This window comes from Odontesthes bonariensis, chromosome 16, assembly GCF_027942865.1.
Source record: "Odontesthes bonariensis isolate fOdoBon6 chromosome 16, fOdoBon6.hap1, whole genome shotgun sequence".
In the NCBI taxonomy this organism is placed as follows: domain Eukaryota; kingdom Metazoa; phylum Chordata; class Actinopteri; order Atheriniformes; family Atherinopsidae; genus Odontesthes; species Odontesthes bonariensis.
In genome coordinates, this window is record NC_134521.1 from 6121789 (window position 1) to 6241902 (window position 120114).

The window sequence follows — 120114 nt, forward strand, 5'->3', positions numbered from 1 at the left end:
GAAAAAAATAAGTGTAACGGAAGCAACACAGTAACACCATAGGATGATTATTAGCCTGTTTTTGTGAGGGGTTTGATGGGAGAAATACTAAAAACAAAGCTCACATTCAAGCTTACAGTAGATCCAAGTAAACATCTTATCTCAAGTTGCCAGTTTTGTTAAATGTGTCTTAAGTAAGAGTCTTTTTTTTTTTTGTGAATTATGCACGACGGTGATTAATTTCCTTTGTATTTACAATAAAAAGTGCTCCTTTTGTTTAGCTTTTGATTAAAAACAGCAATAGCACAAAACAAACAGCAACAAAAGGTGTTGTAGAATACCCACAGTATAACTGTAGTTTGCACCAGTATTGTTTTTGTAAGAATAATTCGATTTGGGGCAAAATACATTTTATTGGCAATGCAAAAAGTTTTTTTTAAACATCCAAACACAAAACAAATTGTGCAGCTAAAACTCTGCAGGTTTGTACAGTGTAGTATGCAGAATTTTCAGCGTATAATTTTTAAGTGCCTTAACATAGAAGTAATGCAAAAGTCAGGACTGGTAAGATTACATTTTTTTTTTGTGACTGAATCGGCGGGATTGAGTTCCCATTTGCAACCATGTATTTGTATTCAGACTAGTCTGATGCAACCCTGCCTCTGAATATATTAACAGCCCCTGTCTAGAAACTACAACCTGAATGAATTCCATCTGAAATGCCCCTGCACTGCACCCAAAACCGTAGAACTTACCTAGCCTGATTGCTGCCTCCTCCTTTTTAAACTTTGGCTGCCCTTATATGTGCCTGCAGAACCTACTGGGATAAACGAAATAAAAATATCATAAATCAAAACAATAAACCCAGTTGTTTCCACAGGGCTGTGCTCTGCACGAGCCCATGCATGCATGGCTCCATGTTATTCCACTTCAGCACCCTCCCAGGGAGTGCTGACATGCGCATGCGCGGCAAAAGCGCGCTACCGCAGACAGGGGGCGTCAACATGGCGCTGTCTCCTCCACGACCGCCGCACTGACTGCAACCTGCCAATGAGAGGGGGAGACAGACAGAGCAGAGAAAGAGAGACAGGAACGTAAGCTACCATCCTGTCAAGCCTCCATCCTTTTTCTCCCCCCCAGCCCTATGAATCCCCACACATTTTCAGGCGGATAGGGTGAATTCAGAGGATTTTAAAAACACCGTTTTCCCCTTGTTTCTTCCTTTTTTTTTTTTTTGTCTCTTGTGGATGGTTTTTGAGCAGACGTCCGGGCTCGTAAAGCAGGTGTGAGAGACAGCGGCGACCGCTCCTCTCCTCCCTGTTTCCGAGGGGGAAATGTCGAGCGAGAAGCCGGTTTCAGCACCGCCGGGCTCAGCTTCTTCGCTCACGGACACAGACCGAGACTCTCATCCTCCGCCGGGCTCCTCCACGCAGCAGCCGCCGCAGCAGCAGCAGCAGCAGGTCGCCGCGGGCGCTGGCTCCGGCTCCGCGGGGGAAAGGATGGTGTCTGCAGCCGGCTCTATGGTTCTCCCGGCCGGGGTGATCAACCCCGCTGTTCCCATCAGGAATATCCAGATGAAATTTGCAGTGTTGGTGGGCCTGATCCAGGTCGGGGAGGTTAGCAACAGGGACATAGTGGAGACGGTGCTGAACCTGGTAAGTGGTACACTGTTGGAAAACACAGAAAGGAAGCCGTAGAAAACAGCAGAATCGTTGCGCCCTAACCCGCTATGTTTTATTTACGATGTCTCTCTCCCCCGGTTGTGTGGCTTTTCAGGGGATGATGTCATTTGTTTGGTGTTTTTTTAATTTTTTTTTTTTAAAGAAAGTATTTTTGCTGATTTAAAAAAAAGGAACCGTACACGAGGCGGTGTTCAGTCTACGTGAACAAATGATGCACTATTATTATTGTAAAGCCTGGAGGAGGCTGAGTGAAGCATGTGACCCCACCAAGGCTTTGAGGGTAGTCTGATCACCGGCCATTGTTGACTAAATGACCCGTTTGCTGCAGGGTAACAACAAGGAAAGGAGGCATTTCCAGTCAGGCTGCAGTGGACAGTGGGAAGGGTATGCAGTCTATTCTCTTGACCCCGATATGTACCCTGAAGTGATGCAGGAGCCGACAAAATGCTTACAACGTTGCGCACTAAACCATGACCCGCACGGGAATTATTCGCCTTCCTAAAGTGCGAAACCATGCAGATATATGCTTGTCTCTCATCTCTCAAACAAACTGTTCCAACGCGCACAAAGGCCGATTAGCATTATGCTATCGTTGTATGTATCGGTGTGCATGTGTGCGTGTGTGTGTGTGTATGAGAATGGCTCAAAATTATGCACAGGCCTATTGTTGAAGGCAGGGCCCTGCATCCTGTGCGCAGAGGAGTGATGTATAGGTAGCTTTGAAGCTGTTAGTGGTTGATATTACTGTGCCTCACACAGCTATTATTTATGGAGCAGATACAGGCTGCCACCCCCCCTTTTTCATTTTGTACCCTTCCATCAGAGGATGCGTAATCGATCCTGGGCCTACCCAACACAAACACACCAGAGGATTTAATCCAGCTGGGGCTACTGACATGACTGGCGTGTACTGTTACGAAACAGATGGGTGAAATGTACAACAGACGTTGGTCCCGAAGACTAATGCTTTAGGAGGAAATAGGACCTGTGTGTAGGCTGTTTTTCCTCCTCCATGCATGCAGGAGGTGGCGCGTACTGCATGATAGCCCCTGTTTGCCAAGGGAAGGAGGGCTCTGATCAGTATTGATTTTCTTTTTAGGAAGGAGTAGAATGATACAGGCATATCTTTTTTCATTTATTTTTTATTTTGGGTGCAGTGTTTTCTGGAAGCTGACTGTTTCAGGGCTCCATGTAGCCAGTGGCCTAGTTACTCACAGGTGGCTTGGAGCAAGACAGCCTACAGTAAAGCTGAACCATACTTTCTCTCAGTCGGACCGATGAGCCAGCCTGATTCAGGTTGCCTCTCATCTCCCAATCGATTATAGGTACTGCTCAGAGGAGCAGGGTAGCCTTGCTGGCTCACCCCAATCTTGTCTCCTGCTCTTAGAGCCAGATAGGACGCAGAGGCTGATAACCACCCATTGTGCTCCACAGCCTCCCCCTTCACTCTGGAGGGCCTGAGAGGAGTGATGCTGCATGCATAGACTTGCTTGGCAGGGCAGCGCCATGCATTTAAAAGCAGGTGGAGAGGGTGGGGGAGGAGAAGAGCGAGTGGAGGAGGAGGAGGTGGTAGGATGCTGCAGTGGCTATGTGTTCAGAAATCACCAGCTGATGCAGCGGAAGAAGAGAGGACTCTGGATTGGTCCACATCTGATAAGGGGAAGCTCATCAAAGCATTAGACTGAAATACACTCTTCAGTGTTTAAGGACCTGCTTTTAGGCCAATGTTTAATTGTGAATGTTGCTCTGATGCAATAAGGCACAAAGGCCGGACACCCTGACAAATTAAAGCAGTATGTGTTGGTCATACAAAGCTTTACAGGCTAAATCCTTAACTGAACAATCAGTTCTGGTTTCAAGCCTGCCAATAGCTAAGCCTGTTAGGGAATTCTGTTGCTCAACTCCTTAATTAAAAGAGTTGAGACAAAGAGGTGTGGAGGCAGGAAACCTCAGTGGTCATGCTGCTGGTACAATGAGTCCACTGTGCCCCAAAAGCTGATCCATTATTCCAGCCAGTGTGGAAGACCACAGCAGCTACGTTCTCTGTCCACCGTGGCCGTATTGATCAGTTCCCTCTGCGGCTTGTGTGAGCAGATGGCTTGTCGGCTGCATCAGATATATATCTGAAGAGGGCGCATATTGTTTGTTCTAAGCGGCACAATGCTTGCCTTTGGTAAGCGAAGAACCATCGAAGAAATGGGAGGAAACGAGAGAGAGATGCAATGATAACAAACTATGGACATAATCCTGCATTGCGGCCTTGTTTTTGTTATTGAAATAATAGCATTGTCAAAGAGAAATAGTCCAGCCTCATATGTTCTAAGCCGTGCACTCATAGATGTATTTCTGTACGTTGTGTTTGTGGGGTGATGGCTTTGAGGTGCTCAGCTGTTATCATCCACAAGGCATCACAGTTGTCAAGGCAACACTGTTCTTTGGCTGCCATCATCAAGACACTGGACCACCTGGTGTTGCTTTCCACTTCCGGACTCCTGACACAGAACTCAGTGGATGCACTACTCTCTGTTACGTTCTTTTTTTTTTTCTAATACCTGTCTGCTTTTTATTATTTGTTAATAATTTCATGGCTTGAGGAACTAGTGGACATCAGGCACCAACAATGAGCTAAACAACATTAAAAGAGTGAAGAAGAGCACCAGTAAAGCCTTCTTGTTTTGTAAAGATTCGAAGCGATCAAGTTTGTATTGCGTATAAACGGGTGACGACTACATTTAGGGTTCATCTTCTAATTTCCCTAAGGAGTTCTGTAGAACTGATATCTGGTGACTTTGAAGGCCATAGAATGCAATTAACATAATTTTGACTCTTCAGCGATCCCTACATGGAAGCATCTGCAATGGCTGTGATTGTCTCTGTTTTAAAAAAATGTTTTCATGTAATTTGCCACCTGGCTGCCCGCGTACGTATACATCATTCTGGGAAATGTAGATTTCGCAGAGCAGTGAATCCTTTCCCGAGAATTCAGACAGAGGGGTCATGAGATGATTAATAGGTCAGGTGGGTGCGTATGGTAGCGCAACTGGTTGAGTGGGCGCCCTGTGTACAGAGTGCTAATGTCCCCACTGCAGCAGGCCCAGGCTCAAGTCTTGACATGTGGCACTGTACTCCATGTTTACCCAGTCTCTGCCCACTTTTCTCTCTACTTTCCAGTAAAAACTACCAGAGCCAAAAAATATCTTAAATATAGTTCAGGTGGGCAGAAATCAATATATATATATTTCTTTTCCCTGAGCAGATATGATGTATTTTCACATTTTTAGGCCTCATGTAGAACATCTTCCTGTTGTTGACCTGGATAGATTGAACTGGTAATGCTTCAATTTGTGGTCACAGGATGAAAAAGGTTCAACACAACTCTTACAGATCACACTGTACAGGACCAGATACTTTACGGTGTCGTGATGAACAAATCTCCTGTTTTTGTTTTCACCCTTTCAGTGGGCATTTCTTTCTTTGAGCGGATAATGGTCAGTCTCTTCTGCTCGCAGGCTTTTTATCATTCGGTGTGTTGTGACGTCGCTGAATGTCGGGAGGAAGCTCGGTGAGCCGCAGTGTTTGTTTACAAAAGGCTTGATGTGTGATTTATCCTTCTGAAGCATACTGTCGCATCTGTTCTTTATTTGTAGACTTGAGACGTGCTTTTCAGATGCATCTACAGTGCTGTCAGTCCCACTGCCTCAGTACAGCACCAGGCGGCTTATTTATAGGCACCATTATCAAGTAGTATTCTTTTTTCTTTTTCTTCGTGTTTGTCTGGCATAGAAACTGACTGGTGAGTCACTCTTTTGGCCTTCATGTCTGTCCTTAGCGTTTCATTCTCTGATTCACCATCGTCTTTGGTCAGATGCAATATCGTCTGGTAGTGTCAATCCCCACCTGAGCCTCCTCAGCAGGCCCACTGGGTCTCTGTTAGCAAACGTCTCATTATCCTTGTCCAAACGCTCCACCATCACCAAGGTCACAAGTCCACAGCCAAGAAGAGTCGGAGTCAGCGCAACGCAATGAATTTGACGCACACAGCCTTAGAAAACACACGTATACCCGCTGAGACGTGCACGTCGACATTGAAACCTGCCAGCTAATTTGCTTGTTCTTTTTCATGTAGTATCAAGTGCCAAAAAATAGCAAAGCAAGAAGAAGGAAAGTGAAGGGAAGTAAAAACAAGGTTGTTTGTCCTGTGTGCCACTCATTCTGTCATGCTGATTTATACCACAGGTTTTATTTTTTTTAAGGAGCTTATCAACCATTTTTTTTTAAAACATATGATGTGGAAGCCACCTCAGGGTGGACAAAAGAAAAAAAGCTGGTTTAATTAAACTCCTTCTGAGTTTGCCCTGTGGCTGCAGACCCGGGCTAAGGGCTAACTATCCCCTGCAGCATTTATAATCTCCTTGCATGTTTGTACAGGGGAAAAACAATGCGTCATTGCGTGCTCACGCATTCAAGCAGATGAGCGTCCTGCTAATACATTTAACTGGTCGACTGAATAATGTCTTGTGTGTGTGGGTCGAATGGGATGTTTGCATAAACACAACAAACATACTTTTGAAATGAATTTTAGTTCGTACGCAGTATTAAGTATTTAGGTCACAAATAGTGTACAAATAAAGGTTATAAAACACCAGCTCATTAGGCTACAAGAGGAAACCTGTCTGGAGTTTCAACAAAGAAATGTCTCTGAAAGAGGACGCCCCTTTTGGTTTGTCTGTTCCGAGTTTTGTGCAGTCTTTTGCAAAAAAAATAAAAAATGATACCGAGGGGCTATTTTGGGGAAAGATTAGCTGCTGTAAAGCTGCAGAGCAGCTTAGTCAGTTTGCGCCTGGGGTCCACAGCCAGTGAGCAACATCAGCCAACGGTGGAACAGTGCTGGTCCTCACCCAAGGGACAAAAGGAAATGTTTTGCATGGGATGACCTGCCACTTTAACTGCAGGAGCGCATACACACACTCTGCGTTTGTTTGTTCCTTTTCTCTCTCCCCCTCTCTCTCTCTCTCTCTCTCTCTCTCTCTCTCTGTCTCTCACACACACACACACACACACACACACACACACACGCACACACACACACACACACACACACACGCATCTAAGAAGAAATGGAGGACAGAGGGTGTGGCTTCTACTTCAAGGTCATGAATGACTTTGCTATTGGTCCCACAGCTGGGCTGTCCTGAGCCCCTGCGTGAGCCAGAGAGAAGACGGAGGAGAGGATGGAGGAAAATGATTTTATGACGGATGCTCATTTTAACTGTTCAGGCAGGGATACGGGGAGAAGGAAGGGAAACAAAAGGAAGAGAAATCGTGAGCAGGGTTTAGGGAGAATATTGAAAAGTCTGACACAGGTCCAGCTTTAGGATGTTCTGTGGGGGTCTGATGAGCTCCAGCCCTCCTGTGGAGCCTCATCACTCGTCAGGTATCACTGCTCACCCCTCTCCTCTGCAGTGAAAGCAGCAGTCCAACGGGGGACTTTTGCACAGTTTTAATAACAGAAATGTCAAGTTGCCCGTTAAACTACAAGCCTCGTCTCTCCCAAATCCTCTTGATAAAAAGTATTTATTTCATTGTGATCTGCTCTGGGAGCAGGTGAGTCTGTTGAAGTTGGGTTGCTGATTGCTGCTGGTTTTATTGTAATTTGGGTTTCAGTTTTTTTTTTAGCTGAATTATAACCTGATCTGTGGTAATCTCTGATTTAAAAGTGTGTGTCAGAAGCATCCAGGCTAAACCGTTCACCTCTCTGTGTGCTAAAGAGCCTCGATTCTGCTTCGCTCCTGTAAATTCCTCCTCATCCTTCCTGCGCTGCCATTCCCAGATGGTGGGATTTTTCCAAGGATAAGCCATGTGAGAGGGCACCTTCTGGGAGTGGGAAAAGAATGTAGAAAAACGGGTCCCATCCTTGCTTAAGGACAACTTTTGGTGCTTCTCTCCGGTCCTTATCCCATCAAAGCATGTCCGTCCCCCTAACCCGTCGGTGTAATCTTGTCCCTCGCTCCCTGACTCTGACGCAGGTTGAAGCGGCTGGTGGATGATCCCTATTGTTAGGAGGTAATGGAGCTTTTTTGCAGCACCTTCCATCTCCGGCTCCTTTTCTCCATGTACTCCCTCCTCCGTGCTTTGAGAGAGTCTGGAGGGTGACTATGTTGTGAAGCATATGAGTGCTGTTACCTCTTACCTTTCTCAAGAAAGGCTGTTGTGAGTGTGAATGTAGAGCTGAAGTCAAGGGCGGTGGAAGATGACATAATGATTGCAGGCTTAGAATTGTGGAACTGACTAGCACCATCACTGGGGCTAAAATGGCTTTCTACAGTTTTTAGTATTCATATAGGGATATTCCTTTGTTGTAGCCTCATTGAAACACACTGAATATTGTAACAATTCCTTTGGCTTTGATGCAAGAAATTGCCATCAGAAATCCATTATATATAAATTGCACTGAGTAGATGGCATGAATTAAACATGAATTCCATGAGGAAAGCATGTCACCAACCACTGACCTGTAAATTTAATCACTGTTGAACCAAACATTCACATTCACTGTTTGCTATTTGCTTTCAGGCTTCCATTACCAATCTTAATTATTTATTTGAGTGAATTTGCAGTGCTTATTCAACTGAAGTCACATTTCTATAAAGAAATGCCTGGATATTTAGATATGAAATGGTTGGATTAGATTCAGTTAGCAGGTCTTCTGGTGGCGAGCACTGATCAGAACGTCTACAAATAGAGTGATTTATAATGTAAAAGGTGACTAAAGAGTTGTGAGTCGTGCTGCATTTGAGTCATTAAAGACTACAATCTGCATTTTTAACTCCACTGCTATAGAATTAATTTATTTTATATGGTTCCCTCAGGGTTTTTTGCGTTGAAAATGATTGAGCGTACCTTCTTAGAATGTGCTTTGAAATAGAAACCTAAAAGTTCTAATATTAATTTACTGCAAACAAATGTGTAAAGATGAAATAAAATTCAAATGTCCAATAGTGCACACTCAAGAGTATTAATATGGGTGTAATACACCATCATTATTGTTTCCAGATTAATTCTGAACTTCCACGGATACTTACTAACGCTATGAGAAGTGTGTGTTTGTAATTGCTTTATCTTTTGACTTAATGCTCCTTTCTGCTTCGTGCTAGTGTGTCTGTCTCTTTTGTTTGTTTTTTTTCCTTTTTCTGAAATGTTTGCATTGTCTGTGTGATTGTTGCGTGATGGGAGGGGTCGGGGCTGTTATGGAATCTTCCCGCACAGCATTTGGATCTAAACCTCTGCTGAGACACTGATGTCGCTTTGTATGCATCTGTGCGTGTGTGTGTGTGTGTGTGTGCATTTGTTTCTGTCTGGCGCTCCTACCGTGCAGTAATCTCCAGATTCGAACAAGCTGCTTTGTTTGAATTACCTGGTATTTGTGTGCTGGCGTGTTTGCGCCCCCATCCCCCCAACATCCCAGCTTGTTGATAAATGGGTGTTCCTACAAACCCATGCTTTACTGTCCTACACCTTCATCGGTACTTTTTCTCTGGCAAGGCACTTACACTCGTATACACAAACACAAAACACACACACACACACACTGCTCTCGTCCTTCTTGTAGCCCACATCATTGCCTGGCAGGGGTGATTTTATATTCATGCTGGCCTACTTCGCCTCTCTCCCTTGGTTCTACACACACACACACACACACACACACACACACACACACACACATACACACACACACACACACACACACACACACATACACACACACACACACATCTGCTTTACTGGAATTATAACTGACTGTGTAGCTATTCATCATGCTGCATACTGCAGTGGCCGAAGGTTGATTATAGCCAACTTTCTAGTGTGTGTGTTTGTATGTGTGTAACTTCGGTATTCTACATTACACATCTAGCATTAGCCCGCTTTGCTCATACATCCCCTGCAGCCTGAAAAACAGTGTCAGTAGTTGTAACAAGTCATTTAACACCACATTAGGCTGGTTAGTACATCCACTCTCTGTATCGAACAGCAACATTTTCTACTTCTTTCTTTCTTCCATCTGTGCACAGACTGAACAATAAATCAGGACTGCATGTTCCTCCCATTAAATATACTTTAACTAGTGATCGCAGATGAGAGCTACGATCCCCAATGGATTTGTTTTAATGAATGCTCTTCAGTAATGGCAGAGAGCTTTAGAGGAAGGGGAGGGTTAAATAGTTTCTTGTTTATTTATCTGTCTTTTAGCTCTCACAGGTTTTTCTGAAACGGCACTGCTTGTTATTTAAAAATCTCGGGGCTAGTTGACACAGCATGTGAAGCTGCCTGGGTAGCACAGCAACACTGTTTTTTATCACACGCAGCGCGGTTGGGGCGGTGAGTTGTACAGTAGTTCATATCAGCGAGGGAAATAAGAATGGTATTGCTATCTACTGCGACAATACCGTTCTGTGTGAACGCCTGATGTTAGTCACTGGCGTCAACAACCAAGATGAAAATAATTTGTACCAATGTCTAATGCCATCACAGATCTCACATAGTGTGCTGTACAGTTTAGTTTCTTTCTCAATATAAAATCTTGTGTTGTTTTACATCCAGTAACCATCCGCATGTCTTTACCACTGTTCAGACTTTGCTTTGTTAGATAAAGCAAACGATGTCAAGGCTAGAAAAACCAGCAAATCCTGGGTTAGCATGCTGAAGATATTAAGCCGTGTGAAGCACTGAGTCCACCTGTAAAAAAAAAAGAAAAAGGTTGGTCTGTAAAGATATCTAAACCAAAATTCCAAAAAGCTTAACCATAAGAGGTGAGACTGCCTATAAAATGATCCACGAGACATAGTAAAGTTCTAATTAGGGGGTTAAAAAAAGGTTAATTCAATTGATCCTAAAAGAGGGGCTTCATTGTGGGATTCATCTCAATGTTCTTGATTTTTCATTCTAAATGATGAATGTCAAATGTGCGTTCAGGTGTTAGCAGAACACGTAACCATGTATGTGTGCTATGCTAGCAAATGGTTCCCATAGGCTGCCATTCTGAGAAATTGTATGGGAACCGTGATATAATGCTTTATATACCCAATAAATGTTAAGATAGTTTGTGAGAAATTAACCTGCTGGTCATTCGAGGACAAGATGATGGAAATACCAGCTTGCAACCTTGAAGGAAGAACGCTCATCTGGCTGATATTGAATAGTAATGTAGGCAGTTACAGAAACAGCAGGCCTATGTCCTGACTTGTATAAGTGATTGTAAGTGAAGTGGCCCTCACAATCACTTACAATCACTTCATGAATAATGGATAGTTGTGATACATTTTCTGCTACAAGCAGCCATCTTGTAAATTCCTCTGGGTGCTAATTTCAGGTGAAGAAACTCATTCCTTTGAGCGGTAACTGTATATTTGATGGTCACCAGAACATGAAAACTGCGTGAAAGATCTTGCCGGTCTTGTCGGATAGAAAAAAATTTGACAGTTTCTCCCAAAAAATATGATTTGAAAAGCTTGCGTGCAACATGCGACATTTCACAACAACACCATTCATTTTGGTGTGAGCCATTGTTTCCAGTTGATCCTTATCTTTCTCGTGCATCCACTTGATGTCTGTGTTCTCCTTTTCCGTGCTTATTTGTAATGCTCACAGCGTTCAAATCTGTCTGTAACAACGTGTCAGCGGAACAAAAGGATTAGCCACATTGCTTTTTCCCCCCTATCAGCAGACAGGTAGCCTTCGTGAAGGAGGTGTGGGACCTGTCATAAAACCGGTCTTTGACATTATGGAATTCTCCTGTAATTTTTGTTCATGATTACTTAACAGCCACATCTCTCCCTTTAAACACTTCTCCGAGAGGCAAAATGGAGATTAATATCCTGTCGGACGTTGCCATGGAATAGCTTTGCCCTTCCTGAAGGCTCTTTTACTCTTTAAAAAGCTGAGTAACTGGTAGTGGGGGTGACCCGCCCACCCCTTTTGGGTCCATTCAGTCTCACTACAGGTGATATAAATGAGTCATTGTTTCTAAAACTTCAGACAAAATGTTGTATTGTTTGGCCTTAGGGGATGGATTTGCACAGGAATTTTTACCTCCAAAGTTAATATATATGATTGATGAACTGCGGATGTGTTTATGTCTCACTCATCTGCCTTCTGCACCCCCAGAGGTGTTACTGTTCCTGACGTTATTTTAGGCTAAATCTTTCACCCTCTTACAGCCATACGAGTTTGTTTTCTTTTCCAAGTGTCTGGCATTCCCAGGGAGGAGAGTGTGAGCTCTTAAGGCAGTAAGTGCACGCTGGCAATGCGCAGTGATATTTGAGAATGGATTTCTTGTTGATATGACCTTTTGATATGAAATTGTTTTTTTTGTGAGGGAGTTTGGCATTTGACATCATCATCAGGGGGCCAGAATTTTTCTTTTAGAAACTATATGAAGCCACTGTCGCAGTTTGGAAATGAAATTTATTTCAGTGCAGTTAGACTGAAACTGGTAGATAAACGCATCTGTGTCAAAGCTTTTAACTTTAAAGACTTTATTAGCGTCACTCTGTAAAAAAAAATATTTAACAGCAATTAATAAGCTAGATTTGAGTCTTTTGTTTACCTTTTGCTTTGTAGATATTACAGATTTGAATGATTTAAACATCATCCTCATTATTCATAGTATCAATTTCAGCACTTTAAACTTTAAAGTCAATCCAAAGACTCACTCGTGTCCATTCGTCATCCATTAGTATCCACAAAAATTTCCTCCAGGATGATGGTACTGTTCTTTCATCAAAGCGGGAGCTATGACAAATAATCATTTATTGAATATTCTCGAGGCATCCAAATAAGACTAACTCAACTGTAAAGTACGACAAACCGATTATGAGAATTATAGGAGTTGTGTAAAAATGATTTAAAATATGGAGAAGACTGGAATCTGAGTTGATCACCTCAGGGCAAACTTTGAATGCTTCCTCGTTGGGTTTTTATTGACATTGATGCAAGCTTTCTGACGGCTGCTTTGTTGTTACTGCTGTGTCTGCTGCACCTCAAACAACATGAGCCTCGAACGGCACGTCTCCACCACTCCTCAGTGTGAACCAGGCAGAAAGACGCTGACCAGCCTCTAACACAAAAACACATTTCCAGACGAGCAGCCGAAGCTGTCGCTGATTCTTTTAAAAAAAAAAAAAAAATAACATTTGAAAAGTTGAATTTGCCTTTGACATTGGGAGTTTGAGCATGTATGCTCATAATTACACTGTGCGGTTGTCTAACCTGACTTTCTCTCTGTGTGTGGTCTTCTTTGCACAGTAAGACCAAGCCCGTCATGCTCTGCTAACCTTTTCAACCCTTTTTCTGCGTGTGTGTCATTCCCGGCCATGTCTCATGATGGTGGATTACTGAGACTCATTGGAGCTGCTTGCTGCCTCTTATCCTCCGTCGACCGTTTCTCAATGGAACAGTACTCTCCATTGTTTCAGCGGATGGCGAGCAAGCACGCTAGCGTGCGTGCGGTAGCACTGACACAGCATGCGTGCACTCACCTAAATGCTGCAGCGCATACACTCAACCAAGCCAGACAAACAGATTAGCGGTTCTGCATTGCCACCAGCTTGGCCTGAGTCAGATCTGTGGGACTTATCTGGTGACCTTTGAACTTAGTCAGTTAGCGCACACCTCCCTCCTCACACAAACACACACAGACACACACACTCACATGTGTTCAAGGAAAAAGGAGCGGCCATTCAGAAATGAAGAAAGACAAAAACCTATAAACCCACAGCTTCAGTGAGTACTGTCTCTGAAAGGCATGAAGTGAAAGATGAAACATTATTTTCAACATTTTTAGCAATATCAAGGGAGCAACATGCTAATGTTTGTGCACGTCAGCAGCTTTGAGTTCTCATCATTTTCACCAAGGATTCAAATCTTGTTTAGCTTGTAAGGCCTGCTGATGTGGTCTGCTGATGCAAATTTCATAGCTTTATAAATACCGCCACCTCTCAAACCTTCTCCCAGCAATCAGCAGCCATTGGATTGCAGCCAAAATGAAAATTGAAATAATTGATACACACAAAGTTGAAGAAGGTGTTTACAGGTGGCCGTTCCCTCCCATTTGAAATATGATTAAGAAACAACAGTTGACGTGAATGATGTTACTGAAGTTGTGGTCTGGAAGACTTAGAATATATTCAGAGAGAAACGGATTGCCAGAAACGCAAACAGAAGAGAGACCCTTATACTGTGGCGTCGTGGGGTCTTAGTGTGTATGCTGCACCTGCACAAATACAGTATGACCCTAATAGAGGAGACATCCGAAGAAAACCTTTCCTGCATCCTCGCCACAAAATTCAGCAGCAGAAGTTGGCAAATTAACACCTAAACAGGCCGAATGCAGTTAATTGAATCAGATTGTTTTGGCTGAACTAAGCAAAGGTACATTTTTTTTTTTTTTGGGTGGGGGGGGGGGGCATTTCTTGGAAAAAAACACCTTCCATCCAGTCTCACCAAAAATCTAATACTGCTTTTTTCTTGTCACGCGTGGCAGCTGTCGACATCAGAATGCAAATGTAGCTGTTCGACAGTTTTTAGCCTTTATTGTAAACTGTCCATGTATTGGTTGTGCTGCACATCTCCAAAGAACGCAATCATGCTTTGGGTCACGGTCGCATTGGAACATTTTACTGGTAAAGGGAATGAATAGATTCAAACAACAGCAAATTGTGGAAGCCAACATCAAATTGGCTTTTTATTGAAAAGTTAGCCTTGCTCAGAACATTAGGAATATATGTCATCTTTAACTCTATGCCTTTTGGAATTGGCAGTTTTGGCTGAATTGCTCAAGCTTTTAAGAAGCTTTTAATATCCTAAAACTTGTTGCTTTGTTATATCCCTCTGCAGCAAGGCACATGAACAATATGGAGTTCAGGTTGAGTAATTTGGAACTGTCAGTTATGCAGTTATACAGTTAACCAGAAGACCCTGACTGTGTTCACCTCCTCTAAGTTCCTTTGAGATGAACACACATGAGCCACATCAGAGGGCAGGGAAAGATGGCCTTGTTAAAGAACGCACTACAAGCCTAAAGTACGTCCTCCCACAGCTCGTGTGACATAACGCACAATGATTTTTGACATTTCCTGTCCTGAGGACCAACTTAAAAAAAGAGTATGATTCAAATACTTCTGACCTTTGGCAATATCTCCTCTTTACAAGCGGAAGAAGTAAAACATCTGAAAAGCTGTATTTCAGGAGACTGAACCCATCGAGGTCTTAATCTGCACCGGTTTTGTTTGGGAAACGCAGCACTGGTCGTCCTGTGGGACTCGGCTGTAGCACCTTGTCTGCACTTTCATCATGTAAGATGCTGCGTTTCGTTCTGACAGCGTCGTCAAGATTCCGTTTCGAATCTGGCATTTCTTTGTGGGGCCGGAGATGAAGATTTCAAGAAGAAAATCTTTTGTTGAAATATCCCGAGCTGCATCCAGGAATGAGAACCACAGAAGCGCCTAAAAACACCACTTTAACCGCCTCTAACATTTCACCATTCTTTTCATGCTGCCTTTTCCCTCTCTGTGTCAGCCTGAATGTCTCATTTGTTTCACACTGTCCCTCTAAGGGTGAGCTCTCAATCACAACCTTCCCCTTGATGCTACTTTTCCGACTTCCTCTCGGCTTTCCTCTTTGTTCTTTCTTCTTCACTCGGATTCTCATCACTTCAGATGTTTTCTCTCTCTCTCTCACCCTTCTCTTCTCAAGACCTTTTTTTCTTCTTTCCCCCTGGTGAGAGAAAGTCCTTTTTTAATGATAACTCTCGCTCTCAACACATAAATCATGCTGGTTTCTGTTCTGGTAAGGCCCAGGCATTTCCCCAATGGACAGTAGGTGTTCACTGTTTCAAACGCTGTGGTTGCTTGTACATTTCCTATAAATCTAGTGGGTTGAGCCTATGAAGAAGATACCCAGGTGTTCAGTATTCTTTGCACTGTGCTTTCCAGAAAATGTTATGAAAATTGCCAAAAGGTATTTCTTTATGAATTTTTTCGACTTTCCTTATGTTGTATTATTAGTTATTGTGGCTATAACTGTAAGTGCTAACTGAATTTGAGAATATCAGTCTTTTTTTTATTATCCTGCTTATGCCCTGCTTTTGTCAAGGACCCATCGAACATGAGCTGAAAGTGGATGAACTAAACAAGATAAACTGAACCGGCAGCTGCCTGGCATTTGCTGAATGCTCAAAGATGTATATTATTCATGGAAATATTCATGAAAATGTCCACAGTGTCAGTTTTAAATGCATGCTTGCTGTCACAAAATGCGTATAATCTATTTTATGCAGTGAATATACTGTGCATAAAGTTTGAATTGAAATAACTATCCCCATTTATCCATGGCTAAGAAATGTACTAAGAGGCACACATCCACAATACTGCTGAAATCTAATCAGTTGTCCGTTGGCTCACTGTTTGATCTCTGCATCTTTTAGCATTTTTAACATAACTAAACAAAAGACAAACGGTAAAACCACCTAAAAGTTGGAGGTGAAAATTGTAACCTTTCAATGCCAAACTTTTAACTGCACTACCTTCTGTGAAATGAAATGTTTCAGATTCACTAGAATACATACGGGATCTAGTTTGGTGACTGCGGAAGCTTTGTGATCCGGCAAACAACACTTCGAGTATCACATGATGTTCTGCGAGACAAAAAGACCAAAATGTTTTTTTGTTTGTGACCCAATAGCATGTGACGGGGCTTATTGCTAGATCCGTTACTAAGCCTCTTTGGCCAATCAGGTGGCAGACATTTTAAACTGCAGTTGGATGAAGTCAGCTTTGTGATCACTTGGCTGCAGTTCTCAATCCCTGCAGTGTGTATGTGCGTGCATGCATGTGTTTTGACCTGTTTTTGTTTTTTTTTACTGAGAACATCAGCCATGCTGCTACATCTGCAAACAACAGAGATTTAACTTATCTGAATTTAATGTTAGTCATATTCTGAAGTCTTTTGGTCCTGGAAAGTGTTGCTGGTATCAATGTAGGAATTAGACTCAGCTTCAGCTTAAAGGAGAGGTGCAGCCCCAGTGAAAGGTTTCCTGTGTAGCTTCTCTCCATCCATGTGTCAGCAGAGAGACAAGGAGCTGTCCGTTGTGCTGAAATGACTCCCTTATATGTTGGTTTTCTCTATTTATTTGCCATTTCTCTATACTTTCGGCACCGTTACAGTTACAGCGAATTTCTTTTCTGCTCTGGTCATAATGTCTGACCTCACTTCCGTGCCATCACCCATTCTCCTCTTCATCTGTTTTGCTTTGTTGGTCTTTTTTTAAACCTCCTTTAAAACACCAATAAACAACTTCTGAAAAATGAGATTTTCCTAAAAGTTTTTCATTCGCTGATGATGTGACACCTCATTATTATTGTTTTATTTTGAGAAAATTCTCCTTTTTTTTCCTCTATATTTTTACTCAGGCTGTCATTCATGAGGCTTTCTGCTGCTGCTGCTACATGTACGAATGCGCTAGTGACTGAATGAGACTGTATGTGTGAATGACTAAGGCCCACAAGACTTTTTGCAATGAATTGTTTAAAAGCCTTTTGCCCATTGAATGCAGAGCATGTTTGAGTTCTAGCCGACTTTGTTAAGTGTGTGAATGTGTGGCATACAGAGCCATAGTTAATTTGATTTCCCATTTTGGACAGCTCATGTTCAGGGTGGTGAAAATAGTCTGGGTGTTTTGTGATAAGATAGGAGATTAGTTTATTGTTGTTATTATTTAGTGTAAAATATGGTCATCAAGCAATCGGGATGCAGTGTCTAACCCTTACCAGCAGAGGACTCGTTCGCTACACTGTGTGTTCAGGGACAAAGGGAAGTCTCGCGGGAATACGTTCCGCGAACGAGAACACACCTGTGAATGTGAAAGAAGCTGTGTGTGGCGAACGGGAATAAATAAGTTTACCTACTTTTGCTCTTTGCAGGTAAGAAGGGAGGGTTAGAAGGGTGTAATTGATGTGTGAATATGTTATGTGGTATTTTATAATCCCGGTTCGACTTAATGTGATTTTGTTTATAAACGTTACTTGTTCAGCGAACGTAATGTACTGAGGATGGCTGGCCAGTGGTTAGTGTTGGTTGCCTAGCAACCTCGAGCGCCCGTTAAGCTGGAGAATAGTAGTTGATCTGCGCTGCTCATGTGTAGTTTATGATTTAAGAAATAAATAACTTAAAATAGATATATAATTAAAGGTAGGGTAGGAGATCCTGGATTTTGAGTCCAGCGAAGCTGCATTTTGAAAATACACCGGTAAAAAGTCCTAACCCTTTTCTTCACTTTTCCCCCTGAAGGCACGCCTCTAAAGTATATGAACGCGCACGAGCACGAAGGTGCACGAGCGCTGTTCTGACAGCACGCATCGATCGTTGCCGTATTTAGTATTTAGTGTATGCTAACTATACGTTTAATAATGCTAGGTGCTAGCCAAGCTGGCTCTAGTTTAGCTTCCTGCCTAGCTTCTGGACGTGTAATTCGTTCACGGAGCAGGGTACGCGCACAGGGGGGGAGCAGATTGTAGTTTGATAGACGGCATCAGAATCCAATCATCGTTAACGGTCCGTTCACAATGATTGGATACTGTTTTTCCTAGATTGTACGTTCTAGAGGCCACTAAAACTTTTCATATTTGTGTCAAAACTTTTAATTAATTGGTTGCAATGGGGGTGTGAAGAGTATTTCAAGCAATATGTAAAAAAATGTTCCAGAAAAAGATCCCCTACCCCGCCTTTAATTTGGTTAATATGACAATAGCCGCTTTCGGACAGACCGTTCTAAGAAAGTAGTTATCAGAACTACCCTCCTCGAATTTCGTTCTGATAACTATCCTTCCCCAGCGGAACTGTTTCAGTCTGCATTCGCACATGAGTCGGGACCTGATAGGGACTGATGCGCCGCGCGCAGCCGTCTGCTTCAGTGACGTGTTAGCCGTTAGCCGTTTAGCGCTACATTCAAACACAAAACAAAACGGCAAAAGTAAGGAGAGTAGAAAAAACACCACCAAGAAGCTAATATGGAGAGTGGGGAGGCCACTGTGTTTATTGTCTGCATGATGGTGATATTAATCATGGACAATCACATCAGGCGTCTAATATCAGGCTGGAAAAGCTCACAGAGAGAGTCAGGAGATACTTTTTCATTTCATGAAGGAAGAAAGGAGAGCAGAGCGCTGCAGACAAATGAGACTAGTGTAAGTTTAACTTATTAAACACCCGCCGGTTGTGTCAGTGTATGAGTAAACATGGGGCGTAGCTACCGACCACCACACACCTCCGTCAGATCGTTCTATAGAACCATGAAAAGACCCGACCTCGGAGAAGGAGCTAAATAGTTATAGGAACTGAGGGAGAAAGCCCCGAGTTCCTGTATGTCCAAACACGGGAGAAAACGGCCCCGCGGATTAAAAGGTTATTAGAACTGCCAAAGGTTCCTACAGTCCGAAAGCGGCTAATGTTTATGTGGTACTTTATAATCCCAGTTGGACTTTGTGATTTTGGTTATGAACGTTACTTGTTCAGCGAACGTAACGTATTGAGAATGGCTAGCCAGTGGTTAGTGTTGGTTGCCTAGCAACCTCGAGCGCCCGTTAAGCTGGAGAGGAATAGAAGTTGATCTTAAAAGCTCGCGCTGCTCATGTTTAGTTCATGGTTTAAGAAATAGATACATGATTAATTTGGTTAATATGACAATGTTTGGGAGACGTGATTGACTGACTGTGTATTTCAGAAATAAGTTGATATTGAATGTACTTGATGAAACTGGTTTTTGAATAGTGATGTAAAATACATAATTATTTGTTTGGATGTTGGTGCTGATGTTATTAGAGAACGAGAACACACCTGTGAATGTGAAAGAAGCTGTGTGTGGCGAACGGGAATAAATAAGTTTACCTACTTTTGCTCTTTGCAGAACAAAAATCATTACAACAAATTAAATGTGTAGTGGAGGCAGTCTTCACTCTGCACCACGCTACAAATGTCGTTGTGTGCTTTTATGTTTTATGCTTGCCCTTGACAACATTTGCGTCCAATGTTGGGGGTAGGAAAAGGTCCTCTGCTGTGAATTGGAGACTTTATAGGGAGAAAAAGCATCAGATCTGAAATCATATCTTCTCTTAGCCGTTTTTGGAGTTTTTTTTGCCACCAAGCTCTCTCTTTCTGGTTTCTGAAAGTGTTTACAGAAACTGACAAGCTAATTTATGGGAATGCTCAATAGCTTCTTTTTTTCCTTTGATGTATCTACAGATGCACATTAATGCTTATTTTTATGGAAAATATGCTCAGGGTACAGCTCCTGGCGTTGAGAAAACAAAAATGTTGGTGTTTGAATTAGATGAAATTGTAGAGCGTACACTTATTTGCCAGATTTGAAGTAGCAGTTGCTTGATTGGAATTTGTCACCTTTTCTTCGCAGTGCCCTTGACAGGATCACACCAACGGATTGAAAAAAGCCTTCTTTGCCCATGGGCCATAATATTTATGCATAGATGACATTTCCAATATGCTAAATTAAGCCCTGAATTTGTACAAGGACTTAAACACTGTTTATCCAGCATGCCATGACTCTTGCTTATGGTATTAGTTCATGTAAAACACAATTATTAGTAGTTTGATTTGGAATATGATTACTTATAGTCATTTTCAAACGTATTTGCCTGCAAAGTCACATGATAGGTAACACTCATTGTGGAAAACCAGATGTTTCAAACCAACTTCAAAGAGTGAATGTTCTAAATCAAACCTTTGGTTTGGCTTATTTTTCCCTGTATCAGAGAAAGTATTGCACTGAGCTGCTGCATGTGGCTTATGCATGAGCCTGTAATGAACAGAAATCTGCACTTTCCTGATGGAAAAATTTATTCCGTTTGTAAGATAAAAACAATGTTCCTGCTGTGCGGCTTTTTATGGTTTCTGTTGGCAGTTTGAACCTCTCTCTGGGTGTTTTTTGTCTTCTGGCGGAGGCCTAAAAAAGTCTAGTGCACCCACCAGTGTTGTGTTGGTGGAAGATGAAAGGTGGTGCTGTATAGGCCCATTAGTCTCACTCTGTCGCAGAGCAGCTGGATGAAGATCTGTCAGTTTCTCGTGATCCATGATATTTTTTTCTTTGCTGACAGTTAAAAGACATTGTAGTTACGTTTTAAACTTGAGGATTTTGGTCTCTGGTAATGTGGCTAAAGGTTTGTGCTTTTGGAACAGAAACGCGATCTTGGTGACAGTTCTCTCCACAGATTTAAATGAACCCGTGTGATCACATGTTTTGTCGTGTTGATTCTCCGCTGCTTTTTATACTCCTTTGAGGATTCTGCTTTGCTTGCTGCTTTCTCTTTATCAACCATGCTGTGTTTTGCTCACAAAAGAAAGAAATAAGCTTCAGGGTGGGCAGTTCATCCAGTGAATATTGTCCTAATTGTGTCATAAACCGAATTCACTTTTGATTAGTTCACGTGGAGTAGGAGCGTTGGAAAAAAAGCTACCATAAGCTAGCTTTCGCGTACTAGTTTGCGGCCTTAGCATGCTAATGACTAGCACAGGCAGTAGCTAATGCAGTGGGGTTGCTAAATAGTCACATGAGCGCCACCTGTCACCTTTTCATTTTCCAGTGCTGACTTATTAATTACCTGCGCCAACTTATCATTGACCAGATTGGTTGTTTTGATGCTGTCGCTGTGTCATACGTCCATAGAGGAACAAGCCAATTTGTTGAATGCCTTTGAAAGTGATAGAATGTTCCAGATTTTATTGCTATATACAGTGTAAAAAACTCTTGAGTTACTGCAATCTGAAATGAAGTGGTGGCTATCTGCTTCTGTCCTGTACAACACAGGCAGAGCAGTCATGGCAGATTTCCTGCAAACACTTTGTTTGTTGTCACGTTTTGTCAGTTCTATTCACTTCCATCTCTCTGAGGAGGCTTAACTGCCTCATGGGACCTTTATCATCATTGTTCGGAAGTGTATTTTATGGACTCGAGACACGAGACCGTGTCATATATTGTTACTGATGTTACTCTAAATGGCTACCTCGGTCACAAAGTGGCCTGCCTGGTTTGTGCTGGACAAACTACCCTTATATCTATCCCCATCTGTCCCCCCTCATCCATGTGTGGATTTATGTGTTTATTGCTGTAACTGTGTTTCTCTGCGTCCTTCTATAAACAGCTCTGCTGTGATTCTGCAGCATACTTCACTTTTCTCTCTTCATCTCCCTCTTAACTCTAAAGTAAAAACGACACACTCCATACATAGCCGCTCTGAGATAATTCCATACACACTGATAATATTTATTTTGCTGACTGTGTGGATGTGTTGTTGTTGCTCTGAATTTCATGAGTGGGGGCTGTGTCTCGTCTCTGCCATCTGTGCAGACAATGCTGCAAAGGCCCATGGGAAATGCAGTCCGGTGGGCTCGACCCCTCTCGCCCCTGTGTCTGGAGGATGCAATCAGTCAATATGTCATTGTTGATTTCAATCAGAGGGATGGACAGAGGCACACTCACTGCCCTTTTTCAAGTCGAGCCCCCATCCCTAACTTTTTCTTTCTACTGCTCTTTTTCTATCATGCTAACATTTGCTGACATCTTCCAAAGTTAGAAACCAATGTTCTCAACTAATCGTGGTTGCCTATTATCAATCTATCTGATGATTACTTTAAGCACTATTAGTTGCCTTTCTTAGTTTATAAAATGTAAAAAAAAAACAAAAAAAAAGGATATTCAATGTTCAAGGCTACGTGTTTGGGCTCATAGCCACCAAACAAAGAAAGGAAAAAGGCTCGCTTTTGAGAAAGCTAAGTCTCTGAAGGTGACATTTTCGTATTGCTTGTTTCCACCCTCTTTAGTTGTCCAGAACATTGCTATAGCCACCATAAGTTAAAGGACAACTGCATGTAGCTTTAACTCACAGTTATTGTTGCTTAATTATCAACAAAACTGTCATCAATTAATCGGCTGTTTTGCTTCTATGGCAATTCTCACAACACAACAGGCTTTTATTTCATTTTCTTTCAGTCAATATTTACCCTTATTCTAAAGCCAGTGGGTTCGTGTATACAGTATTTTTGTGTAAAGCTTTTGAAAAAAACAAGATTATAGTTCACCCTTTGATTATGAATCTGAGCTGGTGATAACATGAACTGCTGCTCTTATCAATGCAGTTTACCAAAAATGAGGTCATGCAGAAAGCAGAATGTGGATTATTGAGCGTTTAGTGGCCAGTTTAGCTCCAGCATAATCCATATCTTTGCAGAGATTTGCTATGGTCATCAGCTGTGCACTAAACCCTCCACTGCACATTGTAAAGCTGCAGGCAATAAAATTGCTCTGCCGTCCTGATAAGAAAAGCACAAGAGCATTCATCCTCACTTTATTTTTCACTCAATCTTCCCTGTTCAATCTCACAAATACACCGTTTTTCATCTGTTTTGTGTTTAGTGCTGCTTTCTCATGCCCCTCTGCGGTCCACACTGTCCATTCTCTTGTTTGCTTTTTCTCTCTTTCATCTCCCACTCTTTTGCCCTTTTTTTTTTCCCCCTTCACTCTCCTTCAATTTTGCTCTCCTGTGCTCTGATGAGCGCTCTTGGTGAAGCGTTAAGTGTATAATCTGTGATCTCATGTCTAGATGGGCCTCTCGTCTCCCCTCACTCCGCACACAAAGGGGCTGAATGGCTGCGACTCACTCAGGGGACACAAATGAGTAATGAGCCACACGCACTCACACGCGCACACGCCGAACAAACACGTAGACGCGGCCGCACCTCTCCAGCGCTCTCCCAGGGGCTTTGAAGTTGCATATTGATGATGCCAGTTCTAAAAGCTCAATTGAACGTGCAGAAACAGAGGAGGCGGCTATTGACCATCCACTCACCTCTCTGACCTGTCATCTCTGATGGCCGTAACGAGCAACAGGTGCCTCCTTTGACAGGGTTGGCCTTGATATAGTCATCCAATGTTAAACACTCGGTCAAAGTAATCATCAGCTTAATCGCTTGTTTGATGTGTCATCAGAGCACTTCATAATGGGCGGCGGTGGGTCTGACGGTTTTTGTTTTTAATTTCATAATTACTATTGTGAATAATGTATCAGCCCTCTGGAAACATATGAAATCAGCTAAAGGATCTCAATTAGAAAAAGCTATGTAAACAAGGAAGAGAATAACATCGAACCCAAAAGAGAAATAAAAGGGGAAAAGACTTTAAGATGTGGTAAATATCGTCAGGCAGATCCAGGTCAAGACATTTTGACATATCATTTGAAGAAAACCACAAATGATGACCGACTTCCAATGTCGAAGTGAAAATATATTATGCTTTCTTTGGATCTTTTTTTGTGTGCATATAAAAGGTCTGCAAACTCCACCACCAAGGAAGTTATTTTCTGCCACACATGACTGTCATTACATTCATAGAAACATTACATTTATTGTTCAAATTGTTGTGTTAGCTTGACTAAAAACAAACTAATACACCAAGAGAATGCGGTTGAGTTGAATTACTCCCACGTGTAAACAGTCAGTTGGACTCCAGCTGGCCCAGCAGATGCTCCGCAGATCCTTCTAACATCATGGAGAAGTAATTTGTTAAAAAAATAAATACATACAAACGCATACAACAATTGCTAAATGTAGTCCCATTCACCACTCTGTATGGATCCAGTTCAGGACTGTTTCAGACAGAAGGTGACGAGAGATTCTTTAAAGTAGAATATAAAAAGATTTCCCCTTTAACAGGTGAAATATGTCCACTTATTGTTATGAATGCGCACGATATTGGCTCTTTACTTGGTTTACTCGGATACCTAAATGGAACAAAGACATAGCTAATCTAGTAATAACAGCTGTTATTTGCCTCATGGTAAATCTAAGGACAGTTATGGAGCTGAATCAGACAACATTTTATGTTTTAGTCCTTGATTGTCTCATATAGCTCAGGACTCTCACATTGAATTGCACAAAGCACGACATGATAATGAATAAAAATCATCTGAAACTTTTTGAGTTTAGTGTCGAGTTTATGCTGCTTGATGCATGAAGGTTGTTGATTGAGTTTGTGTACTTTACTTTGCTTTTTTTTTCTTTATGTAGAAAGCTTTTGAAAGTAGCATTCAGTGTAGGGGTTGGAGAGGCTTGAAATGGCTTCATTTTATTCATGTCTCCCTATGAGCAATGACAGCCACCCAGATTGACATTAAAAGGGACCCAGGCCATCATTCATTTTAGTTTTTTACGCTGTTACTCGTGCAGCTGGGACTTGTCTTTGCTTCAAAGGGCCAGTTGCCCTTGGAGAAAAACCCAGGCCTGTTTTAGAGCCGTATAGCTGCTGAACGAGGCTCAGATGGACTGAGGGGAGTGTTTGTTTTACCAGCCTTTCATGAGAGCTAAATTTTGGCTGGTAGAGCCTGCTCATCTAAGCTCTTTGTGGTGTGAAGACGGTCCTGGCACTCACCTCCAACCCCCCTCACACAGTCAGATGGATGCCAACCTTAGTGCCAGCACCCTTCAGGGTCTGAATGAGCAGCGATGTAAAGCTGGTAAGGACAGAATTAGAAACCGGGAATAAGGTAGCACATTTCTAAGTATAAATCACAGTCATGAAGTGAAAAAAGTGAGACTGTGGCAGATCGACCTCTCTCAAGCTCAGGAATACTCGACAATATGAAGAGATTAGTCATCAGTGATTAGCCCAGTGGCAGATATTCTCATATTGTCGACAGCCACTGAATGTGTTTCAAGGTTAAATACAATATATGCAAACCTCTGAATTGCATAGTAGGCATAAAACATGCTAACTCATCTTCATATGCACCAGCTCACAACTCTAGTTTACCTGTCAGATGTTCTAAGAACCCCCTGGAATGTCAATCGTGGGAAATAGGTTGTTACTCCCTTAGCAAGTGGTTGACAACAGCCTGTTTGACTCAGCAGCTGGTTTCCTTGCTTGTGGTTTGTGTGTGTGTGTGTGTGTGTGTGCGTGTGAATGGAACATAGAGGCATAAGTGGTACGCTTTGGGAGCAATCATTGTCATAATGCTGCCAAAACAAACGTCTTCAACCGGTTGCCAAGAAAACAGTGAGGTCAGTGCCTCAGAGGAAAGAAGGGGTTAGCTCTGCCAGGCCCCTTTATCCGGAGGCATGTAGCTTAATGCACGTGCCCGTATACGTTTGTGTCCTTTCACCAAAAAGGGTAGGTGTCAAGAGAGTAAAGGCATCTTGTTCGTGCCCGCTGATGTGAAAACTTGAACATATGTGAGAGTTTTCCCGTGATGGGTCTGAGCTGACATTTTGCAGAGTGGGGTGAAAAGAGAGATTGAAGGTTACGGGTGTTTATGCACAAGAATCATGTTCCCTCGTAAAACTAATTAGTAGTCTTTTGTTGCTGTGCATGATGGCGATGGTGCTTGAGTGCATTCAAGTGTGCTTAGGGTCTCTGTGATCAGCCTTATTGCTATTTATACATCAGTTTAGCAGCCCATTTACGGAAAAAAAAAGAGGCTCAAACATCTATCACTTTTATTGTAGCCAACAGAAATGGAGTACATATATTTGATGTGAATATTTTCACATTGAAAAATGTGGTCTTCTTCACCGATCCCTCTCTCTCTCTTCCTTTTTGTCTGTTGTTTGAAGTTGCTCTTGGCAGTGTCACCCAGGTTTTATATCGCCTTTCCAAGCGTGCCTTTTGCTGGGGCAGAGATAATAATTAAAGAGGCCCCTCCTTCTTTTCCCTTCCACTATGCTTTTGGCTGTCACGCTGTTTGGCTGTATTGTTGAGACTCATTTTGTTGCAGTCGTTTGCATCACCCCTCTCATCTTGCTGTAATATTCCGAATGGGAAGAGTAAGTGGAGAGAGATTACGCTTGTGCTGTACATGTGTAGGTTTGCCCCAGGGATGTGTGCATATCTGTGTTCGAGTTGCTTCGTACCTGCGAGCGAGTTTCTACAAAAGATATCAGCGCCGTTTCCCTTGTATATTGAGAATCTTCAGATAGAAGTGTTGTGATGAAGTGTAGATGTGGCAGGACGCAGTGGTCCCCAGTGAGCTCTGTAATTGGGAACCTCGGAGGAGTTGGGGAAAATACAATGCGGGGTGAATTAAATTCTTTCTCCTTATTATTCCGTACCTCATTCTCTGTAATCTGTGCTAATGCATTCACAAAGTGCCGTGGATCAATTCACTTCGCTGACAGAAGGAAAGGAGAGACACAAGGACAGAATGAAAGAGAAAAAGGAAGCCGTTGGTCTAATTGAAAAGAAAGGGATGGGAGGCAGGTAGACAACCAAGGAGAGCCCGAGGTCTAAAAACTGATCAATGAAGGTCATGTTCTTGAAACACAAGGAGAGTAAACATGACTTGACAAGGCTAACCACTGATGTTGAAGATCTCACGGTGCTTGAGACCTCGAACCTTCAATAGGGCAACATGTTATGAAGGTTTGCTAATATTTGTCTTTTTGGCAATGTTACATAATGCAGTAAGATTTTTTTTTTATTTCTAAGTAAGAAGGTATACGGGTGCCATGTTCCAATGTCCTTTGATTTTTATTTGATTTCTTTCTGGCCTGAAAAACCTATTAGTAGAGTGATTTCTGATTGCTCAGATTAAAAAAACAAAACAAAACTGATTATATTCCATACGAACTTAGTCCAAAATGCTTGATTTATTATTTTTAATAAAAGGCACGAAAACCCATGCTTTAGTAGATTGTAAGAACCCAATTTGCAGCACACACACCTGTGTTTTCACAATCTCAAATCCACTTAAAAATGACGCAACCTTCCCGCTGATATCCCTTCATGTAATGCCAGCATACACAAGGGTCCAGTCAGGAATAGCCTGATAAAGAAGAGAACATTTTTTGGCAGGTGAGATGACAGCAAAGTTAGAGGAGATTGGACCGAGGCTTTGCTTTTTATTCTGGGAGCTAAAAAGGGGGTTGACAATCAAAGAAAAACACGCAGCTTGGGAGTATGTGGCTGCTGCAGTGAGTAGGGTGTGCTCAAAAGAGCTGTGGCCCATATCAGAAAGCATTGGTCTGACCTTAGTCTAAGAGAGGAAAGGAGAAAAAACACAATAGCCATACACAACAGTTTAACTCTGGCACTCAGAGGGGTTCCTCACACCTTTAGTAACTGTTCAGAGCCATGGACAGTTCCCCACTGATAAAGGTTTTTTTTATTTTAAAGGTTTGTCAGAATTTCGATTTAAATTATCATTACGTGAATAAAAAAGATAAAAATGAAAAAAATCTGTTAAAATAATCTCTTCAGTGATATCACAGATTTATAATTTTTTCATTTAGAAGTTGTTAACCCTTTACTCTTTACCGGCTGGTTTGTCCATTCTTATTATTCTTTTTTTTCTGACTACAGTTACAGTCGTTATAAAATTGATCTTACAAGGTTCTCCTAATCTATTTCATGTTGCTGTTCCATCTGATTTAATAACCTCAATGGGGCTCTTTTAGCTTGCTGGTTACCGTGGTTACCGTTTCCTGGACAGTGTAGTAAGCTACGGACGAACTGTGTGGGTATGCTAAGGTGCTTGTGCGGCGCATGAGTGAATGTGAATGCCCAGTCATACGAAAGCTGTACTTTCACGAGTAATTATGGTGCTTTAGCCATTAAGAGACGGAACATTTGCACTCGATTTGAAAAGTGTGGTATCATCTGACTAATGCCATCTGAGAGGACTGAGATGTGTATTAATCACTGCATGTGTGAATCCGAATGTGCTTGCCTGCTGTTGTGTGTGTGTGTGTGTGTGTGTGTGTGTGTGTGTGTGTGTGTGTGTGAGGAAGCAGAGGGGGCCATTTTTACGCTGGCTGCATGTCGAGAGCAATGGTGGTTCACAGAGGAGAGTGCTGGTGTCCTCATATTAGAGGAGAAAGGAGGAGGTGGTGTGTTTGTGTGTCCAGATGAAGGACGTTTGTTTGTTGCAGTGTGCCCCCCCCCTCCCCCCGGCAAAAGAAATGGTTTCCTAACCGCAATCAGCATCCATCAGAAGCCAGGCTTACCTCTCCTGATGACAAACGTTTAAATGCTGCACTAAAAGCTTCACTCTTTTTGTTCTCTCTTTCCACCTTCTCCGTTCCCCTCCCTCCCCCTCTTTACGTCCACTGTCTCCCTTCCTTAACTTTGCTTTTGTCCTCTTCTTTCTACCTCTCCATCACCCTCCCCCCAGCTGGTGGGCGGCGAGTTTGACCTGGAGATGAACTTCATCATCCAGGAGGCGGAGAGCATCGGCTGCATGGTGGAGCTGCTGTCCCACTGTGAGGTGACGTGCCAGGCTGAGATCTGGAGCATGTTTACCGCCATACTGCGCAAGAGCGTGCGCAACCTGCAAACCAGCACCGAGGTCGGCCTCATCCAGCAGGTGCTGCTCAAAATGAGCACTGTGGACGACATGATTGCAGGTGAGCTGGTCCGCTCCGCTTTCTTTTGAGCATGTGGTGGAATATGTGGGAGCTCATAATGAGCATTGACAGGAAAAAGAAATTCATGTGTAATATTCTTTCATCAGTATACAGCATATTGGGTTAAGGATTACAGGCAATTAATTATTTTCAAATGAAAATGTAATTTTAGTGCTTTTAAGCCATGTTGAGTCACTTTTAAATGCCAGAGCACTAATTAGTTGCTCATTCTAATTAGATTAGATTACTGTGACTAAAAACTCCTAACTACCTACATTACCAAGTGACCTGCAGAGATATGTAGATGGTGTACTTCTGTCTTACTAGATATGAACATGCCTTTGCAATTCCTTGCACATTTTGGTGACAATGTCACAGTACATTTACTTTGAAAATGCTGACTCTACCTCATTAAATTGCCTATTTTATGGTATATAATCTGACACTGGAGGAAACAGACAGGAATGACAGATGCAGTTATTCCATCACAGCACTTTGTGAATGAATATTTTTCCAAATAAACAGTTAAAGGCCTACAGAAAGGTGATTTTTTTTTTTGCACAAAACTGAAATGGCAGATCGATTCCTTATATACCATGGAATTGTTTTATGATTTTAAAATAATTTTAGGTCCCTGGATAGTCCTGATTAGACCCAATAAACTATCACCACTTTTGATTCGAATTTTGGCAAACCGACGACAGGTGCGTGACGTCACGAGTGCAATAAACAATAAACATGTCTGATACCAGTAGTTCCAGTAGCGAAGCCAGCAGTTTGCCAGACCTGGACAGCTTCTTCACGGCAAATTTCGATGTGTGCCGCAGGACGTCGCTTGGAAATATAAAACGTTGGGTTCAGTGCAGTTTTTATTGCAAGTAGATGTACGAAGTGCGTGTGTTGCCCTCAGCAGCTCACACCACCGGGGACAGAGGAAGCAGAGAGACCCGCGGTCGGACAGGAATTCACCTGGCAGAGAGTGTGGAAATCAGCCGGCAGAGCGATCATGTCCACGTCGGGGCTCTTGATTATCGCTCTGCCGGCTGATTTCAGGGCAACCATCCCGCGGTGTGTCCGCTCTCCGCCAGGTGGATTCCCCCTGAGTGTCCGCACCGCAGGGAGCTGAACACGGCGGGATGGCTCCGGCTGATTTCACCAGAGAGGAGGCAGGCGGACAGGGAGGCACAGACACAGGACCGCGGGTCTCTCTGCTTCCTCTGTCCCCGCAACATTTGAAACTTTTCAGGTGAGAAAGTAGTCGTTTAGATCCCCAACGTGTTGAAAACCTGACAAAATACCGGCTGTTTACCATTTTGTTCCGACGAATTCGGCGCTGCTAAAGCTAGCCGCATTGAGCAACGCACTTCCGGTTATTTTGACAAAATAAAATACCCGTTGCTTTTTATCATAGGGAAAACAGGAAGTGAACCTACCCTCGTTGTAGCTAGCTTGAAACTGCCGTTTTGACAGGAAATGACGGTATGCCGGGTTGCCGCCGTCCTGCAGCGCTTCTGTCTTCTGACAAAGTCGCTAAATTGGCAACACAAAAGGAAAAACCATTGCACTTGTGACGTCGCACGGAAGCCCCGCCCCCAGTCTGCAACTCCAGGAAGGTTTCCTAGCGGCAAATTCAAAATTGCAAATTTCATGCGTTTATGAAATGTTTTGGTGTAGAGTCCAATGATCATTATTGTTCTTCTGTGTATGTATTATCATTGTGTATTGGGTGTAGTGTCAGCTTTCTGTAGGCCTTTAAATAAGCTGTACAGGGGGGCTCACTGCATTATGGCTAACATGCTGAAGAGATTAGAAAGAAATGTGACTCCACAGTTGATGTCAGCAGCATCTCCAGCTTTAGATAACCAGCAACAGGCTTATCATTTTTCCCTTCTCGTGGCAGCTTTAGCCAGGATGAAAGGAAGCTTCCGTTTTGAGGCCTGTGGCATCGTCGTTGTTTGTGAAGCTGCTCTGAGCTTGCAGCCGCTTCGGTACATTTGAAGTAAAGTTCTTCACTGTTGACACACACACACTCATCACCATGGCTCAATTTGCATTCGAAGTTGTGTTTTTGTTCTTTTCATTTTCAAATTTCTAGTACGATTACATCCACAAAGTAAACATCGTCCTCTCTGACATCTTATTAGCCTAATAAGAACATGTGCCGTGTTCCAGTATGACTAGCGATTTATAACTTGAATTACAAAATTAGTTACTGGTTAAAACAAAAAAGTTGGATCATTATTAACTATTAAGGAGTCATTAATATAGTAACCATGTAAAAGGATGAAACAATATATTCTTATATATACTATATATATATATATATAAACTTGATCTACAGTGCACGCAGAAAGATGATAGACCCTCTTAAACTTACCTCATTTTGTTACGTTTCAGACAATCTTTGGAATTAATTAAATTAATTTGTCCTCTACACACAGCGTTTTTGTAAATCTGTTGAAAATAAATCAATTAAATATCCCATTTACACGCAGACCGTCCATTACATCTGTCAGCGAAGGTGCTTTCTGCAACTTGAAAGCACACGATGAGCGTTCATCTTTCTAAAACCCAAACAATATGAACCACCATTTTTCCCAACTGGCCTTGCAGCTGAACTGAGTGATCAGGGATGAAAGGCCTTTGACGTGTGTGAGTGAGTGTTCAAAAACATCCCTAAGAACCTCCATTGCAGCAAAAGTGGACAAATTACCCTACTGTGTTTCTCACTTTGTGTACAGGGCTTTATTGCAGAACAGCACCTACACAGTCATCTCTTTGCATGTTCATATTGACCCTGACTTTCCTTTATTGATGCCTCAGCATGCATACCCCCACTCCCACCCCACTCGTCCTCTTTGTCCTACCTATCACCAGAGGATATTGTGTTTTATATCTTCTTTGACTTATTACTGCTCTCAGCAGCAGAGTATATGTTGCTTTAATCAATTTAATGCCACCTCCTTTGAACCATGATTCCGACTCTTTCCTAAAACTATTTAAAATGACCTACATGGATTGATCGCACTAAAAACAGAGCTTGGAGGTTTTGAATCTGGGACATTGTGTGTGGCATTTTTTTCTTCTCATTCCAAGCGCCTCGGTGAGCGAGCACTCTCCTTTTATTCCCAGTCGCTTGGTTCTGGTTAATGAAATATTGTGGGGAGAGTCTATTCATATTTAGCTGGCGTAATGGGAAAGAAGAGCCTCTCTAAGCAGATTGCCTCACTCTGAGAGGGCTGTGCTGCACCTCTACACTCATCTGTTATAAGTCAATGGAGCAGGGAGGATGTCAAAATTTGCCGCATAGTGGTACTGATAAGCTTAGTTATTTAGATGGTATGAAATTGATTAAATCTTTGGTTTTGTAAATTCATGGTGTAAATGTAATGGTCAATATGATGCTAGGGCCAATGAGCAGCTTCTAAAGCTGTGTATACAACTAATGATCACTGGACTGGCCTAACAGGGTCTTTTTTGGTTTATATTTCTGTTTTGGCCCAAGGTCCAAGTCAACAGATTATAGAACAGAATTAGGTTTACTATGTCCTCCTGATTCCACTCTTTAAAAAAAAGTCCTGGATATAATTGGGTAATATGATAATGAGTCCAGCACCACCTCAGTATGTTTTAATCCTTGTCCGTCTCTTTTAAATGGGATTTTATGAATACAGTGTATAATTATTAATTGTCATTTATTTATTTTTCACTTGTCAAAAGGCCTCGAATACCAAGTATGTTGCACATAGCTAATTAACTCATTTGCACTTGTTTTGCCACAATAACAACCTTTGTTGTATTAAGTCACGCTGAGCACCTTCGGCTCGGCTCGAGATCCAACGTGTGTTTTGTTTACCACGGAGGAGCTTTGAGTGTGAGCGCCGTTGAAAGTTGACTGCACTGAATGATAAATTGCCCAACACTCACAGTCTACTAGCTGTCTCTGTCTTATGACCTCATCATGTTTTATCAGAGAAATGTCACGACAGTCCCTTCCAAACGCTGACTCACAAAGACGCTCGTGAGACTGTGCACGTTTGCCGCCGCCGTCTTACACTCCCTTTCTGCTCGTGTGTGTTTTCTCAGACCTCTTGGTGGACATGCTGGGAGTCATGGCCAGTTACAGCATCACAGTCAAAGAGCTGAAGCTGCTCTTCAGTATGCTGCGGGGAGACAATGGCATCTGGGTAAGTTAGTGGTGATTTAAAAAGACCCTCTGACGTAAGGAATGATAGTTTCAGATGTTTGTACGTGGGTAGTGTTATCAGAAAAGGTATATTTTTGTTTGAAATACACATCTACTGCACTCTGTCCACTAACTGGTGTTTTTCAAGAGCTTGATTGCAAACATTGAACCGCCCATATTTTACATATTTACAGTTCTTGAATTTATTGTGGTGGGAAAAGAAGTGGCTGCCCTTCCAGGGGCCTCACTCTTCGACAATTCATACAATTTCACAATGACCTTGATAAGTGAAGGAAGAAAGCTGCATTGCAAATAACACATTTCAAGAAGTTCACGAGTGTTGTTTTCTGTAAGAGAGAATAAGAGTCTGGGTTGTGCACCTTTGTCTTGCATTGATGACATGTTTTTATATGTCATCAATGAATGGTGAAGGAAGAAAGTCACAAATAAGGAATACATTTGTGACCATTCATTGAAAAATAACCTAATCTGCCCTTCGATAGAACTGTAGAAGACGCTTCAGTTGAATCCCCACTGTCGGCTCAGGTGGCAGCAGACTAACACATAATCAGAAAATCCCCAGATTATTGTGGACTGTTTGACAGCAGCTGGTATTCATGAGCAACTTTTTGGATTTTCTCCATAAGACACAGACATGTGATACTGTTAAAACTTTGTCTGCAAGGATTATTTTGTCATTTTACAACTCAATTCCATTAAGGCGAGGATAGTGCGCAAAATGTAAATGAAAACAAATGCGATGATGAAAAAATTATAGTCCATTCACAATATAACACGTAACTACATAAAATGTTGAAAGTGGGACTCTAGCTGCTCAACAGTACTGGGTCTTCTTCATCATATTTTGAATTTCATGATGCACCACATTTTGTTTCAGTTTGTTAAAGGTCTGGATTACAGGCAGGCCAGTCCAGCACCCGGTCTTTTCTACTACAAAGTAATGCTGCTGTAATAGATGCACTGTTTAGCACTGTCTTACTGAAATATATAGGGCCTTCACTGAAAATGATGTATTATGTGTGGGAGCCTTGGTTGCTGTGAAACATTCATATACCTTTCAGCACATGATGCTTTTCCACATGCGCTAGTTGCTAGTTTTATAGGCACCAATGCACCCCCATACCTGGAAAGATGCAGGCTTTTTAACTGAAAGCTGCCCGGTCCCTCGGCTCTTTAGTCTGGCGGATGCAGAATCCATGATTTTCTCCAAAAAGATTTTCAAATTTGAACGGATGTGGCCACAGAACAATTTTCCACTTTACCTCAGTCCATTTCGATGAAAGTTTTTGTGGATGGCATGACAAACTGGGTTCATATTCAGTGATTTCCAGAAGTGTTCCTGAGCCGGTGCAGTGATTTCCGTGACCGAATCACATCCGTTTTAAATACAGTTCCGGCCGAGAGCGCAAAGATCATGGACAATAAATACTGGCTTTCGGATGTGTCCTTGCGAACAGATTCTGATAAACTTTTGATGATATATTCTACTGTCGATGATGGAATATCCAATCTCTTTGCAGTTTCTATAGTGGGGCACATAATTCTTAAATTATTCCACAATTTGTAGACTTCCCAGAGGCTCGGCCTCTCTTGGTGCTCTTTTTATACCCAGCCATGTTACTGACTGTTTGCCAGTTAAACTAATGGGTTGCATCATGGTCCTCAAGCTGTTTCTTTTGAGTACCACTTATTTTTTCAACATTTGCTGCTCTGTCCTGACACTTTGGAGACGTGTTGCTGCCATCAAATTTAAGATGTGCTAATGCGTGCCATGAAATAGTAAAATGTCTCACTTTCAGCATTTAATGTGAACAGAATATTTTTATGAGATTTTCAAGTCGTTGCATTTTGTTTCTTAATGAAACTGGTTTGTAAAATGACAAAATAATCATTGTAGAAGTGTTTTTGTGTATTTTAATCAGGAGCTTAAGGTTTTAACAGCATAATATGTCTGTGTGTTACAGAGAAATATAGTTACTCATGAATACCAGCTCCTGGCAAAATATTGTAAAATGGTTTTATTACTAAATGTTCTGGGTTTTTTTTTCCCGCCCTTTCTAAAAAGCTATTATCGTACAATTAACTGTTGTGGAAGCTTAATGTATTGAATATGAAATTAATCATACTGCATTTGTTTGCGGTGTCATTTGTTTAAATGCCACTTAATGGGGGTGATTGTGCTAATAGACTAGATTAACATGGGATGTGTGTGTATTTTTGTGGATTGATTTCTGCGTTTGATATGAAGACGAGGGCAATTTGTGTTTTTTTTTTCTCTTTTGATTTACTTTATCAACGCAACAAATGACTAATTGTGTTCCTGCAGTAAGGGCAGCAGTCTCTATATATGCAACCACCATTTTCAGGGTTCTAGCTAGGATAAAATTATAGCGTAGTGGTGTAGGTGAGGGAGCGAAGCGACCAAGCCCGGGGGGGGGGGGGGGGTGACCCCCCCTTCCGCGATGCCGAGATTTTGGAAATTTAAGGTGAAAATTTGCCATTCTAGGGGTATCCAAAGGGAGAAATTGTACTTTAAAAACAATAAAGTCTTAATGGGAGATGTTCCCATCTTTGCTTTTGGCAGTGTGTTACCTTCATAACGGACCTTGTCAGAAGACATTACATTACACTTAGCTGACGCTTTTTATCCAAAGCGACTTACAGCTATTTAGATACAGGGTATTGGTTACAGCCCCTGGAGCAATGTGGGGTTAGGTGCCTTGCTCAAGGGCACTTCAGCCATGGATAGAGGTGTAGGGAGAGGTAATGGCGGGATTGACATTAAAACTTAGACATAACCAGGAATAGAGATTAAAATTTTTTTTTATTAAAGTAACACACTTTTCAGTTATCCTGATGACAGACAAACAAACAGACAGACAGACAAACCAACGTAACCAAAAACATAACCTCCTTGACAGAGGTAAAAACGCACACTCTTTACTTCAGCTGCTGCGAGCCGCTGAGCGCCTACTGTTTCGTCTGCAGTTGCACTAACTACTGCGCAACCTTTCTTGGCTGTCATCGTCAAAAACAGTAGGGTAAAGCTTAGGTATGACAACAAGTAGGACAGAGAAAGAGACAGAGCATTTGTGGTTGCTTTATTCCACCATCTTTCGTGGAGAGGACTGTTTTTTGTTCTTTTCTCGAGTGCCAAGTCAACTGCACGTTCAGCTTAAATGATAACCTGATCAGCTCATCACATATTGTATGTAAGAAGCTTTGAAAAAGTTTTTGCTTACTTCAAATAGGGACGGGTTAAAATAGGCTACAGCTATTCTAACATGATTTCTGCCGAATCCCGTTACGTGTGCGCTTCTGCGTGTGTGGGTAACCATGGCTACGGAGCACTCTTACCAGAGATTCTAGGAGCCGCGGAAGCGGAGTGCCTCTGCCTGGAGCTACAGTTTCGTCTTCGGTTGTACTGACAGGCAGCGCAACCTTTCTTGGCTGCCATCGCGAAAAAATGTGTCAAGTTTGTCAGAAAGGTGAAAATGGCATTGATCTGGCGTTATTGTACAAATAAATACAGACAAAATTATGGCGTAGCGGGCTGCGACGCAAGTTTGCGCTAGCTAGAACCCTGATTCCTAACCACAGAGCAGCTCGACTGAACTGAATACTTAGCTCGAGGGCTCTCGTTTTTTCTTCACTACCACATTTCCTCATCTTAAACTCTGCCATACGAACCTGTGTTATCCTGGACTGCTATTAGGCATTTTATTTGGTTATGCGGGCTTGATATGCTTTGCTTATAAGTACAAAATAGTTGATCAGGCTTTGTCCCTCAATGAAACAAATATGAAACTCTTTTGCATCTGATTAAGTCAGGCTTTCCAACTAAACATGCGTACACTATTTATTGCATAATTTTTAGCTTTAATTATCCAGTGAAACTGATCTCCACAGTTGTTTACTTTCAGAGCAGTCCCAGTACCTGTTAATGAGATTATTTCTGAACTGAGAGTTAGGAGTGATAAGTGCATGCTCAGCTTTGCTACTGTTGTTCTAATCTTAACTACTCCCCGTAGAACCTTACTGATTACCTCATCTTGCACTCACTTGCTGCATTTTCTAGGAAATTACATATTCCAAGACACCACTAGGAATTCCTACAAAATTACTTTTTTTTTCGTTTTTCATTGGCCAAATCTTGGTTTATAAGTGAAATACAGTAGATGAAAAATCATATAAACACTTTTAAACATCCTGTTTAACCTCATGTCGACTTCTCCTTTAATGTCCTTAGCCACTGTAGGGTTATTGAGGTGTACAGAATGTGTGATGGCTTGGTTTTCACTAACTAATGCTCCTGTCCCACCTCGTCAATATCTCCTCTACTCAGGCTCCAGCACAACCTCCATCAACAACCTCTGGTCCCTGATCAGTGGTCCATACCTTCAGTCATCTCTCTTTACGCCTTCTATCCAATAACTATCAGCAACCCATCCACCTTGCCCCTATTTCCCTGTTCATTCCAATTCCTCCTCCCCCAGCAGCCCTCTCTAGAGACAGATCGATTAAGGGTCGCCATGGTATTGAAAGGGTTGTTGTCGGGGGAAGGTAGAGGTGATTGAAGACTTATTGATCGATTGTGGTGGAGATGTGATGTCACACCATTTTTTTTTCCTTTATCAGAGGCTCTCCAGTCTGCCTCAGATAGGCGGCATCTGTCACATAGTAACGACAGTTGCTCTCTCCTGTCCTGTCCTCTTCCAGCCAAGACATGCCATCAAGCTCTTGTCTGTGTTGAACCAGATGCCTCAGAGACATGGTCCTGATACCTTCTTCAACTTCCCAGGACGCAGTGCTGCGGTGAGACTGACGACTTAAAACACACACATACACTCATCTACAGCACCTACATTGTAAAGAAATTATACAAATATATTCTTTGTGCGCCCAAATTGCTTTAGAGACTTTCATGCGATCCATCTTTACAGTCAGTCAGCAGCACATATTTATGAGCACTGTACACCACCAGCATGAGAAGTCATATGATGAACATGAAATAACGGCTACCAGTTCAATGTTTTTCACCTTTGCAAGAGTTGCTCTGATGTGCGTATCCTCTCCCAGGCTATAGCATTGCCACCAATTGCGAAATGGCCGTATCAGAATGGATTCACTATCAACACTTGGTTCAGACAGGATCCACTCAACAACATCAATGTGGATAAAGACAAACCATACCTCTATTGGTAAGTATTTCACCATTCATCTCTACATTAACAGGAAATAAAACAAAACCCTTTGTACTGATACACTGGACTGAAAAAACGTGTTTCTTTTCCCTGTTTTGCTAAACTTCTAACATCAACACGTTTGCATTGGGCAGTGACGGAGGAGTTTATTGAAGAATGGGATTCAAAAATGGTTTACATCAGGTTTTTGGGTCAGTCCATGATAAAACAAAAGGGGTTTCTTGGAAGGCTCCAAATGTTCTGGTTAAAAAAAAAAAAAAAAATATGACTGTAGAAAATCCTGAAATTTCAGCATCTCTACTGACAACAGCCTTGAAGTGTCTTTTCAAGTTTTTTTTATAAACTTGCCTGTTATATTGCTGTTGATACGACTAAAAAAAATTCTCACAATTCTCACAGCTGAATAAATTAATAAAGCAAGCTCACGCATCTTTCTACTGTATGCCAATATGTGTTGTGAATATCACAAGACTTTGTCTTTTTTAATCCTGGGAGTGATAATGTATTCATTTAGATTTATACTATTTAGTCAAATATGCATCCTGGCCACAGATGTCGAGCAGAAGATCTATTTTACTAGTTTTCAGTCATTTCTTCCTGAATATGAAATGCAGTATCACTTTTGCTCAAGTTTTTTCTTCCTTTTTGGCTGAAGCCCTTCAGATAATGAAATCTTAACTCATCAGACCGAAGGACATGAACACTAAGTAAACAGATAAGTGAATTCGAAGAAAACTTTGAATGTCAATACGCTTCATTGTGAGTGTACAGTTAGATGAATGCCTCAGATGAATGCGGTGGAACTCTGTACCTCGCTGGACTCACTGTCAGTGTTGTAAGTGCAGGCCGTTAGCCAGCGTGAAGCTTCATTAGCTTTGACCTTTTGTTTAATTGAACTCCTTTACCTCACTGCTCGGCCTCTTCTCTCCACCTCTTCACTCCTTGATGTTAACTAGCAGCATCCTCCCTGCACCTCCCCCCCTAACTGAGTCAAAGACTCATTACTGACAGGAAGATTCAATGAGCTCGTCTCATGCAGGAAGGATAACATGGAAGTGAATATGCTTGAGATACCATCGGAGAGATGAGCTGTAATCACATAAAGTGTTAGGATGTAATCCTGTTTCCTTAGTAACCGTTTGTCAGGTTGTCATGGTAAGTAAGGTGCAAGAAAGGGAGGGCACCCTCGTCTTTTTTTGGTCCAGGTCTTATCATCCTCCCCCAGATGCAGCTACTACTCAAGTTGCATGTCTAATACTGGCCTCCACAGCTGTATGAAGGCCCTGATAACACACTTTAATGCCCTCCTAATGTGTAGCAGGGATTCACTTGAGAGGGATTTATATCTGCTCTCTGGCTCTGCTGTGTGCGTGATCCTTCTGGACCTTTTTTTAGAAGTGAAATGCGTCTTAGCTGTGAGACTGTGTGTTTTACGTGGATGCTACGAGTGTGGGAAGAGAAACATTGTGGGCGAAAAATGGAGGGAAGGGGATTAATAGTGTTTCTCACAAACCTGTGATGTGGGACCCCTGGTGATGCTGCAAAGAAAGCACTTTGAAATTCAGCTTTTTGTGACTGGCACTTGCTTTGATAATGTGATATGCGGATGGGTGTGAAAGGTGCCCTGCTTGTTTATTGGTAGACAGGATTGAAATTGGTGCAATTTTTTCTGTAAAACGGGCCTATTTTCTTTTTCTATGACACTAAAATTGAAAAAATAAGAAATGTTTGACATGTTATTCAGAAAATGAAACGTTTCACCATTCATTGACCTCGATTTGTTTTCATTTCTTACTTTTTCTGAATTTCTTTGCAGTTTTCGAACCAGTAAAGGAATTGGTTACTCTGCTCACTTCGTGGGAAACTGTCTTATCGTGACATCATTGAAGTCGAAAGGAAAAGGCTTTCAGCACTGTGTGAAATATGATTTCCAACCTCGCAAAGTAAGAAAACGCACGCTGTTTGGAAGTCCTTGGACCACTTGTTAGATGAGACGGCATCAGTAGCTGCTGCTCTCCTCTATCTTTCTCTGCACTCACTAGGAATGTTGATGAGTCTAGATAAGGTCTGTCAATTAAGGCCGGCGCACTGCCTCTCTACCGCACTGTCAGCATTTTGCTGCTGTCCTGCACACAAACTTGCACGCACGCACACTCTTCCATGCATGCACCTGTAAACAAACACATATTCGCTTGATGAGATGGCCCTCCACAGTATTTGCTGACCCAGTAGAATCCTTGTAGTGCTTAACAAAGTCCCCAGTGGTTCCATTTGATCAATTTACAAGTCACCGTGTCTCACAGCATTTGGTCTGCAGTGTTCATGGGTTAAAATGTGTGTTCATGTGTGTGTGAAGGAAAGAATGCTTACATGTACATATGCTGTTGCCAACTCCCCTTCAACATATAAGCCGGCAGGTCTTTGGGTTGTATTCCTCCCTCTGAAAGCTTACTCCTCATTTTAGTCTTTTCCTCTGGAGGAGTGAATGAGTCCAGCATGTTGCGATAGTCTGTGTTAGGCAAAATTCTTATTGAGAGCTTCAATATGAGAAGGTCAGAAAGAAGATTCTCAGTATTGTTAAGGACGAATATCAACTGCACAGTACAAATTTAACTGAAGCAAACTTGCAGTCATGACTAAAATATCTTAAACGAATCACTACACAGCAGGATGCTGGTGCCAGTAATCTCTAATATTTTCTGGTTATTGAGAACGACCACACTGGTGTAAACAACATAGTTTCCTTACCACCGACTTCAGCAGGTTAGCTTTTATTGTATTTGTAGTTATGATGCGAACAGCAAAGCCGCTGCTCAAAGTAACACTATATTATTAACAAGATCAGACGAGGTGAGAAAAACCTTTGAGACAATGTTCAAACCTAGTGTGATTTAAAAACACAATAATAAGGCAAAAGAAAATGCAGAGCTGTCTCTAACCAAACAGAAAACTCAACATATGGTTAAAGACAGTGTTGAGGAGTTACAAAAAGAGCCCAAAGGGTGGAAAGTAATTTTTTTGTATTTATATTTTGGTTCATTGTTTCATTTGACTTTTTTATTTTCTTTTTCTTTCTATCATCCCATCTCTGAGCAATATTTTTGTATTTTTCAGTGGTACATGATCAGCATCGTCCACATCTACAACCGCTGGAGAAACTCCGAGATCCGTTGCTACGTCAACGGCCAACTGGTCTCCTATGGTGATATGGCCTGGCATGTCAACACCAATGATGTAAGGACACCAATGCTGTCATGATTATAAGTGTAGAGCTCATTGTACAACTACCTGTTGTTGTTGCTCCTCACCAAGTTTGTTTCATGGTGGCGAAAGAAACATTTTCGATGAATCGGCTTTAACTTTTTAAATAAGGGCCACTGTGGCGCTCTCAGAAATCCAGTATTGGACTGCCTTCATTTCACACCGCCCTCCTGTTGGGATCTTGGCAAACATTTGAGGTTTGCCCTTCTGCATCATCAGCTGGCTATGGTAGAGTTGCCCTTGGGCCCCTTGCCAGCAGAACTCAGCCCAACTCAAACTTCCAACTTTTCCATTTACCAGGGGAAAGGTAGCTTGACCTCTCGGTGGCAGCGCAACCTTTGTTACAGTTCCTTTCCAGTTGGCTTTAGACTTTACTGCATTTACTAAGGGCTGGAGTTGTTCTCTGTAAGAAATGTCTCAGCCCTTGAGGTCAAAGTGAGGTCAATTTGAGCAACTCATCAGGAGAACGGGCTTCAAAATGCCTTGATGCTATCTCAGTTTGTTTTGTCTCGAAGACAGAAGATAAAATGCACGTCATCCTACTGAAAGAGCACAGGAGGACAGATCTCATTGTGATAAAGGGCATGAATGGGATGTGGCTAATGAAAGGCGAGTGGACAAAAAAAATGTAAGATGGCAAAGTTGGAACAGATGATTTGGAACAGAAGGAAAAAATAGTCTATTTTTCTTTAGTTTTTTTCTTTTTGCCATCCAGAAAAGCTACTGGGGATGCATTTCAATGTAAAAATCAACTAAATCTTTTTTCTTAAAGGGGTTCATGTGTCTTAATCTACTGTAAAAAAAAAAATTAAAAAAAATAATAATAATAATAATAATAATAATAAAAGAATCTGAATGGTAGTTAACTTGTACTTTTGTTTTTCTTTTCCAGAGCTATGACAAGTGTTTTCTGGGTTCATCAGAAACTGCAGATGCCAACAGGGTGTTTTGTGGTCAGCTGGGAGCCATTTATGTTTTCAGCGAAGCTCTAAACCCGGCTCAGATCTTTGCCATTCATCAGCTTGGCCCAGGATACAAGGTAAGAGGACATGACTCACTGTGACCTATTCGCAGTATGCTTCATTAGGCGTCAGTGCTGTGCACTTTTTGGCGGATGTCACTGGAATATTGTCCTTTCCTGCTTACACTGTCAATTAGTGGTGGCGATCAGTCATTATTGCTCTCAAATGCTAAAATCACCTGAAGAGTGATACCAGGCTGGGAGCCTAACAAGTTTGTGTTGAGATATATAATGCATACAGTGTTTCCTCTTGTTATGGTGCACTAATTCTGGGGTTCAACAAACATAAATGCTTGTTGCATGAACCACTCAAGTGATTCCTCAAATCCTTTATTGCTGTGTCTTTTATTTTGTAATGTGTAGCGACGGCAGTGGCAGGTTTTTTTTTCATATAGAAGCCAGCAACAGTTAACTGAATGTGCTTTAGATTAGCAGATTGAATATGGAAATATAGGCATGAACAGTTAGACATCATACAGTTCTGTATCAGTACACTCACACTATAAAGTATCTACAATTATATTTTCATACTCCATGTGAGCCCAACTAGACACTTTTTTACAGCAATTTATTACTTTCTGTCAAGTTTATTTACACTTTAGGCAGTATGAAACGTAATTTGATAACTTTGAGCTTTTTTAAACACGTCATATAATGTCAACTGTCATCATTTATTCATTACGTTTAAAGTGTTTCAACAACTTAGCCATAGTTAGCTTTCAATTTAGCTATTACAACTGTTTATCCACGGTTTGATGACTATTTAAGTGTTTTACCGTCTATTTTTAGCGATTTCAACTCGTCACAATTTGCTATTTTAAGAATTTACCCAAAATGATTAGCTGATTAGGCAAGGCAAGGCATCTTTATTTATATAGCGCCTTTCATACCACAGGCAACTCAATGTGCTTTACATAAAGACGAGGCATTTAAAAGAACAGCATAAAGCAGCAATTTAAAGAGAAAAATAATAGAATAAAAATGAAAAACACTGTTAAAAGCAATCAAAGAAGAGGGGAAAAAGAAAGATATAAACTCAACCATAAGCACACCGAAAGAGAAATGTTTTTAACCTGGATTTAAAAGTGCTTACAGTTGGGGCTGATGTCTGTTCTGCTGGTAGTTTGTAGATTAGAATGCTAAAAAATGGTACAGTGCTTGGTACAAACTCGAAGGAATATACATGAGCAGATTTAGCATTAGACCCTAAGTTAAAACAGGGTTTAGCATTAATTTGGTAACTTAAAGTATTCATGTGGGATTTCACAGTATGATGAGCCTTGAGAGCTTCAGAATGCACCGTCTCTGCCTCTTGGCCTGGGTTTCAGTGAAAGATGAGAAGCCGGAACACCTTGCCAGCTGTCTCTTTGGCAGACTTGCACGCCTCAAGCCACTTATAGCTTGTTTATAAAGGTGTCCAAAGCTGTCAAGATTTCAGCACCATGAGACTGCCGGAGCATGAGGCAGCTGATGCGAAACCAGCTGCTGGCATTGCAGCTACGTATCCCGAATAAGAAATTTCCTTTAATCATGAGACTTAGCAAGATGAACCAAATGGAGAGAGATATAGATGACGTGATCATGACTGAAAAAGAGAGTTTAGGCTTGTGCTTTGTCTCATATCGGAGCACTAAATCGTATATGGAAGTTTCAGCCCTTTCCCTTTTTGTACTCATCTGTTTTCTCATATATCATATCACAGGCGGTCACTTATAGACTGGAGTTCTCAATATGTTCCTTCTGATAATCACATGTTTGGCATTTGCTGTTTCGCTGCCGTGAATTCTGATTTCTCACTCTGTCACAGCCCACAGTTTCCCGAGGCTGATCAGAAAGATGATTGCTTCTCTGCATGGAGCAGAATGGGCTTCTCAGATGCCCAGAAGAGACCATTAAATGGCTCAGTTGTTTCAAAGCCGCCGGCCTCAGTGTTGGTGCTGTAATGATAAGTGCGTGGGTTTTTCAGCTGGCTCAAGGAGGATGGGACTCAGTTTGTGTCCCTGCTTCTTGTCTTAATGGGAATGTAGGTCAGTTCTTGTTGTCATGGCTTCACGCAGATGATGATGTGCATATATGACAGGGTGCTCCTTGGGTACCGCCTATGCTGAGTTAGGGAGAGCTTTATTCGCGTGTGTGTGCGTGTAGCTGTTCGTGGTGTCTTGGTCTCAGCTGCTGTTAGTGTTACCACTCAATAATGAGCAGCAGACAGACACTCTGCTTGCTCTGCTGAACAAGCCTTCAGCACAGTGAGGAGGCTCATGGACTTCACGTCTGAGGCAACTTATGATGGCCGACACAGTGTGTGTACTGAATATCTGTGTGTGCAGTTTAGCGCCTCCACGCTCCACTAATGACAGGAGAAAATAAAACATAACAACTTGTTTTTCTGTGTGGGCTAAGGTTGAAGGAAAGCTCTGGTGGTCTTTTATCTTTCTGTGCGTGTGTGTTAGTTCTGTATGTGTGTTATAAATGCGTTGCTGGGTGCTCACTTCATCAGGGGTCCAGATGTCCTTATTGCAAAGGACTGCCAACAGTCTGGCCACAACATAATAATAAACAATGCGAGTCTATCTGGGCACCTGAATTGTATTTGTCACGTATACATGCTTCTTGTGTGTATTCCTCAGTTTTTATTATAGTCATAATGAAAATCCATTTGTTTACTGAATTTTGATGTTAGACTTTAACAGTGTTAAATCACATCACAGGGCTTAGAACCACATGACACCATGCTGAACATCTCGAAAAGCTGGGATCTAGGCATTTTTTTCAAAGTGTCATTTCGCCCCGAGCTCTGAGCTTAACTCAAACCAACTCTATATATCTGAAAAAATGCTAAGAAGTGGACAAGCAGTGAGGCAGGAGCTTCTAAGTGCAGCTCGAGAATGGCAAGACAGAATATTAAGGTACCTACTATAGAGTTCTCTTTTGAGTGAGAGGACTTTCTCCTCCACAGTCTCTCGAAGCAGACATAAGCGGGGAAAGTGAGGCGAGCTCTTCAAATTAGAGGGTGTTAACTTTCGTTCTCGTGTGCAGCTTCTGACGGATAGAACTGCTTTGACCAGGCTAGTTTAGCAAAGTTTGGATGCTTTCAAGCACTTATTGGTCTTTATTCAGCAAATGGTGTGAGGATGCAGGAGGAAATAGACTGAGCTGAATGGACTGTGTGCGTGTGCGTGTCGTTATCACTGCAGGCCAATGTCATATGGGCTGCTGTCAAATGTGAGATGATGCTTTCTTTCTTTCTGTGTGTGTGTGTGTGTGAGTTAACAGCACGTGTTTTTAATCTCAGCTGTGTAAAACTTAACATGTGTAAAAATGAACACTTGAAAGACTCTGTGCACTCTTTCAGTACTTTAAAGGCTCAGCAAAGTTCCTTTACGCTTTCACCTACCCGCTTCTTTTGTTAAGCAGGGCAACATTAATACGAGCTCATTATTGCACAGTAAATGAGCTTACCCTGCAAAAAAAAAGAAAAGAAAAATACATTTTGATAAGTGTATTCATTTTACATTCAGGCTATTCAGTGTTTAGAGGGCCTGCTCACCTTCAAAACGAACCAAAGAGCTTTTTTTTTTTGTATTTGGGACTGAGCATCCCTTCACATAGCTACAGCTTTGTTAGTCATTTTTAATGGATGAGCTTTTTAACACCCAGTTATCAGGCCTTACAATTCGCCGAAGTAATATGTTCTGAAGTCAGTAAATATGAACATAGGCGTGTTGTAATTACAATTAATATCTCCAATGAATATGGTTTTGCTGTGAAGAAGGTGTGCGTAGGTGTGTGAATGGAAAACTACTGAAGCAGTCTGAAGATTACCAGCCTCTATCGGTCCCTCTATATATTCGTAAATGAAAGTTAGCTTTCCATGTTTCTGATATTTGGAAGGATGTTTGGAAGACAGCTGAAAAACTTTAAATTTGTATGTGGCACTTTAATGGAGTTAAGGATGTTGCATTTTGTGCTGCTTGGTGAAAACCGCTCAAGGCACATGTCTTGCGTTAGAACTCAGATGAAAGGCTTAAAACGAGACGGGACTGCAGGTCTGTGAGCGGCCTTGGGCTTTCCTGTGCAGTCAGGCTGAGCAAGGCACCTGGGGACTCAGCTGCTGGAAGGGGAAAGCAGCCCCCGCCTGAAGCTGCTGCAGTGCTAAGGCTGGAACAGCAACCTGCGAGCCTTTCATCTGTGGGGCTTCATATGTGCAGCAGCACCGGCACTGCTGCAGGATGCATGAACCTGGAGACCTGTGCAGACAGATATAGACATAAATGCACTACCAAGTACTACCTATAATTCCAACAATTTAGGCACACACTAAGGAAAATTATCTATGTTTGGCTTTTTCTTTTTTTTTATAAGATTGCATAAAATCTGACACGCCTTCCTATACTTTGCACATGCGCCGTAAATAATGTTTATGGTTGAGCCTGCCAGGAAGGATAAGATGAACATGGTGTAATATACAGCTATTGAATAACACAAATGTGTTCATCTTTTGTGTGTTTTTGGTTGAAACACCACAATGAGATAAATGTGGATCTCTGAGTGCTTCTCTCCCACACATCAGCTCCCCCTCTCTGTCTCTTATTCTGGGCTAATTGAATTAGTGCCTCGGTTAGCACTGTGTTCATTAGGCTAATGCCGTGTTGTTTACACATGGGTCATGCTGCAATTAAACAGCCTCCATTTTGGGGTGTTGAACTTGTGCACTCAGACACACTCACAGTTCTCTCTGGACAACCTATTTGTTTCTCATTCCAAGTTTTGCGTCACCCCAACCCTTGACTTCTTCTTCCTCGTCTCACTGCTTTCTCGCTACAGAGCACTTTCAAGTTCAAGTCAGAGAGCGACATCCACCTGGCGGAGCACCACAAGCAGGTGTTGTACGATGGCAAGCTGGCCAGCTCCATCTCCTTTACCTACAACGCCAAGGCGACGGATGCCCAGCTCTGCCTGGAGTCGTCACCCAGGGAAAACGCCTCCATCTTTGTCCACTCACCACACGCCCTTATGCTACAGGTCAGTTCGCCTGTATTCTTCTGAGTAAGACCTTCAGGACCTCCAAATCATCTCCCACATCTCCATATTTGTTCAGCAATGCAGGAAAGCATGTCGGTTCGGTTTCACTCTCAGGCTACTTCTCACTCACATCCACCTCAAGTGCGTTTTTGATGAATCTGTTTCATTTTCTGTGCTTGGAGTACTCTACTATTTTAATTGTTGCTGTTAGTTTAACCAATTGTACTTCATTTGAAGCTTTAGAGCCTGATGTTGTGAATTGTGTTTGTTTTATGTTGAAAGATGTTATGTGAATGCATCCAAATTCAAGCATAAAAGAAAATGTAATTAAGAATCACAAAGACATCAATTTAGTCATGTTGTGGTTTGGTAATTTAGTTAAGAAAGGATATGCGATGAGTTGACCTGGCACACAAAGGTAAACGGTTGTCATTTGCAGCCCAGATTTCTCTCTCAGAGATTTCTTTGTAACAGTGTGTTGTTTCTTTTATATGCATTAAACATTTTAAAATCTGGTGCAAAACTCTGCAAGATACCTGATAGTAGAATCAGCAGAATCATTCCAAGCCAGTCGTCTTAATTATTTTGTCTTGAAAAAGAAGTCATAGGAAAGCTTTTGTCAAGTTAAAGAAATCTTACTAAATCCGAAAGATCTACTCTGACATCTTCTTTTAGTTTGACATCATTTAATGTTTGGTCCTATGAGGTAAATTCAATCGTTTTAGAGATTCTTGTTTTTACTCGCCAATCACTGGATTGGGAGATTTTTTCACTGGACAGCCGTTGAACCCAAAGGACTAAAGGAATACCAGGAACACTTTTCTATGCAGTGCAGTCCAGCACACCCCCACCACTCAAAATAACCTAAGTAATAAAGCAGAATGTCAACAATAACTGAGAGCGTGGCAGCTTCATAGAAGTAGAATTCATGGCAGAGGTGGTTGTGGGATTAATACAACACCGTTGTGAAAGAGAAGGTATCACACAGAGATAGAAAACCTTGAAGTGAACATAGTAGTGACGTCCACCTGAAAAGGAAACCAAATAAAGTAAGATGAATTATAGTCAGTGAAAAGTAAGAAAATATAGCAAATTATAAAGTTTTAAAAAGTCAATCATATTCTCTCACCCTTTTGTGGTTCAGTCGTGTATATAACACACACATATATATATATATGCATCATTGGCCAAGCTTAAAAAACACAACAGTATGCAGAGCAGAGCGTTAGGATCTTTTGGATTTTGCAAAATTCAGTAAAATTAGCAGAAAATTTCAAATTTATTGAATAAAAAGAAAAAGAAAACGGGACATGAGCTGGGTCATTGTGGAATGAGAAAGTATGTATATCATTTAGAAAGCAGGGCTCAGTTTCAGTTAACGTTCAGGTTCCAACTACACACTTTGAAGCCAAACTAACTTTCAACATTTCTATATTTGAGATCAAGCAGATGGCCTAAGTTTTAAGTTTGTAGGTAAAAGTTACTGGTTTTTATCAGAAGTGTGTGACGAGTGCGCGCAGAAAAATGCTCTTGGTCGTCACTAACAGATCTTTAATAACCCACAGGATGTGAAGGCCATTGTAACCCACTCCATCCACAGCGCCATCCACTCTATAGGAGGCATCCAGGTCCTGTTCCCACTCTTTGCTCAGCTGGACTACAAACAGCTCAATGACAGCAGTGTGGACACCACAGTCTGGTGAGTAGCCTGTGGAAAAAGATAAAGAAAAAAATCTATCTGCATGAAAAGCGGCGGCATAGACAACACAAGCCATTGCGTGTGGAGGAAAATGGGCTGAGACGACAGCAAAAAGGAGCTCTGTTCTGCGGCTGATGCCAGAATGGGACCAGATTAAATCAGAATAAACAAAAAGAAGGGGAAAAGAGGAGGTGATGAGTAACATTACAGAAAGATGTATTTGTAAGTCTGTAAGAAGTTTTATTCATCTCAAAGAGTAAGCTTCGACAATTATGCTGGGAGCTAAAAAATAATGGCTTAATAATGGATAGAAATCAGGGGATGAAGTGTCAAAGGACAAAGAGAAACGTTGTTTTCTCTGGAGTCACAAGTGATTTTTACAAAGGATGCATGTGTCCTCCGGCTCCCAGATCGTCCTGATAGCAATCCATCACACGAGGCTTAATGCAGTAACATATCAGGCAGCATCTCCACATCATCTTAGCTGCTGTTGGATCATTTATTAAATATCGTCAGGACGATAACAATAAGAAATGAGACAATCCAGCCGCTTATTAAAAATAAATGCTGGTGAATGTGAATATGGGTGGAAAGAGCTGGGAAGGAAACATGGCGCAAGTTTCCTCGCCCCCTTTGCTAACACACGGCAAAAGAAAATGCACACGGTTCCTGTTGTGATTTCGGTATTTCAGTGAAACGTATGTGTACAATGTGTTTGCTGCAGTGCTACTCTGCTGGCGTTCCTGATGGAGCTGCTGAAAAGCTCAGTGGCCATGCAGGAGCAAATGCTGGGAGGGAAGGGATTTCTGGTCATTGGATATCTACTTGAGAAGGTCAGTACAAAAGCCTCCAACGTGAGGAGTTTGTGTTCCGAGTTGTATTTGTTTGTTGTTGGATAGATAAAGGGAGCAGCCTTGGTTTTTACCATGACCTCCTCCAATGTTTTTCAAAAGGCTTTTAAGCATCAGATTTTATAGCACCTGTTCAACTTGATATCTTCCCAATCCTGGCCATCACGGTGTGCCGTGGTAAAAATAAAGTCCTACTCATCCGGTGGTTATTCTAAAACTAATGCGATGGAAAAAATGAGTGTGTTGTCATTTGTGGTCTCGTTAAATTGAAATCCATTATTCTAACATGTAGACTTATTAATTTGTCCATTCCATTTATACCGTGGAAAGCGGGTTGTATAACAGAAACATCCAATAGAGTGCAACACCCCTGACTACATCCTTCATCCTATCATAATTTAACAATAAACACAAAATCCAAATGCGAATAAAAGTGGGAGTTATTGAAGGTCTTTTTTCTTTCTTTTGCAAGTTTGACCTTGTTGTATTTTTGAATGTTCCAATTGAGTTTTCAACAAAAACACACAATTTAACTTTTGTCTCATCTGCTACGGGAAGTAAGAAAAACAATAATTGCATTGTTGCGATTAAAAGCATAATTGAATGTTCAGGATTACAACGAGCCTAATCTCTTTGAACAGATATCTGCATGAGTATTGAGAATCTTCTGGCGAAGGACAAACTTTGTAGTAACTGCTTGTTGCCTGAATGTTTTTGACCAATCACATTTGAGCAGGTTACACGCTGGTAAACAGTTGCATAAAGAACAAAAGATAAGGAGGACATTTGACAAGATTTTTAAATATGATAAATGATTATGACTTTTTTTTTAAAGAAATGTATAAATTAAGATTATATGTGCACCGAAACAGTGACCAGCAAATGGAACAGGAGCTCTTTCCTGTGGAAGATCGCTTTTCTTTTTGATTTGCATCAATCTTAGTCTTAGTTTTACCTCTTATCTTATTTTCGATGTTCTTTGTTCAGTCATCACGGGTCCACATCACCAGGGCAGTACTTGAACAGTTCCTGTCCTTTGCCAAATATCTGGATGGTTTACCTCATGGAGCGCCACTCCTCAAACAGCTCTGTGACCACGTCCTTTTCAACGCTGCCATCTGGATACACACCCCTGCCAAGGTCTGTTTATTTCTGTATATCTCTTGCAAATGTATGCATCTGTGTGTGTTTTTTTTCAGTAATCCTGATCCAAAAAGGAGAAAATTATGGTCTGAATCTCTTAACTAAAGAAAAGGAAAGTATAATTTTTTTTATTCTGGCTTCCATCAAGTTTTAAATGAATGAATGCATGAAAACAGATGACCTAAACAAAGAGGAAGGACATCTCAGCAGCTTTCATCCATTCCAATAATATAGTAAATGAGTTTAAAGGACTTAAAGCGAGGAGCTGGCACATCGCGCTGGAAAAGGACAGAGCATGTCCGAGGGAAACAAAGACAAAAAGTGACATTTGAAAAGACCCCAGGACAAGAGAGAAATGTGCAGCTCCTGTTTTCCTTCCCACTCTGAGCTAGATGTGAGTGATCCTGGCATTCCCGCAGGGCCCATCAGCTCTTGCCTCTATGATTCCAAAAACTTCTTGACTTCCCGTCATCCTCTCTCTGACCCCAAGAAATGATCCTGGGGACAGCAGTGGTGCCCTTCATGGCATCAGGGGTAAAAACCAAAGAGACGCTAGCAAGCCGTTGATGTTGCTGAGGAGATGGAGTGTGGTAAAGCGGAATCCAGCACCCCGTTTTTTTACAATGATTCTCGTTTTCACCACAAACTCCTTTTTAAAAAAAATTTCATCTTGAATTGATTACCGGTGCAGAAATGCACAGATTCAATACCAGAAGTCACTCTTTCCTGTAATCTTACCTCTGGAGCATTCAGTCTCCCACTGAGCTTTATTATTTTTCTACTTCTCAGAATAACCTTGGTAATATTAAGATCTTACTGAAACGCATCACAAATCCCATGTGAACTGTATCTCTCATAATGTCTTACCTGCTTGCTCTGTAAATGGTCTGTTTTCTCTGCCAAGCACTTCTGGTGAACAGTCTTTTCAGAGAGCGAAATGTTTTCCACCAGCCGCTGTTGTGGCAGTGCAGCCAAACTGCTCCGCAGTGATTAAGGATGTGAGACTTTTGTTCTTCTGGGCAAAATCACACCAGATAAACAGCTCAATGTGTAAGTTGTAATGTAATGAAGGCCTTTCAAGTCGACTGGGTGCGATCTGCAGTCTAGATGAGCTGTGATGTGATATGCTCAGGCCGTGGCCCTGTGCTAATTTCATCCGCTTAAAGAGAGCTACCTCGTTAAGGCTGCTCCTTAGCATGGTGGTCACTGTAATGAGCTCAGAGATTTGTGAGCTGGCTCGATTTAATGTCCATACGACAATGGGGATTGGCTGCGAGAGGAATATGAAGAGGGGGGGAAAAAAGGGGATTGTAACTAGCTCCTCAGATGAGGTTTAATGTTTTCCAGCACAGAAACATAAAAATAACACAAAGACAAAAAAAACAAAAAAACATTTAGTTTCCTCTCACTCCTGTGTGGCTGTCTAGTTAGACCTGCTTTTGTTTGGGCACCATAAACACACACAAACAAACAAGGGACATTTGTCCATCTACTTGAGAATTGATGTGTTAATGTAATCTATACCAACTGTATAAATGATTGTGTGTGCATCCAGGTTCAGCTATCCCTCTACACCTACCTGTCATCGGAGTTCATAGGCACCGCCACCATCTACACCACCATTCGCCGTGTCGGCACCGTCCTGCAGCTGATGCACACTCTGAAGTACTACTACTGGGCCATAAACCCTTTGGAGTGCAGCGGAATTAACCCCAAAGGTCTTGGTATGTTCACACTTAGGCATCGTTTGCACATACAGTATAAAGATATGCTATTTATAAGAAGAAAAGAAAAGGAGGTAGCATCGAAAGTCCTTTTACGGTACTGTTCTTGATGAACTCAACTAGTTAATCAGAGACAGATGCTCAGAATTCTATTACAATCTGAACACTAAGTGTCAACGTTACACACTTGTTAAAGATTGCTGTTAGAACAGTCTGTCTCCTGTCCTGCGAAGGTGTTGTGTCAGCAAACGAGTACATTTTACACTTGTTATAAAAGTGTAGGTAAATTTTAAATTTAGCCAGCGTGGAAGTGTCAGAGCTGTCTTCTCTCCTCAAAATGGCTGATGACACTCAAACTAAAGTCGAACCTAAGGACGGCCTTTCTAGGGTTGAATAAATCTTGAAACTTGAAATAACCAACCTCTGTTTTTTGTGTGTAAGAATAATCAAAAAGTCTCTTTGATTGCTTTAAATTGCTTAAATTTGGAGAGCAACGTAATGCCAGGTGAAAAGGTCTAAAAGGTTCCTTCAGACTGCTTGTTGCCTGTGTTTCCAATGCGATCCTAATAGCGGCTGTCTTTCCATCTTCCGTCGGTGGCAATAATGCAGAGTACTATATATCACGTGACATGAGATTTAGACAGCACCCCGTAATAGTAAACATTGGAAGAAGCTGTTAATTGGGGTCATGAGTCGGGAGAAAAGACAAGCACTGGTATCCAAGTAGATTCAAAATGTATTAAACAATAAGATAAAATGCTTTGAGTACTCTGTCTATCAGTAATTCAGTCCTGAGACCCCACCCCCAAAGTGCCTCCTCTGTGATAAGGGGCTTTTTGTGGGGGTAAATTTATATCTCTGAAAGGTAATTTTTGGCCCTGGTTCCTGTTGTGGGAACTGATGTGAAACTGATTTATGTTGCCAGCGCATTATTAATACAAGAGCACACGTGCATTTAGGGTAAGTGTCTTTCCTCTTAACAGAAACTGTCCGCATGCTTATGGGAATGGCAGACAGCCCCCATGTGGCAAATGATTCAGTGTGTCTGAGAGTGAGCAAGACCTTTCCAGAAGCAGACAGTGCATAAATCTTGTTTACATGGAAACCAGAAGTTCAGTCTCCTCAAAAGACGAGCGGTCTTCCCGTGAAGCCTCCTGTAAAGAATCTTTTTTTTTTATCTTTTGAATTGTAGATGCATCCTTTTCATGTGTCCTGTGAGAACAGTGTTTGTTGATATTTCTTGAGAAAATGCAGCTGTAAAATGTCACATTCCAAACGACACAGTTTCAAATCAGTTTTTCAATTTCCACCGCCTCTGGACATGTTAGCAGAGACAACGTTAACACAGCTTCTGCAACCACATACTGGAGCACCAGAAGGTCAGAACACGCTCTCACTTTAATCAACGTCTTCTTTTGCCCTGGACCCTCCGCTGACTTATGAGTATGCATCCTGTGTCGCCATGGCAACAAACGAATTTGATGGGCAGATCCGAGGGAGCGTTTCGGAATTTCCAATCAAGTGGCTGTCTGGCTTCTTTCTGCTTGGCGATATTGCCGTTTGACTGCTGGGATTCAGCCCCATAAAGAAGCGCCGATAACAGCACAGTAGCAATTAGCCTCAGACACAAACTGACTGCCATTCAAAGCTAAAAGTCACTAGCTGTTGTTTGACAGTACACCATGGGTGCACTTGACAGCACTGTACGAGTGTGATATGCACTAATTTACATAGTAATGGGGAGATGTTTTGATCATACCATGGGCTTTGTGGATTAAAAATGTATTCATCTGTGTGTCAGTCAGAGGGAATGAGGTCGAATCCATGTTGTATGTTACATTTCTTGTATTAGTGGGTTTTTAGCCTGCACTGGCTTTGCGTCTAGTTAGAAATACATTTTTCATTTTTAAAAATAATTCAGTTTTGGTGTTAAATAAAAATTGCTCTCAGAACAACAAAAAGGAGCGCACTGTAGCCAATTAAACTTAGCTGCACTTGTATTGCTTTTGAGGTCTGTGGCTGTAGTTATTATTAATTAGAAATGGAAGATAAATTCCTTCTATTTAGTGAAAAAGAATGGAGCCAAAACCCATAAATAATGGCATCAGTTTGGACTCATGTAAATAGCTGTTTTCTCTACTCATTGTTTGCATAAAATTCTAATCCGTTAAACTAAGATTGTGTTTTGTTAGAATTTATTTAGATATTAGATATCGATGAATGAGGTGGAATTAAAGAAACTCATCATGTTTTTATGTGCCGTTAGTAGCTGCAAGGGGCGCCACACCAGAACAAGCTCACAAGACACATTCTCATGCTTCCAAAAAATGTGGCATTACAGAATGCCACAATGTAAATTGAAGAGTTGGATGTTGGTATGTTTTTCTGAAAAGTTAAGAGAGTGGGCATGTTTACCACTGTGTTGCATCATCTTTAAACAGGAGGCCCAGATAAAGCAGCAACATAGCTGGACCGTGGTTTTAATGTTTTTAAATGATCCTGGTAGAGTTTTGACTTCCATAAGTGCGATCCGTGATGAAATGCATTTACTGTGCAATAGTTTGTATATATTTACTGAGCCCATTCAGTATTGGCTTTCAACTTTAAGATTTCTACAGAATCTTTAAGATTAAGATTAAGATTACTTTTATTATCACACGAATGTTAAGATTTCTACAGAACCTTTCATCACTCTATGTACCATAGGTGATGAAATCTTGGTGAATTATTTGGCCAATTCTGTCACAAAGCGTAGAAATCTTCTCTTATCTTTACTTTTGAGAGACTCGGCCAGTCTAGGATGTTCGATCAATTCCGCATCTTATTAGTTGTGGTCTGTTCCACCCGATATATTTTCCCCTCTTTTTCTTTTTTTTTTTAGCATTGCACTCATTTTTTAGCCTTTTGCTGTCCCTTTTGAATTTTCTTTGAAAATATGTCGCTGCCGTCAAATAGAAATGAGCATACATAACTATATATATATCCCTGATATGTCCCTGATATTAACTTTTACCATTGGATGTCTTATATTTGTACCATATTTAATCCAAAAAATATGGTCTAATGATTTGCAAATCAGTATTTTAACACATTTTAAACGCCTTCCCTCCTTTTCCCATATTGGAGTGGATTCGTTCATTCCCACACACACTGTCACACATTGTGAACATGAACAAAAGAAAAGCACCTCTTTGACTCCTTTGCGGTGTCGTTATCTGGCAGACAAAGAAAAAAAAATCTCATTTGATGTCACACTTACTTGAGAAAAGTGTCAAACTCAGATTAAGGGTATAAGTGGAAGAAAATTAATTTCAAAGAGAAAAAAGACGGTGATTAAGCCTGCTCCTGAGAACCCTCTGTGAAAAAAAGACCCTAAGCAAGAAGGACACACTCACGTTCACCTGGTGCATCCATGCACTCAAGTGATGCAGAGCTGGTGCGTAAACCACAAGTGATAGTCACTGTCACCATTCCAGCAACATGTAGCCGCCTGACAGATGAGGATGATGGATCGCAGTGGACTGCCACCGTGTCATGTTTTTTGCTTTGTGAAGAGCAGGTGAATAAACTAAAACACATACACACTCATATGATTCAAGGCCAGCAGACCATGACAAAGAAATGCAGAGAGAAGCTTCACCTCTTTTCTTTTTTCTTCTTTCACTCGCTCAGTCTTTTATGTGTCTCTCAGCCTACTTCCGCTGGCTTGGCAGCAGTTGGGGAGTTATCAGCTCAAATGTTCTCGGTGCGTCTTATATCCAGCATACAGTAACAGTAACGCTCTTCGTGATTGCTTTTCTTTCCACTCGTGGCATGCGCGAAAATAAGAACGACCCCAAACATCGTGAGACTGTTGAGACAAATGTACACAAAGCCGGAGCGCTTAATAAACTGAACAGGCCTCGGCTGAGACTGATGAGTTTGTGAGCTTTATATAAGTGCATGTGTTGATGTGTATAAATCATCTGCTGAGAAAAAATGGAGAATGAGTGTGAACGTGGGGAGGAGAAAGCCTGCTTAATCTGACGGGGGGTCATTAAAGGAGAGAAATACTTGAAAGAATGGGTCTTATATAATTATTGCTTTCATCTGGATCAATGCATCTTTTACACTGTGTAATACCACATTCCATTAGCGAGTTGTTTGGCAGCAGTTTTGAGCCGATTCATAAGAGCCACTTGCTTCATGTCTATCTGACGTACAAATGAATCAAGTTTAAAATTTATATAAATGTTATAGTTGTCGAAACAAACGTTGTGAATTCGTGTGGCTCTTTGTGGCACATATCTGAAGGCAATTCTGGTCCGTGACAGTTGAATGAATGAGTCACGGCTAAAATGGAGCTGAACGCTCGAAGAAAAACACGGCGACCACTTTCAGATGTATGAAATTGCTCGTGGTGCGTGTCAGATGCTTTTGTGGTTTTATCCTGATTGTTCATCGTCGCAGGCCACACAAGAGCAAGCTGCAGATTCGGCTGCCAGAGCTTTAAAACCAGATCCAGTGGATTACAGGGGGCTGTTTGGTTTGGATCATTCGGACCATCAATCACATTTTTGCAAATGACTACATCTCTGCTGTAATAAGTTAGATTAGTACGAGCATAAAATATCCAGACTGCCAAATTGCCACTAGAGTTAATGACAGTGATTTACAGTTCACAGTTGTAATGCACAGTGAGTGTATGTGTGCGTGTCTGTGTCAACATGTTTTTCCCTGCTCTCCAGGAAGCCTAATAAAACTGAATATCAGTAAACAGTAGGGCTCTCTCAGGCTGAGCTGCAGACATATTTAGCTGATCATTATCAAGCATGAGAAATGGGAAATAACCATTTTTCTTTGTTTTTTTTGTCTTTTCTTAGAAGGACCACGGCCATCCCAGAAGGAGATCATCTCGCTCAGAGCCTTCATGCTTCTTTTCCTCAAACAACTCATACTGAAGGTAGAGTGAGAGTGAAACTGATTGTCTTTGTCGTGTAGTTTTAAGCTGCGGGAAATCACTTTACTTCTTTCATGTTCTCTGTTGTTCCTCCTCCTCCCGGGCAGTGCAGGCTTAATCTGCAATATGGGGAAAAATAACGTTAAAGATCAGCCGCCTGAATGAAGCGCTGCAGCGTTTGTGTTTTTTCGTGCACTTGTATCGATTCGCTCCTGTGACTGCAGCGAGTCATTTTAGGTTAATAAGAAGCATAAACAGACGATCATGAACGCTCTGGTAAACCCTGGTCTGTTTTTTTCCAGGATCGGGGCGTGAAGGAGGACGAGCTGCAGAGCATCCTCAACTACCTGTTGACCATGCATGAGGTAAATGCTAACTTTTGTGTTAACATAGCGTCTGAGAGGGAGACGGTGGGAGCGGTCGAGTGGAGCTGGTGGCAAAATGTGCATAATAATTTGTGGGCTGGAGTTATGGTCCACTTAGACGAGTGAGAGTGTGAGTCAGCTTCAGTGCTGTGACAGCATGAAAAATGGTGCAACAATGGACCGAACAGAATGTACTCCTCTGTAACAATTATATCTATTCTTGCTCTGAAATACCACCTGCTCCTCCACAATCCCCCCTCCGTGTCCACCCCTGCTTCTCTCTCTTTGTCTTCGTAGCCCTCTATTCTTCTGTCCTCTCAGGCTTGTTTCCTCCTCCTCCTCATCCGCCACCTCACCTGTTCAACTTTGCTTTCTTGTCATTGTAGGATGAGAATATCCATGATGTGCTCCAGCTGTTGGTGGCTCTCATGTCTGAACACCCGGCATCCATGATCCCTGCTTTTGACCAGAGAAATGGCATAAGGTGAATGCTTCCCACGCCTGCACTACATGCTCTCATAAAAAATATCAGTTGCAACGCCAAATCCTGCTGAGATGAAAACAACAGTTCACATTATTTATTATCCTTTTCTTTCGGCTTAATTATGTTCATTTCCAGACTTTTTCCTGTCAGTTTATGTGTATTTCTTGTGGCACATGATAACTGCTACACACGTAAAAGAACAAACAGACTTCAAAACACAGTTTAACAGTTTAACATTCAAAATTACAAAAAAATGATTTCGGAACTTTTAGAGTGTCTTTGTGAATTCGCTATTTCCTTGTTCTTGATGTGCTTTAGAGATTCGAAGTAGCATGAAAAATTTACCAAATTCATTAAGATTTTAAAGCCATGGAGTAAGTATTTTAGACTCATTGATGTAGATTTTACACACACGGTGTTATTCTTTGGTATTGTTGTACAAAGTATAATACTTGGCCTTTGTCCCATTTTTCTATAGTCAGTCTGGTCATTTTCTTCCACAGTGGTTTTATGCAGCCGGAACATTCACGCTTTACTATGCCTGAACAGGTTGAATTTCAGCACAAATGTGTAGAGTCTGATTTCTCAGAATCAAACCAACTGTGCTGGCAATTCTCTCAGTGCTTATCTACACTTGGATGTCTTTTTGGTTGCCACAGTAACGCTTCTGTTGCCAGAGAGCTGCTTGCGAAATGTTTTGTGTTCTACCTTTTTTTTTTTCTCTTGGAAGAAAATGCCTCAATCAGCAAACGTGTTGATAACTTTAACTTTAAGAACACTGACCTCAAGCCATGTTCTTTTTTATTTTTTACTTTTACTTGTAGTCCACATCTAAGGTTTTATGTGTGTTTGACATGCTACAGGGTGATCTGCAAGCTCCTGGCCTCTAAGAGCGAGAGTATCCGGGTTCAGGCCCTCAAAGTTCTGGGCTACTTCCTTAAGCACCTTGGTCACAAGTAAGTACCCGTCTTTGTTTTCATTCTTTTTGATTTCCTCCGGTTGTCCCTCTATTCGAGAAATGTTGAATCTCTGAAATGACAGTGCACTTAACATTTTCCAAGGACAGGAAATCTATTTTTCTGTCATATCAAAGCAAAGGTATTGCATCAGTGTAGGGGAGGCTTTGAGGATTCGGAGAGTGAGTAAAACTTCGCTGTGGCCCTCAGAAGAACTGTTTTCTTTGTGTGTGTGAAGGCAATATTCTCATCATTATGTCTAGGCGGAATAATCATTGTGACAGTGTGCACTAGCAGGGAGGTGGAACTTCGATTAGCAGGATTGAATGCTGGGGGATTTATTCATCCCGTGTGACATGCACACCTCTCTCTCCACAGCATGAGAGCAGGCGCCCATGCTGCACCTGAACACTGCATCATCAATCTCCCACCTACTTCATTTAAAGTTTACAGGAGATTTTAGTCAGATTGTACATCTCTATAAAGATCATTTCAATGTTACATCAAACATGTTTTGAATGCTTTCATCAGTTTTACTGTTTTTTTAACCTTTATTTTGTATAACCTTCATATAACCAGAAAAATAGGACCCTTCAGATTCAAAATCTATTCCGCCAGAGTGTTCTGACCTAGATGGGCGGGAGCTCAGTTAGCAATTGTTCCACAGTATTACACATGCAGTGTTACCAAAAGTGGTAAACACAAACAAAGTGGTGGTTCAAAGTTTGTAAACCCTTTAGAATTTTCTGCGCAAATATTACCTTTCCACACATGTCCTAAACTCGGGCTGCAAAATTCCGGTAATTTTTTTAGTGATGGAAACCTTCCATTGGAACTCACGGGAATTTATGGGAATTAACGAGAATAAATTGGAAATTTTCTACATTGAAGGTTGGGAACTTGAATATACTTGGTAATGATATTTTGTAGCATAAACTTGGCTAAAACAACCAGATTTGATGCTAATACAGTTCCTATGCTATCACTATCACTACAGTATCTATGCTATTCCTCAACCGCAGGCACACACTACTTACTGCAGGACTGTTGAGGCCACACCACATACATGCATTGTGCATTCGTCCATCACATGGACAGGTGACTTTTAGAATTCTGAACTTCTAAAGCTCTTTGAGCCCACAGCACAGACAGACTATTGAAGCCACACGTTTGAGCCCAAAGGCTTCATAAAGTCAAGTAAATTTTGATGAGGTAGATGTATTTGATCGACGTTGTTGAAGTTTAACTAGGATCTGGTTAATCCAACTCAGGGTTGCGGGGGGGAAGCCTATCCTAGCTGTCGTTGGGTGAAAGGCAGGGCACACCCTGGACAGGTCGCCAGTTAACTGGCAAACCAGAAAAGCTAAATGTAAGATAGCTAGCACCATTGCAGGCTCTTATCGAGCTGGCTACCTTAAATGTGATGCTGTTTCTGCTGCATCTTGCTCGATGGTTTTCTGTGACCATGCAAAAATACATAGAACATCAGTTGTAAAATATTTTTGATATCTTTCCATTTTTTTCAGCTAACGTCTATATCTCTCTGTGCATTGTATTGCATTAGTGCTATTTATTGTTTTTGTCATCCTATTTAACAGGAAAATGTCAAGTACACCATCTGATGTGTGGAGGAATATTTTCTAAATTCAAAAGTTCCAATGGAAACTTTCTGGAAATTTACCAGAAATTTAACAGGAATGTCCCCTAGTCCTATAAGTAGATAAGGAAAATTCAGTGAAACAAATTAGATAAAAGGATCTAACTTGGCCACTTATATATTGGGGTAAATTATCCAACATTATTCATCTGTAAATAGCAAAGGTGCCTGAAGTGTAGGTTTATCAGATGATTTAAAGGTGAAATTAGAGGCAAATGTTTTCAATGGCTTGGTATTCCCTCTCGAATCCTGTCTTGTAAGCCACAAGGTGTGTGGGGGTGTAGATCTGTGCAGAGATGCAGCTCTGCTTATATTTGCCTTGTGTTTTCTTTCCAGTGTGTTCAGGACATTTTGGGCTGCAACCTATAGGCAGAAGTTGTTTAGCTGTCATCCAACGACAATGTTGGAGGTGTGCCACATTCGTGCTCTATTGGCAGTGTGGCCGTAAGAAATAAAATCCATCAATGCGTCGCCTTCCCATGGGATTGTTTGGAGGTCTGGATGTAAATGATGGGATTGTCGTGAAACTACCGTATATTTAAATTACATTTACTCTGATTTATTGCTGTGATTGAGTGCAGCCTGTTTGTCACTTGCTTGAACAGCGTTGTTGTTACTCTGCAGTACAGGGGAGGATGTTCCAAGCTAGAAATACCTGGTTTGCAAACGGTAAGCGCTGACTATGCATTTAAAGTACAGGGATTCATTAGTCTGATTCTCACAACTGGTTTGTGGAATTGTATTATTTCACAAACAAAGAACCCCAGAAGAAAGAGAGAATGGCATTTAAATCAAAATCAAATCAAATTTATTCGTTTAGCACATTTCATGTACAAACAGTTCAAAGTGCTTTACATAAAATAAAAGCATTGCAGCAGGGAGTGCAAGAAGCATTAAAAATACATAAAATAATATAAAGAGAAACAAATAAAATCATTTAAATGAATTTAAAATCAGGCAACAGTCTAGATAAGTTAAAAGATATTTCATGGATAGACACATGAGAAAAGAAATGTTTTTAACCTGGATTTAAAAATGTCCACATTTGGTGAAAGTTTAATCTCCACTGGCAGTTTGTTCCACTTGTTTGCAGCATAACAGCTAAATGCTGCTTCTCCATGTTTAGTCTGGACTCTGGACTGGACCAGCTGACCTGAGTCCTTGGATTTAGGTTGAACGTTTACAACAACTTAGCCACTGCTATCCAAAAGGAGCATTGCTGTCATCTTGCAGTGAAAAAATGTGTTTGTTGAAAGAAGAACACAACATTCTGCCATAAGAACTTGATTTCATGTTTCATGTCAAAGAGAGTGAGAGCCAGTTTCTCTTCTTACTTTCCTGGAAAATCTACAAACGCACAAACATTCCTTTAATCAACTGAACTGTGTATTTCTATGGAGAAACTGTGGTTGGATTTGCTGCGACTGCCTGTCACTTTTCTCTTCACTGTCCGCAGAGTAGTTTACCTAATTCTGAATGTATGTTTGGGTAACGTTAAGCTCTGTGCAGAAGTAGAGTCAGAACATCACCTGTGAGTAAAATGCAACATTCAATGCAAAATTCACTTGAAAAAACTGTAATTCCTGACGACATGGCTTTGCATCTTATATCGGTGTGAGATTTATGTTTCTGGTGTAAACAAAATGTCCACATACAGCTGAGTTAAGAATCGAATCACTTTCTGTTTTCTCTGAAAATCATACTCTCATATTTCTAGTCTGTAGTCTAGCACTGTTGGGGCATTTTCTTGTCATTTGGTGGCTTCAAGCCCAAAACGTATAAGTCTGTTGGCTTAAAGATACATTTTCCTATGTTCTGATGTTGCCTGTATAGTCAAATTTGAAGGCGCTGCAGCGGTTTAAAAAACGAAAAGAAAAAAAAAACATACATTTTCAGTTTGTCCCACTGTTGAATTTAATTTACATTTCATTGGACGTTTTTTGTATTCAATAAATCCAATTAGTCCAATGTTTGTCTTGAGAAAAGTCACAACAATCATCATGCAAACAAGCCAGTCATTTGGGCATTGGAACAGCATGTCTAATTAGTTAGTTTGTGCTTTGCAGAAATCACATCAATAAAGATACTTTGGTTGTCAACCCTGATTTCTGAGGGTTGCCTATAAAAAGTCTCTTAGAAGCGCAATGTTTCCCCAACGGCAAGTTTAATATTAAAAGCCAGTAACTGCCAGCCTTATGAACGTTGCCTTACAGCTTCCTGCACTGCAGTCATATTGTTAATGCCTCTTGTTCATTTCTCTTGTTGCTTATTTGCTTTCTTCCCATCATAACTGACAAGGCCAAATGGTGTCACCTGCCAATATCAGCCTGTCACCCAGTCAGTGACAATCAATGTCCTTTTCAAATGTCATAAAGCTATTATTAACATGCAAGTGTGCCTTTGTCCCCCTGCAGGAGGAAGGTTGAGATCATGCACACACACAGTCTGTTCACACTGCTGGGAGAAAGGCTGATGATGCACACCAACACCGTTTCCATCACCACCTACAACACTTTGTATGAGGTTGGTGATTGCTGGGCAGCAGCAGCTCATTCACACATTGCATTTCTATGCCAGTTTACATAAGGTAGTTTGTTCTGAGCTGTAGGAATTCAGCTGATTGCTGTGGTGGTTAAACAGAGAGCGTTAATCGTCTGTCTGTACAGATTCTGACGGAGCAGGTCTGCACTCAGGTGGTTCACAAACCCCACCCTGAGCCTGACTCTACAGTCAAGATCCAGAATCCCAGTAAGTACGAAAACACTGCTTTCATCTCTCTATCTATGCGTGCTCTTTGGTATGCAAATGATGCCGTGTTATTTTAATTCAAACAAGCCACAAAGCCTGAATTGAAAGCAGACACTGCTGCCATCCAGCACTTATCGATCAGCCTCGCTCTTCTCTCGTCACTCGCATTTTACTCTCATCCCAAATTCTTTTCAAATTTTTGCCCCTTCTTTTCTCCTCTCTTCTCTCGTTGCGATCTTCTGTCCCTCTTTTCTCATGCCACCCAGTGATTCTTAAGGTGGTTGCTACGCTGCTGAAGAACTCCACCCCCAGTGCCGAGCTGATGGAAGTCAGGAGACTCTTTCTCTCCGACATGATAAAACTCTTCAGTAACAGTCGCGAAAACCGACGGTAGACGCACAAACATGTCTTCACTTGTTATTCAGCCACGTGCCATTTGCTTCTTGAATTGATCATTATTTTAGTGACATGAAGCTCAAGCTGCATCTAAACTCACATAAACTGTTTGTGTTTCTGCACCAGCTGCTTGCTACAGTGCTCTGTGTGGCAGGACTGGATGTTTTCCCTCGGATACATCAACCCCAAGAACCCGGATGAGCAGAAAATAACTGAGATGGTGTACAACATTTTCAGGATCCTGCTCTACCATGCCATCAAATACGAGTGGGGAGGGTGGAGGGTCTGGGTTGATACCTTATCCATCGCACACTCCAAGGTGAGGGCGCACATTTAGGTCTTAATTATGTGAAGAAATAGCCCTTCGTGATCTATTTCGCATTCATAGAGTTACCTTTTTTGTTTGTTATTTTGGCAAGATGTGCACATATTGATCATGACAATGATTTCGGGTGTTGAGACTGAACAAAAATGAACAAAAACATTGATTTTTTTTAAACTACTGGTTGTTGGTTGGAATTCATGGTCTGAAGTTTTAATTCACCAATTTTCTCTTTGCAGTATGAAAGTAGGGAAATATTATGGATGACAGTCTAATAGCCCTGGGAGGCTTGTGTCCTAGTTTTATCCATCCAGTTTGAAGAATGATAATCTGTGAGACCCCCCTAGGACTACCTGGTGGTTATAGATGTGGAGGGAAACTATCGTCTCACACGACACATGTTCTGATCACATGACCTGTTCTATCCCTCCGTCTGTCACAGGTGACCTATGAAGCCCATAAGGAGTACTTGGCTAAGATGTATGAAGAGTACCAGCGCCAGGAGGAGGAAAACATGAAGAAGGGGAAGAAAGGCTCTGTGTCCACAATATCCGGCCTCTCAGCTACTCCGGCCCCTGTCGTCAATGGCAACCTGGAAATCGATGACAACTCCCAAACTCAGACACCTGAGAGTGAGGCTGAGTACAGCGAAGGGGCCGGGAGAGACTCGCGCAACCTCCTCGCAGACGGTGCCGTGAAGCGACCGAACGGAGAAGCCCTGACACCTGGGGAGCAGAACGCTGCTCCGGGGGTGAGGGTGGAGGTCCATGACCTTTTGGTGGACATTAAAGCGGAGAAGGTGGAGGCCACAGAAGTGAAGTTGGATGATCTGGACCTGTCTCCAGAAGGCCTTAGTGGCGGTGGAGGTGGAGGTGGCGGGGGTGGGGTAGGGATGGAAAATGGACCTCTGGTAGAGGTGGATTCTCTCCTTGACAGTGCTTATTGCTCGGTGGTTCAGAACCTAAATGGGAATTTGGCACCGAAAGAGGACACACCGGGCTCAGGGGTTGGTATAGGAACAAGCCTGGGACTTTCGGGTGTCAGTCTGGAGGATGATGGGAACATGGGTCCACTCATCACATTAGCTGATGAAAAAGACAGTGTTCCAAGCAACAATGGATTTCTTTTCAGCAAGGTATGATGGTGTCATTCTTGTCGTAGTGTTATTCAGATCAAGTCTGTGGAGCCGCATCCTCTCCTGCTGACCTAGAATAGGACTTCACCCATCTGCTGTTTTCTCTGCTAATATTTATCCTCTTGTAGTTTCTTTACTTTCCCAGGTGGAGAAAAAGGTTTTACCAGCATACTTTTCCTAAAGTCCGTTTTTTTGTTGCCTCATGCATCTTCCTCAGGTTGATGAGAAGTTGCTTCCAGCTCTGGCAGCCACAGACCCCCTTGTGCTGCCGAGTCCAGACCAGCCCACTCCATCAGGCGCAGTCCCAGCTCATTCCACCACCAGCGCCAGTGATGACCTCAGCCTGCTGGCCCACATGACCAGCTGTGGCTCTGATTTAACACAGACTCAGAGCCACACTTCCGGTGAACTTCCAGAGGATGGACCCTTCAAGATCCAGAGCCCTCTTGCTGACATCAGCTCTATTGCTGAAGCTGAGAGTCAGACACAAATTCAAGGAGCCCCTCGACCAGATTTTCCAGAGGGCGAGGGTACATCTGGGGCAGAAGGAGAGTCTGCGGGACTTAAGACTGGGGGAGATACAGCCAGCACCACCTCTGACACAGAACGGTCAGATGATGGCAAAGACAAGGACACAAAGAAGATCCAAACTACAGAAACTACTCAGGTGTGTTTTTAATTATTGTCAATGATGGAGAAAGTGAGTTGCAAAATCACTCTAAATGCACTTGTGGCTGTGTGTGGGCGGTAGATCAAATTCATGGATGAATTGAAATGAGGGGTTTTCTCTTTAACTCTCTTTAATTTCTCTTTAACTTTCACACACCAGCCCTCTCCCTGGGGTTCTGTCGGTCAGTGAATGCCTTCTCTCCTGCGTTTTCTTCCCACAGAGACACAACGTGGCAGAAATCAGAAAAACGTTCTCACTAAGGCTAAAATCCAGGATCTCCTACCCTACCTTTAAGTAGAACACTGACAGCTTCAGATTTCACAACCAGGAGTACAAATAGAATGATACGTTTGAACATAGTAGGAAAAAAAGGGAAAAATCAATTTTTTTTGATAACATTCAATCTGTTAATTGATTATTCGGTTAAACTTCTGTTTTTAAACTTTTATCCTCGTGGAGGCGCCTTTTTAAAGTTTTGAACAGAGTTTGAATGCGCCCTGTGTCACTGTCAAAGATCTGTACATTCTTTTGTGGTATATCTTTTCAAAATGGGGTATTTAGGTTCTTGGAAATTGTGACGATGTTATTGAAACATTGTTCAAAAAGCACATTTTCTGTTAACAGTGGCAGGCTTTGGCATTTTCTTTCTCTCTAAACAAGCATATATTCTATTTTTATTGTTAGAATAAAAGCAAAACTTGTCCTGAATCATTCTTTTGTCATTTGCAGTTTGGTACTTGATGAAAGAAGCAAAATAAACTGATTAAAATCCAAAATTGAATTTGGTGGGGGAAACCCACTGCCACATGGTCACATGGTTTCAGCCATAAAGGGGCGCAGAACTAACCTTTCCCAATAGAAGTTAATGCAAAGTGTTTTTTCCTTTTTATTTTATTCATCAACTGAAAGTAAAATTGAATTTTATGAATGACCAGTTGACCACATGAGCAGATTTATATCAGAGCAATAAGACATGTGGGGAAGACCCTCTGCAGGCTGACCGAATGGTTGTCCCCACCTCTGCAGGCCCTACACGGTCGCACTGCAGCACAGCTGGAGCGGGACCTGCGTGTCGATCTGGGTTTCAGGGGTATGCCCATGACGGAAGAGCAGCGGCGCCAGTTCAGCCCCGGCCCGCGCACAACTATGTTCCGCATCCCAGAATTCAAGTGGTCTCCAATGCACCAGAGGCTGCTCACTGACCTGCTGTTCGCCCTGGAGACAGACGTGCACGTGTGGAGAAGGTGAGTTGGGCTGTTTGCATCTCTTTGTAAAGGTCTGCTGCTTTTATCTGAAATTGGACGAGTTGAATCACCCTGCCAACTCTGATTTCTTTTATTTTAGCCACTCCACCAAGTCGGTGATGGATTTTGTGAACAGCAATGAGAACATCATCTTCGTCCACAACACCATCCACCTCATTTCTCAGATGGTGGACAACATCATCATTGCCTGCGGGGGCATACTGCCTCTCCTGTCGGCTGCCACCTCCCCTTCTGTAAGTGGCTCCGCTCTTCCCCTCTGTGGTAGGAAAGAGAACTGCAGCTCTTTTTTTTGTGCCTGCTGACGTAAAAGAACCTGCTAGACCTGATTCCCCTCATCCACAGAGCTGTGTTTAACTTGCATAATTGACTAGATTAAGTCATTCTTTGTGTCTGATAGCGGCTGTTAACATGGTGTCGTGTCAGGTTTAAAATAACTTCAGAAGTTTCAATGTTGTGTTTGCAAAAAAAAGCTCTGTTTCATTTGTCAGTAATTAGAAAGATTTGTGAACAAATTAAACTTTTAAAAACATCTGATTTCCTCTCATCAGTAACTCCATATATTCAACTATCAATCTAACACTATATTTTAACCTTTATTTAAGCTTTATTCTAACCTTTTCAATTAACTCTGTTTAATTTGATGGTTTGACTAACTCTTTATTTTAACCACCTACACATTGTAACCTTTCCTTTCCTCTCTGTGTTACATGTATTTTGTATTTTTCTTGTCTTTCTTTGTCTCTGTTTTTGTCTGTTTTGCATGTGCAGAGTTCTAAGAGTAGTGCCAACACTGTAAGTTGTGTTTTTTCTCCCTCTCTTTCACTTTGACTAATATTTCATTTTGATTTCTATTACATTGTGACTAACACTAACCCTTACCTGTCTGACGTTCATAGTTTTTTAATTTGTTGTGCTTCTCTGCTGCTGATCAAATCTCCACCTTATACTGTTTCTATCTGTCGTGAGAATGCCTTGTTCTCGCTACCTCAAAGTATTCTAACACTGTTAGAATATCATATGGAAAAGGGCAATAGAATGGCCCTGAAATGTTGAGAAGTGGCTCGATAATAAATGCAAAGAGCTATGAGGGGATTTTTTTTATTTTGATAATGGATCCAGTGTATTTTATGAGAGAAAGAGCATGAGAGTTTTCCTAAATTCCTCTGGGGTTGCATCTGCTAAGAATGTCCCATTTGTATCAACACTAAAGAAGGCAGGAGGAGCCGGACCCCAGAGGGGTTCAAAGGGAGAGGAGGTGACCCCTGTTCCTGGGGGAGGAGGCGCAGGGGGAGAGGTGCGTACAGAGCCTGAGACTCTCATCATCACCAGAAGAGCTAAGAGCACCAAAGCCCTTCTGTCCTCACCCTGTGTGTCTGTTACTCCCCAGCTGTCTGTGCTCACTTGCTCTGATGAGCCTTCAGATGCTTGCACTTTGTTGGCTCTCCACAGCCCTGCACATCCTGCTTACTGAAGCAGTGACACAGCAAACCACGCGCTTGGTTTAAACCCCTGTTATGCTGCCTTTAGATTTATTTTTAATGCAGACTTGTGTGTGACTTTCATATTTTAAAGGGACTTGGTTTAAAGTGTCATCTAATAAAGTACAGTCAAAACAACCTGTCTTGACACCACTTCTGCCAATAGGCCACACTGTTATTGTCACAATCCCACTGTCACCATTGCCTGTGTGTCATCAGGCTGCTCTTCCTGTGTGTTATGTAGAGCACCCCATGTTGCCAGATTTCATCAGTTATTCATAAGTTGGTGACTTATCCAGCATGATACTGGAGGTTTTTTTTTTTTTTTTTTTTTTTAAATCTCTCTGATTGTTGGTGAAAATGCCATAACTGTTGTGGTCATGTGAGGCCCAAGCTGTGTACATTTTCTTCAGGGTAATAATCTAAAAAAAACAAGCACAAAAAGAGCCTCCATTTAACTGCATTTAGATGCTCGTGTTTCACAGAATAACTGTCAAGCGTGCACGTATCTTCTTTTTTTTTCTCCCCGAACCAGACTGAGTTGGAGAACATCGAGGCAACACAAGGGATGTCTTCTGAGACGGCGGTCACTTTCCTGTCTCGTCTCATGGCCATGGTGGACGTGCTGGTGTTTGCCAGCTCCCTGAACTTCAGTGAGATTGAAGCAGAGAAGAACATGTCATCAGGAGGGCTGATGAGGCAGTGCCTCCGCCTCGGTGTGTGCTTGTTTGTCTATCTATTCAGTGTTAACTGCAACTCAAACAACTTGCTCTTGCATTAGACTCACAGCTTCGTGGCTTTGTTGAGAAAGCCTACAACTGCTGCTGTTATCAGAGGTGACAAATCTGTTGATTAATCTTTCAGCGGTTTAGTCTTGAAGGAACGCATTATGCTCTTTCTGTTTACCCAGATGACAGGTTTAAATTGCTTTGTCTGACATTGCAATATATATATATATATATATATATATATATATATGTTCAGTTCAAAAAGATTTTACTGTGCATTTATTATTTAATCTTACCTGCTGGAAAATGTTGAATTATAGCATCTTTGCTAGATAAAGTTAAAGATGTGAAATAATGCGTTTCTCAATTTGTTTGTGACTGACCGAGAAATAACCCTGAAAAAAAATCTTTAAAAAAGGGAAAAACAAATTGATTCAAAGCTATTTTTGAACTCTCTCAACTGAAATGTTGAGTGTGATGGAAATTCTTGCGAATTAGCTGGAAGCGGTGCGATGACATTGACTCGCACAGAAAAAAATAAAAATAAAAAATTTGACCTGAAATGCTTTTTGAAAATAGAAGTGCGAACCGGAAAACAAGTTCATTTCAAAAATAGTACAAGCAGCAGTATCTGTCCTCAGCTCCTACCATTTCTCTCTCGCAGCACGCGAGCAGCGACTCTTTGTCTCTCTGTGGCGCCGGTTCTATGCAGACAAGTATTCATTGTTACATTCAAGTGACCTGTTTGAAACACTCTTCTGTTTTGGCATCTAGCGCAAGGCATTGATGAGGTCAGAGTCGATCCCTGATTACACATTTGACCTACAGTACGACCCATTATCCAGCACAGAGAAAGTCTTTCCAACTGTCATTCTTGTCTCTTGTGTCATATGATCCCTGAGTCTGACTGTTAAACTTCATCATGATATTGTGTGCACCTACTGTGCTTGTACTAGTCAGGGGTGTTAAAAGATCCAGAGGCAGAGCAACACCCTCTCCAGATTGACAATCTATAACGTTTTATGCAGTACTTTGCAAACAATGATTCTTTAGCCATTTGACATAAAATGGTTGCATTTTGAAAGTCAGCTGTTTAGGTAATGCTTCTCAAAGATGCTGGATACGTGGAGGCCTCAGGCTGTCAAATATACAATTGAGTTGTTTTTATAATAGCTTGTATTTTAGGGGGTTTTCCACTGTTTTCTGATGAAAGAGCAAGTCATCAGTGACATAACATTGCGCTTCAGGACATTGTCATCACCTTTTTTTCACAGTTTTCTCTTGTTGCTGTGTTACAGTTGGAGGATGCAACGTCCTTGGTCATTGCCTTCTCTTGTCATTTTAAAGTCCTTACTAATAGGCTTACTAATCGGTATATCCAGGCCGTTTCTTGTAAAAACTGCAGTAATGGAGGCTTCCCTCCCTTTATGCCAAAGTCCGCTCTGCTCCGGTTGGTCAGCCCCTGTTGGCTGATCAGATCCCACCCACTGTTCCACATTTGCTCTGCTAAAATTTCAAATTTAAAAACCACCCAGAAACCACAGCATCAGACAGAAAGTTAAAATATGCCCCTGTGCTAAGGATGCCATGCTGGATGAAGACCACTTCCACAATATATTTTCTTTTGTTGTGACACATAGAGCTATTTTGAGAACAGGCAGTGCAAGAAACATCATATGAAAACTCTTGAATATCAAAATATACTGTTTGTCAGCAAGAATACTTGTTGACAGACAGTCACACAAATGGCTCTGATCGCATACCTCCACCTCACCTCTAGTGTTGGCTGATGGATTAACCGTCAAACTGAGCCGCATGTAAATCACTGATGAAAATATCAATCACTTCTGTTGTGGTTGTAGCCATCATATGATACTTACATTGTTTCCTCTCTGCGTAAATCAGTGTGCTGTGTGGCAGTTAGGAACTGCCTGGAGTGCAGACAGAGACAGAGAGATCGGAGCTGCAAGTCCTCGTTAACCAGCAGCAAGTCGCAGGACAGCCTCCACAGTGCCTCCACTGCCAGCAAGGTACCAGACGCACACACAATGAAATACACGACGTCCTGCAACACTTACAGCCAGACACAGAAACAGACAAATGTGTGACACCTCGCTATTAATGTTTTATACTCTATTCTTAGCAGGATCCAGACAGACTTCTGCAGGATGTAGACATCAATCGTCTTCGAGCTGTGGTTTTCAGAGACGTGGTAAGGATGTGTGTTTGTGTATTTTTAGCCTATAAAACATTTGTTGGGTTATGAATACAGTACTAGAAAATGTCAAGAGTGTTTGTTGACTGAAGGTTCTTTGCGCTTGTGTTGTTTTTGCTGTAGGATGACAGTAAGCAGGCTCAGTTTCTGGCGCTGGCGGTCGTTTACTTTATCTCGGTTCTCATGGTGTCCAAGTACCGAGACATTTTGGAACCCCAGCGGGAGATTGGCAGGTCCACCAGCCTATCGGGAAGAAGCATCCGCCAAGAGATAAACTCCCCAACCAGTACAGGTGGTTCTCGTTTTTTTCATTTTGCTGCAACATCGTGTTGGACTGCTCAGCAATGACTCATCATTGTGAGGTTGGCGGGAACACAGACTCCAGGCACAGTAGAATACATTTATCAAGAATATGACATTATTAGAAGGGAGAGGGGAGGAAGTATGAGCAGCATTACACCAGCAAGGAGAAATGGCAAGAAAAAATCAATCTTGGAAAAATACCTTGGAGAATTTGTGGTCACAGAGATTGTTTTTGTGCAACTCTACAACCATTTACATCTTAAGGGAGATTGAATCCTTTATTCGTGTGTCCTTGACCTAGAACACCCATCCAGCGCCTTCTCAGATCGTGACAAACAGACCCCCACCCCAGTGGATGACTCTCCACGGGCTGGCCTCCCCCACACAGACTCGGGCATCGGAGAAGAGGGCCACGTGGCTGGATCCCTGAATGGCTCGGAGATGGGTCTGGGGCTTGGCTTAGGCCTGGTGGGGAGAGAGACGGACAGAGACAGAGACAGAGACATGGGAGGCGTAGGAGGAGGTACAGATCTGTTGTGCAGTCTGTCGTCTGATGTTCAGAGGTCACAGGAGAGCCTACTAGATTCTCCCCACAACCCCAGCTCCAACCAAGCCCCGCCTTCGTCCATCTCCAGCATCAGTCAAACAAACAAAGGCATCAACGTTAAGGTCGGCAATTGATATCCTCATTCGGTCCAGACTGCTCAGATATGTTCCAATACTAGAAAAACTCTATTCAGTATGTATATTAAGATATTTCTTCTGTGAACATCCGATACTCTGTATACTTTAATATTTACATTCTAGTTATAGAATTTCATCATAGTTATCGATCATCAGGGTTCAAATTATTTGCACTTTCATTTACCCCATAGTAGTGAGGTGTCCTTAGGCACTTTCATATCAATCCATCCATCCATCCATTTTCTAGACAAACAAGCGCACACACTCCTAAGGACAATTTTTAGAGACACCACTTAACCTCACATGCATGTTTTTGGACAGTGGGAGGAAGCTTAACGCATACACGTGGGAGAACACGTCAATAATCAAGCTACCTGTAGATCTAGCTGTTTCATTGTGGTTGAATAATAAGAATGAAACCAACATCTTTCCATATGCTTTTTTCACATTGGAAGTTATGTTGTATCAAAACACGCATGCTTTTAACGTCTATAGAACATTTATAGGTCACTGCTCGCACAAAATATTAAGCTTCTTTTTGTTTCGTAGAATCTTCCAGAGGCGATAATGTTTTGCGGCGTAATGAACATTAAAGCCTGATGGGAACCAGATTTACCCGTGTCACATTACGTAGGTCACCAGGTTTGTTGCTTTCTTCAAAATTGCAGGAGATCCTGAAGAGCTTGGTGGCGGCCCCCTTTGACGGCGCAGAGTTGGGACAGGAGTCTGGACCGACGCCCTATCACCCAGACCCTGCCTTGAAGACGCATCCAATGCTGCCCATGCAGTTCCACTCATTCGACAGGTGAGTCCAGCTTCTGTTGGACGAGCAAGGTGCATAAAAACAGGCAGAGAAACAGCAGTCAGCTCGGTCTTACACATCCATCAGTTAACCCATTGTTACAGCCAATACGGATGCGGTTTCCCTGCTGTTTTACATCACAGCCATTCCCGGAGATTCATCACCTATATTACAAAGAGCTTTAGATTTTTGCCTCTTGTCCAGACTCTTACTACACAGACTTCCCAATAAGTGATAACGTGCTGCAATCTCCTGCGCATCAATTAGCCTCCCCGATCCTGCTCCGCCACAGTCTCTGAGAGCTAAGCTATTGATTGAGGACACGGTGAATAATTGATCATTGATGCTGCTCGGCATCCATCTCCAACATGTCAACAACATGTATCAAGTCTGTCTTCAGATAAAGTAGGCTTGATATATCTAATCCATCTTCTCATATAAATTACAAATATCCCTTCGTAGAAAAAAATCGAATTATCTTAGTTTTTAACATCAGGGATATCCGTTCAGATATCTGTTTTTAACAGCCACAGCTGTATTACCCATGCGTTTTACATTTATATGCGCACCATATGTCTATGTCTGAGTCCTGTCTTTGTATGCTGTCCTATTTTAAAAAGATTTGTGAATAAACACCTTATGCATACGACTATGATTAATTAATTTGCTTCAAAAAAATTTAACAGTGGGCAAAGAAATGCTGTTTTTGTTGCTTATGGATGCAAACCGACAGTGGATAGTTGCTCCATCTGATGTTGTGACTTCAGCTGAAGTCTACTGTCTGTTCATGTCGCCACACACTGCAGACGTGGGGCTGACACAAGCCAGTACATCACAGTAGTGTGTCAGTTTGCCTCATACCTTTGTGTCTTATCTTTTACAGGAGTGTTGTGGTTCCAGTAAAAAAGCCACCACCTGGCAGCCTGTCAGTCAACACAGTGGGCACACCCACCACCAGTGGAGCAGCCACTGCAGGCAGCACACCAAACATTTTTGCTGCTGCAACAGCAACACCCAAGAGCATGATCAACACTACAGGTGGGAGATTATACATGGATGGTGCAGTCATAAATATACTTTCTCCTCAAACCTATGTTTATATCGTTTAGGTTATTTTTGTTGGATTTTTCTGCACTGTCACTGTTCGGAGTGCAGAATGAGAAGTAGCCAACAGAGATCTGCAGAATGATAAAAGCTCCACAACTCAAAGGCTCCTCGATCAAGCAGCAATGCCTTTCTGGTCTTACATCCTTAATTTCACTATGAACCTGGAGATCTTTTGAGGATTAGCTTTCGTCTATGAAGGGCCAGATGCAGCAAATCTACGATATTTTACGCAAGTTTAGTCTGGATGCGACTGCACTTATCACATTGCTCTTAATTAACACTCCCTGCAGAAAGAAGAAAACTCTCTAAGAAAGAAAAATACTACACATGTATGTTAACAACATGAGATGCAAATAGACATCAGCTGACATGCAGGCATCACATTCAGCAGATCCATTGTGGCTGAATTTATTTGTGTTCAACTCTCTGTCAGCCTAATGGACATATTGTGCTGTATTATATATGCATATTGGACAAGAGGGAGGGTTTCTTCCTTGGAATCGATTCCGTATATTGATTACAAAGCTATTTTCACAAACCATTACCAGAAGACAAGCAAGAGTGTGTCCTGTGAAATACAGTCCAAATTGAATTTGTTTGTTGTTACTTATACTAATATACATACAATATTACATACTAATTTTTGCCGTGCTTGATTGATGATTTATGTGTTATTTCTCATCGCTTTCCTTCCCGTCTCTTTGCCCTATCCAGGAGCCACAGATTCTGCTTCCTCATCGTCCTCCTCCTCCTCATCATTTGTTAATGGCGCGACTAGTAAGAATCTGCCTGCAGTGCAGACAGTGGCTCCCATGCCAGAGGACAGCATGGAGAATATGAGGTGTGTGCTCTCACAATCTCAAATCTTTTCAATCACTCGGTTTCCCCCCACGTTTTTCTTTTTTTTTTTTCCTCCTTTTGGATTTTCTTAATGTTGATTTGTCTGGTTTCTCGTGTGCCTGTCCCTTTTCCACGTCATTCCAGTCCCTTCATCCTTCCCAAAGAATTCTCACAGTTCACTTAAACAATCATTACTGACATCGAAAGTTAAATGAGTTTTTTTTGTCGAAGAACCTTTAGGCTTGAATAGCAAATACCAATCAGTCACAGTAGTTTTTTGAGGAACTTTGGAGATGCGAAAGAATCCTATGTCCTGATAAAATAATCAACCACACAACCACTATGTAAAGGCCTCAGGGGGGCGACTCTTGTATTTTGAAAAAGTGGTCTGACTATGTAGAAGTCTATGATAACTTGATCCTATTTTTCTCTATCTGTTACCTCAGTAAATATGTTTCTAATGTGTTTGGCATCTTTAATAGCTACTTTGAAGGCTTATTTAGTTTATTGTACATTTATTGCTCTGTAAGTAAAAAAAAAGACAATAATGATGCTTCTGGGCAGTTCTAACCATAAAGGCTGCATACTGTCAGAGCAAGATGGCAACTGAGATACTGAAGTTGAGGCCTCAGCGGGTGATGCCACAGTTGCTGACTTCATAGTCTGTGAGTTGTGGCAAATAACTGAAGATTACATTTTTTTTTTGTTTTAAATAAATGCAAGATAATTGCATCCCTACAGTGCAGTGTAGACTGTAAACAAGACTTTTAAACTTTAATTGATATAGATTTGTTTTTGCACATGAATCTCATTTAGTTACTGACTTGGTGATGGCAGTGTAATTTTGTGGATTCACTTAACTGGAAAATTGCCCTATTCCTTTTGGATGAACTCAATTCATTTGTTTGCCACCAACTGAAGCGATTCATTAAAGTTTGTTCCTTTTTCAGTGTAGAGTTGCATCGCCTTGCATTGCATTTTTTTTATTTCTGTTATCGACAGATGCAGTGCTCAGTACGTTTTTTTCAGAACTGAATAAACCTGCAACAAGCGTGAAGAGACTAAATGTTAAAAAAAAATACCTTTTAGATAGGCCACCCAGTTCTTTCAGTGCTCACTTGATAACCAGTTCAAAAGACAATTTCACATCAGCTCCTGCAATCTTGGTTTGTTACACAACTGATTGGTCCAGCCATTGTATCCAAATTTACCGTAATCAGGCAAATTATTGTAATAGCACCGACTCAGACTAAACTGAGGGAAAATGAAGCATGAGTTCTCAAAGGCATCTCACTTTCAGGCTAGATATTGGCTAATGTTATCAGCTCGTTAGTCGCTCTTATTTGCCGCCGTCGTGCACACACACCACCAACACATCTCACTCTGCCCAACACTACGGCACTCTTCATCACTGGCATGGCGATTGTGTTTTAATGTCCTAATTTACAATACACGGTAGAATGAGAATCCACCAGCACTTCAGAGAACATGTCAATGAAACTGTCATTAACGTGAATCTGTGTCTTGTTTTAGTTTAGCACACTGTGTTAGAGTCACCGTTAGAATGTGGGACCAAGCTTTCACAAATAAGGAAGTGGCCTTAAAAGAGAAAGTTATTCATTTAAACTTTCTACCAACTTGTATTTTTTAACATTTCTTTCAATGTTAGCAGATAAAGGTGCACACACATCTGAGTGGGTGGGTGTGTTTCGGTGCATATGGGCCTTAATCAGTGTGCATGTCTGCAAGTGTGTTTTTGAACGTGTGGTTTGTATTGCAGTGCCTATTGTGAGGTGGCGCAGTGTGCGCTGCGCAGCGGTCAGACGCCCCCTGAGCTCAAGTCTTTTAGCTCTCTGGCAGGCTTCCAGGCAGCTCCCCGAGATGCAGGACAGTGTTTTAGGCAAGGAGATACTCGTCCTGTCCCCCGCCCCACCCCCACCACACACTCTCCGCTATGCCTAGCTACTACTAAATGTCCCCTGTACACCATGAATAGAATCTGTTTTAGGCCAGCAGATTCTATTCTCACACCTTTACAATAACACAGTTTAGTCTGTAACTTCTTGCATGGTTGTCTTCTCACACCAACCCTAAATGCCAACTCACACCTGAGTTCAACTGTATTGCTTTAACCCTTACTGCAACTTTTGCAAATATCACTCATCTGACACCATCAACAGGTTAAAACAAATAAATAGAGCTAAAACAGCTTCATATGTTAGTCTGCTGTCATATAAAATGATGGACACACTTTGTCTGTTTCTTCTTTCATTTCATTACCAAGGAGGCCCAAAAGTTTCTGTTGATCCATTTATCTAATTTTGGTCTAATGTGTTTCCTCTCCTCTGTTTATTGCATCGTGACAGTTTGAAAAAAAAATGCTTCTCCGAACAATCTTTCCTGTCTGTTTAAAATGGTTTTATTTGATTTAGTTTTATTAGTTTATTGAATAGATAGATAGATCGATAAATTACATTCAATTAATAGATTTACTGTGTCTGGGATGAAAAATCCCGTGTAAAACACTTAGGGGTAGCTTTTGGTAGAAATGCCATATGAAAAAAACCAGAGATTATATAACAAAGCATTGACACCTTTGTTTTTCTTTCATGTAGAATAGTTTGGATCCCCTTTTTTTTGTTCCCTTAGGTTCAGCCATCTACAGCTATAGATTGTGCAGGTCCTAGCAGCAGTGCAATCGTGTGAAAAAGAAAGTACACCCTCTTTTAATTCTAAGGTTTAATATATCAGGGCATTATAAAAAAAAATATCCGGTATTCACTGGTCTTAAAATAAAAATAAAGTAAATAGAGATTAACAACAACATATGAAATAAAATATGTCATCATATGTTTTTACAAAAATATTTTCTACATGAAAAGTGCTGTTATAAAGAAGAGTTGATGAAGTGATCATCAGTAAGTGTGAGCAGCGCCATAAAAGCAGAGGTTTTGGCCGTTTGCTGGTTCTGCAGCATTCGCATATCTGTTAACACGATTCCAACGAGGAAAGACATCAGCAGTGATCTTAGAGAAGCAGTTGTTGCTGCCCATCAATCTGGGAAGGGTCATAGGGCCATTTCTAAACAATTTGGAATCCATCATTCTACCGCGAGAAAGATTTTTTCACGAGTGGAAAACTTTCAAGACCGTTAACAGACGACCACACAAGCTCATCCCAAAATAAGCCGATGCTCAGAGGAACTGCTAACTTCCCAAGAGCTACTGTGCATCTCAGACTCTACACACCTCAGTTAGCATGTTAAATGTTGAAGTTGATTAAAGTACAATTTGAAATAGTTTGAACAAGCATGGCTTTTTTCGAATGGTTGCCAGGAGAAAGCCTCTTCTTTCTAAAAAAAAAAGAACATGGCAGAACAGCTTAAGTTTGCAAAGTTGCATTTAAACAAAGCACAACACTTCTGGACCAATGTTCTTTGAACAGATGAGACCAAATGGATATTTATGGAAAAAAAAACAAACACACCATATAAGAATAAATACCACACCTGTCCGAAAGCTAAAGCTTGGCTGAAATTGGGACAGGAAACAGGACAAAGATCCCAAACACAGCAGCAAATCCACAACAGAAAGGCTGTAAAAGAAAAGGATCAAGGTGCTGCAGTGGTCCACTCAAAAGTCCAGACCTCAGCCCAACAGAAAGGCTGTGGCTGGATCTTAACACAGCTGTGCATTAATGGTACCTGGGAACCTCAATCAACTGGAACAATGTTCAAAGAAGCCAAAATTCCTCCACAGCGATGTGAGAGACTGATACCATCATACAGAAAATAATTAACTCAAGTTATTGCTACTAAAGTTATCGAATCGTAAGGTGTACTTCATTTTCCACAAGTTGCTTCTGCAGTTTGACGTAAATTATGACAGAATGTGTCCTGCGTTGTTGCTCATCTCAGGTTTTATTTACCTGATAACAACCGGATAGATTTTTTTTATTTCCACATAGGTAGAAACCGTAGAACTGACTTTACATATTGTTTCTTTAAAATACGATCACGGCAGAACCTTACTGTCAGTTGTTCGTTCATCATCAACATATGAGGGGAAACAAATTAGATCAGACTGAGGAAATGGATTACCAGAATCCTCAGGGCTTCATACTTCATCAAGCTTAAAAGCAACATGCACAGTAGCTTCTCTATAAACATTAAAAAGGGACTGGCATAGTTTTGCAGTCAAGATGCAATACAGTATCTGGATGCATTTGGCATTTTTAAAGGACATTTCTTTCAGGTTTAGCTTTTAGTGCTCTTGCTTCACCCATTCCACAATGCTGAGTTGAATAGTTCTCCAACTCACTTTTAAACCGCAGTACCATCAACCCTTTCTTGCCAGTACGAACCCAGATTAAGCATATTTCAGATTCTGTACATTTTTTTGTGTGTGTCTTTGTCACACCTATTTCTATGTCTCTCATCTGCCTTATTTTTCCCGCTCTCTTTGCTTCCTCCCTTGTTCAAACCTGTCCCTGCTAATTACTTTCATGCATGTTTTTCTCGCTCTCTTTCACACCCACCGTATATCCCCTGATTTTTTTTTTTTTTTTTTTTTTTTTTTACCCTCATGTTGTATGTTGCTTATTTTATTTTCACTCCTTTTTCTCTCACTTTTTGTCTCACTTGTTTCTTCCACAGCATCACCACCAAGCTGGAGCGAGCTTTGGAGAAGGTGGCCCCCCTGCTGAGGGAGATTTTTGTGGACTTTGCTCCCTTCTTGTCCAGGACGCTGCTGGGTAGCCATGGGCAGGAACTGCTCATAGAAGGTACAGGTGCTGTACACGGCTCCTTTTCCTCTAAATGGCGTCTCTCTGTGGAGTCTCCTCATTCACTGTCCTTCACTGCACTGTCCGTGTGAGAGTGAGGCTGAGAGTGAAGTGGATGTGTGGCTCTGTGAGGACGACTGAGTGAATGTGTGTCTTTGACGTGGCTGCTTCACTCATTTGCCAAGCAGGTATGAAGTCAGCATCTTACACTATTTCAAATGAGCTAGATAGGCATTTCAATATTGTTAGATGAGATTATGATTATTAGTAAAATTATTTGAATTTCCGATCTTAAGTGTTTTGCAGACCACCCTGTACCCACCTGCTTCCTGGTGTCCTGTTTTTGTGATCCACTGTCTGAGTGTGGAGTTTTTTTCTCCCTCCTCTTAGTCTCAGCTGTTCTTGTCTGTCCTGTAGCATGCTTTTAAGGAACTTGACTATGACGACTGTTTACTGCTGCAGAAACCTTATTTGATGATATTTTTTGTCTCGCAGTGATGACTTTGTTTGAGTCACAGAGAAAGAACTGTGCCGTTTGTGTCTGTGCTGCAGGTCTGGTGTGTATGAAGTCCAGCACGTCCGTGGTGGAGCTCGTAATGTTGCTCTGTTCTCAGGTTGGTGACCCGTCGCCTGTCTGTCTTTGCACTGCCCTCACCCTTAAGACCCATTCGGTCATAGCCTGAATAATTGTGTTCAATTAGTCCCTTTTCTAACTCATTCTATTTTTTTTTTTTTGTTTGCTTTGTTATGACCTGTTATGACTGGCAATGCTCCCCCCACACAGGAAGCTGTGGAGTTATTGATCTGCCCTGTAAAGCGGCGCTGACTATGTAATGAGCGCATTGCAGATGTAATATAATATGACTTTGTACCCATCATTACGATATAATTTTCCCTCAGCAATATCAAGGCCAAAAAACATGCTCTTAATTTTCCTTAAACCAGTTTTACCTTGAAAAATAAATAAATCATTAAAACCATTAAAAGATTCTCGAGCTGATTTAGCTGACTTGTGTTCAAAGGCAGCGTCTCAGTTTTACTGAGTAATGCTTAAAAGACACTCACCTTTCCAAAGCTTTCCTCAGATGGTTCGGGTGACCAGTTTTCTTTCAAGTGATGAAGTCTCTCCCATCGCCTCTCTGTTTTCTTTGGATTCTGGTTCATTAGAGCTCCTTCTTCTTCTTGAAGTTCTGCCTCTTTTTTCCCTCAACTCTACCACAGCCTCTTCTTTCTTCCTGCTCCATCTTCACTCGCACCATCAGGCACTTCTGCTTTTCTGGCCAATTTTATCTCAATGTTTCAGTCGCAACTGCTTTCATCTTCTGCCATTCCCCGCTCTGCCCTTTTGTCCCACCACTCCCTTTCCTTTCTCGTCTCCCTTCCACTCTTCTGGGTGGCTGCTCGTCAGCATGTATAGTATTACCACTGGCTCCGGCCTTGTCTGCCATTAGAAGCCCGGGAGAGTGTGCTCGAGCCCAGAAATCGATCCTCTGGGTGGTGGGGGTGTAACAGGAGATAGCTTTAAGAGCCACAGGAGCTAATGGAACTCTGATAGTTGCAGGCTTTCAGCAACACTGTTATCCTGCTCAGAAGTCTCCACTCCCCTATGCACGAAAACATGAGACACTCACTCTCACCGATGCTTAGATGGATGCATTCTCATCGACACTTTGAATTCTAAATGTGTTTCTTCATCTTTATGTGCACCCGTTTTGTTGAAGTGTTCACTGTTCACACTGATGAAGTTGTACAGTTTTTTGGGGTTTTTTTTTCTCCAGTTTTACACTTCTTTCATGTTGATAGGCTGATTACCCACAACATGTTGCTTAGCTCCCTCCAGGCATTCTTTGATGATAGAACAATAATTGCAGTGAAGAATAGCAATTCAATTCAGTTTTAGTTGTGTAGCATCAAATCACAACCTATGTCATCTCAAGGCACTTCAAAGATACAAGCCAATTAGAGTCCAATCCATTGTAATACAATCATATTCCAATCAAATCCATTTTGAATTCAAAATGAGTCCAATTCATACGGAGCCATTTTTTTTTTTTTAAAGTGGCCTTGCTAAAAACACCAACAGATCGCATCAAAACTTCTCACTCTAAAATGGAGAGGATAGGATAGAGAGGACACCAAACCTTTCATACCTGCTAACAAAGTGAATGACATGACAACAATAATGTATGTACCTGGAGAGTAAAAGAGAGCAGAGTGAGTATCCTTTGCATCATGGGAGCTTTATCAAATGGAAAAGTTTTAAGCCTAATCCTAACAGTAGAGAGGGTGTCTGCTTCCTGAACCCACACTAGCAGCTGGTTCCACATAACCGATAGCCTGATAACCGAAGGCTCCGTCTCCCGTTCTGCTTTTAGAAACTCTGGGAATCGCAAATAAACCTGCAGTCTGAGAGCGAAGTGCTCTGTTGGGAGAATATCTAACAATGAGATCTTTAAGATATGATGGAGCTCGGTCATTAAGAGCTTTATATGTGAGGAGAAGAACCTTAAATTCTATTCTGAATTTAACCGGGAGCCAATGAAGAGAAGCTAAAACAGGAGAAATGTGATCAGAACTCTCGCTGTAGCATTTTGGATCAGCTGAAGGCTTTTCAGAGAATTTTTGATAGTCCAATAATAAAGAATTACAGCAGTCCAATCTTGAAGTAACAAATGCAGGCACTGGTCTATATACACAGTGCTTATTCTGGCTGGATTTACCGTCTTGTCTGTCTTATAAGTTCATATTCCTGGTATTTAATGAATGACATTACCCTAAAAGATTGTATTTTTTATCTTTAAACTCTGATCTAGATTTCCAGAAAATGTACTTAAAGCTTATAAAAATGACCTGCACGATTATCTTCTCCACTCAGGAGTGGCAGAACTCCATTCAGAAGAATGCTGGACTGGCCTTCATTGAGCTCATCAATGAGGGAAGGTAATCCATCACACTGAACGATTATCACTTCACACGAGTCCTTGCGATTCACATATTAACTCTAGTTGTCAGTGCTTTACAACAGTTAGGCGTAATCGAGCCCTAATGAGAGCCTTAACGTGATAAGTGCACGGTGGTGTGTGTATTCAGCTGGAAGTGCGGAGTTTAAAGCTGATATGTGCTCGACAAGTGCTATGTTGGTGTCTCAGTACGAAGTCATATAATATGCACCTCTGCATACATACATGAGTGTTAGCTGAAATATTAGAGCGCCCTGATTACATTTAATCTAGTAGAGGATTACTTTTTTCTCTAAATGAGGACAGTAGTGCCATGTTTTTTCCTTCTGTCGCCTCACATATTTCTCACTCTTTTGCCAGACTACTGTGCCATGCCATGAAGGATCATATTGTGCGTGTTGCCAACGAAGCAGAGTTCATCCTGAATAGACAGAGGGCTGAGGATGTGCACAAACATGCTGAGTTTGAGGTAAATGCACAGAGCACCGTCTTTGTTTGTCTCGCTCCTATTTGTAGACCTTGGGACGAGGCAGCAATTCAATTGATTTTACGGATGGTATTCAATAAATACTCTGACCTTTTTTTTTCTTTTTCTTTTTTTCTCATAGCTTCCTGTAAACAGTGATAGTAGTCTCTTAAAAGTCTTTCCGCACAGGCCTGTTTAGCATAGGAAACCTGTAATTATATTTAAAAGAAAATAACATTCACCTTTTTTTGTTGTTTATATTGTATTTTTCATGTTTTATTTATTTTTTATTTGGACCTCTTCAAATCTAGGCTAAAAACCTACTTATTTAGGATTGCTTTTAATACCCAGTAGTATGATGACACTTTTATCTTATTTGATTTTATTTGATTTTGTTGTATTTTATTGCTTTCACTGTTCTTTTATTGTTTTTACTTCTTCTTCTCTTTATTTATTACCTGCTGTAAAGCGCTTTGGTACATCGTAAGGATTGTCTGTAAAGGGCTGTAGAAATAAAATACATTTACATTTACCTATATGTAAAAAAAGAAACAGTACGTTTTGACTTTATGAAAAAGTGAACCAACACAAATGTTTGAGGAATAATTTTATCATTCAATACCACATCTATAAGTTCTGAACAACTGAAAAGTGCAAAATCTAAATCTAAAGCTTCAGTGCTTTTGCACCGCTGATGTCTGACAGTAATCTTGCTTTGTGTCTGACCGTTCCCAGTTAAACTGTTTATCTCCCATTCCTCAGTCCAACTGTGCCCAGTATGCTGCAGACCGGAGAGAGGAGGAGAAAATGTGTGATCACCTCATCAGCGCTGCTAAGCACAGAGATCATGTGACTGCCAACCAGCTGAAACAGAAGATCCTCAACATCCTGACCAATAAGCACGGAGCGTGGGGGACAATGTCACAGAGGTGAGCAAAGGATGCGAGGGCACGGTGGGTCAGATTGTACCGTGGAACATTTTCAGCGTGCAATTTCATTCAGGACATTGTGAGATCGAGCACACTGAGAATGTCCTTTGATTTTCTAGATAATAGGAGGGTTTCACTAAACCAACAAAAAGCAGGAATTTTCAATCAAAACTTGTCCTATCGTATATGTGAACCAAAGGAAGAAACAGAGTTGGCTCTAAACATTGAAGCTGCCTGGTAGCTGCAGTGTGAGACTGATTTAGCGCACTCATTAAATCTGTGATTGCTCATTATGCAGGTCTGCCTCCAGGCTCACAGCTACAATAAGGATGTGATTATAGCTGGAGGGACGTCTGTCGTCCTCACTGTCACTGTTGATGAAGTAAATTGCTTACCTCAGCGGGCCCCCAAATATGACGGATTCTTTATCTTACACTTTTGTAGCTTAGTGACATTATTCTGTTTGCGCAGTTAAAGGCTGGGACTTCTTGATGCTCCGGTTCCATTTTTCATGTGTGAAAGCTCTCTGTCCTCAGGCTGAGAGGCGCACAATTCAGCAACATTTTTCCGGAATAAGGATAGAGTTTTGTTTTGCTTTGTCAAGGAAAAAAAGACGATTTCACTTTGCATCTGAAGTTCTTTGGCCCTAAATAGTTTAACTTTGCACTGCTTATTGAAGACTCTCAGTCGCTCTTGCATGATTCAAGCCTAAGCTTTTCATTTTCTATCTGTTTTCACAAGTCAATTGTTGTGCGATTTCTTTAACCTAAAGTTAGTGATTGGTATATGCAGAGTTGGATGAGATACTGCAGTACTTCATCCCATCGATCAGCGTAGGAAATTAGTTATGGAGGTTGCTGAGATAAATGTTATTTGTAGCTTCATCTTCAGCTAAATTACCACTAATTTCTTCATGTCTGCATCTCCCATTTTATGTTTCCAGCCAATTGCATGACTTCTGGCGCCTGGACTACTGGGAGGATGACCTGAGGAGGAGACGAAGATTTGTTCGAAACGCCTTTGGATCCACACACGCTGATGTTTCACTAAAAGCTCTGGATGACTACAGTCAGTATTGCATCACATATACAGAAAGGTTGCGCTCATTCCAAACCTGCTTGTAATACCCTCTCACGAAGACTCTCGATTACACGCTCAAACAGGCACAGAAGAGGACGAGGATGGTATGAAGTCCAAGAAAACCTTCCGCAGCCATTCAGTGGTCACCCAGAACCCGGAGGCGGAGTTGATGCTGGAGGGAGACGATGATGCTGTCAGTCTGCTGCAGGAGAAAGAAATTGATAACCTCGCTGGTAAGATGCCAACACGTGAAGACGCACGAACAAGCACCACGGTTTCTGTCCTGCTAAACGGTGAACTATCTATGACTCTTGTTTTTAGTACGTTTCCGTCCAAGACTTTTTACCTCCAAAGGCAAGTCAGACATTTGAACGTTTTTCGCAGCTGCACTAACCACCAGCTGATTTATCTCTCTTGAAAAGATGAAGTGATCATGTACTGAAAACTGATTCTAAACTAAATCTAACCTTATTTAGTCTGGTAATCACTCGCTGCCTTTCAGCCTGACGGTTCGATTGCACCAGCAAGCAAAGCAGAAAAATCCATATAAATAATCATCCTTACTGACATGAAATGACTCTTTTGTTCGTTATTCTGTTGTCCGTGATGCTTTTCACTTCTCTGTATAATAAGCCAGCTTTAGTCAGTCTTATGAATAGCTCAAGTAGTAATACCTGAATTATGCGTTCACCCCCCCCCAGGCCCTGTGGTTCTCAGTACTCCAGCTCAGTTGGTAGCGCCAGTGGTGGTTGCCCGAGGCACTCTCTCCATCACTACGACTGAGATCTACTTTGAAGTTGATGAAGACGATCCTGCTTTCAAGAATACAGACGCTAAAGTGAGAGCCAGCAATCTTTATTACAGATGAATCCACAGAAAGACTCTAGAGAAACATAAACCGCAGAATTGTGCTTGCATTGTTTCACTTTTGAACGTTCCTCCTGGACAGGTGCTGGCTTACACAGAGGGTTTGCACGGCAAATGGATGTTCAGTGAGATCCGAGCTGTGTTCTCCAGACGTAACCTCCTGCAGAACACCGGATTAGAAGTTTTTATGGCCAACAGAAGTGAGTCTGCAGAGCTCTTCTTATGCAACTAGATTGGTGATGGGAGTTTTAATTCTACTGCAGTGTGATTCCACCACAAAGTGGGCCTTTGAGCCCATTTTTGTTCCGAATGATGTGCACCTCTCATTTAGCACAGCTTTAGCTGAGCGATTGGCTCTGAGTGTGTTCTTCACATGCTGACTTGTGTCTTGTCTTGTCACCTCTCCAGCATCTGTGATGTTTAACTTCCCCGACCAGGCCACAGTGAAAAGGGTGGTCTACAGCCTTCCACGGGTGGGGGTGGGAACGAGTTATGGACTACCACAAGCCAGGTATAGACAAGCTTTAGTTAGGTGTTCGCCCCCTCTGTCTTGGAATGGCAAAAAAAATGACATAAAGAATGAAAATTCACTGTGCTCGTGTGTTTGCAATCTCAGGCGTATTTCCTTGGCCACCCCACGTCAACTCTTCAAGTCGTCCAACATGACGCAGCGTTGGCAGAGGAGAGAGATCTCCAATTTTGAGTACCTCATGTTTCTTAACACAATTGCAGGTAAGCTAAATCTGTGATAAAGACTTTTTTTCGAGTCTCTCAGTGATACAATGAATTATATTGACAAGATAATGTGATGTCAACATTCAAATACAATACATCCTGTTTGCTTCATTTGTGCTCGTTCTGATGTGTGATTTTTGGCATTTATTTGCTGTGATGATTTACATAGTGTGACCTTATTTTGCTGCTTCAACAGTTTCTATTGTGCTATGGTGTTAAAAATAAATAACTGCGCAGCGATAAAGTGCAGCCTCGTCTCATTTGTGTATGTCTACATTGCCAGTCTATCGAGACACTTCATTTCAATATTTAGATACAGAAATTTAAAGATATGAGATCATTCCTTATGAGCTGCTAATGGAGTAGGGAAGTTTTTAGACCCTCTGAAGTTTTCCACATATGGACTAATCGTGAAAATCTCATAATTTTATGCACAGTTCTCCACAATAACAAAAGAAAAACATGTTTACATAAGAATTTACGCCCCTGTGACACTCACAGATGAACCCTGCTGCATCTCTCAGTGCTCCATGGGATGCTTCTTTAACTTGTAAGGGGACCCTCCCCGCCCCCGCATCTGATAAAAAGACATCGGAAATTAAAAGACACACACCCTCTATTTAATCTCTCACATTTTATGAAGATATGGGGGGGGGAGCACAAGAACATTTCAGCAGCAGTCTCCAAAATTAAACCTATTAACAGACTTCCAGTATCTGCCTGCCAATCTAAACTGCATAATCAAGAACAAAGAACCTTGATCAGACTGGTAGCCGACAGACCATTGGTGTTGTGAATAAGATCTTGATCATTTTTTGCACCGTGATGTACAGTGTACAGATGGATGGCCATCAGTGCAGCCCTCCCATCAATCGGGTCCTTATTTTGGAGTGGTCAAACAGAAACATTCCCTACTAAAAGAAACATGACTGCCTGCTGGGAATTTGCTAAAAAAAAAAAAAGTCCTCTGAAATGTAGAACAAACAATCCGACCACATTTTACATTTGTGTGTGTGGCGCAAACTGAGCTCATTAAGCTCATTAATACTGTCCCTACAGTAAAACATGGCAATTGCATCAGCATCCTGTGGGTTTGTTTGTGTCAGGCACAGGGGGGCTGGTCAGGAGAGAGGGGAATGTGAACAGAGAAGTAGAGATTAAGAGCCTGTGAATAAACCTGTTGTTAGAGCGCTCAGAATCTATGGCAAAGGTTTACGCTAGAAAAAGACAGCGGCCTGCAGCTTATTGCGCAGTACATTTCTGTGGTTGTCCTGGAGCTTTGCTGCCACAGTCTGAACCCTGAATCCTGATCCATTCCAGTATTTTATTTCTAATAGACTTACAAAGGAGTTTCAAACCCTGCTTTTGCTTTGCTATTGTAGAAAAAAAAGACTTAATGTTCCGTTTGCATCATGATCATCACCGATACATAAAATTTTTTAAAAAGCCTTTCCTAAAGGCAGGAAAAAAACAGAGTTATGGAGTTATAGAGTTACTCTATGTAACTATATGGCTGTGGTTTTATACACATATTCATTTATTGCAAAAAGAGTAAAAAATAAATCAAACTATCTTATATTACTCTATATGTTGACATATGAATGTTGTCAATAGAAAGAATAATCACGCATATATGTATTTCACTTGTATATAAAATATATATATTTCATGTATATATAAATATGAGAACATTTTTTTATTTATTGGCATGTATTGTTTGTCACAGCCTTGTTGGTGTAATTTAAAAGTGATGCTCATCTGGCAAGTTGACTCTAAAGTGAGTTGCGCTCATTTAACATTATGCAATGAGCTGCTTTAAAAAAACTCAATGCAGTCTGGTAAAATAATGTCTTGGCAATTAAACCTGCTGTGTATTTGTACGGTATCTATTATAACACACAGACAGACAAACATGTTGTCACAATATGAGACCATCTTCAAAGTGGAATGCTCTCCCTTTCACCCCTGCAGGGAGGACCTACAATGATTTGAACCAGTACCCCGTCTTCCCTTGGGTCCTGACCAACTACGATTCAGAGGAGCTTGATCTCACTCTGCCTGGTAACTTCAGAGACCTTTCCAAGGTTAGAGCACGCCAACACACCACTAACTACACTGCATGCACTTTTTGGGTGAATTGCATGTGTCCTACGCTATAAACCCAAATCAGTGATGAAATACAGACCGAGCAGTAACACTTGACATGCCACCAAATATCACAGAGAATTCTCTGCCTTGCACTGGCTATTTCTTTGTTTTATTTCTCTTTTTTATTAAATCACTGACATACACAAATCATGTCTTCTAGCCAATCGGTGCGCTGAATCCCAAGCGAGCAGCTTTTTATGCAGAACACTACGAGACGTGGGATGATGACAGCACACCTTCTCACCACTACACAACCTTATACTCCACGGCTCATTCAACACTAATGTGGATGCTCAGAATAGTGAGTATCCCACTGACACAATTACAAACTGTGATACTAATCGGGCTTTTATTTGAATTAATATGTCTGTTTTTGTGCCTCTAGGAGCCTTTTACCACATTTTTCCTCAATGCCAACGATGGCAAGTTTGACCATCCAGATAGAGCCTTCTCTGGTATCGGCTGCGCGTGGAGGAACTGCCAGAGGGACACGGCTGATGTCAAGGTAACTATTCTTGTTGGGTTGACGTAGCAGCTAACTGCAGTAACCGATTTATTTTTAATGGAAAGATTCAGTTTTGTCAGGGCTGGGTAGTTGGCGGGACACGGATGCGGACTCCAGAGGTGGAAGGCAAAAACTGGGTTTATTCACAAACAAAACGTTAACAAAAGGCGCAGCTGAGCCGGAAGACAAAACTAGACTGTGGAATAAAACATGAAAAAAAACTGTGACCAAAAAACAAAACAGAAGACTTGACATGAATGCACTTATGCGTGGCGTGGCGTGGCGTGGCGTGGCGTGGCGTGGCGTGGCGTGGCGTGGCGTGGCGTGGCGTGGCGTGGCGTGGCGTGGCGTGGCGTGGCGTGGCGTGGGAGTGATTGGCAAATGAGTGCAGCTGGGGACAATGAAAACAGGTGACGTGAGTGAAACTAATGACCTGGCATGGGAAGTGAGGGGAAAAACAATGGCAAAACTAAAACAAAACATGAACTCAAAAACCAAGACATGACACAACATAAAACTAAAAACATGGGGAAAACCCCATGGACGTGACAAGTTTGCCCTGAAATGCTCCTGTATGGGGCCATGAAAACACAGTGTTGCTATGCACCAAAAGTAGTGTTCTGAGCTAATATTACATGACTTTTGCTACTTCTGCTCTGGCACCAGCCCGATGGAGAAGGAGTATGTGTGGGATATGCATTGCTTTAAAAGAAAAAAAAAAATGAGAGAATGAATCACCTGAAGTAAAAGAGCTTATGTGTGTGTGTGTGTGTGTGTGTGTGTGTGTGTGCATCAGCTTTGATAAATGACTAATCGCAGTTGAGATCGTAGAAATTTTCCGAAGTCGTCAGTACAAACTAAAGGGAATTCATAAATGTGTTCCTCTCGTGCCAAATAGGAGCTGATTCCAGAGTTCTACTACTTGCCAGAGATGTTTGTCAACAGTAACGAGTATGAGCTGGGTGTGCGTGACGACGGAGTGCCTGTGTGTGACGTGGAGCTGCCAGTCTGGGCCAAGAAACCTGAAGACTTTGTCCGCATCAATCGCATGGTGAGAGTCACAGAGAGTCATTTTTTAATCTTTGAAACCCGATAACTTTCTGTCTGATCTTTTAAAGTCTTGTCAGAAGTCTGTTCTTGACTTTTTTTCTCCTTCCGTTCTCTACCTGAACCTTTTTGCTCCATGCAGGCGCTGGAGAGCGAGTTTGTGTCGTGCCAGCTCCACCAGTGGATCGATTTAATTTTTGGTTACAAACAGCGGGGGCCAGAGGCAGTTCGAGCTCTCAACGTGTTCAACTTCTTGTCCTACGAGGGAGCGAGCAACTTAGACAGTCTGGATGCTTTGCAGCGTGAGGTAGGTTTCTATGACAACCCATCACTCTCAATAGATTGACAAATCATTATTGCATAGTTTCGGTGCAGAAGGGATTTCTTCAAGAACGTAAAAGTACAAAGTACAAAAAGTACCTTTTGTTAACTTGTTAATTTCTTATTTTTCTTTAATGTCTGTAACCTTCCTCTTCTCCTGTGTTAACCCCATTTCTGCCTCTGCACCTGTAGGTGATTGAGACCCAGATTCAGCTCTTTGGTCAAGTCCCCTCGCAGCTGCTGATAGAGCCGCACCCACCTCGGTCATCTGCCATGCACCTGGTGAGAACAAACTTTCAAAGCTTTCATAAAACATGAAAAGTTTTTGCGTTTTTTTTTTTTTCCATAGATTCCTTCTAAAAGCATCCAGACAGAAACACGCCGCTGACTGCTGTAACTTTTTAGACATCTCCTGCAGTAATACTAAACTGCTCGTAGGTGAATGAGCGTCTCTGAACAGAAGGGATGATGTCACATTTCCACCACACAGCTATCGGTGCCAAAATATTTCACAACAGCGGTATTATTGCAACATCAATAGAAAACCTTAAAAAAAGATGTTTGCTGTCAGACTAATTCATCGTGGTTTTTTATGTTTTTTTGTATTCCTTTTTTTGGCAAATTGAATGATACTCAAAATAGCTGCCAAGAAACTATTAAAAGGAAAAAAAAACAATATGTAATTAAGGACGGTTTGACTTTGTCTGCCAACATCTAATTTTTTCCTCTTTTAGTATCGTGAATTATTATTAATACCCCGACATCGCAACAGCTTTGATCTTTAGGCTTCCTTAGCCATGTTGTGTTGATCCGTGTCATTTCATTACATACAGTCGTATGTGATGATGTCTATTTTTCAAGTTTTAGCCTCTTTGTCCTGCCTGCTACCCTCAGCAGCACGAGGCCTCAGTGTCTCCACATCAGAGCCATCCATGTCAACCCAAACCTGTCATTCCTGAACCCTGAACCAACCAATGCCTCCTCCTCCTTTCTTAGTTCTCAAGTCGCCCTCAGTGTGTGTACCTGCTCTGACCCTGTGCTCCCACTAATATACCGTTTCCCCTCCCTCCCCTCTGTCCCATTCATTCTGTATCTCCCTCTTCCTCTGTCTCCATCCCCACCATCCCCACCCCACCCCTCCTTCCTTCCCTCCTCCATCTGTCCTCTCTCTTCCTCCTCTTCTCTGTTCTTCTCTCTCTTTCTCTGTCTGTCTCACCAGTGTTTCCTTCCCCAGAGCCCTCTGATGTTCAAAGATCAGATGCAGCAGGACGTCATCATGGTGCTCAAGTTCCCCTCCAACTCCCCCGTAACGCACGTTGCAGCCAACACGCTCCCCCACCTCAGCATACCAGCAGCCGTCACCGTCACGTGTAGCCGGCTCTTCGCCGTCAACCGCTGGCACAACACAGTCGGTGAGTATTTCACTTTTTCACTTTATGACTTTAAGGATGAAGCGATCAAAGCAATTATTCAAAATATCTATGTAGAAAAATCAGTGTGTGAGTATATCAGCAACCATTAAAAAAACTACCTTATTGTAGACTCAGCGGATGTTTGCCCATCTCAGTGGTTGATAAAAGCCTCAATATTCTCATTTACGAGGATATTGAGCCCAACAGGCTAGGTTCCATTAATCATAGTGATGTAATTATGGCTGGTCGTGAGGCTGTCTATGTGACTGTTGCTACTGATTGCTTCATGAGGCGCTTCGTGTTCCACTTGAGCTGAGTTTCCACCAGACAGCATATGACTTGTTGCTTTTATGTAAGAGTACAATTTGGGTTTATTCATCACCATCTTAAGTTATGTGCATTTATGACTGTAATATTTGACTTTTTTGACCTTTAGGCCTCCGTGGAGCACCAGGATACTCCCTAGAGCAGGCTCACCACCTACCCATTGAGATGGACCCTCTGATAGGTCAGTGCACAGCTATCTGAATGGCAGATTTTATTGGTTTTGCAACTAACTTCATATTATTATTGATATCCATTAGCTGGATTCTTCTTTATATGTGCAGCCAGTCTGTGATTGTAATATTATGGATAAAGTTGCCTGTAAGCAGATAGGGGGCTGCAGACTGGTCACCATGATGTCTGACTACAGCGTGGTCCACACTCAGGAAAGGCTTCATCAGCGTAATAACATGTCTTCTGCTCCCATTTAGCAAACAACTCAGGCGTGAACAAGCGTCAGATCACTGACCTGGTGGATCAGAGCATCCAAATCAACACTCACTGCTTTGTGGTTACTGCTGACAACCGCTACATCCTGGTCTGCGGCTTCTGGGACAAAAGCTTCAGAGTCTACTCAACTGAAACTGGTTGGTTAGGTTTCCCTTGACAAACGTATTGAGCCGTAATTAAGTGCAAATGGACTATTAGTTTGTTCGGTCTTTCTTAAACTCCTCACTGAAGCTGCAATTCACAATTTTGTCACCGATCCTGCTCTGCGTGTTTTTTTTTTATGAAGCAGGAGATCTGCTTTTTTAACCTCCCCCATCCTGAATTATTTTTATCCTGGAAGATAAAGCGGCCGTGGCCCTAAAACACAGAAATAAGATGTCTGCCCCCTTCTTCTCCACAGGAAAGCTGACCCAGATAGTTTTTGGCCACTGGGATGTGGTGACATGTCTGGCTCGCTCAGAGTCCTACATCGGAGGAGACTGCTACATCGTGTCAGGCTCCAGAGATGCCACTCTTCTTCTGTGGTACTGGAGTGGACGGCACCACATTATAGGGGATAACCCAAACAACAGTGAGTGGTGTCATAGTGAAAACGGCGTGTGTCTCTGAGGGTGTCAGTGAGTGCTTGGGTATTTTGCCGGTTCAAAATAAGCCCAAAATCGCTCTATGGGGATGGAAATCTTGATATTTGAGCTTCATGGTGATGTGTTTCCTGTAGGCGATTATCCTGCTCCCAGGGCCGTGCTGACAGGACATGACCACGAGGTGGTGTGTGTGTCTGTCTGTGCAGAGCTGGGATTGGTTATCAGTGGAGCCAAAGGTTTGTGTATCTTTATATTTCTTTGTATACATTTTGATTTGTTTGATTGATTTTTTTATATTTTTTTTAAGCATGTTTAGATTTTTAGTTTAAAAATTCACAAGCGGACAAAAAAGAATATTAAAAACTCAAGTGGATTTATTGTGACACTGGTAGAATAGCTTTGCTGTAAACTAAATTAGCTTTATTAACTGCTATTGCTAAAGTTGTGCAGTTGAAAAACATTGTCTTCGTGTGGTCCTGCTCGTCAGAGGGCCCATGCCTGGTCCACACGATCACAGGGGACTTGCTTAGAGCTCTGGAGGGTTCAGAGTTGTGCCAGCGGCCACGTCTCATCTCAGTGTCCAGCGAGGGACACTGCATCATCTACTACGAGAGAGGCCACTTCTGCAACTTCAGCATAAATGGGAAACAGCTGGCACAAATGGAGGTCAATGATTCCACACGGGTAAGGCTGCCAGAGTTAATGCTGTGGATGTAGACATGCGGTAGCATTTCACCCACTAACTTCGGTTGTATTTTTCTCTTCAGGCCATCTTGTTGAGTAGTGATGGGCAGAACTTGGTGACAGGAGGTGATAATGGAGTTGTGGAGGTGTGGCAGGCGTGTGACTTTAAACAGCTCTACATCTATCCAGGCTGTGACGCCGGAATCCGTGCCATGGATCTGTCACATGACCAGAGGTACAGTAAAACAGAAACCTGATCACCTCCAAAGAGAGGGGAAAAGGTTCTGAATTACTGACTTGTCAGTAATGGGGCAGGTATCCCAGCATTAGCAAAGTTATATGACATAGTCAATGGCCTTTGCCAGATTGACATTCCAATGACAATAGCATATCACAGCATTAACTGTTACAGTATTTGTGAGGTTACGAGATATATCACATCACATTGATGATGTTGATGGCTAATTCTACCCAGCTGAACAGAAGAATTCTGTCCAAAAATGAGATCATTCATTGTCAAAACATAAGTGTCTCCACTGGTGTGCAGAACCTCTAGCAGGACACAGCTCTTCATAATGAAAACAGCTTCTATGATTATTTTCTTTGTGTGTTTGCTCCTGCAGGACTCTGATCACTGGCATGGCGTCCGGCAGCATCGTCGCATTCAACATAGACTTCAACCGCTGGCACTACGAACACCAGAACAGGTACTGAGGTGGAGACAGCACGAGGAAGAGAAGGATGGAGAGGGGAGTGAGGAGGTGATGCGTTCCTCTGTGTATCTGAAACGCGGGGAAAGCACAGGTACCGAGGCGGAGAATAAGTAGAGTACCAGACCTTAGGCTCTATTCCCTTGATTTGAGGATGCGACAGTGCTGGTGGAAACGGCTTCCTCTGTGCATACTTGTATGTACATGCACATGTGTAACCACAGACACATAATACTCAGAAGACACACACCAAAACCTGCTAATACAACAAAACGACTGCAGCGTGGGGAAAAAGAGCATATCAAGCAGACCGTGCACGGGTTGATCATACCGGTACCACTCATGGACAGGTGCGGTTGCTGTTCCTTTATACGTTTAATTCTTTCACAGATATCGTTCTTAAGTCTTTTCTCTTTTATTTTTCCTTTACTTCTGTTAACATTTCATTCAGTCCTTTTAATTTGACTGGAATTCAGTTCATAGCTCTTTTTGCGGACAATAAATTCAGACTCCTTCGACGTATCTAAAGTGATTAGAGAAACTGACAGAAATGCGCCGGCTCTACCCACTATTCAAAAACAGGTGCTATTGGCTTGATCTGAAATTCCCCCTTGAAAAATGGCCTGGGGTTTTAATTTCATTTTATCTCGTTCGATTTTTATCTGCCAGGGTTGATTTTATTTCCTCTTGTACCCACGGCAGGGTTAAATCTGATTTTCATGTAAATAAGGCTCTGCCTCCTTCAGAGTCACACTAGTTCTTTCACTACACAAACTGCGCTTATCACCTTTAATTTATTAATGACTTTCTGTATGTAAGATACTGTGTAATAATTATTATAATGTTGACAAGACTGATGGTAAAAAAAAAAAAATGCTGGTATCAAGGATGTTGATCTGCTGGAGAAGGTAATGATAAAGAGATCTTGCCTGCGCGCCACCAAGGATGAAAAAAGCAAGACTGGCCAGATTTCCTTTGTATATTTGGTGATTGTTTTGTCAAATATGTACATATAGTCTTGGTTCAGGCTTGGCGGGAGACTCACTCAGCTGAATGAGACTGAAAGTGCAGAGGAAACCTTTACTCGCCCACATTTGTTGATTATTTAAAAAAAAAAAGAAAAAAAAAGAGAATCAAATCAATGTAAAAGTTTGTTTTGTATTTGCACTTTGCACCAATCACATATCATTATTTATTAGCTTGGTTCTTTCTGGTCGGCTACCATTATGTTTAGGTCCATTTTCCTTTGGGATTATTTGTGCATTGATGTTTGTATTTAAAGCGTTGAGCTCATGCGTGACTCTTTAGTTTTACAACCTCACAGTTGTAAGCAATATCATGATTCTGTAGCTGATGGAGGCGGGGGAGGAGGGCGGAGAGAGAATGACACGTGAGATGTACTGTATGTGTGAAGCCATCTTGATCAACACGCACATGCACATACTCTATCAACAGGTTCAACTTACGTATCCAAAAAAAAGGTTAAATATTTTTGGATCTATGAAACCCTAAAAACTATTGTATTCATGTTTTATTGCAAAGATGTAAAATATGACATGTGTGAGTTGGAAAAAAAAAATCATGATAAGAAAAATAAAATATGCAAAGAATTTGAGGTCTGGACTTCTGATTTTTCTCATATTTAGTGAGACACGGATAGAGTAAGGGGTCGTCTGCTTCGTCTCCACTGACAAGAGGAGCAACGCTTGAAGACTGGGTTGAATTTGGTGTAAAATGTTGCTCCGCGAACACATTTTATTGAGATGCCTGCTCTGATTTTCATTTCATGTCCCTTGTTCTCCACACAGACGAGATTTTAAGACTTCAAGTGAAAATGTGAGTGAAGTGTCAGTGGTTTTTTTTTTTGTTTGTTTTGTTTTGTTCTTTTTTCCCTTTTTATCTTCCGAACACTGTTGAATCAGTTCTTGGACTCGAGGACAGAGGCACATTTCCCTGTTTCATTTGCCGTCACCAGTGAACATGTTAAACTTGACACGAACAAAATGACTTTTGACTTCACTCGTTCACTTAAACCGGACGCTTTTCTGCTTAATGCTGGTGCGAGTAAAGCAAAGGCGATTCTATTCAAGGTAGTTCTAATCTGCTGCCAACGTAGTTGTATGCTATTATAAATTCAGCCATCATGCTATTTATCCTCTCAAATTTACAGCATATAATCACAGCCATTAGATTCTCATTTTCATGCAAATGATAAAAGGTTTTGCCCTTACGCTCTGTCAGTCAGAAGCTGAAAGGATCTTGGAATAAAATGCTCATTATGTACATGGTGAACCTAGAGAGTTACTATCATCTAAATGCTCACATTAACAGGAGAACAACAAGGATTTCTCAGGACTGCCTCCTTTTATTGTTTGTAGTTGTCATCTTTCCTTTATGGGCCTTTGTGTCCCTCGGAGCTGATAAAATTTTGTGAAAAAGTTTGGTCAATGTACATGAACCCTTTCATTGTGTATTTTTCTTGCGATGTCAAAAAAAAATGTCATCTCACAATATGGAAACACAGACGAGGAGAGCCCACGATTACTCATCCTAGAAGACAGACCAGTCTGACGGCTGCAGGGAGCCCTCCTGTTTCAGTCTCTATGGAGACTGCGATCAGATGCTGCATGAAGGGACAGGCGAGAGACCAGAATGCTGCCGGACCGGTCTCTCAAGACTACAAATTCATTCTGTAGTTTTTTGCCACTTCGGACCCGATCTGTTCGTAGCTGCAGAAGGAGACCGTTTGTCTGTCAATGGTCTGGAAGCACGATTGCTTTCTCACCTCCACAGCACCTCGTCTGTCATCTCTGTCGCGCAACCTCCTTTCTCCAGCCTTTGGGTGATCATGAGCCCCTGGTTTGGCATGTTCACAGTTTTAAATGTAATTTACTAATACTTTCCATCCCAAAATCATACCGAGCAACTGGGAAACATGCGTGCATATCTGTACAAAGTAGTATATTTTTTTTTTTAATATGATTTTGAGGATTATTTTTGCAATGTACTCTACAGATATTATCAGACATGCTGTACAAAGCTTCACTTCAAAACAATGTTATTTTTAAAAATACAAAGAGGGAAAGAAAGGTAGCTGTCCGTTTCGTTGCCGTTGGGAAACCTTTTGTCTTCATCACTAAAATAACGTTCAGAGGCGTATTGTCACCCTCACCCAATCAGACCGCTTCATCAAATTGTGCGTTACAAGTCCCCGGTGTGTAAGCATATTGCACAAACACACCAGAATCACTGCACCACCAGGATTAGAATACACATGCGTGGAGTTTAGTGCCATTCTGCCAGCTAGTTTGGGGCAGACTATGTGTTTTTGTGTTTGTACATCACAGAGAGGGGCCCATGTGTGCTTTGCGAGCATGCATGCTTGCCAGTAAATTGCATGTAAGCATGCAGAAATGACAGCACATGGATGCATAAGTCTGCACTACATGAGCTCCTTCCCACCTCCCTCAGGTGGAAAGCGCGGAGATGGTGGACCTCTGAGACGAGATGCTACAGATCTCCATGTTGGTGAAGGAGCTTCCTCCCTCGCTGCTGCAGTCGGGAACAGAGGAGGAAGAGGAGATGATGTTCTTCAGCCTGTGGAGGGAGATGATGAGCAGCGTCAGCAGGAATACCAGCAGCCCGAGGAAGAGCCACACGTACACGTACACATTGCCCTGGCGTCCTGGAGATGAGGCAGCTGCCGACGTTGATGCAGAAGTTGGGGAGAAACGGAGGAAAGTCCCATTGTCTATTGGAGTGATTCCAGTGTGATTATGGTCCACCGGTAGGACATCCATCCCTGACATCCTGAATGACTTCCTGACATGGATTTGCAGGAGAGAGAAAGATGGATGAGATTTATTGAGAACAAGCAGAAACCCACACAACTTCAACATGAATTATTTAAACGGCCTGTAGGAGGAATTATCTTTTTTGTCTTTTTGGAGTTCCCAGAGATTTACCGTCTCCCTCCAGGACACTTCAGCAAGGGCAGATGCTTGCTGACAGAAGAGTTTTAACTCGCATCCTCACATAAGTGCCTTCAGTTGGACATTAAATTGGGCCAACAAATTACGGCAAGGTGATGAAAAGCAGTAATGATTTCTTTTAAGGCTCTGGGAACCCAAGGTGGCAAAAAAAAAGAGCCACCCATTGATCTATAAAACATCATGACTAAAGATAAAATATTTGCATTAACTAATCTGGCATTGAATTGCAAACAACTCTAAAATTATTGTAAAAACAATAAATAAAAGTGTGTGAATTGTAGACAAATTGCCAATCAGTAGATTAATTGTCTGATTGTATGCTATACCGTGTAGAAACCATGTGATGTGCCCATGAATAAAAATTCAAAATGCAAAGTAAAAAAACATTATATTATATAAACAGTAAATTTAATATTTACAGTATATTTCAACATTAACATAATGTTGGAGAAAGGGACTCACACAACCTTTGGCTTTGCAACATTCTGGAGAAACGTATAGATGCTGGTGTGTGTTGCTCATAAACTATGACTGAGTTTTCAGGGTTGTTTACATGGAAAATTCAGGAAGCTGCACAGACTGAAGGGACCCCTTTCAACTATGTGGACCAGAGTGTGATGAGCGTGTGATGAACAGCAGGGGGAGTGCTTGTCTCATCAAATGCCTGTCAGGCTTCGTGCCAGCAGCAGTGTCTGTTCATAAATGAAGGCATCCTTATCTGATGAAATTAAACTCCTCATAATCAGCTTTCACAAAGTCAGCTGAGGGCCAATCCTCTCTGCTGAATATAGATACTGTTGATAATGTTCCATCTCAAATAACTGACTGTATGATGGGAAGTATGGGTACTTCTTTGTGTTGGTGAGAGACGGAGGCGAAGAGGGAGAGGGGCTGATTTGTATTTGGTTCAGGCCAGCCTTGTGTCTTGACTTGATCTATGACAGCCGGGAGACACTTCAAAGGGAGGAATAAATGACCATGACTAGAATGAAAGCAAAAGGTCAGCACACACTTTTCATCTCGCAGTAGTGTGTGTTCACTTTGCTCCTATCTGCCAGCTCTGCGACCCCCCACCCCAACCACCCTCCCTCCCCGATTCCATTATTCATCCCAACATGCCCCATATACATGCCTAGCAACTTGCCATGATATTGAGGAGAGTAGAGTACAATATATTCGCTCTCCAAAAGCCGTTTGAACTGCGTTCGCTGAGTGCGTGGCCCCCATTAACAGAACATGGTCAGTGTTTGTGTGCAGAACGGGGGGATAGCAACAGAAGGCACTCCAGAAAACACTGAATGCATATTGGAAGAGTGTTGTCAATTATTGTGATAAAAATGTTTTGCACAGGTGACATTATTTCAACGGAAATGGTCAAAATGTCGTAGCTTTAAATCAATATTTTACTGTTGTCACTTTTGAATAAATGCGAGGGAATATTTCTTTACTTTTAATTTTTTCAATGATATTTACAAGGACGGGCCTTTCTGTGTGGAGTTTGCATGTTCTCCCCGTGTATGCGTGGGTTCTCTCCGGGTACTCCGGCTTCCTCCCACTGTCCAAAAAATCATGCATGTTAGGTTGATTGGCATCTCTAAATTGTCCTTAGGAGTGAGTGTGAGCGTGCATGGTTGTTTGTCTCGTATGTCTCTGTGTGTCCCTGCGATGGACTGGCGGCATGTCCAGGGTGTACCCCGCCTCTCGCCCATTGACCGCTGGGATAGGCTCCAGCCCGCCCGCGACCCGATCGACGGATTCAGCGGTATAGATAATGGATGGATGGATGGGTTTACAAGGAGAAGAATGTGGGCTTTGTTTTACACAGAACATTCTAACTACTGCTGCTCTGATGTACCTCAACATATTTTGAATCATGCATTTAAGCACAACAGAATAATGTGTTATAGACATCAGTAATAGGCTATGACATGAATGTGTGAAGTGTAGTAAAGTGGCAGCACCATATTAAGTTAGTGAAAAAAAAAAAACTTAAACATTGGTTTTAAACATTATTTCATGATTGCTGTTAAATATTTTTCGAACGTTATTTCAAACTTGGTCCTGAATGTCATTTGAAACTGTTAGCCTGTTACATTAGCCTTCCCTATAAAGAGGATTGTGTATGCTAAAGATGTACTTAGGTTCCTCGTTTTCTAAGTGGAATGGAAAAAATAAACATGACCATCTTAGAGAAAAAGTTACCACTTTCCTCTGCGTTACTTATGAAGTTTAAGCAAACCAATCTGTCCCCAAATTCTTTTCTTCCAAATTCACTCACTCGCTTTCATGTTTTTCTCTGGAATGAACATTTGACAAGAACTCTTTGATATGCGGCCTGAAGCACCTCTGGGGTGATGCACTACATAATGAGGATGCACGAGTTGGGCTGCTTCTTTCTGTGATTGTGTGCTCTGCTGCGCTAACTTTGTTTTCTTTATCAAATGCTCCCTGTGGTCACATCAGCCATGAAAAAAAGCCTTTTGTTTGCTTTTATTATTTCCTCCTCCCCAGACTCTTTCAGAGTTGAAGCATTGACATTCACGGCACAGAAACATTCCTCCTCTCCTTCTGTAGACTTTCAGCAGTAAGTCTTTTTCATACCTCACTTCATAAACAGGCTGCCACTCATTTTACCCTGGAAATTATTTGACAATCTGCATTTCAGGCTCATCAACTACATGTTCACTGATAGTTTAACCTGTCATTTTGTAACTCCACTTTTCTTATCTGACACCTCGTCTTCACCTTTACCATTGTTATTGTACTCTTTCCGTCCCACTTTGCTTCTCTGTATAGGTTGTGCTCCTTCATGATATGTTGTTTTGAAATCTGTGATGAAGCTTGTTCATTGTGAGCTGAAGTGCCTGATAATTGTGCCTAATGATGCTTTTTGTAGCTAGGCAACAATGTACGCACAGTTCTTTTTCAAGCTAATCTACTTTAAAAGGCCAAGCCACGCAGTCCTGCAGAGTCGGGAAGAGGTTAGACATACGCACGCATTCACACACCCACCCACCCACACATGATAAATACCGCTAGTTATTTTCCTTCCCATCCCATTTGATGCTCGTGGTTTTGTCTGAGTCTGTGGACTCATCTCTACAAGTTGTTTCATTGTGCTGACATATTGTTTAGAAATCTACACACCCTCATGTCATGCCCCTCCGTATACCTCTTGCAGACCACCCAGCAATGATGCTATGGTGTCCATATGAACACTGAAGAAATGCAAAAACACAGCTTTCAGAGGATGCTTTTAAAATGTCTTTTTTTTCTTCTCTGTGTGACGGATCTATGTTTTTCTTTTCAGAACAAACTAAAAAACAGCTAACAAGTTTGGGGCTTTTCATGACTTTTATAAGTATTGCTCGTAAACATGACTACTCATCAAATCTGCAAGCTAGTTGGGGGGAACAGGTTACTTGATTTTTATTTTTTTTTTAGTAACCTTAATCAAGGTTACTAACCTTTTTTTTTCAGTTTTTTATTCAAACTGTAGGATCCACACTGGGGGGATGGGTAGTGGATGGTGCATGGAAGTACTGTGCGTTCAACCATGCAGCAACCATACAACTCAAACACTTTTGTCACTTCCTGGTTTAGATAATATTATTTTAGTAAGGTTAGAAAACAATCATGGTATTTCCTAAAATACATTCTTTTTACAATGTGACAGTCACCTTTGTGGAGACCATTTTTTTCCCTTTCACATGCAGTTGCTCTCACCACCACTAGAGACCACATTCACTTTAAACACAATTACTGGCCGCATCTGCCTAATTGAACAAAGGCCACATGTGCACATTTTGGGGAGATGGACCGTCTCTCTGTTATGTATAGTTTCTGATATGAAACCATGTGTGGGCTGCTTCTTGCTCTGTTTTTTTTCTGCTTGCTGTCTCTTTCCATCTGAGGAAAAATACTGCGCCTTGTCTCAGACTCACTTGATGTGCTCTCAGCTGCTTTTACTCGTCTCTCAGAGCTTTCTAAAAGAGTGGAGTGGCTACTTTTTTGGAAAGCCTGTACAGTGGAAGCTGATGTGCAACAGCTGCTACTCTAAGAGGAAATGGCCTGACTGGGCTACCAAGCATCAGTGCCATGCCGACTGAACATTATGTGACTACCATCTGCACACTTTTTAAGCAACTAATAAAAGAAGTCCATTTACTTTATTTCTAGCATTATGTTTAGAATTTTCTCCTCATCCTGTCGTCCTCAATATTCTCCCGTTTCCCCTTACTTTACTTAAAGTCTCCTAACCTGCAGCTCATCAATGAGTTCTTGCAGAAGTGCTCCTCCTTTTCATTCTAAGATATGCCTCTTTTATCCAGCTGTTTCACCGTCATGCACAGGTTTCTTTTTCTCTGTGAATGCCTTTAAACGCCCCTACTTCTACCAGCGCGAAGCTCACGTTGTTCCTTCAACAACGCCGCAGTAGTTAGCAGTGTCTGTCTGCAGCAGTGCTGCTATCAGTGTTGTGGGGTCCATGATGATCGCTGTCTGTCCTTGCTGTGTTGTCTTCTTCTTCCGGATTTTGAATGGAAGCCGCTTTTTGTTCTGGTCACTGACGTATGTGTATACGTCACTGGCGTTGGCCATGTGGCTGTGCAGACGTAAACGAATCCGTTTTGGCTGTAACAATGGAAACGAAACGAGGCCGTTCTCAGATCTTCCCACTCTGGAACCCGTTCTCCAAAACTATCGTTTTGGGGTAGTGGGAACGCCGGCTCCGTGTGGCCGCGACAGCCAAACGATAAGCAAAAGTATCGTTTACAGTGAAAAACGTTTTCGTGTAGCCGTAGCCATAGTTTGTGTAGCCTCTGCCCTCTTCCCACCTGCCTCCTTCTAATAAATCTTTCTCCATGAGTTCTGTACTTTTCCCTCTTCAATCTTGACTCAAGCATATGTTTTGCCTGCTACAAATCTGTATTTACAGACAGTAGGCTTTGACACCCAAAGCTCTCTTTTGTCCTGATCAAATTCCCCCCTCAACCTGCGCAAACACTCCTCAAACAACCTCATCCTCTGCTTGTTGAGCACATTCAGCCAAACTCCTCCAGAGACATTGTGCCGCATAGCTTCCCCTGCTCCACTTTCCAATCTGTTCCCTCCACCCTTTTTTTTCCTCCAATTTTTCTCCATCGCTGAATAATCTTAAATGTCATTTTTCTATTTATTCAGCTCAATTTGCCTCATCTTATGTGTCCTGTACACAGAAGTATCCTGCGCGGTCGTCCTATTTTTATCACAGTTTGAATTTTGAGCGTGTATTTTTGTAAAAGGGTGTGCTTTGACTGATTTTACTGATGATTTCTTGCACATGCTTAACATGGCAATAAAACAACTGAAAAATATTGTGTTTCTGAAGAGAAATCATTTTTTTATTATGATGAGGATGGACTTAATTATCATAAATTTTCTCTGAAAATTTGATTTCCTCTGATTTTCTGTTTTGATCAATATAGAGTTTTTATTTGTGCAATATGGACGTAATACATTCGTGATAGTTAGTTCATTCAGGGCCAAACAGAAGCCGTCTTAGACTCCCTGCTGTTTCCAATTAAACTTTGGGATCTCTGGGACAGAAAGCAGCCCAGCAACTACTGCAATTTTAACAACCTATGCTTGCGGCATGTGTAAATATTTACTAAAATGCAAACTTCCAAGGGAGACAGATTCTGTTGTCTGTTCTGTTATGATATAAGCTCTGCACTTCATGAATAATGGACGAGATCTAGATGTGCCAAAATGTCATGGCATTTGGGCCATATACTATGTGTGTATGTGTGTGCCTGCACATGTGCATGCGCTCTCCTACTTTATTCGCACCACACATCTAAACCCAAAAAAGCGTGCTAGACCAAATTAATAAATACCAGGGATGTTCGTGATCTATTTAAATGTACATGCAATTATTTTTACACTTGTGTGCACACACGTATGAAACTAATACCCATATAACTTTATCTACACAAGCAGAGCCAGCTCAAATAGGAGGAGATAAAAGTAACCTGGATTTCCAACACATTTGGTGTCTCGTGTTCTCAGCCAGATGAGCTGAAGACAGACTGCAGACTCAAAACATGAATTCCAAATGGCTCCCGCAGCCCCAAATACCACAGATAACCTGTGCAGGGGTCAGAGATAACTGATGAAAGTATGAAGAAAATGGTGCTTCAATATGCGACACAAGATGTCTTCAAATTCCCTTTTTTTTTCCACAAGACAACTGTTCCTGCTTCTCTCCCATTTTAGATTGCTTTAATATTCACATATGTGCTTGAGAATACCATTTAAAGCACTCATATGGCAATAAATGAGTGACAGTACTCAGAATTTAGCAAAAGAGGTGAAATTGTAATGGATCTGCAAAACAATAGACTTGTGTTTTTATTCACTGCTTTTACATTTGAATGACAAAATCTAAAACGGCACACCTGAGGGCACTCAGAGCTACAGCAGGGGTCGAGCATAGCTGCGAGCAGCTGTTATCTGAATCTATCAGATATTCAGGGCATGAAAGTACGAATTTCAAAAGGCACAAATTGGAATGGGATTTCAAAGGTGCTGCAAAAGGCTTATCATAATCGACAGTAAGATAAGATGAACTAAGACCCACACAGACAGTCAGAAACTGGGATGGCTGAATTGTAAGTATTCAGTCATTTGTTTGGTTAGTGGCCAGTGTGAATAATGAGCACTATTGCTTTGATGTTTCTGTGATTTTGTGTGTGTGTGTGTGTGCGCGCTCTTGTTACTTTGTCCCTCAGGTAAAATGTATTTTTACACCTTGTTCCCATATCTGTTAATTACTCCTAATTCTGATTGTTGCTGCCACTGAATTTGGCACTGACACAGTGTTTGCGTGCATCTCGTCTACTTTACGTTTATTATAGTGAGTCATAAATCATTGAATCACACACAAAAAAAGATACTTTTGTTCTCATTGAGGTAAGAGGACATTTCCATCCCTTCTTCCATTTTCTCTCTCATTCTGAGGGTACATTTACTCCACCTCCACTCACCCTCCCTTTTTAACTGCCCCATAAAAAGCCCGCTCATTTGCCAAGTTGATGTACATGTTTACAAGAATTTACCCTCTTACATTGACCTTGTTTGCTCGATGTAACGACGGAACACAAGTTTTCATCTTCCCCGATTCCATTTCTCTTCCTCCAGCCAACCATAACACTGTTAGTAGTCTTTAAACCACCAAATAAAGTTGGTAGCGACTGAAAAGATAATTATGAGGTGAACAATGGCTCTCTGTATTCAACAGGAATCCCTTCTTGCATATCAGATTAACACCATCCCTTTATCTTTCCCCTTCTTAAAAGCAATTTGGAAACATTTCATTAAAAGCAGTTTAAAGCAACAGCAACATACGATGAAGAAATGGAATAGTTACAGACCTTTTTCTGCGTGCGTGTCGGCTGCTGCTGGCTCACTTTGTGCAGAAATCCATCCTCTGTTCAATCTTGCAGTCGAGCAAACTAAACCTGCTGCCCCAGAGATCTTCCCTGAGAGCCTGTCCGCTTTCTCCCTGTCTCCCTCTCTGTCATTTAGTGTGACATTGGCAGCACGGGCTCTACAGCTGGAGTAGACACTGTAAGATGTGGGTCCAATCTATGAATGGATACACACACAAACAAACAGCCTTTAACAGAGGCTGTGGTGAATGAATGCTGTTTTTTTCCTTGAGAAGTGGTAAAGAGGAATGAAGGGGGGGGGGTTGTAGTGCTCATTCCAATCACATCCCCTCTCTCGGTGACTCCCCTGTCTCCACCCTCCTGCTCTCCTCTCTGCTTGCTCATCACCTTCAATGATGATCACATCAACAGTCAACTCTGTTCCTCTGTGTCGTGCCGTTATTCATTTCCCCAGAGCAGACATTGCTCACAGCTGACAAGCTGCTCAACACGGGCATACAAATTGCTAAGTCAGTACAGACACCGTCAGATCAAGGATTTGATAAATCTGACCAATAAATCAATATTTACCATTCTGTGTATAGACTTCAACAGACTGCAGCTGGGCCCTTGTTGTCCTCCCTGTGTTTGTGTGAGGACACTGCTCTAAGCAAACTGCGTCAGCACAGAGTTTCCAGTGGTGAGCAATAACTGGCTGCTGTTGTGCTGCCAGACCAAGCTCCTCAAATGAGACCAAAACAGGCTCATGAATGAGAAAGGGCAGTTCAAGGGGAAAGATACAGCCTCTAACACCTCAAAAGTTTCTAAACTCTTCGCACCTGACGTCATCTTAAAGCTCTTATCTTGTATTTTCACTCCCTTGTCTTTTCTCTGTCTCTCCCTTTGATCACCTCTTGGGACAGCACGTCTGTTAACAACATCTCAGCACTTGAGTTGCGTAAAAGAAATCTCTTTACGCGAGTTAAAAATGAACGCGCTGAAACTAATTATTCGTGAAATTTGATGATCGTTTAAAATGCTTTCTCTACTTCTCTACTGTCTTCCTTCAAGTGTCAAAATAGAGATCGTTCTATTCTTAAACTATACCCTTTGTGAGCGCAATACCCTCTCAGCTAGTGGTGTCAAGATATTCAGATTCATCAGGACAAGTTTTGAAATATATATCTGCAGTGTGTCAGAACAGATTTGAAAATGATGGCTGTCTCAGTTTCTATGTCTGTCCATTCAAAGCCTTTCCTCCTCTTTCTTTTCCCCAGAGCCCTGCACAACTATGACACTTTACAGTCCTGCTAGATGCCCACACCTATCATTACCTCGTGATCAACAAAGACAGCGTGCCTTTTTCCATTTCCCTCTGCCACTACATAAAAATCCAATTCACCTTTCAGGGTTTGAGAGTATTGCTTTGGATCCACTGAGCTTAAATCATAACCTATTCGTTCCTGCTGGTGTTACATGTACATCTCTCTGTCTACTTAACTGAAAGCTATAATAATTTTCTTCACTATCAATACTGTGACAAGTGTTGTGTGCCTGCGCTTAATCACCGAAAGCGAAAATTGAATCGCACTCACATTAGCTCACACCTGCATGCACACTTGTACACAACTAAGTTCTTGAAATTTTGCTCAGGGGTAGAAAAAAGTTTGAAGTTTGAAGTTCACTTACAGAACATCACTTCAACCATTATGCACATTACAGAAAAGAGCCATTCGTTTAGTTCACAAGGCTGATTTTTATTGTCATACCCACAATCTATTCATCCATTCTTATTTACTGAAACTCACTGATTTGGTAGAGTTTCAAACTGCACAGATTATGTATAAAGTCAGAAACAAAACATTGCCAGAAAATATTCAAAAATGATTTTCTGATAGAGTGGGGGGATATGATTATAGAGAAAACCTCAACTTCAGAACTTTGAAGGCTCGAACAACAATGAAAAGAATGTGCATTTCTGGTGTTGGTGTGAAGATCTGGAATAAACTCTCTAAAGAGCTGAAGCAAAGTCCAAGCATGAGATATTTTAAGAAAGGTCTCAAAATGGTTATTATTCAAAGGTATAAGCAAGAACAAGGGGGATGATCCTGGCTGGGAATTAAAACTCTATGTATGATTTCAGCAAGTGTGTGCAGGTCTGTGCATGTGTGGGTAAATGTATATAGGTCTGTAAATAGTTGTGTATTATTTTCGTATATAAGCAGACGGGTGTGTATATGGGTGTATAGGTGTATGTATAGGTGAACATGTACATATGTATATGTGTGTGTATGTAGTACTTTCATCTTCTGAGAAACTATAATTATTATTTCATGTTGTCAGAAAGGATATTGGAAACTGAAAATAATGTGATAAATTACTAATGGAAAAGGGGTATGATTATATAAGTTATACTTCATCATACTCATTTTCAGACTCATAATCACCGATGTGATGTGTCTTAAAGAAATTTATTTATAATTTATTATGTACTTTGTGTTTACTTGGCACTGATCGGTGAAATGTTTTGTCTGAAATAAATTACTATCATCATCATCATCATCATCAACGTTAGGGGCATTTAAGTTTGCATATGCCCACCACTCCAAAACACCTGTAGAACATTTCAGGACTCTTGTACATAATGTAAAAGAGGTTTTTGGTACGTTATTCAGTGGAGAAAAACATTGACTGTATATCAATGAAAAGCTGCAGTAGCAGCAGTGTTTATATGTAAAATTTCTAATATACATACGCGAGTGCTCAGAGTTTAAAGAATATTTATTATTTTCATCATCTCAGCTTAGCATGTTAGTGTCTATCATTGTTTAAAAGAACAGTATGTGGAATATACTGACATCCAGTGTAAAAATTGCATATCACAACCAAATCGATATCCCCTGTCTCACCCTCTCCCTTCAAGGGTTTGGGAGAAATTGGGGTGGCCTCCCTCTTTGAGCCAGTGCTTGGTTTGTCTGTTTTGGTTTAAATGTGGAACCTCAGGAACACAGGGCTCTTTGTCATGCTCTATTTATGTGCTTTGTAAATCTGGGCAGCACTGAATAGAACCCCGGGAACGCAGAAATGACTCACCATCCCCAGAGTCTTTAGTACTTGTAAAAATTCAAATTGGTGTTACCACAGAACAACGTTTTTTTTTCCTTTTGTTTTTTTCCATTTCTTTTTTAAAAATAGATTATTTTCAAGATCTAAGATAACATATTTAGAAGAAGAAACACTCTGAACAAAGCAGTCTAATCCAAAGTAAAATAAACCTTGTGCGTGACTCTGAATCTCATATGAGCTTGTTAGCACCTTGATGGTATTCATGAAGCTGTTAACTGGGTGGCAGATGACACCTGTCCCTGCTCTGTGAAGGGGAAAAGGCGCCTCCTCTTCCACAGATGCCTGTGTCTTCAGCCATCTGCCCACCAACTGGAACTGTGGAGGGAAATGGCAGCAAAGGAGAACAGAGAGGAGAGATGAGAGGACTTTATTTCACACTCAAATCCAGCTTTACTCGCCTGACATTTTAAGTATTTGCACTTCAGACAAAATCTGACAACATTTGAAGATGTCTGGGATTCATTGGATGAGCACATATATTTTCTTAATCTGAGCCCTCCACAGAGGGGAAAAAAAACATGATAAATATTCTAATAAGACACTACTGGTACTTTCGCTGATGCCGACTGTGTTGGGGAAAAGACCAAGGACAGAAACAAAGGAGCATTTCTCATTGCTTAATTATTCCAAAGATGATTTCTCCTCACCTCCATTCTGCTAATCAGACTGTGGAAGACTGTTCCTGAATCTATCACAGGGAATCATTACACACACAGCAGTTCCAATTTTACGGAATAGGGAAAATGTTTGGCAAAGTTAATTAAGGCAGCGAGTACACGTACTGTCTGTGCAAGCTCTAATGATCTTGAGCGCTTTTGTATTGCCTGTGTGTACAGGCACGAACACGAGAGAGGACTGACGGATAAAGATAAGAGCATTGCCCTCAGTTAGCTTTTGTCACTATTCCCCAGAAGGTGAGGAAGCGGTCGTTGATTCCATGTCTGAAATCCAAGCCTGTTCTGGTGTCATGCCATTCCAGCGCTGCCCTTGTGAGGACACCAGTGTCTGCGCTGCATTTTAATGAGACATGCTGCAAGGCAAGGGAGGGGTTTGATTTGACATTCTGCTAAATCCTTGTGAACACAAGTCAAAAATCTGAGATAAAAGACGGGAAAATGTCAGGATACAAGTTGCAAATACACTGGGTGCACAATTATTAGGCAAATTGTATTCTAGAGAATTAATTCCACCGTTATAATACAGTCTCAGTCAGTTTTGTCTCAGAAGTTTTGTCCTTCTAAAGTAACACAGAATGACAGTGCAACTTTTAGTGTGGAATATTTAGGGCTATATTTTGTTAATTAGCCTGATATTCTATATATTTTGCTTATCTGTGAGCTGTATAACTAACCTGCTTCCATGAGTCCATGAAGTCTGTCAGTTTCTCAGCCTGATGGAGAGGAACTTTATCTGAAGCTTCAACCACAGCCATCCAAATGCTAAATATTATATCTTTGAGATCTTTGCTGGGTTGCCAAGCAGGGCAGCAACTGAATGCATGTGATGGAGCATAATCCTGCACAAAGACAGTCTTCAGTGCTGCAGACTCTCCTCCCCAAATTAGTAGCAGGTTTTTTAATCAATTAACAAATTGGAAAGGTACAACTAGCTCATCCGTAATGGCATTGTGCCATATCACCCCTTCACTCAAAATGGCATCTGTGTCCATTAGTGAACCACCGCGAGTCCACATCCAACAGCGCCATCAAAAATGAAAAAGAAAAAGTGCCTTCAAGAATTTGTTGGCCCAATCGTGATGTTTCAACTTCTTCTTTCACAATATCTGTGGTGAATAGTATGCAGGACCTAAATACGGGAAAACAGCAGTACGGAGGCAGCAGATGAGTACTGAGGATTCATCAGAAAGTGGGACTGAGCTAGCCTGGGAATTCCCATGCTGCTTTGCGCGCCATTTCATTCACACTGCAAAGGCAGCCTGGAAACCACCGCCCTTATTTTTGACTGAGTTAGGGAACCAATCATAATTATTTTATTATATACTTATTATACACTTATTTATCCAGTGTTTTTCCTCATGGGGATCTTCCACACTGGGGACTATGCCCACTCGGTCTGTGGGGTCCTTACTGTGGGGATGGCCCTGGTTCGGGGGGGCTGGGGGATCCTGCCCTGCAGCCCTGGCTGTGGTGTGGATGCCGGCCTGCCCTGATCTGGGCGGTTGCCCGTGGTGGCGGTCTCTGTGGTCATTGGTGGGCTGGCTCCCTGTGTGGACAGATCCCCAAGATACTGTTTCCTCACTTCAGCGTCAAGCCAGATTTTAATGTTGATTGTTGTTGATATTGATGTTGCTCATGGTGGCGGGTGGTATGTGTGCAGTGTGGTTGTCGGTGTGATGTTGTGTGTGAGTTTATGCATGAATTGATTTGATGATTGATTTTATTATGTAAAGCACTTTGTGCTGCTTTTTAGTATGAAAGGTGCTATATAAATAAAGTTTGGTTTGATTTGATTAACCATGGGGAATATATACTGAGGGGAACTAATGAGAAAGTGACTGCTGTGGGCCGATTGCGTGGACACAGGTGTGTACCAAACAGGGCAACTAACGATAACTAGGAGTAATGACCAGAACAAGATTCTAAAACATAATACAGGGCAATACAGCTCAAATAAAAAAGGAAATAAGAACAAGAACAGAGAGTAACCAATGAGCCAAGAACTAACTAAACCATAGAAACCCAAAGAACAGGAAAATCAAAAACACAAAGAAACTACCAAGAACACAAAATAGAGCCAATCAAGAAAGTAAGAAATGATAATAAAACCATAGAAACGACCAGAAACTCAAAGGACCAGAAAATCTGAACAAAGACAAAAACATAGATCATGACACCTTATTCAGATGTGATCACAATTAAGATCTTTTTTACTTCGGCCGTGTCTTTGAGGAACCGACACATTGGACTTGAATTTTTTAGCACTGGAGGATAATGACCTCTTTTTTGCTCAATGTTTAATTTTCCTCACGTTCTTTGCAGTTATTTGGCATCTCGACATTGTTGACTCTTCCCAAAAAAAACATTTGGTTGTTCTGTAGTCATGCCTCATTGTTTGGTTTTGCAATTTCAAGAGTATTGCATCTACCTTTTCTTTTTAAAGACAGATAAATACTTTTTTGTCCCATTTTACAAGAGCTAAAATAGTTACCTGATGATTCTGTATTACCTAATGGCATTTTGAACCCCATCAGGCCACATCATCATTGATTAAACAAATATATATCACAGGGAAATGATCAAACAAAACAATGAGCATTCAATTTTGTATGGTTCAAAGTTTGAAAATGTATGCAGAAATATAAGGTCAACATACTAGCTTAGTAATTGTGCACATGGTGTATGTTCTAAATGTGTGAATTACAGTAGATTACGCTAGATTTTATTTCTATCCCTCAGCAATCTGAATTGATTAAGCAAAAAACACTTTAAGAGACTAGCTCAATAAAGCAACATTTAAACCTTCGGTGAGCACATAAAACTGTTTTGGCTCTGGCAGACATCACTCATCAAGACGCAGTTAAAACATATTTTGTCTGTGTCTCCAAAATGTGTAGAACTATTTGCAAAGTGAGAATCAGAATCAGAATCAGAAAAGATTTTATTGCCAAGTAATTTTTACATCACGAGGAATTTGGCCTGGTCTGTTTGGTGCAATAAAAACAAAAAAAATATCATTATATTAATAAAATAAAGTAATAAAATGTAAAATAATGAAAATATATGTGCAAAGTATTAGTAGGCTGAGTGCAGAAGAGTGCGTTAATGTAACGCAGAGTCCGACAGGGACTATAAGTCCAGTTTTCGCTTTCAAAATATGTTGAAGCTGAAACGGGAAATTTGTGGCACACTCCAGCTTTTGGGCTCATAGGAGTGACATGCCAATCAGAGTGATCCCCTCAGATCTGAGTGCATTGAGCGGGGCAACACTGAGGCGTAACAGTGGCACGCACGCACTCACACACACACAGATCGGCATCCTGATAGGCAAGTACTTGTCCAGAATAACAATGAGACAGCAGAAATGTGTAGTGTCCTCTGTGACCGGGAGCAAAAAAAACAACAACACTCAAGCACAATGAAGCATGTGTGAGCAAGAAGTCCAAGAGCAGATTGAAACCTTTTCAAGTCAATACTCTTTTCTACCACTAATAGTGTTGACAATTTAGTGCTCTCCCTCCGAAGCGTACACTCAAAATTCATGAAAGAGGAGAAGAAAGGGAAAATGTCCTCAGATTCATTTGAATATATGAATAATTTAGTGTGCCAAAAGATTTGGGGCCCTTAAATTGCAAGTAGAAGAAAGCTAGTATTCTCTTAACACGGGCATTCATAATTCATCTGTTTCATAGTTCAGACTGGGAGATATTGATGCAAAAGTCCGCCATAGACTGTGATGAGGATACAAGGACAAAATGCAGCACTTTTATCTTTCAGCATAATTACAGAATGATTTTGTCTTCCTACATTTCATTTAGTGGATATCACATGGTTGATTTTGCTCTCTCGCTCTCCGTATCTCACAGTCTTTCCTTACGAATCACTCGTGTAACTGCAGACCCCCAAAATTAAACAATTTCATCAGTTTGTAGTGTTATGGCATGCTGGGATCTTCATAAAGTATACATGTAGTTCAATGCTCTCTGGTTAAAGATTGAACAGTCTCAGCTTATGCGTGTTGCAGCTTCCTGCTGCAAGCAACATTATCATGCTGTCATTGTAAACAAAATTCTCAGTCTCAGTTTAATGTTCTTTAATATGTCACTGTGTGGAAAAAAATAATTCAAGCAAGAGAGAAAGAGCCACAGCATGAGGACTGTCTGACTGAAAACATCCCCGCTATCATGAGAATAGGATGCAGTTAGTTGGCATTTGCTGTGACTCTTCTTTTGAATCCTTTTTCTCGTCGAGCAGATTGACAGAGTTGTTTTGAACTCCTCTGAGTTCTCTTGTTTTGATCTGAAAACTGGATATCAAAGCACTGATTGCAAGACCTTTCATAGACCCAATGAATGGTTCTAATTGCCACTCAACAAAATATGATCCATCTCTATGCAATCTGCTGGAACGCAGGTGAGGTAAAGTTCAATAAGGATGGGCTGCAAATAAAAGGTGCTGTCAACACAGAATATGTAACTGAAAGCTGTGAGCCTTAACGTATTTTTTTCTTAAAGCATATGCTTACTTAGCTGGTTAATCTTCTGAGAAAAAGACGAATGGTTATGAGTGGAGAACAGTAATTTGGGTGACTTTGGAAAAAGCTCAATTAATCATAAATAAGTGGCACATAAGAGAATTTTCCAATAACTCTAAATGTATCATTACTTACCGGACCTCACAAAACGTTGGTACGTCACAGATTCATTTGACTGTGATTATTAAAGTTAGATTGCATGTTGATCAGTTAATCAGATCTTTGCTTTTCACAACTGCTTCCTCTCTGTTTTAATAGATTAAGTTAGTTCCTTCAGGAAGATGATAGAGTAAGAATCTCTTGTGCTCACTTTTGAGTGTTTAGTAGCGGCTCGTGGTCTGGAAAATAGGCGGGGCAGATGATCTGCGTTATCAAAATGCAAGCTTTTATGGAGCATACGCAATAGGCCAATAGCCCCGTGAACAAACACAAAAGCCCCGTGAAAATGAGCGAAGAGAAAGTTTGTGAAAGGAATTAATACTCCCTACATTTCAATTAGAGGGAAACTTGTCGCAAAGCATTGCCTAGCATGGCTAATTTCATGGCACAATTCAGATGCGCCTTGCTGGACTCGTGTTTTTTTGCCTTTTCCGAAAAATGCTTCATGTCACACACACCGACAGTGCTCCAACCTAAGCTATCAGACAACCTACTGTACATGTGCGAAGCTGTCAACACATTGTTTACTGTCTCAACATTGCTTTGCTCATCAAGCTAAGATATTTCATTAAATCACTCCCAGTTTCCCGTTTTGCAAAGACTTCGTTCACAATCACTTAAACTTTGTAAGATAGCAACTATAAAGTAAAATCTTTACCTACCACAAACGTGAATCCGGATTAAACAGCCAATATCCTTCATCAAATCCGACATAGTTATCCGTTTTATCCAACAAGTTTGTAGGGGAATTTGGCGCCACTGAAGTTCCCACTGGCTAGATGGGGGGAGTAATATATTTCTTAAACCCTTTGAGTCCTTTCCATGTCCAGGGCAGATCATACACCTGCCCCAATAGCATCTATACAGGCGCGCTAAATGTTACATGATATTATGCTACGTAGGGGCCTACAGTGATTCTGATTGGTAGAATGTGCTCGAGAGTTCGGCGGGGCGGGGCTTAGCTGAGGGCAGCCAGGCATCTGCCCTGGCCAGTGGCCATAGATCTAACGTTAAGCAGCCACACTGGAGGTAGGCTATATTTCAGCGAAAATAAAAACAGATTCCACTCGCAAAGTCCGTCACAAGCCACAATATGGTGTAATACGATTCCCACTGTGATTGAAGTTGAAATAAATATTTTATCTATAATTTATAATTATCTATATTTTATCTATAAAAGAAAGGTTGGGGTGTGGAAGGCGCAAATACAGCCCAAATACAGCGGCCGCAGCTGGTGTTTACATTAACTAAAAACCAATGAAATATGGTTTTACTGCATGGAAAGAGGGAGATATTTTTACAGTTCCTTTTTCAAAATGGTGAAGACCCCTGTGGTGATCAGGGATGCAATTCTCAAAGATTGCGACACTTCAGTTAAAACAGTTCTTGATGTTTTAAATGTATGTTATATATCATAAAAGTCTAAAAGACTTGGCAGTAAAAAAACTCAGTTAAAACTGCCCACTGGACCAATAGGCCCCACCACTACAGGTTAAAAAAAAGCACAAAAAAGTCAAGACCAGTGTTATATTGGTATGGTATAAATATTCTAACCTGCTTAGATAAGTCCCAGTGTGGCCAGAGGAGACCAAAGGAAAGGAAATGATGAAATAGAATAGAATAGAAAGAATAGAAAAATACTTTATTCATCCCCCAAAGGGGAAAATTCAAATTAGTCAAGCGGCTCAACATTTTTCTAAATTTTTACAATGATTGTACCAACAACAACAATAATAATACCAGTTCCAGTAAAAAAAAAAATACTACTACTAACTAATAATAATAATAAATGACTAAATAAACAAATACCTTTTTTTTTAAATGGGAAGTTTAACAAAGCATTTCAAAATGAAAAGTGTCAGAAAAGGTTTTTGGTTCTCAGTAGGGCATTAAACGAAAAAAAAGTCACCCAAAAGCACAAATGAATGATTGAGTAGGAGAGGATGGACTCTTAAAGGGGTCAGTAATGAGTTCTGACCTAAATTCCATTGAAAAATTCTGGAGCGAGCTGAAATCTACTATTGCACAAAGAACTCAGGTAGACTTCGAAGCGCTTTAACACTTGGCATGAAAGACAGGCAGAAACTACCAGCAGACAGCTGCAAGAAGGAAGAGGTTGTCATTGTTTCCAAAAGATACGATTTAATGAAAGGTGAAAGGTACTTGTCTCAAGGATACATTTTTGTGTTTGGATATTTCATTTATAAGGACTTTTACAAAGATGGCTCATTTGCACTTATATTTGAAGCTATTCTGAATTTACAATTCAGGGTGGCAATAATTCCGGCACTCTTGGATGAGCGTGCTCTTGAGACATGAAACAACTCCATCTTAAGCTAGAATTCTCCTGGATGGCACTGTATTTATAGCTGATGCTTAGACCTCCAGTACATCTGGTCAAAGCCTGTCACCAGCAATACATCACACTAATGAAATGGCTACAGCCCAATACTATCTGTCACGAGTAATCTGCATCTACTTAGGGACTGAACGGAAATGAGAGAGGGATAAAAGTATAGAGGGGACGTCTGTCCCCTGAGAAAGCGTCATGTTTGTGTTTTTGTGTTAGTGTGCGTTTGTGCGGTCCCACGTCTGCGCTCAACAGATATTGATTTTTTTTTCAATGGAGAAAATAGCCACAGCAGCCTGCCTTATCCCTCAGATCGGTGAGGATATTTCTCAAGGTCTTTGGTGGAAGTTAGTTCCAATGCATCTTATCTGTCGGAGAGAAAATGACTCCCGCTTGTCACTGTAACTTGCTTTCCTTTTCATCCTTCTCTTAAATCGTGTGTGCCTCCCTTTTGCCCTTGGAGTTACTGGTGCTGAAATCAAGTTCAGCTCCACAATGAAACCTTTAATTAATTTTTTTTCTTTTTTTTTTTTGAGAAATTAACTGAGTACAGGAAAATAATGAATGTAGTTTTACATATTTTCATATAGCCTCAGCTCTGCTGTCACGCAGGTTTTCACTCTCAGAACTGCATGGAATTATCATACCAACATTGTGAGCTGCTGAATGGCATCTTTATATATTTCATGATAGATTAAATTTAATTCAATTTTAGTAGGAAAATCATAGAGCATATTGTTTATGTTTCAGTCAAAAGTCTGACATGATCGCAGAAGAAGACAGATGATAATGTAATTCTGGCTGTTATGACATGAAAGCATGGTTTAAAGCTTCTGTCTGGGAAAATGTCTGTTTATCAGCATATCAGAGTTATATTTCTATCTAAAGACCCTTGTCTGTATGTCATTGATGAGGTTGTCTGTGGTTTTAAATGCTTTGAGAGAAAATGGACCTATCAACGTGCCCATGTTAGTTTGAACACACAAATTAAGAATAGTTTCTTATCAGAAAAAGGAGGAGAAACATAGTGAATAAAATAAAATTTAGCACACGAAAAGTGAGCGAGCCCTAAACCAAATACGTCTGTCAAGAAAGTATTAGGAATCACGGTTGGCTGGAAGTTCAAGAAGCAGCCTTCTGACCAAAACGTTGCAAATTGGAATCTTAATCCACAGCTGCTCCGCTGAAGCTGCTCAGCAGCAGCATGACAGGACTGCACTACACTCTTCTATCCTTATCTGCCTCTAGGATACATGTAGGTTTTGCCATTAAGAAAAGTCACAGTAACAATGGTAATTAGTATGTCCCACAGGCATCTAAACATCTGCCTCACTCTGGTTTTTAAATCAGCTGAATATTTCATTGCTTTGCACCATCTCCATTCCCCAGAGAGCGAAGGCTCAGGGCCAATTTACAGAATGACTGTTAATAGGGTCACGATGTCATATGATAAGCTACAATTTTGTTCAAACCCTTTTTGATTATTGTGCTTGCTTATCAGTGTTACTGAAGAGAAAGCATGC

The 120114-nt window shown here is 41.5% G+C and overlaps 2 protein-coding genes across 17 annotated transcripts; one reads left to right on the plus strand and one right to left on the minus strand.

Annotated features, from left to right (window-relative positions):
- The first annotated feature begins 1016 nt into the window (after nt 1-1016).
- On the plus strand, nt 1017-97954 carry nbeaa (neurobeachin a). 16 transcript variants are annotated; one of them, XM_075487521.1, is made up of 61 exons: nt 1017-1634; nt 28883-29114; nt 33201-33301; nt 38041-38136; nt 38401-38522; nt 40342-40468; nt 41640-41759; nt 42679-42825; nt 47632-47829; nt 49395-49528; nt 50253-50361; nt 51367-51519; nt 53078-53246; nt 58109-58188; nt 58488-58550; nt 58937-59034; nt 59898-59990; nt 64062-64170; nt 64314-64395; nt 64662-64785; nt 64918-65110; nt 65556-66248; nt 66466-66915; nt 67945-68162; nt 68263-68416; nt 68952-68975; nt 69394-69477; nt 70197-70377; nt 72295-72419; nt 72533-72601; nt 72728-72896; nt 73209-73576; nt 74260-74396; nt 75277-75431; nt 76215-76341; nt 78121-78240; nt 80995-81128; nt 81675-81736; nt 83998-84062; nt 84443-84551; nt 85311-85477; nt 86421-86545; nt 86641-86790; nt 87259-87395; nt 87507-87624; nt 87833-87935; nt 88041-88156; nt 90131-90243; nt 90468-90608; nt 90693-90812; nt 91711-91863; nt 92002-92166; nt 92373-92462; nt 93400-93592; nt 94029-94100; nt 94348-94503; nt 94767-94937; nt 95085-95186; nt 95438-95634; nt 95718-95869; nt 96258-97954. In XM_075487521.1, exons 1-61 carry the CDS (start codon nt 1314-1316, stop codon nt 96346-96348), a joined length of 9147 nt encoding a protein of 3048 aa, XP_075343636.1. In that variant the 5' UTR covers nt 1017-1313; the 3' UTR covers nt 96349-97954. The 16 variants fall into 16 exon arrangements, with proteins under 16 accessions (XP_075343636.1, XP_075343639.1, XP_075343638.1 ...); XM_075487524.1 differs by having other exon boundaries at nt 93415-93592; XM_075487523.1 differs by having other exon boundaries at nt 80995-81122.
- Nucleotides 97955-98709: 755 nt separating this feature from the next.
- sertm1 (serine rich and transmembrane domain containing 1) lies at nt 98710-108012 on the minus strand. The gene is made up of 2 exons (XM_075487111.1): nt 107749-108012; nt 98710-100166 (listed from the first exon to the last, which is right to left on the minus strand). The coding sequence occupies exon 2, from the start codon at nt 100151-100153 to the stop codon at nt 99812-99814; it is 342 nt and encodes a 113-aa protein (XP_075343226.1). The 5' UTR covers nt 100154-100166; nt 107749-108012; the 3' UTR covers nt 98710-99811.
- Between the last annotated feature and the right edge of the window lie 12102 nt (nt 108013-120114).

What these genes read in the sequence shown, in the direction of transcription:
- sertm1 (XM_075487111.1), bottom strand. Translation starts at nt 100,153, where the DNA reads ATGTCAGGGATGGATGTCCTACCGGTGGACCATAATCACACTGGAATC.
- nbeaa (XM_075487521.1), top strand. Translation starts at nt 1,314, where the DNA reads ATGTCGAGCGAGAAGCCGGTTTCAGCACCGCCGGGCTCAGCTTCTTCG. An exon ending in ATGATTTCCAACCTCGCAAA is followed by an intron (nt 40,469 to 41,639) that starts GTAAGAAAACGC and finishes TGTATTTTTCAG; the next exon opens with TGGTACATGATCAGCATCGT. An exon ending in CTGTGGTTTTCAGAGACGTG is followed by an intron (nt 72,602 to 72,727) that starts GTAAGGATGTGT and finishes TTTTTGCTGTAG; the next exon opens with GATGACAGTAAGCAGGCTCA.